Genomic DNA, 144179 nt, shown 5'->3' with positions numbered 1-144179 from the left:
TCTCCTTGTTTTTTTTTTTTTTTTTACAATCCAGGCTCCTTGGATAAACCATGGGCTTGAACTTGATGCTCTTTAAAAGATGGTTTCATCTGAGGCCTGGCTTGGGAGTTAAGTAGGACAAATATATCAGCCTCATTCTGCCGGCAGGAAAACTGCCATAATAAGTGGCTGTCAGGAGGTTGCCCAGAGCTGGATTTACTCTGGTCCTCCTTGCATTCCTTCACATTTTTTTTTTTTTTTTGAGATGGAGTCTCGCACTGTTGGCCAGGCTGTAGTGCAGTGGTGTGATCTCGGTTTACTGCAATGTCCACCTCCTGGGTTCAAGCAATTCTCCTGTCTCAGCCTCCCTAGTAGCTGGGACTACAGGCATGCACCGCCACACCTAGTTAATTTTTTTGTATTTTTAGTAGAGATGGGGTTTCACCATGTTGGCCTGGATGGTCTTCATCTCCTGACCTCATGATCCGCCCACCTCAGCCTCCCAAAGTGCTGGGATTACAGGCATGAGCCACTGCACCCCACCCACATTTCTATTGTAGGAACCTGGGCAGGTAACAAGGCCAGGTTGGTGGGGGAGGTTTTGGTGGTGAGTATGGGGAAGATCCTAGGCTCTTCCTTAGAGGCCACCACCAGCTTATCAGAATGTGCATATGCCCCTCATTAAAATCATTTATATAAAACTGCATAACATGTAAGCTGTGTTAACTACTTGTCACAATGCTGTTTTGTTGTCACTTAAATAAGCATTTTTAAACATTTCAATTTCATCAATTTCTCTTTGCATTTTGGAATCAGTGCAGTTTGTCAGGTGTCAGGCAGTTTCCTAGACCTTTGTTGGCCCTAAGCACGTTGTTCTAGAATGCTTGGACAGAATAATAAGAGGCTTTATCTTTTATTTTGTTTTCAGTTTGAGCATTGGCCAGACAGATGTGAGTTCAAATCCCATCTCTGCCACTCACTGACTGTGTGTCCTGGGCAAATTGTTTGAATTTTCTGGGTCTCATCTGTAAAATGGAGCTAATAATATACATGTGTGGTGTTTTTCAAAGTTGGTCCGAGGTTTTGTTCTTTCCTTGTTTGTTTGTTCGTTTTTGAGATCAAGTTTCACTCTTGTTGCCCAGGCCAGAGTGCAATGGTGCAATCTTGGCTCACTGCAACCTCTGCCTCCCCGGTTCAAGAAATACTCCTGCCTCAGCCTCCCAAATAGCTGCGCTTATAGGCATGTGCCACCACACCCAGCTAATTTTGTGTATTTAGTAAAGATGGGGTTTCACCATGTTGGTCAAGCTGGTCTCAAACTCCCGACCACAGGTGATCCACCCTCCTTGCCCTCCAAAGTGCTAGGATTCTAGGCATGAGCCACCATGCCTGGCCTAAAGTTGGTATGAGTTTTAATATAGTGTATATAAAAGGTGCCTAGTCTAATGTCTGGAATGTAGTAAGTGTGCAATTATGTAGCTATTTTAATTACAGCTTTTTTTTCTTTTGCCCTAATCTAGATGGGCTCGTGGAGATGGCTCACTGCATAGCAGCCTTTTTGACAGTGTCTTTGTGAGAAAAGAGAAAGGGCTATAGAACTCATCATAATCTGTGACTCTTTGGAGAGGGTTTCGATGGAGATCCAGGCAGCAGCCAGGCAGGACCCAGGATGCTGGGTAACACACAGGTTAAACCCTAGGTCCTCAGAGCCCTCTTTCCACTGGCTGCCCCTCATTTCTTCACCCCATTAAGGGCCAGGGTAAGACCTGGAACCACATCCACAAGGGCTGCAAGTTCGGTCCCCAAGTCAAGTTTCAAACCACTCCACAATTATCCCATAGTGGGGTGTGGACCCAGAATGTTCACCTTGCATCAGCTGCTGGGATTGGTAAGGAGAACCAAGGAAAGGGGTAGCATAAATTAAGGCTTAGAAGAGGCTGGGAGTGGTGGCTCATGCCTGTAATCCCAGCACTTTGGGAGGCCGAGGCAGGCAGATCACAAGGTCAAGAGATCGAGACCATCTTGGCCAACATAGTGAAACCCCGTCACTACTAAAAATAAATACAAAAATTAGCTGGGTGTGGTGGTGAGCACCTGTAGTCCCGGCTACTTGGGAGGCTGAGGCAGGAGAATCACTTGAACCCAGGAGGCGGAGGTTGCAGTGAGCCAAGATTTTGCAATTGCACTCCAGCCTGGGCGACAGAGCGAGACTCCATCTCAAAAAAAAAAAAGAAAAGACTTGGAAGAAAAGACAGAAGAACTGTTGAGAGAGAATCAAAGCAGGTGGAGAGGGATAGCTGCCCTGATAACCTTGGTGCCAGAGGCAATGACAGCGACTCACAGCTCATCTTGTTAGCAGGACAAAAGGACTGCAGCCTCCTTGGGAATGTCAAACCCCACCTTATCCTGGCTCCCTGGACCAGAGCTGAAGTCAAGGCTGGAAAAAGAGCCCAGCCTGGAGATGAAGGCAGTGGAGAGAGAATGCATTCCCCCTTGACAATTTCAGAATCATCACTCTCAGTTGTCACAAATGCAAGGTACTGAAACTCTCCCCTAAATCTACCCAATCACTTTCTCTTGGGAGGGTAGGTAGGGTTTAACAAACTTCCCCCAAACATTTGCAAGTTAAGAATGGGACCTGTGCCCAGGCACAGTGGCTCATGCCTATAATCCTGGCACTTTAGGACATTAAGGTGGGCAGATCACTTGAGGCCAGGAGTTCAAGACCAGCTTGGCCAATATGGTGAAACCCTGTCTCTACCAAAAATACAAAAAATTAGCCAGCTGTGGTGGCAGGCACCTGTAATCCCAGATACTCAGGAGGCTGTGGCAGGAGAATTGCTTGAGCCAGGGAGGTGGAGGTTGCAGTGAACTGAGATTGTGCCACTGCACTCCAGCCTGGGCAACAAGAGTGAAACTGTCTCAAAACACACACACACACACACACACACACACACACACACACACACACACATAAGCATGGGGAACTGTGTGGAGCTTAACAGAAGGGTCTAGAAAAGTTTCTCTCTGGGCTGGATTCAAGACAAGATTGACAACAAACAGTTTTAACAAATGTTTGTTGTGCACCTACTGTGTGCCCAGAACGTATTCTGCCATCCAGCAGCCTCACAATTTGGAAGGAAAGGTGGACTCTGTAGAGAGGACTCATCACACCCTGTTATGAGCAGCACTAAGAGTGCAAATGTGTAATGTGGTCATGAGGTATCCAGGATCCCGAACTAGGAAGGAAGAACCTGGAGCTGATAGGGGAGGCCGTCTTATTTTTCATTTTTGAGGTAAGGTATCTTCAGTGGTAGATGAGCCTTCATTCCATTTCTCTTCAACTGAAATGTAGAGAAGCCCATCCTATGTACTCTCGGTGTTATTCTCCTTGAAGATGTTGAAGGAAGATTGAACCACTGGTCTGCTTCTATTTGCTCATCAGAAATTCGGGCTCAGGGCAGTTACGTGTGCCACATCTTAGCCAAAGTAAAGGAACTTTCTGTTTTACCCTTCTCCAGCAAAAACAGCAGTGAGTCAAAATAAACAACACTTGGGATCCAAACACTGGCTCCTCCTACGGAAAAGACAAAATCGTTCTTTTATACTTATAGGGGCCCTGGAGTGTCAGACCGGCTGTGAGTGCGCGTAAAGCTCTCGCCCACCCGCGCACAGGGCCAGGCGGTGACCAGGTCAGAGAATCCTGGTGCAGAGAAGCTCCCGCTGCGCCGGGGCGGGATTGTGAGGCTTTATTCTGGGATACTTTTTAAAAATCTTCCAAGTGAAATTGACTTTCTGCGGCTCACGGGCCTGATTCTGCCAGCAGGCCGCCTGTGCCCCCTTGCGGTGTCCCCTCTGCCCGCGGCCAAGTCAGCGCCTGACCTCTGTCCGCTGGAGGCCAGAAGGGGAGAAGGCTGATGATCCCGCTGCAGCCAGAGCGCAACGCCCGGCCGGGCCCTGCAGGGCCACCCGCGGCCTGGTCCTCCAAGCCCTGCTGACCTCTAGTGGTCACCAGGCAGAACTGAACGGGCACTAGGCCAGAGTGGGAAACCAGGGTATCTTTCAAGGCGCATTCTCAGCCCTGGTTTTCACATTGGGATCCCTGGGAGCTTTGAAAACTACCATAGTCCAAGCCCCACTGCAGGCATTTGCTCAGAATTAAGTGAGACTCGCCGGCGGTGGGACCTGAGCGTGGATATCTCTGTTAAAGCTCCCTCGGAGGCTGGGCGCGGTGGCTCATGCCTATAATCTCAACATTTTGGGAGGCCAAGGTGGGTGGATCACTTGAGCCCAGAAGTTTGAGACCAGCCTGGCCAACATAGCAAAACCCTGTCTTTGCAAAAAAAAAAAAAACAAAAATTAGCCGGGCGTGGTGGCGCGTGCCTGTAGTCAGTCTCAGCTACTAGGAGGGCTGAGGTGGGAGGATGGGTTGAGCCTGAATGGTCGAGGCTGTGGTGAGCTATGATTGCACCACTGCACTGCAGCCTGAGCGACAGAGCAAGACCCTGTCTCAAACCCCCCACGCACCTCCACAGAAACTTCCAGAGAATTCTAACGGTACATCCTGATAGAGAGCCACTGGGCAAAAGTGGGCATTCGTTTGCCTCTACTGTGGATGTGTGCGCTGGGTGTGATGTCAGCATCTGCATATGGCTGTCTGTCCTTGATCCAGACTGTCCCTGCATCCAGTGTCAGACACCAGTGTGGGCTTTGTGCCTGCCCGACAGTATGTGTGTGATGCTGACGTCTGACTGTGGTGTGAGTCCGTGTGCCCGCATGGAGTGAGTGAGCTGAGGCGGAACTCATACATTAGGCACAGACTCAGGAAGCGAAGGGTCCTACCAATGTCTCTCTGTCCTTAAGAGTTAGAGAACACAGACCAGGCACGGTGGCTCATGCCTGTAATCCCAGCACTTTGAGAGGCCGAGGTGGACAGATCACAAGGTCAACAGATCGAGACCTTGGTGAAACCCCATCTCTACCAAAAATACAAAAATTAGCTGGGCGTGGTGGTCTGTAGTCTCAGCTACTTGGGAGGCTAAGGCAGAGAATCGCTTGAACCCAGGAGGCGGAGGTTACAGTGAGCCGAGATCATGCCACTGTACTCCAGCCTGGGCAACAGAGCAAGATTCTGTCTCAAAAAAAAAAAAAAATAGTTAGAGAAGATGGTTTGCAGCCCCCTTCACCTATTCGCGTAGTTCACACTGTGATCGGGAAGTTCTTCCTGTTGTCTCACTTCAGTCCCCTATCAAGAGGAGAAACATCTAGATTGAAAAAATGCCAGTATTCCCATCTTCTCTGGTAGCAGCCTTAGGAAAAGTAAGTGTGGCCTGGAGCTGCACACCCAGGTCTGCTGGCTGGCGTGGCCAGGCTGTCTTCCTCAGTCTGAGCACTCCATCAGGCCCTGATGAAACGGGGTGGAAGGGAGAAGAGCCAGCACCAGCACAATTAAATTAATTTCCAGCAGCTGCATGGGATTAAAATTACCCACTTCTCCTTTCTGGCCTCTATCTAATGTTCCTGAAAATGATCTCCTGATACTCTGCTTCTCCTCATTTCTCTTTCTCATGATTACAGCTTTTGCTATACCCACTCCTGATTGTGTTGTGTGTCCCGAGCTGTCCTTCCTTCCCCTATGTGTGGCTGCAGGGCAAAGTCACGGTGAATCCTTTCTCCCCACGTCTGACTGGCTTGACCCTCCCCTTTCCATACTGAGGGAGCTGGGCAGAGGCAACATCCGGAGGCAGCATGACCCTCAGGAGCGGGACAGTCTGTCTCGGTACTTCAGCTCTCATGGAGGTCCCATGGGAATGGAGCCTTGCACTCTCCATGCCTGTCCTTTTAAGGGGCAGAAGAAAGGCAACACCCTCCAGTGCAGTGAGCACCAGACATGGAGGAGTCCAAGCATATGGGCTCCAATGCCTGTGTTTCCATTAGTACCTCGACCCCTATCTCAGTGTGTCCTGCCTTCTGCAAAGTAGAGAAGAGAACATCGATCTTACAGATTGTCGTAAAGACTAAATGAGACAATATAGGAAAATATGTATACATATCCATCATGTACATAGATAGCTACATACTGGAACCTGCCCATGGTAGGTGATTATGCATAATATTAATGAGTACAGTAATAGCATCTATTTAGTGCACACGACAGGATGATGTTTTAAGCTTTGAATAGGTTGTGTTTAATCAACACTGCAGTACATTGAGGTAGAACCTTTAATCACCCCCATTTACAAATGGGGAAAAATGAGGCAGAGAGGTATTGGGAAACATGCCCGAAGACACGCAGTTATTGGGAGATAGATCAGGAAAGTGATTTCTGGGAATCTGATTACATGTCCTGAAAGAAAAAAAGAATGTATTATTGGACTGTGCACATACTTAGGTATAGTATTTGCTTATATCTGTGCATGTAGGAACACACATACATACACACACACATACATACACACACACGCACACACACATGCACACACACATACACACACGCACACACACATACATACACACGCACACACATGCACACACACATACACACATACATACACATACACATACATACACATACACACGCACACACACATACACACACATACATACACACACATACATACACATACACACGCACACACACATGCACACACACATACATACACATACACACGCACACACACATGCACACACACATACATACACACACATACATTCACATACACACGCACACACACATACACACACGCACACACACATACATACACACACATACATACACATACACACACACATACATACACATACACACGCGCACACGCATGCACACACACATACATACACATACACACGCACACACACATGCACACACACATACACACACTCATCTTTGCATATGATCACTGCATAACCCCAGGCCCTGCACCCTCCCTCCTAGAAGAATCCAGGGGAGACAAACTAGCCAGCTGCAGCTGAGTAAATGGTGTCACTAGGATTTGAAATGAGAGACTCTTGCTCTAGGGTTTATCATTTTAACCATTGCATTCAGTGGCTTTCCAAAGAGAGTTGCCATCTAAGTCTAAGGAGTCATTTGAGAAAAGGTAAGGTACAAAGTACCCTCTGGAACCTGCATGGGAATACTGCCCAGGCACACCCTTCATTCAGCGTAGCTGGGAGACGAGGGGAGCCCCTCACAGCTGGAGGACCTGCTGACTCAGGAACCCAGAGTTCCCACTGCTGTTCTTTGCTCATAGCCCCAAGGCAAATGCCTTGCACTTCCACATCCAGGGGATAAAGAACAGGGAGAGGCTTTGTCCCCTTGAGATGCATTGTCGGATTGGCCCTAGACCCCTCCTGAAGTCTCCTCTTCCTGCTCCGACCACCCCGCCCCTCCCTCCACAGTGGGAGGACTGGCAAGGCCTGGGCAGCAGAATGTGTTGCTCAATACAGGCCAACATTGGCATGTGCATCTGTTTCCAGTTTCTGCAGAGAACACCAGCTGAAAAGGCAGAACAGGGAGACGAAACCCCGAGGTGGGATTAGAGCCCAGCAGGCTGCCAGGGCCAGGGGGCTGGGCTGCGGTGGATCCCAAGAGCAGATGAATTGGGAGAATCTCAATCACAGCTGTCACCCCGTCAGCCGCAAATCCCCAGGCATTGGGGTGGTTCGGGCTGAGATTGACCTCGTGTCACAGACATAGAGAAGTAAGAGGGGAAAGAAGAAAGTGAAAACAACCCCAAAAGAGAGGGGGAAAGAGGACCAGTGAAAGTCCCAGCTGATGCAAATATTGACATAACCATTATGAGGGTAAATAAAACTCCCATTTATGTTATGCAAGTGCTCTATTCTTTGAATACTTCTGTCTTGAGGAATTTTTTATTTCGCCATAGAAGAAAAATGTTTTCATATTCTCTCCCGCCACTCAGACCCAGAACCCAGCGCGGCCTTGTGCCCCCGAGAGCCATAATATTATTTGTTAACATTTTTATGATGCCAAATGGTCTGTAGGAGAACGGGTGCCATTCTTTAACTGGGAAACCATATGGCACGACGAGTAATAAATAAGGTATTGTGATAGTTAATGAACCTAATTGCCAGCAAAGGCTTTAATACAGAGACTGTGCTGCTGAGAATTTAGCACCACATTAGGGATGCTGCGGAGCTCCCCTGACTTCTGAGGCTTAATTTAAGTTCTATATTGCAAACTCCAGAAAATAATTCCAAACCCTCCTGCTGGAAAAGCAACCTGCTGGTAGACTGTGATTATACCGAATTACTAAAATCGCAATCAATTTTATACACACAGTTAACCCTTGCCAGGAAGTACTCCCAGAGAGGAGGAGGATCCAGATTGTAGCCCATTCTACTTGGCTGTGGACTAAGAAGGACAAGAGTCAGGAAAGGTGTGCCCAAAGGAGGGGACCAGTTACAAGGAGCCTTGTTAAGCAAAGGGGGCGTAGGGGAGGTGCTCCTCGCAGACCTGAGCATAGTCATAGCCTATTGGACCTCTCCAGTCCTATGGGATCCCCTTCATCACGGGACGAGAAGACAGAAGGTCTTGGAGAGCGGGGTCTACGCTCACCCACCACTCCCAGCAGCAGGAAAAGAAACTGAGCCTTTGCTGCTATTATTCCATAAGTCAAGGTTATTAACTAGAGAAGATCAACTCCTGGCAGTCAAATAACCTTGCACTGTGTAAAATGTAAATGCCGAACAGCTGCCGCTGAACTTTCAGCGGCGCCTGGAAGGTTCCCTGGGTGAGAAGAGCACACCGCAGTGCTAGGGGAAAGGCATTTCTTTCCACCTCATTTTTGGAGTTTGCAACTGGCCCTCCAGCCTTGGATAAGATAGAGGAGAATAGTTGGCTGTAGAAAGGGAACCTCCTGGGAACAGGGCAAGCCAGTTGTGACAGGAGAGAATGCTTCAAGACCCTGGCTCTCCCCAGAAGATGCCCATGCCCAGGCACCTCTCGTCTACCAGGCCACCTGCCATGGCAATGCCCCAGGCTGTGGTTGGGGGAGCTCAGAAATTTCCTTTCCAGAAGAACACTCTGAAAGAGATGGAAACCCCACTTGGCACTCCCTGTGCTCAACTTTCCTGCATTCAGGGAGAGGCCAAGGGGACAGGTTGAGGGGTGGGAGAGGTGATCAGAAATAAGGAATCTCTGCCTAAGTCAAGAAGGCAATGGGAGAAGCTTGGGTTGGAGAAGCCAGGAAGGCCAGAAATGTAGAGGAGAGTTAGGAAGGTCATTGAGACCAGGTGAGACACAGAGGCAGGTATAGAAGAGGGGTCTGGCCTAAAATGTGAAACCCTGCAAGGGATGACCGTGAGTGGCCATGTCACTCCTTCCCCGACAGCTAAGACAAAGACCCTTTTTCTACTGTGGTCTAAGGCACATTCAGCCTCTTCTGGAGGGCAGGGACCTTGGGTAGGCTATGGAAACCCAGCAGTAGGGTCTATAGGAGACAGGCCTCAGGAGCTTTGGGATTGAGAAGTTCTCTACAAAAAGCAGAGGCTGAGGCTTGGGGGTGGGATGAAGGATGAGGCATTGCTATACATGTTAAGCTTCTAGAAGGCAGGGATGCTACCTGATCTTAGCGGCCAGCCTGTATACACTTGAGAACCTAAGTGAGATGGACATCAAAAGAGTGTACTCCACAGGTGACCAGGAGAGGAAGCACTGTGTCATCCCAACTTGCCAGGCAGTCGGTGTGGGTGACGGCTCCTCCAGGCAGTGCTGGCAGGATACAAGATCACATGGTATATTAGGGAGGAAAGGGGCTGGCCTCCCATTCAGCCCCACTCTTGGTGTCGGACCTTCTCTGCTGCCCTGGGCTTGTCCCGAGGCTGTGGTTCTCAGCCGCTGCTGTGGTCCTGAAGTGGAGGCTGTTATCTGCCTTGTTTATAATTCCTACCACCAAAACCCAGTGATAGAGGAAGCTGAGACCCCAAAGGTATTCCCAATTCCTACCTACAGAGGTAGAGGGTGAGGGAGAAGGGCCATAGGATCCCCACATGACCCTCGAACTCTGCTGGGGCTTTAGAATAAATTGGGGGCACTCTTGAAAAACACAGACGCAGGGACCCGATCCCCAGAGGCTCCAATCCAACAGATCTCAGGTGTGCCCCTGGCTTGTGCAGGTGCTGAAAGCTCCACAGGTGTTCCCGATGCAGAGCTGGATGGAGAACTGTTTCCCTCGGAAGGTCCACACCCGGCCCTCACTCTAACTTTCCCCTTCTCAGCTCCAGAGGACGAAAGGAGAAATACCTACACTCTGCCTGGTAAGCAGCTGAGGAACACAGAGATTATGCCTGAACTACAAGCAAGACATAGAGGGGAAAGGATGACATTCTTAACTCCAGGGTGGTTAAGCCCTAGGTAAGGACACAGGTAAAGTTGTTAAGTTGTTGAGATTCCTCCTCTAGCAGCCTTTCCAGGTTATGCCAGTACTTACCTGGAGGCAGAAGGTTGAGCCAAATGACCTTTAGATCTTTACCTTTTGTTACTTTATAAGTATTTCCATATATTTTTTAATGGAGTCTCACTCTGTCTCCAGGGTTAGAGTGCAGTGGCACAATCTCAGCTCACTGCTACCTCCAGCTCCTGGGTTCAAGTGATTCTCCTGCCTCAGCCTCCCGAGTAGCTGGGATTATAGGCACCTGCCACTACACCCAGCTAATGTTTTGTATTTTTAGTAGAGACGGGGCTTCACCATGTCGGCCAGGCTGGTCTCGAACTCCTGACCCTGTGATTCACCCACCTCAGCCTCTCAAAGTGCTGGGATTACAGACGTGAGCCACCGCGCCCGGCCAGTATTTCCATGTTTTATAGATGAGAAAACTAAAGGCCAGAAAGGTTCTGTGGCTCTCAGAAGGAATTGACTGGAACCCAGGTGTCTTGCCTCTAAGTATGTTCTCTTTCTAGATTATTTTTTGCATCTTTCTCATTCCAGTTATATAATCTGGGCATTGAGAGAATGAAAAAAGAGCAAGAGAAATTCCAGGATTCATATTTATATATTGGATGTAAGGGGGACAGTAAGACCCCTGAGGAGGCTTCCAGTCCTGAGATTGTGAAATGTTACAGGGGCTTGTCATCTACTTGAAGAGACTTATTGAATGTGCAGGTTAATATGAGCATCAAGAGCCTGGAATGAAGGCCCTAATCCAGCAATGCTTCCTAGAAAGGGACTCAAGGCAATACCTATTCACCGTTCATTATAAGTTGATCATCCAGCTCTGTGCTAGAGGCTTTGGGGAAATCAAGAGAAGTGGATGATCTCGTGCCTGTCCACAGGGAGCCTTCTGTCTAGTTAGAGAAGCAAAGTGCACATGAAAGGGCTGGAGGACACAAAAGCCAGCACGTTACCAGGACCCAGACACAGATGCTGTGGTCTACAGTGAGCTCTCCCTTTCTCTAGATTCTGAGAAGAGGGAAGAGTTGGACCAAGACTCCCATGGCAAAGGATGCTCCTTGGGGATGCTGGGGGAATGGCTGCTTTCTCAAGGTCGAGGTGTATTGAGGGAAAGCTAAAGCTAAACATAGGTTCCTGAGCTGGCCTCTCCATACCGCTGGGGCCTGTGGCCAAGCCAGTGGCCTCAAAGACCCCAGCTTCCCATGTCCCAGCAGGAAGTAGAGGGACCTTTTCGACCATGCCCAGAGCGCTGTGAAATCAAGCAAGCAGGCAAGTGCTGGGATGAAGAGCCACCAAGTGTGGATTTAATACTGTATATAAATACACTTTACAATCACAAAGAAGACTTCCTATTCAGAGGAGACCACTGGAATATTTTATAGCGATGCAGATCAAGTGAAAAGAAGGAGAATGAATAAAAGAGAAGATAATTATTTGATGGAGTTCTTTTAGGATATGCCACAGCAGGGAATACTTATGAAGAATACATATTACTAGAGAGACACAGCGATTCAAGCATCACACTAACCCATAAATTGTCAGACACGGGAATGAGAGGAAAGGAATGGGAGAGATTTGGGTGCCCATCATGCCATTAGCACTGGGTTCTGCGCTCCACCTTGCTTGCAGCAGTTCTGCGCGCCAGCCACAGCACAGTCCCGCAGAAGGGAGACGCCGCCTAATAAATGTCTCTGGAAAATTACGACTGTACTGCTACAGTAAAAAGATGGCGCCGTTTATCTCAGCGCCATCTGCACAGGCTCATTTGCTGCTCCCGAGGCAGCCCACACGCACCCAGCAAGTTTGCAACTCTCCAACACTTGGAGTGTTTTCTTCACCGGGATGCTGTGGGACTTGGAATGTGAATTCCTCTTCCGGCTCTGCGAGGTCAGCAGGAGAGACGATGCAGGAGGCCTCCAGCTAGACCTCCTGGGTGGTACAAGCCACCTGCTCCAGCATCCGATCTCAGGGTAGGGTCCAGGAGCCTGGGATCCTTCTTATGCCAGTGAAAGGAAACATGAGACATCATTCATTGTTCATCCATTTATTCAGATATTTTGCAAACAATATGGAGTAGGCATTGCACACCAGGCACTCTGATGGAAATTAGAGATACCTGCATAGCTGGCACATACTTCCTGCAGGTTCTTATTCAAATGTCATCTTCTCAAGGAGGTCTTTTTTGGGCCCCCCCTAGAACTGCAACAGCTCCTTTTTGTAGCAGATTTGGTCCTGCTCTGTCAATATCCCCTCAGATCGCTTTGCCATTTCACGCGCTCGGACTCGCAGCGTGTGCTCATTCCCAACAGCCAGCACCTGTGTCCCTTTGTAGATTGACCACCTTCAAAGCTGCAGGAGCCTACTTTGCTGTAGGTGCCTGGGAATACATATAACCTGACTCCTACCCACCCTGGAGGTAGCCTTTAAATATTCATTGAATTCATGTATACAAACTTATCAACACGTGCCCCCAGTGGCTACTACATTGTGAGGTGTTGGGTATTGTTGAAACATAAAAGATTGAGGAGGGGGTAGGCAGTTATAAAACTGGGAATATACAACCTCTGCATTGCACAGGAACTGTGAGCTTTTAAAGCATATGCATTGAGCTCGTTTCAATGACAGGGCTAGAGGTGGCATTGCTGAAAGCTGGCAGTTGAAAGGGACAAAGTGTGGGTGTGGCTGGATGAGGCCACAGCTTCTGCCCTGACCCCAGTCTATTTTACCATCCACCTGGAAGACACAGGCTGCTTTAGCATCACCTGTAGTCTCTGCACAGCAACAAGCAGACCACAAAGACCACGTGACCACAGTGGCCTACAGGATTCCTTCCTTCTCTTTGGTAGGCTCCTCCTGCAGGTACTGCTCCCTCTACCCTTTCCTCTGCTTTCCTCCATACCCAGCCCACCTTTCTATATGCAAACCCACCTTCTTGCCTTCGGGAGAAAGAAGCACCGTTCTTGCGGAATAGAATCAAATCCCTGTTGCACTTTGCTTTGGGACTCGTTTGCGCTAGTTATGCCACTGGTGGAGAGAGTGGGCGCTGGGGAAATAGGGACCTGATTATGATGAAGCTTGGTTGGGGACTCTGCAGTAGGCAACGCAGAGCTGGAGGTGGTGTTAACCGGGGAAGGGACCTAACTGGAGCTGCAAGAGGGTAGAGAGTGAACTAGCTGAGCCCATTCAAGAGATGGGAAGTTCAGTGAGGAGCTCTTGGAGGAGTTTGGGTGACTCTAAGTATGGGCGGTAATGCTATGACCCAGGGGCCTTGGAAGTGGCACTGGAAAGGAGGGAAGAGCTGACGGCTCTTCAGGAAGTTTCACAGCAGAATTTGGTGACTGATTTGATGTTCACATGGGAGGAGGTGCAGTCTGGGAGGAGAGCAGTTTTTTGTGGAAAGGAGAGATGAAGGACAGAGACAGAAACTGAGAAAGGGAGATAGGCAGAGAGAAAGGGCAAAGAGATACTAAAACGATGATAGAAAGACAGACGAGATGACGTCAGAGAGAGAGATGGGAAAGGAGAGTTGACAAGACTCCTAGGGAGACTTTTGACTTCTTATTTGGAGCTAATTTTAGACTTACAGAAACATTGAAAAAATAGTACAGAGAATTCCCACATACCGTTCACCCAGCTTGCCCGGAAGGTGGCATCTTACATAAGCATAACACAGTTATGAAAACCAGGACATTAACATTGGCACGATGCCATTACTCAAGCACACACTTTATTCACATCTCGCCAGTTTTCTAGTGAGACGTGGAGAGTGAGCAACATAAATACAGAGAGCCAGACAGGAGAACAAAGTTAGACACAAGTTCCCAAGTCCCTCCTCCTGGGAGAAAGTTTACAGATTTGACACATCAGAGCCTGAGGGCACAGGCTAGCTTTTTAGCATGTGCTGTATATCAGGTACCTCATACATGGCTATTTAATAAATAAATGGAGTCAAGCGCTCTAGGAACAAAAGCAAAGGCATTGCAATGAGTGTCGGCCTACAACCCACCCAGTTCTTTGTCTTTTCTAAGCTTCCATAGCATCCAGGATCTGGGGCTTACAGCAACAGACATTTCCAAAGGGCCTAATGCCAAGAGCATCTTCTGTTCAGTTCATCAGCTCAGCTTCATTCTCCAAAGAGAGATTCCTTTATTAAAGCCCTTTGCTGAGCCAGTCATGGCAGGCTAGGTCTCCACTGCTTCCCTTTGAATTGCATAATTTTTAAGAGCCTATGGGGAAGTTGATCACTGTTCTGCAGGAAGGGAAGGAAAGCTTTTCACCTATCAGTGGGGTCCTGAGCAATCTTGTCCCCTTGATTTAGGAACCAGGCAGCCTAATGGGGGGTGAACTGTTAATCACCAGAAGGTTCATTGATTTGTCCCCTCCTGGGCCCATCTAGCATGGAGAAGAGCCATTCTCAGCAGAGAGCAGGTGTGGAAATAGCAATCTAACCAAGGCTCACCATGCCCCCTTCCCAGGCCGACTCCAAAAGCCCGTAAGACAGTCCATGGCCAAGCCAGCCTGCTTCCATAACAATGACACACTCAGAGTCTTCTTTAACAAGTCCCGTTTCTGCGGGTCTCTATGGCATGAAGAGAAACAAATCTGCCATTTTGTCCCCTCTTGACTTCCTTAATTCTACCCCTAGTTATTCAGCAGCCCCTAGGGTTTCTTGATGGCCAAAAGCAGACCTTAAGTGGCAGTGTCAGAGGAAAGGGAATGCAAAACTTTGCTTAGCAGCAGATAGCAGGGCAAACCTGTGATGTGTCCCAGCACCAAAGGACCCATGATTCTGGGCCAGTCCAGATTGCCCTTGTTGGAACTCCTTGACTATATCAGAACAGGGGTGTGTGTGTGTGTGTGTGTGTGTGTGTGTGTGTGTGTGTACAGAATGGCGGAAGGGAAGGGCCTGAGGACACCCATTAGTTGAGGGATGTCTAGATACACTTGGATAAAGTTACACCCGACACACGTCCGGGCACCAGGAGTGAGCCCTGCAGGATACTTCCTTGTCCTTGAAGCCCTTGAAGACCTTCCCTGGCTCTCCATATATTCAGAGGTAACTCTGATCTTTCTCCTAGCTGGGAGAGGGATACATAGGAGCAACAGATAGAATCAAGGACCCAAAACCATTTTTACAAGTTTTTCATGTTATGATATTTCACTCAACTCCCTAAATAATAGAGGAAATCAATCATTAGTCAACTTTTGTGTGTTTCCCTAATAACAAGGATAAGAAATAGCTAGCTCATACTGAAGTAGAAGGAACTCAGTTTAGCTATAGTGCCCAGCACAATGTCTGCACACAGTAGGTGCTCAAAAATATATGTTAACTGAGGCTGGGGACAGTGGCTTACGCCTGTAATCCCAGCACTTTGGGGGACTGAGGCAGGCAGATCACTTCAGGTCAGGAGTTCAAGACCAGCCTGGCCAACACGGTGAAACCCCTTCTCTACTGAAAATACAAAACTTAGCCAGGCATGGTGGCATGTGCCTGTAATCCCAGCTACTCGAAAGGCTGAGGATTCAAGAATCACTTGAACCCAGAAGGTAGAGGTCGCAGTGAGCCAAGACTGAGCCACTGCACTCCAGCCTGAGCAACAGAGTGAGACTCCATCTCAAAAATAAATAAAGACAAAAATATATGTTAATTGAACAATTGAACAAGTGGTAAATATAGGCAAACCCTTAGCAGCTTATTGTGGAAAGACCTTTCCCTGCTCCTTCTCATGTACCCTTGAGTAAGTTGCTCCCCCTCCCTCAGCCTCAGTTTTTCTCACTTGTAAAAATAAAGATGAATAGCTTGCTTCTTCCTTGCTATGGTGAGGACTGAATGGTTCATGGGTGTGCTAAGCAGCGTGCACAGCAGTGCCTGGCGTGGGGTGGATAATACACAGTCGCTACTTTTGTGATTTTTTTAAGCAGTTGGAACAACTCAAACTGAGAAGGTTCTGAAGAACATTAACATAGAAAGCAGACTTCCGGGTTATTTGAGAACAGTTCCGCCCAGAGGCAGAAGGATGGACACTTAAGGTGAAGATCTGGGGTCCAAGCTTTCCTTGGGGTTCTAGGCTTCTGGATTCCCATTGCCTGTGGGATGTAGTTGTCTCCTAATGACTGGGGAGAGCCAGGTACTGAGCCATAAAATAAGCAGCCGTGTCACCTGTCTTGTCCATGTCTTCCGGGAGATGTGGGGGTCTGCAGCCCACCCATGTGCACGGGGCTACTCACTTCTCTCCTCCTCTTTCTCGAAAAGGTCTAAAGAGGATCCCCAGGGCCACACTCATGCCCACAGCCATTCAGCAACCAGTGCATCTCCAGGTGAGAGATACGGGTTGTCTTCGGTGCCAGAACACACTTTTTCTCCCAGGGTACCGGCCTGTAATACTTTAGAGCAGGCTTGCCCACCCCACTGCCTATGCGCCACATGTAGCCCAGGACAGCTTTGAATGCAGCCTGACACAAATTTGTAAACTTTCTTAAAACATTATGAGATTTGGGGGGATTTTTTTTTTTTTAGCTCATCCGCTATCATTAGTGTTAGTGTATTTGAGGTGTGGCCCAAGACAATTCTTCTTCCGGTGTGGCCCAGGGAAGCCAAATATGGACCCCTCTGCTTAGAGGCCAGTGAGTGTGTTTTACTATTGCTGGCACCCTGCACACAGTAGGTGCCTAATCAACACTTGTTGATGGTGAAGATGAGGAACAAGGGTATTTCAACAAAAGTGGGGGCAAGATGGGGAGGCTGTGGCAGGCTGGGTTAGATACCGCACTGTCTGGAAGCAGCAACATGGACAAGAAGCCTTTCTAGCTGGTTACAAGTCCGCAGCCACAGGGTTTCCACAAGTAGGTGACCATTGGCACCAAAGTCAACTGAATAATTGTCTGCATATTTTAGGTTTACCAATCACAACTTCTTCTCACTCTTACCTTCTCCTGCATTTTTTCATATATATAAACTCTAAGTTCTGGGGTACATGTGCAGATCGTGCAGGATTGTTACATAGGTATACATATGCCATGGTGGCTTGCTGCATCCATTCTCTCATCATGTACATTAGATATTTCTCCTAATGTTATTTCTCCCCAATCCCTCCACCCCCTGCTATCCCTCGCAGCCCCCCCACCCCGCAACAGGCCCTGGTGTGTGATGTTCCCCTCCCTGTGTCCATATGTTCTCATTGAGTGAAAACATGAGGTGTTTGATTTTCTGGGTTTTTTTTTTCTTTTGAAATGGAATCTCGTACTGTTGCCCAGGCTATAGTGCAGTGGCGTGGTCTCAGCTCACTGCAATCTCTGCCTCCTAGTTCAAGCAATTCTCCTGCCTCAGCCTCTTCAGTAGCTGGGACTACAGGCGCATGCCACCAAGCCCAGCTAATTTTTTTGTATTTTTAGTAGAGACGGGGTTTCACCATGTTGACCAGGGTGGTCTCAATCTCCTGACCTGGTGATCCACCCTCCTCAGCCTCCCAAAGTGCTGGGATTACAGGTGTGAGCCACCACACCCAGCTGTTTTTTTTTTTTTTTTCTTTTGAGACAAAGTCTTGCTCTGTTACCCAGGCTGGAGTGCAGTGGCATGATCTCGGCTCATTGCAACCTCCACTTCCCAGGTTCAAGCAATTCTCCTGCCTCACTGAGTAGCTGGATTACAGGCACACACCACCATGCCCAGCTAATTTTTGTATGTTTTGTAGAGACAAGATTTTGCCATGTTGGCCAGGCTGGTCTCGAACTCCCAGCCTCAAGCAATCCACCTGCCTCAAGCACTGTGCCTGGCTACCTTCTCCTGTCTTCTTCTGATCTCTTACCTGCTTTTGTTATGATTTCTTTCTTTTTCCTTCCAGCCTGTGGCTTAGTGAGACCTTTGGGGGCACCTGCTTCCTCAGTGGCTGTGGTGCTTGCTGAGATGGGGTCTGGCTTTAGAATCCCTTAAAGCCTGAGCCACATGACAGACCTCCCGCCTCCACAGAAAGAGAGTAAGGGCTAAGGTGCCGGGTCTGCCCTGGACCCTCAGCTCTCCACTGCAGCCAGCACTGCAGAGCCCCTTGTGTGACAAGATGTGGTGCTGAGTGCTTTATGCTAATGCTGTCTCCTCTTTAACGCAACAACCCTGCAAGCAGACTTCTCCCCATTTTCCAGATGAAGGAAAGTACGTCTCCAACAAGGGAAATGACCGCAGGGTGCTCTGCACCTTGTGTGCGCACTGGATTCGTGCTAAGGGCTGGTTAAAATACAGCGTGCAGGGTTCTGAGTTTGAGTTTCTGACTCAGCAGATCTGAGGTGGAACCTAATAACTGGCATTTCAGCAAGTTTCCAAGTGACACAGACGCTGCTGCTCAGGGACCGGACATTGAGGCCACTGACTTCAGTGCTCATGGCTGGCAAGTGAAAGGCCCAGGATGGAGATTCGAAGCTACTGGCCCCAAATCTAGTGTTCCTTCTGCTCCACCACAGCTGGCTTCCTCTGCAGAATGCCTGGGTAGGATCGCTGTCAGTGCTCTGAAATCTATCCACCTGGAAGTCTGGAGGTCCTGCGGATGATCTGGGGTCCCTGTAAATCTACAAGGCCCCTGGGACATGGAGTAAAGCAAGCACTGAGTGTCCTGGGTTCCAGAACGAAGAGAGAAGATCTGGACGGAGGTCGCAGCCACAAGCCTGGCTCGCTGGTCCCTAGAGCTTCTTTTCCAGGGTGTTTTATGGAGGAGTCTTCAGTGCCAGCATCAGGGCGGGCTGGGGAGCTGAGCTTTGCCAGAGTGAACAGCAGCCTGTTCGGGTGGTGGGGGCACCCACCTCAAGACAGTTTTAAATCGCTACTGTATTTAATTGTTAGCCAAGCTACTCCGTTTGCTGTGGGAATGGGGAAAATAGAGGGAGGCAAGCTCCAGGAATGAGCTGTACAACGTATTTCTCTCCATTTTTGGCTCCCTGAGGACTCTGTACAGAGGAGCCCCTCGGGGCTCAGCACCGGAGTTTATGTCAACCCCTGTGCTTGATGGGTTCGAGGTTCGTGCCTCCCGGTTAGTGGGACCCAGGAGGCTGGGAAACCCAGCTGCTCCCCGCACATATCTCTCTATCCCTGCAGGCGGGGACTGACTTTGACCTTTGTGGGTCCTGAAAGAAGCCAGAGCTAGCATGCCGCACGGTAAGCTTCTTGGCAGCCACCCACTGTCACCTGGCTCCTTAGGGCCTCCTACTAGCGGAGCCTTTCCAAAAAAGGGGGACAGCCTCAGAGGCCCTACCAGCCCAAAACTCCAAGGACCTTGCATCTCCTTGAACCTTGTTCAAAGGTGAAAGCAAGTATCTTTTTTCCTGAGATCTGGGCATAGTCCAGACATCTATCATCTTTGCCTTTCTTTCCCTGCTGTAAGTTTTCAATAGGAAACTGAGACTACTGCCTCAGAGCGATTTAATTCAACTCAGTGGGGAAAACGTGGGACTAAGGAAACTATCCCTAGAGAGAATGATAGCAATCATAATTATTGCTAATAATAAATTTTTTTGAGATGGAGTCTTGCTCCGTCACCCAGGCTGGAGTATAGTGGCACGATCTGGGCTCACTGCAACCTCTGCCTCCCAGGTTCAAGCTATTCTCATGCCTCAGCCTCCTGAGTAGCTGAGATTACAGGCGCCCACCACCACACTCAGCTAATTTTGTATTTTTAGTAGAGAAGGGGGTTCGCTATGTTGGCTAGGCTGGTCTCAAACTCTTGACCTCAAGTGATCTGCCCATTTTGGTCTCCCAAAGTTCTGGGATTACAGATGTGAGCCACCACACCCAGCCAATAATAATTATTAATTATTATTTTTAATAAAATACTGGCCCCACTTGGGTTAATCAAGCCAGGCTTCTTATTTACAGACTGGGAAGGAAGCCAGCTGATTTGGCACACATGGCAGAGACGCCAACACCCTTTCCCAGGACAGCGCAAGTGAGTGCTTCGGGGTAAATGAGGGTCACATTAGATTGTCTGGAAGCCTGAATCCTCCAAGGTGTTGTGGGCATGAAGCTTATGGAGAGCCCTCTTCAAGAATAATAATACAAATATGAGTATACAATAAGGGACAATGTGAATATTTATTTAGAATGAAAAAAGAAATCAGCAAATTACACATTTTAAAAACCTAATAAAGGCCAGGTATGGTAGCTTACATCTGTAATCCCAACACTTCGGGAGGCCAAAGTGGTTAGATTACCTGAGGTCAGGAGTTCGAGACCAGCCTGGCCAACATGGTGAACCCCCATCTCTACTAAAGATACAAAAATTAGCTGGGTGTGATGGTGCATGTCTGTAATCCCAGCTCCTCGGGAGGCTGAGATGGGAGAATCACTTGAACCCAGGAGGGGAAGGTTGCAGTGAGCCGAGATTGCACCACTGCACCCAAGCCTGAGCTACAGAGTGAGACTCTGTCTCAAAAACAATAAATGAAATAAAAATAAAAAATACAGCAAACGTTTTTTATGGAGACAGAGTTTGCTCTGTCACCCAGGCTGGAGTGCAGTGATGTGATCTCTGCTCACCGCAACCTCCACTTCCCAGGTTCATGCAATTTTCCTGCCTCAACCTCTTGAGTAGCTGGGATTACAGGCACCTGCCATCATGCCTGGCTAATTTTTGTATTTTTAGTAGAGATGAGGTTTCGCCATCTTGGCGAGGCTGGTCTCGAACTCCTGACCTGAGGTGATCTGCCCGCCTCAGCCTCCCAAAGTGCTGGGATTATAGGCGTGAGCCACTGCACCCGGCCACACACTCATCTTTTAAGGGCCTTGGAAGGGATTTGTGCAAATGAGGGGCCTTGACACTTAGCTTCTGATAAATCTGCTTACATTCACACTCACATACACATATCCATACCTACACACAAGGCTAGAGCATTCAGCACGTGACCCATGCAGCATTCTTGCCAAAGACCCCCTCACCTGGGCTCATTGAGTGCATGATCATCTTAGAGTAGTATGCAGGCTCCCGTTTGCACACAATACATTAAGTCATGATAAAAACCTGATTCAGACTTTCCAGCGCTACCTGGCCATGCACACTCCTGAACTCAGTGTATGGAACTGAAATAAAAGTTAGTTGCCCTTGCAGTCTCTGAGCCAGGCTGCCAAGCTCTTAGACCAGCTATGGGCCATGTCCTGCGCAGGCATTTCAGGAAGAAGGGGTCTGAGCCAAAAAAAGGGAAGAGGTGACCAGGCCCTTTTGAAGAACAGCTGGCAGCTCAATGAGACTGAAATTTATGCATGTGGACAGAGGTAAGAGAAGGGCGTAGGTTAGTGGTTAATCATCAAGAAATCTGTGTAGATGCCAAAAAGTTTTGATGTTATCATGGAGGCATGGGAAGTTAGTGAAGGAAGCTAGATATTTAAAAAAGGCATACTCAGGGTCGGGTGTGGTAGCTCACACCTGTAATCCCAACGCTTTGGGAGACCAAGGCAGGCAGATCACTTGAGGTCACTTCGAGACCAGTAGAAACCTTGTCTCTACTAAAAATACAAAAATTGGCTGGATGTGGTGGCAGGCGCCTGTAATCCCAACTATTCAGGAAGCTGAGGTACAAGAATCCCTGGAACTTGGGAGGCAGAGGTTGTAGTGAGCCAAGATCATGTCACTGCACTCAAGCCTGGGCAACAGAGCAAGATTATGTCTCCAAAAAAAAAAGGCCTATTTAGGTTGTTCTGAGAATATCACTGTGTGTGAAGGCAATGTGGAAGGCCAAGTGGCTTATTAAGACAGGGAGACTCTTCAGGAGGCTACTGCAGTAATCCAAGTGCATCAGGGTTCTCCAGAGAAACAGAACCAATAGGATGAGGTGTATATTGATAAGGCTATAAAGAGTTTATTATAAGGAATTGACTTACAGGATGTGGAGGCTAAGAAGTCCCAAGATCTGCAGATGGCAAGCTGGAGACCCAGGAGATTTGATTATGTAATTCTAGTGTAAGATCAAAGGCCTGAGAGCTAGGAGAGCTGATGGTGCAAGTTCCCATCAGAAAGCCAGCAGATTCAAGATCAAGGAAAAGCTGACGTTTCAGTTCAAATCCAAAAAACAGAAAACAATGGCTGTCCCAGCTCACAGCAGTCAGGCAGGAGGAGTTCTCTCTTATTCAAGGGGTGGCGAGCCTTTTTGTTCTATCCAGGCCTTCAGCTGATAGAATGAGGTTAACCCACACTAGGGAGGACACTCTCCTTGCTTTACTCAGTCTACAGAATCAAATCATTTTTGTTCTTTTTTTGAGACAGAGTCTTGCTTTGTCACCCAGGCTGGAGTGCAGTGGCATGATCTTGGCTCACTGTCACTGCAACCTCCGCCTCCCGGGTTCTAGAGATTCTCCTGTCTCAGCCTCCCAAGTAGCTGGGATTACAGGTGAATGCCAACATGCCCAGCTAATTTTTGTATTTTTAGTAGAGACAGGGGTTTTGCCATGTTGGCCAGGCTGGTCTTGAACTCCTGACCTCAGGTCATCCGCGTGCCTTAGCCTCCCAAAGTGCTGGGATTACAGGCATGAGCCACTGTGCTGGCTTACAGATTCAAATCTTAATCTCATCCAAAAACCCATAATAATGTTTAGCCAAATATCTGGACACCACATGGCTCCATCAAGTTGACAAATAAAGTTAAACATCACAAATGATAGGGCTTGAACAAGCACAGTAGCCACATCCACACAGTATTTATAGATTAAACACGTATGAAAAAGCTGAACAGGAGTTGGGGACCAATTAATTTTGAAAGATGAAGGAGACAGAGTCTGTGATAACATGTGGGCTTCAGCCTGAGGAGACTAAGTGAGAGATGATTCCTTTTACTGTGACAGTGTCAACTGGCTGTCCCTAGGTCTCACCAGTTCATGGGAACAAATGCTACTACATTCACAGGGAAATAGCAATGTGTTTTGTGTGTGTGTGTGATGGAGTCTTATTTTGTCACCCAGGCTGGAGTGCAATGGTCCGATCTTGGCTCACTGCAACCTCTGCCTCCCAGGTTCAAGCAATTCTCCTGCCTCAGCCTTCCAAGTAGCTGAGACTACAGGTTCCTGACACCATGCCTGGCTAATTATTGCATTTTTAGTAGAGACAGGGTTTCATCATGTTGGCCAGGCTTGTCTCAAACTCCTGCCTGACCTCAAGTGAATCTGCCCACCTCAGCCTCCCAAAGTGCTGGAATTACAAGTGTAAACCACCGTGCCCAGCCAAATATCAATTTTATTAGCTCAGATTCCCCACCCAGAGATCCTTGCAAACAAAGATGCTTCCCCAAGAACTCCTGCCATCTTAAAAAGCCTTCACCCACATTCATGAATCAATCTGAGTTGTTAATGACTGATCCCACCTTTGGAGAAGGTCCACCATGCCTGCCTTCTTATAGGTGTCAGCAGCAAGCGTAGCTCTGCCCCCGGTGCAACAGAAGCTGCAGGCAGTACAGGTGGTGCCGCATAGCTGTCTTCTGGGAGGTTCAGAAGAAGAGTGCTTTCTCCGTCCTGGCTAGGAGGCTGTCATAGTGACTGACAGCAAACCAGTTCAGCCCAGATCTTCAGCTCCACCCTCAGCATGCTCCCAGCATGCAACAGGCCATCCACTGGGTTCCGAGAGGCCCTCCAGGCCATCTGCCTTGAAGTACCTAGATCCCTGCCTTCCTTTGACTGCGAGGCACTGTGGTTGGATGCACCTCACCATACCAGTCTCCTTTATGGGGAGTTTTCTCCAAGAGGCTCAGAAGTTCTTATGATTTGTCCTCTGCCAGCTACCCCCGCTCTCCCACCTCATCCCCCCCAGTGCACCTGATGTGCCTCTCTGTGCCTGGAATCCAAGTGGAGATACTTAGAGTCCCTGTTCCCATACACCAACCGTCTTCAGCCCAAGTGAGTCAGTTCCTGTTAACAGATACTTGAAGACCTAAGTATTGCATAAATCATGGTGTCTTTTTTCTGGTGTTTTGTTTGCTTACTCTTGTTCTGCTGGTTTGTTTTGTTTTGTTTTGGATTTCAGGGGCAGAGGGGTAAGTGTAGTCCCCAGTTCATGTCACCTCTGGAGAATGTGAGGTCTAAGATCTTATTTCTTTATTGCTCTTATATTCATATATATAATCACCATTTATTTATCATACCAACAAGAACACTTTTTAGAAGAAAGGTAGGAAATTTAATGATTATTATGCTGAGGACAGGCACGGTGGCTCACACCTATAATCCCAGCACTTTAGAGGGCCAAGGAAGGTGGATCGCCTGAGTTCAGGAGTTTGAGACCAGCCTGACCAATATGGTGAAACCTCATCTTTACTAAAAATAGAAAAATTAGCCGGGCGTGGTGGCATGCGACTATAGTTCCAGCTACTATAGGAGAATTGCCTGAGCCCAGGAGACAGAGGTTGAAGTGAGCCGAGATCATGCCACTGCACTCCAGCCTGAGCGACAGAACAAGACTCTGTCTCAAAACAAAAACAGAAAAACACTTCTAATGATGATTATTCTGGGCTCATGGGTAGAAAGCAGGCCCGCTGCTGCAAGCAGAACACACGGGCACCCATTTGTACCGTACCTGCTCCTGTGATCCCTCTAAGAAGCCCTTCTATTTGTATGTGTGCATTTGTTTTGGTTTTGGTTTTCTGTTTTGTGTTTTTGAGACCAGGTCTTGCACTGTCACCCAGGCTGGAGTATAGTGGCGCGATTATGGCTCACTGCAGCCTGGATGTCCCAGGCACAAGCCATTCTCTCACCTCAGCATCCTGAGTAGCTGGGACCACAAATGCGCCCTGCCATGCCTGGCTATTGATTTTATTTTTTATAAAGACTAGGTCTTGCTATGTTGCCCAGGCTGGTCTTGAACTCCTGGGCTCAAGTGATCCCACCTTGGCCTCCCAAAGTGTTGGGATTACAGGCATGAGCCACCATGCCTGGCTGGTTTTGCTTTTATATATTCTTATTATTCTTATAAAATGGGAGGGAGAGGTTTTTGGTGTTGTTTGTTTGTTTGTTTGTTTGTTTGAGATGGAGTCTCACTCTGTCACCCAGGCTGGAGTACAATGGTGCCATCTTGGCTCACTGCAACCTCCGCCTCCCAGGTTCAAGCACTTCTCCTGCCTCAGACTCCCGAGTAGCTGGAATTACAGAAGCACCATCACGCCCAGATGATTTTTGTATTTTTAGTAGATGGGGCTTCTTTTTTTTTTAGATGGAGTCTTGCTCTGTCACCCAGGCTGGAGTGCAGTGGCACGATCTCGGCTCACTGCAACCTCCGCCTCCTGGGTTTAAGCAATTTTCCTACCTCAGCCTCCCAAGTAGCTAGGACTACAGATGCCCACCACCACGCCCAGCTAATATTTTTGTATTTTTAGTAGAGACGGGGTTTCATCAAACTCCTGACCTCAAGTGATCTGCCCACCTTGGTCTCCCAAAGTGCTAGGATTACAGGCATGAGCAACTGCACCTGGCCAGAGATGGGCTTTCACCATGTTGGCCAGGGGGGTCTCGAACTCCTGACATCAGGTAATCAGCCTACCTCAGCCTCCCAAAGGGCTGAGATTACAGGCAAGAGCCACTTCGCCTGGCTTAAAATGTGTTTTTGTCTTAATGTACATGCATTTTAAATTTATATAGATGATACTTTGTTCCGGCTCTACTGTTGTTTCTTACCTTTTCCACTAAGCTCTTTTCCTGTTCATTTCTAATTTGTTGCTTCCAAAGGACACAGAGTACTCCACACTGTGCAGCCACCACATATGCTGATGGATGTACCCACCTGGTGATAGGCGCCCAGGTTGCCCAGCCTTGCCCCACACAGGTAATTCCATGGTGATTCTCCTAGTCCAGAGATCCTCCAGGTCCAGAGTAAAAACTGCTTTGGGATCTTAGGAGCCAAACTCCTGACTTGTCATTTAGATAAGTAGTGCCAGACTGCTCTCCAAAATGTGCCTACCTCTTTGTGACTTTCAGATTTCAGCTCCAGCAGCTGGGTCACCCAGGGCAGAGAAGGCTGGGAACAGAAGCCAAGGAAGCACCAGCATTTAGGGATTGAGCAAAAAGAGTGAATATAATGGTGGAGACTGAGAAGAGAGGAGTCCTAAAGGCAGGAGGAAAATGAAGAAAGACTGTAGCAAGACAAGTTAACAGGGGTGCAGAGTCAGACACGCAAAAGTGGAACCCCAGCTCTGCTACCACCTACTTATACGACTTTGAGTTTCTTACCTACACTCAGGCTCGATTTCCTCATGAGTAAACTTTTATATCATGAGCCTCTACCTTGACAGACTGTAACTCATCTCTGTATCCAGAACATCATAAACAACCAGTAAATAGAAAATATTACATTCTCTAGCAGCTTTTCTTGCACGCACTGAGCAGAGTTTGTGGTTACGTTGTCATTTGTATGATTATTTGATGATTATCTATATCTCCCACTAAGTTGCATGCTTCCTCGGGACAGAGATTGTATCTCTTTGCTTACCATTTTACTTCCAGCTCCCAGCACCGTGCCTGGCATGGAGGATACACAGTAGATATCTATGGAATTAGTTGACTGATCGAAGTAGAATACAGAGGATGATTATGGATTGCGGTAAGTGTCATGAAGGAAAAAGCAGCACGGTATGTTAGCGATTAACTGAGATAGGGGGTGGAGTAGAAATAACTGCCAGGGAAGGCTTCTCTGAGGAGGTGACTTGATCTGGGAGAGGAAGAAATAGAATGGGTCACCCACATAGAGAGTTAAGTCCTTTCAGGCAGACGGACATCATGTTCAAAGGCCCGAGGCAGGAAAGGGCCTGGCACATCATGGGAAGTCAGGAGGGATCTTATTGGGAAGGTAATAAAAAGAGTAGAAGCAGGGAGAAGCCAAAAGAGGCTGCTGCAGGTGGAAGATGAGGGTGGCTTGAATTCAGTGTCGAGAAGGAGGAAAAGTAGATGGATTTGGAATGCATTTTGGCTGTAGCAGACAGGGCATGCTGAATGATTGGGCATAGTGGTGGAGGAAAATACATAAATCAAGGTTGAATTGGACAATTTTGTGAGTAGTGTTACTGTTTACTGGGATGGGAAAACTACAGAAGAAATAAGATTGGTGGTAAGGTGGGGAGCATGGGAATTAAAAGCTTACATCTTAACATACTAAGAGTGAGAGGACTATGTGATCACTGTAGGGAGATGTTGAATAGGTGTTGGATAGATGAATCTGAGACTAAGAAGCAGATGTTCAGATTTATTTTGAGTCATCAGCATCCGATGGTGTTTAAAGTCATGGGATGGAATTGGATAGGCTGGCCAGAGTGATAAAGTGTCAATGGAGATGACAGGAAGGTCCTACACAGAGCCTGGGGCTCTCCATCTTAGGGGAGCCACAAAGGAGATTGAGGGCTCATGGAAGGCAGAAGAGAAAAAGGAGGATGGTAAACTGAAATGCTGCTGGAAGGTCAAGGGCAGTAGAATCAGAAAAAGAGGAACTGGTGATGTGAAGCCTACTGGTAAGGTTTTTCAATTGCTTTTAAAAATTCAGCCTGGGCAATATAACAAGACCTCATCACTACAAAAAAATTTTTTTTTAATTAGCTAGGTGTGGTGGTGCATGCCTGTAGTCCCAGCACTTTGGGAAGCCAAGATGGGTGGATCAAGAGATCAGGAGTAAAAAAAAAAAAAAAAAGGTCAGGAGTTTGAGACCAGTCTGGCCAACATAGTAAAACCCTGTCTCTACTAAAAATACAAAAAAAAATTAGCCAGGCGTGGTGGTGTGCGCCTGTAATCCCAGCTATTCAGGAGGCTGAGGCAAGAGAAGTGCGTGAACCTGGGAGGCGGAGATTGCAGCGAGTGGAGATCGCGCCATTCCACTCCAGCACGGGCAACAGTGTGAGACTCAGTCTCAAAAAAAAAAAAAAAAAACTAAAAGAAAAAACCCAAGTTTATCAAGAGACAATTCACCTGTCACAAAATTCATCGATTTAAAGTATACAGTAGGCCAAGCCCAACAGCTTATACCTGTAATCCCAGTGCTTCAGAAGGCTGAGGCAAGAGGATCCCTTGAAGCCAGGAGTTCAAGACCATCCTGGGCAATATAGTGAGACCCCTGTCTCTACAAAAAGTTTTTAAAAATTAACCAGGAATGGTGGCACACCCTGTAGTTTCAGCTACTCAACGAGGCTGAGGCAGGAGGATCCCTTGAGCCCAGGAGGCTGAGGCTACAGTGAGCTGTGATTCAGCCACTACCCTTCAGCCTGGACAACAGAGCAAGACCTTGTCTCAAGAGAAAAAGTATACAGTGACAGCAGTTTTTAGTGTATTAACAGAGCTGTGCAACCATTATCACGATCTAATTTTGCAACATTTTCATCACCCTAAAAGGAAGCCTCATCCTTATTAGCAGTCATTCCCTTTCTCCTCCTCACAACCCTCCCTAACCTCAGTTCCAGGCAGCCACTACTCTACCTTTTGCCTCTACCGATTTGCCTCTTCTGGATATTTCATAGAAATAGAATTATATAATATGTGGCCTTTTGTATCATCATCTGTCACTGAGTATAACGTTTTCAAGGATCTGCATTGTAGCATGTATCAATATTTCATCCTTTTTATGACTGAGTAATATTTCATTGTGTGGATATTGCAAATTTTATTTATTCATGCATGAGTTATTGAAAATTTGGGTTGTTTCCACTTTTTGGCTATTATGAATAATTCTGCTATGAACATTGGCATACAAATTTGTCTAAGGACATATGTTTTCATTTCTCTTGGGTATATATCTAGAGTTGAATTGCTAAGTCATATGGTAGGTCTATATTTAACAGTTTAAGAAACTGTCAAATTGTTTTCCAAAGTAGCTGCATTTGGCCGGGTGTGGTGGCTCACACCTGTAATCCCAGCACTTTGGGAGGCCAAGGCAGGTGGATCACCTGTGGTCAGGAGTTCAAGATCAGCCTGACCAACATGGTAAAACCTCATCTCTATGAAAAATACAAAGATTAGCCAGGTCTGGTGGTGCACGACTATAATCCCAGCTACTTGGGAGGCTGAGGCAAGAGAGTCACTTGAACGGAGGCAGAGATTGCAATGAGCTGAGATAGTGCCACTGCACTCCAGCCTGGGCAACAGAGCGAGACTCTGTCTCAAAACAAACAAAAAAACAAAGTAGCTGCACCATTTTGATATCCCCGACAGCCACGTATAAAGAGTTCCAATTTCTCTACACCCTCACCATTGCTTGTTATTGTCTGCCTTTTTTATTTTAGCCATCCTTATAGATATATTAAAAAAAAAATCTCATTGTGGCTTTGATTGGCATTTTCCTACTGATGTTGAACATCCTTTCATGTGTTTATACAGCCACTGGTAAATGTGTACACAGCCACTGGTAAATGTGTATACAGCCACTGGTAAATGTGTATACAGCCACTGGTAAATTTGACAAAGACAGATTTACTGAGTGATGAGTGTTGAAGCCAGACTAAGTTAAAGAAAGAATTGAAAGTGAAGAAGCGGGAAAGGCAAATTAAAAGCTATTTCAAATTTCCCTTTGGAGCAGTTTCAAGGGAGGTTTCTTTGTTCTGTGTTTTCTTAGTGACAGGAGACACTAGAATCTATTGGTTTGTGAGGGTGATGCAGTAGACATGGCTGAGGCAGGAGAATTCCTTGAGTCCAGGAGGTCAAGGCTGCAGTGAACCATGATTGGGCCTGGGAAACAGAGCAAGGTCCCCCCCGCCAAAAAAAGTGGGCCACGCATGGTGGCTCACACCTGAAATCCCAGCACTTTGGGAGGCTGAGGCAGGCCAATCACTTGATCCCAGGAGTCCAAGATCAGCCTGGGCAACATGGCGATGATACAGAGGAAAGGATAGATAACTGCAGGCAGGGTCCTTGAGAAGACAACAAGGGTGGGGCCTGAGCACCCAAGGTGGGGATGCTTTCAAAAGAATCCCTCTTCGGCCGGGCGCGGTGGCTCAAGCCTGTAATCCCAGCACTTTGGGAGGCCGAGGCGGGTGGATCACGAGGTCAAGAGATAGAGACCATCCTGGTCAACATGGTGAAACCCCATCTCTACTAAAAATACAAAAAATTAGCTGGGCACGGTGGCGCGTGCCTGTAATCCCAGCTACTCAGGAGGCTGAGGCAGGAGAATTGCCTGAACCCAGGAGGCGGAGGTTGTGGTGAGCCGAGATCGCGCCATCGCACTCCAGCCTGGGTAACAAGAGCAAAACTCCGTCTCAAAAAAAAAAAAAAAAAAAAAAAGAATCCCCCTTCCTCCATTTCAGCCTGTGAGAATCGGGGTGAAGGGGGCTGGTCCACTGTGGATTTGGTGGCAGGAAGATGAAGAGGTTCCTTTGCAATGGCTCCTGTTTTCTCAATAGAAGCAAAGGATGAGATCATCTAACTAAGAAGCAAAGTGGGCCTGGTGTGGAAGGAAGAAAGAGGGACTTGAAACTCTGCAATTCCCAGTTACTTCCAGCACTCACCGCCTTACCTCTCATACATTTTTTTAAAAAGATATGTTTCATAAAATATATTTTTGTTAGATTCTAAAATTTACATGGTTTTTCAATAAACTGAATAATCCATCTTACTGAAGCCATTAATAACATGGCTAAAAATCTTGTCAGTTTGGCAGTAGCCACTATACTCACAGAATATCCACACCTCCTGGAATAGCAGGTGCTGCTGTCTGCTCTTTGAAACAAGAAAAGAAAGAAAAGAAAAGAAAAAAGAGGGGAAATAATAAAATAATTATTTGGAGAATAGGACTTTCTTCAAAGTGAAAGTGTAAGTTTGCCAGTACACGTTTAGTACCCGTTGTGGTTTGAGGCTGTGAGTTTGTAGTAAATCCAGTCACTCCACTTTGATTTTCTCCAAGAACATTCAGCTACTCAGATTTGGGAGCAGAGAACATGGATAATTGGACTCAATCAGGTTGTGGCTTTCTGAGGTGAGTACAATAGAGAGGGATCCTTCCAGCAGCAGCGCTGAGAATACGTGTCAAGCAGTCATTAGGATCAGAATCAAGGCAGTGGTTCTCAGGGTGTGATGCCCAGACAGCAACAGCAGCACCCAGACACTTGTTAAATATGTAACATGGTCATAGGGGCTCACCCCAGAACTACACGACAGGACTACAGAGGAGACCGTCTCCTCAGAGGACAGGCATGAGTATATCGCCAAGCTAGCTGGTTATAGATTGGAAGCTCCAGAGGAGATGTAAAAGAGTTTGGGGGGGTCTGGGAAATGGGTCAGCTTAGAAGATGTGATCAGGAGTTTGGAGACAAGTGATCCATTGGACCAGTGATCTAATAGGTGTCCTAAAAGGCTTGGACTTCCGGAGCTTCCTAAGGTAAGCAGAGATGTCAGGTATGATGGAATTTACCATGCAGAGCCTTACCGGAAAGTGGGCAAGAGTTCCCTCTAGGGTCCTGAATCCTTAGCTATAGCTGGGAACTAGCATAATAACATTACTTCTGCCATATTCTATTTTATTTTTTGTAGAGATAGAGTCTTGCTATGTTGCCCAGACTGGTCTCAAACTCCTGTCCACATGCAATCCTCCCAAAGTGCTGGTACCACAGGCATGAGCCACCACTCTCAGCCTTCCATATTCTTTTTTTTTTTTTTAAGCAGAGTCTTGCTCCGTCACCCAGACTAGAGTGCAGTGGTGTGATCTTGGCTCACTGCAATTGCTTGGGTTCAAGCAATTCTCCTGCCTCAGCCTCCCAAGTAGTTGGGATTACAGGTGTGTGCCACCACACCAGCTAATTTTTGTATTTTCAGTAGAGATAGGGTTTTGCCTAGTTGGCCAGGCTGGTCTCGAACTCATGACCTTAAGTGATCTGCCTGCCTCAGCCTCCCAAAGTGCTGGGATTACAGGCGTGAGCATCCACGCCCAGCCATATTCTATTGATTAGAATCACAAATCCAGCCAAGATTTAAGGGAAAGGGACCACACAAAGAGGTAAATACAATCAAGTGTGTTTCATGAGAGCCCCAAATGTAATAGATCACCAAAATTGTTGATGCTTTTTGTATACGGCTAAAAAGATCTTTGCCTACTATAAGATCATGAAAGTATTCTGCTGCATTTTCTTTTAAAAACTTTATCATTTTAATTTGTGCATTTAGATTTATCATTCATCTAGAATTGATTTGTGATTGGTTTGTGATTGATGTGAAGTCAGAGCAAGATACATTTTTTCCCCCAAGTGGAGCCCAATATGTTAAATGGACCATCCTTTTACTATCACTGTGGAGTGCCACCTTCATTTGAATCAAATGTCTGTGTGTTCTGAGTTTATTTCTGGATTTTCTATTTTACATAGAAACATTCCGTTGGTATATTTATCTATGTATGCATGTGATTATGTAATAACTCTCACTAACCAATAGCGTAATTCTTCCAATTTTGTTATTCTTCTTAAAAGATTTTCTTGGCTTTTAGCATTTTGATATAATGCCTTAATTATGATTATAATAAGATTGTCATGGATTGAATTGTGCCGTCTAAGAAAGATAGGTTAAAATCTGAATCCTCAGTATCTTAGAATGTGACTTTTTTCAGAAACACATTCCTCAAACAGATGTAATCAAGTTGAGATGAGGTCCTATGGAAGTAGGATGGGCCCTTATCCAATATTCTAATGGCTTCTGCCTTCTGTAAGAAGAGGAGCAGACAGAGACACAAGGAGAACACCAGGTGACAACAGAGGCAGAGGCTGGAGTGATGTGGCTGCAAGCCAAGGAATGCCAAAGACTGACAACCACCATCAGCAGCTGGGAAGAGGCAAGGAAGAGTTCTTCCCTCTAGATTTCGGCGAGAGCATGGCCCTGATGGCACCTTCATTGCAGACTCGCAGCCTCCAGTATGGCGAGACAATACATTTCTATTGTTTTAAGCCACTCAGTTCATGGGATTCTTTTGCAGTGGCCTTGGAAAACTAATGTAAAGATGGGACAGGATGGGCACAGTGCCAACACTTTGGGAGGCCAAGGCGGGCAGATCACTTGATGCCAAGTTTGAGACCAACCTTGCCAACTGGTGAAACTCCATCTCTACTAAAAATACAAAAACTTAGCTGGGGGTGGTGGCTGTAGCACACCTGTAATCCCAGCTACTCCGGAGGCTGAGGCAGGAGAATCCCTTGAACCTGGGAGGCAGAAGTTGCAGTGAACCAAGATCTCACCACTGCACTCTAGCCTGGGCGATACAGTAAGATTCTGTATCCAAAAAAAAAAAATTTATAAATGTAACAAACAATTTAATTCCTAAAAAAATTGAAAATTTAAATGAAATTGACACATTTCTAGTACAAGTTACCAAATTGGCACAAAAAGAAATTGAAAATTTGAAAAATCTTGTATTTTCGTTTATTTATTTATTTTATTTTTTTGAGACGGAGTCTTACTCTGTCGCCTGGCTGGAATGCAGTGGAGCAATCTTGGCTCACTGCAACCTCCGCCTGGGTTTAAGCGATTCTTCTGCCTCAGCCTCCCGAGTAGCTGGGACCACAGGTGCGTGCCACCACACCCGGCTAATTTTTGTATTTTTAGTAGAGACAGCATTTCACCATGGCCAGGATGGTCTCGATCTCTTGACCTCGTGATCCCAAAGTCCTGGGATTACAGGCATGAGCCACTGCGCCCAGCCTATTTATTTATTTAGAAATGGAGTTTCACTCCTGTTGCCAGGCTGGAGTGCAACGGCACAATCTCAGCTCACTACAAGCTCTGCCTCCTGGGTTCAAGCGACTCTTCTGCCTCAGCCTCCCAAGTAGCTGGGATTACAGACATGCACCACCATGCCCAGCTAATTTTGTATCTTTAGTAGAGATAGGGTTTCACCATGTTGATCAGGCTAGCTCAAACTCCTGACCTCAGGTGATCTACCTGCCTTGGCCTCCCAAAGCTCTGGGATTACAGGTGCGTGCCACCGTGCTTGGCCTCCTATATCTATTAAATAAATTAAATATGTAATTTAAAAAATTAAAATCTCTGCAGAGAAAATTAGAGATCCAAGTGACTTTACCCATGAATTCTACCAAACATTAAAAGGTACATTTTAAGTTATCAGTAACATGGAGAATTGTTCAAGGCTAGACTTAGGCATTGCATCAGGCAAAAATGATAGGGACTTTCAGGAAAAATGTAGATGGAAAGGGAGGATAAATGCAACAAATAATAGGGAGAAAAGGTAGAATCAACAGAACTTGACCACACTCAGTGGTTCATGCCTGTAATCCCAACACTTTGGGAGGCCATACTGGGCACATCGCTTGATCTCAAGAATTCCAGGCCAGCCTGGCAAAATGGTGAAACCCTGTCTCCACAAAAATACAAAAATGAGCTAGGGATGGTGATGCATGCCTGTAATCTCAGCTACTCGGGAGGCTGAGGTGTAGGCTGAGGATCACTTGAGCCCTGGAGGCAGAGGTTGCAGTGAGCCGGGATCACCCTGTTGCACTCCAGCCTGGGCAACAAAGTGAGACTCTGTCTCAAACAAAACAAAACAATCAAAACCAACCCAGAACTTGTGAATGTTCTAGGCATGAGGGAAAGATGGAACGACACCCACGTGTGTTGTTTGGACTCCTGAGTCAGTAGTTATGACATTCACTGAAACAGAAAACAGAAAGTACAGCTCGTAGGAGGGGATTGATAGTGAATTGAAATTGCACATGCTGAATTTGAGGAGGATGTTAGATAGAAACTTGATATATAACAAAAACATACCCCTATTCAACTAGCTAAATTACAAGGAAGTTATTTCACATAACAAGTGGTCTCAGGACAGAGTGTCTGTAGGGTTGGTTTCTAGATCATGAGGTCCTGGTATTAGTGTCCTGGGGCTGCCATAACAAAGCCCCATAAACTGGGTGGCTTAAAACTGCAATGTATTCTCACAGTTCTGGAAGCTAGATGTCAAAATCAAGGTGTCATTGGGGCCATGCTCTTCCTGAAACTGGCAAAGGAGGACGGTTCCTGGACTTTTTCATCTTCTGGTGTTGCCAGCAGTCCTTGACATTCCTTGGCTTGTGGATGCATCCCTCCAGCCTCTGTCTCTGTCATCACATGGCCCTCCTCTTCAGGAGTATCTCTCTCCTTATTACACCAGTCATGCTTCATATAGGGCCCTCCTTATTAAGACCTTAGTGTGACTAATTACATCTGCAGTGATCTTACATATTGTACCAATAAGGTCACATTCTGAGGTGCTGGAGGTGAGAACGTCAGCACTTCTTTTGGGAGGATTCAATTCAACCCATAGAAGATCTTTTCCACATTTCTGCTCTGCCATTCTTTTTTTTGAGACGGAGTTTCGCTCTTGTTACCCAAGCTGGAATGCAATGGCGCGATCTCGGCTCACCACAACCTCCGCCTCCTGGGTTCAGGCAATTCTCCTGCCTCAGCCTCCGGAGTAGCTGGGATTACAGGCATGCGCCACCATGCCCAGCTAATTTTTTGTATTTTTAGTAGAGACGGGGTTTCACCACGTTGACCAGGATGGTCTCCATCTCTTGACCTCGTGATCCACCCGCCTCGGCCTCCCTGCTCTGCCATTCTTAATTAACATGCTGGCTTGCCTGTAGGTTGATCAAACCTGGCTACCACAGTCCCAGGCACCACATCGGCACCGCGGTGTTCATCAGATGAAGAGGGCTCATCTCTTCCTCATGTCTTTTCTAGAAGCAAAGAAATCCTTCTAGCAAAAGAAACTTCTCCTCCAGCAAACTTCTTATTTCACGTTTGCAAAAATTTGATCATATTCGTGCCTAATCCAATTACTGGAAAGGGAATGAGACCACTCACCGTCATTTGCTTGGACCAGTGGTTCTCAAATTTGAATATGCATCAGAACGTCCTAGGAGCTGGTTAAAATACAGGGTGCTGGGCTCCACCCCCAGAGCTTCCAATTCAACAGGACTTTAATGAGACTTGAGAATTCAAATATCTGACAAGTTCCCAAGTGAGGTGGATGCTGTCAGTTCTGGATCACACTTTGAGAACCAGTGGTTTAGACTGACCAGGATTCATTGCAAGGACTGGGCTTAACTCTTTGGAACTTCATTGCCACTCAGAGGAAGGGGGATGCTCGGCCAAAATCAGGATTCCATCAGAAAGGAGCAAGGGAAGAAAACTGTTAGGTAGGCAACCAGGAATGTCTACCTCAGAATAGACAAAGGACAGCCAAGAGGAGACTGAGTGGGAGGCGTCCAGATAGATAGAAGAAAGTCAGAACAAGGTGGCATCAAAGGAGCCAGGGAGAAGAGATTTGGGAGAGTGTGCTCACCACTGCTAATGTCACAGAGAGGGGGCACTGAAACGTGTCCATTGGATTGGACAACTAGGAAGTCTTTATTGATCTTAGCAAGAACAGTTTTGTTTTGAAAACAAGACATGAGAACAATTATACAAAATACAAAGTGATTTATACATCATTATCTGCTGCTGATGATGCCAAGTGCTAGAGCTAATTCTCAGATTCTGAGAATCCAAGTGAGGAGATGAATAAGGGGAGGCCATGGGGTTTTTCACTGTGAGCAGTGAAATGAGTTTGCAGAACTTGGGGTTCAAGCACGGTCTGAGCTCAGGTTCAAACACAATCATATTCTGAGTCCTGAGTTACAGACAGGATTGTGGGGGAAAAGTTTATATATCCTAATCTCTTTGCCGGTCCACACGTGGCTGCCACATATGTTCAGATACATGTACTTCACCCACCTGTCCTACCTGTTCTTCTCTATACATCCACGTTAATTGTTTAGCTTCATATACATACAATTATCTGCTGACAAATCCAGGTTCTGCCGCTCGCTGCTGGAATACCTCTCCTGGCCTCCATTTTGCAGCTGTGAAATAGAGATCATAATTGAACTTCTCGGAGTTGTAAGGATCAAGGGAAATCATGTGTGTAAATAAAGATGTATATATTAGATTATTATCATTATGGCTACACATCCACTACTCTTCCACATGTATAACATCACCAGCTCATTAGCAATTGGTTCCCAAGTGTTGGATGACAAATTTAGGACTATTTTTATAGCTATTGACTTAGACCCATCTACATATGTCTATGCCTAGAGGTACATATACCTTTTCTTCCAGCACTGCAAATAAACGTTTACACGCCTCTTCTACCTGTCTCTGTGTGTTTCTAACAACTATCTACCCAAACAATATGCAGGCACGGAATCTGTAACAGTGACACTCATACATACAATGTCCTCTCTTTATGTAAATGAGAGATGCTCTATTCCAGGTCCTCTGAGACTCAGATACCAGGATGGGATTAAATGTGCAAGGATTTTATTAGGACAAAAGCCTGTGAGGGAAATGGGGAGGGAGCCAAGGAAGGCTGGGAGAGCTGTCAGACTGCGATGCAATGCTGAGTGAAGGAAAGAGGGAAGGAAGCTTGGGCGGGATCATCCCAGACGACCAGGCAGCATAAGGAAGCTTTGGCAGTCCATTGGGGAGTCCTTCAGCCTGTCAGCCCTCAGACGAGTCCCCTGTCTCCCAGGAATAGGCCTCCCTTAGCATCCCTGTTCCGCTCAGTCACTGGCTAGGAGCAGCATGGCCTTGGTGCAAAGCAGCCATGGTGGCCATGAGTTTCAGAGCAGTGCTAGGGTCCCTGACCCATCCACCCGCTGTAGTTGGGGGTGCCAGGAGGCCATTCTCACGGCCACCGTATGAGGGAGATCCATTCATCCATCATTCTCACGGCCACCGTATGAGGGGCGATCCATTCATCCATCATTCTCACGGCCACCCTATGAGGGGAGATCCATTCATCCATCATTCTCACGGCCACCATATGAGGGGCTTCATCCATCATTCTCACAGCCACCGTATGAGGGAGATCCATTCATCCATCATTCTCACGGCCACCCTATGAGGGGCTTCATCCATCATTCTCACAGCCACCATATGAGGGAGATCCATTCATCCATCATTCTCATGGCCACCATATGAGGGGCGATCCATTCATCCATCATTCTCATGGCCACCATATGAGGGAGATCCATTCATCCATCATTCTCACGGCCACCCTATGAGGGGAAATCCATTCATCCATCATTCTCACGGCCACCCTATGAGGGGCGATCCATTCATCCATCATTCTCACGGCCACCCTATGAGGGGCGATCCATTCATCCATCATTCTCACGGCCACCCTATGAGGGGCGATCCATTCATCCATCATTCTCACGGCCACCCTATGAGGGGCTTCATCCATCATTCTCACGGCCACCATATGAGGGGAGATCCATTCATCCATCATTCTCATGGCCACCCTATGAGGGGCTTCATCCATCATTCTCACGGCCACCGTATGAGGGAGATCCATTCATCCATCATTCTCATGGCCACCCTATGAGGGGCTTCATCCATCATTCTCACGGCCACTGTATGAGGGGCAATCCATTCATCCATCATTCTCACAGCCACCGTATGAGGGGCGATCCATTCATCCATCATTCTCACGGCCACCGTATGAGGGAGATCCATTCATCCATCATTCTCATGGCCACCCTATGAGGGGCTTCATCCATCATTCTCACGGCCATCCTATGAGGGACGATCCATTCATCCATCATTCTCACAGCCACCGTATGAGGGGCGATCCATTCATCCATCATTCTCACAGCCACCGTATGAGGGGCGATCCATTCATCCATCATTCTCACAGCCACCGTATGAGGGGCGATCCATTCATCCATCATTCTCACGGCCACCGTATGAGGGAGATCCATTCATCCAACATTCTCACGGCCACCGTATGAGGGGAGATCCATTCATCCATCATTCTCACGGCCACCCTATGAGGGGCGATCCATTCATCCATCATTCTCACAGCCACCGTATGAGGGAGATCCATTCATCCATCATTCTCAGGGCCACCGTATGAGGGAGATCCATTCATCCATCATTCTCACGGCCACCGTATGAGGGGCGATCCATTCTTCCATCATTCTCACGGCCACTGTATGAGGGGCGATCCATTCATCCATCATTCTCACGGCCACCGTATGAGGGGCGATCCATTCATCCATCATTCTCACGGCCACCGTATGAGGGAGATCCATTCATCCATCATTCTCACCGCCACCCTATGAGGGGCGATCCATTCTTCCATCATTCTCACAGCCACCGTATGAGGGGCAATCCATTCATCCATCATTCTCACAGCCACCGTATGAGGGAGATCCATTCATCCATCATTCTCACGGCCACCCTATGAGGGAGATCCATTCATCCATCATTCTCCCGGCCACCATATGAGGGGCTTCATCCATCATTCTCATGGCCACCATATGAGGGAGATCCATTCATCCACCATTCTCACGGCCACCCTATGAGGGGCTTCATCCATCATTCTCATGGCCACCGTATGAGGGAGATCCATTCATCCATCATTCTCACGGCCACCGTATGAGGGGCGATCCATTCATCCATCATTCTCACGGCCACTGTATGAGGGAGATCCATTCATCCATCATTCTCACAGCCACCGTATGAGGGGCGATCCATTCATCCATTTCATGTTTGATCCAAACACTCCAAATCCAATAAAACAGAAAATCAGTTCAAACCTGGGGAGTCTGTGTCATCCTCTCTGCCACATAGCTGTTCCAGACGGTGCCTCTGCTCACGTTGTCCCTCAGGCTGGCACCTCGGGATGGCCAGAGCAGTGGCTGCCCACGAGCTTGGTTCATGCTCTGCCCAGGCATGCCTCGGGGAACGCTGATTAAGCCTATTGCTGCTGCTCCCCCGCCACTTCTAGGACGGAGACTTCTCCACCGAAGGATGGAGACACACACTCTCGACCTGTGTCTCCCCGCCAAAGCCTCAGATCAGATACACGGTGAATGCAGGGCATCCCCTCCAGGATTCCACACCATGCCTCCCACTGTCAGGGGTCCATGACCTCCTTCATCCCAAGGTTGTTGCTCCAGCCCCGATCAGAGGACAAGGGATCTGGGGGCTCCATGTGAACTACCTTGTGCTCCAGGGCCGAGTTCCACTGATGAAATCACAGGGAACCGCCATGACCAAGCCCCAGTACTGTACAGATGAAAGGCTTATTTATGTGAAAGATATATCTGCAGAGGGAGCAATAAACCGCAAAGCAAAGTATGAAGGTTTGCAGCAAACGCTGTAAAGTTTTACATTCCTGAAAACTAGGGATAAAAGATATAACCATTTAAAGCAAAGTGGATAAAAGGGGCTTCCACACGATTGTAAAACAGCCTTATAATACTTAATTGCTAGTTTCTTATTACAACAGAGAGAGTCAAAATAGCCTTTAAAATACCCAGCACTGGAAATGAGAGGAGAGAGAGAAGAGGACAGGAGGGAGCAACCTACTAAAAAGAAGGTTTGGGTCCAAGTTTCCAAGGGTTCTCAGAATAGAAACCACTCTCATTCATGTAAGACTGCCCTGTCTGGCCGGGCAAGGTGGCTCACACCTGTAATCCCAGCACTTTGGGAGGCTGAAGCAGGCAGATCATGAGGTCAGGAGATCGAGACCATCCTGGCCAACATAGTGAAATCCCGTCTCTACTAAAAATGCAAAAATTATCTGGGTGTTGTGGCACATGCCTGTAGTCCTAGCTACTCAGGAGGCTGAGGCAGGAGAATCACTTGAACCTGGGAGGCAGAGGTTGCAGTGAGCCAGGGCCACTGCACTCCAGTCTGGCGATAGAGCGAGACTCTGTCTCAAAAAAAAAACAAAAACAAAAACAAAAACTGCCTTGTTCCCCAGTACTGAGGGCAAATCATTACCCAAATCTATCCTGCACATTGCCATCTGCCACAAAAGTGAGATCTGCCTGGGCTGCAGTCTCTTCTGTACAACAAGTGGGTTTGAGGTCCCCGCAAGCCCTTCCAGCTCCAGGACTCAGTCATTATTCATTCAGTGCCTCCATATTCTAGCCACTGCGCTAGGGAGGCAGGGACACAGAGGGGTTAAGATTCTGAGAAAAGTGGGGAAGACAAACACTTAAATAGATCACTGGGGCCAGCGCGCCTGCAATCTGCAACACTTTGGGAGGCCAAGGTGGGCATATCACCTGAGGTCAGGAGTTCAAGACCAGCCTGGCCAATATGACGAAACCCCATCTCTGATAAAAACATAAAGATTAGCTGAGCATGGTGGTCCACACCTGTAGTCCCAGTTACTCAGGAGGCTGAAGCAGAAGAATTGTTTGAACCCAGGAGGTGGAGGCTGCAGTGAGCAGAGACTGCACCACTGTGCTCCAGCCTAAGTGACAGAATGAGATTCTGTCTCAAAAAAACAAAAATTCATTGGAATGGCGTGTAGTAAGTCAGAACAGAAGTCTGTGTGGGCGTAATAAATTATCCACAGAAGACATTGAGACTCCATGGAGGAGATGAAATCTGAGTTGGGTCTTGTACACTGAGAAAGAACTTACATTCTAGGCAGAGAAGCTAGCATGTGTAAAGGCACGTGATGAGAGTTTCCTAAGCGGTACAGCTCCAGGGGCCCCATTCACTTCAGAGTCTATATAAATGGTGCATCCGGGTGTGTGCAGTGTACAACCTGTGTAACCTGACACAGAAATGCTGTAAAGCTGGGGCCCCAAACACATGCAGGAGATGGTGATGCTGATCCAAAATCCCAGCATACACCACAGTAGACCTTTGCAGAAGGGCTTCCTATCTCACTCCCATGTCCCACTATCTCTCTGACATCGGGCCCTTTAGTGGGACTGCTGCTTAGATATGGCCTGGCCCCAGAAGGATTTCTGTTTCACTCTCAAACTCTGGGGACCCCCAGGGAGCTTTCAGGAAGCTCTGGAGAGACCCAAATCCATTTCTCCCTTTAGCAAAAGCAATTGTGCATTCTCTTTACTCTGCAGGAGAGTATATGGGTTTCTCCTCTACAAATGGGATAATTATTGAAAGATAGACTTTTAAGACAATGGCTTATCTGGGGATCCCTTGTCAGCCCAGCCCCGGTTAGCCAACTTTCCACCCCACGAAGCATGTCCCCTCTGCCAGGAGTGCCCCTCCACCCACCCCACGTACAAAGACACCTCCTGAGTAAGGGTGGAGGGAGCCACCAGAACCTTGTCCTTCTAACTGGGGAGGTGGGGAGGGTGAAGGTGAGGGAGAGGGAATTCCCTCAGAGCTCCTCCCTGCCTGCAGGCCAGGGCTCCTGACCCTCTCAAAGGCTGCTTCCTGCTCCAGAATCAGCCCATCCTTCTTCCTGGGGCAGGGGAGGACGAAGGCCCAGCTAGGTCTCCTCCTAGCTCTGCTGAGGACATGTGGCATTTGACCTTCGACCTCACAGGAAATTCTTCTGACCTGAGGCAAACTCAGGAGAAAAACCATGACCCCACAGTGGACAAAGGGGTGTGCTGAGACCCTTCCCCTCCTCCCCTCACTGGAGGTCTCTTGACTCTAGGGGGCAGGTCAAAGAATCCCCAGAAAACAGAAGCTCACAGCCCAGCTAGCTGGGGCTCTGGTCTCAGCTGAGGAAGAAGGGGAGAACCTGAAAGGCAGGGTGACCGCAGGCCCTGCGAGCCCAGAACAGCCCCGCTTGATGGCATTGTTCATGTGCAATTAGCAATGCACTTCTTTTCCAGGACAGAAACTCTCTGGGTTGGATGGTAATTTTTATGGTCATCCTAACAGGAAATGAACTTCAAGAGAGCCCGGGCTACCACAGCCTTCATCCATTCTACAAACACTGAGCTTCTACCCGGCGGCGCACTGGGCAGGACTGGATACCACGCCGGGTAAAATCCAGTCAAGTCCCTGCCACAGGGGATCATGGTTTTGGCAGACACAGCCCCAAACCCACTAGAGCATAATGGGAAAGTCCTGGGGGAAGAGCATTCGTTTTCTTTTCTTTTCTTTGTTTCAGGCAGGGTCTTATTCTGTTACCCAGGCTGGGGCGCAGTGGCGGGATCACGGCTTAACTGCAGCCTCCGGGCTCAATCCACTCTCCCACCTCAGCCTACTGAGAAGCTGGGACTAGAAGCATGAGCCTAGCTATTTTTTTATTTTTTGTAGAAATGGGGTTTATTTTTTGTAGAGATGCCCGGGCTGGCCTCAAACTCGTGGACTCAAGCAATGCACCCACCTCAGCCTCCCAAAGTGCTGGGATTCCAGGCATGAGTCACCGTGCCCAGCCGATTCATTTTCTTAAGGGATCTCAGAGAAGGTTCACTCTCGGCTGCCTCCACTCCTTTCTCCCTACTCAAACCAGCAGTGACCGTGAGAGCTGAAGAATAGCCTAGAGAAGGGTTTCAGATATGGTCTTCCCTTTGCGTGGCTCATGTCCCTGTTCCCAGCCCCAGTCCATTCATTGCTCACGAAATACGAAGTGTGGGCTGTGTGTCAAGCACTGTGTGAGTGGAGAAGAGGGTGTAAAATATTTGCCTCCGGGAGTTACAGGCTGGGAGTCAGATGCATGCTAAACAAATCACCCAACAATAAACGCATGGATTCCAGTTATTGGGAGAGTAAAGACAGGGAGAGGGCATTAAGAGAGCACATCCTGGCTGAGGACAAAGTAGGGAGAGAAATGCGCTGCTCACCTTCAGGGAACTTTTAGGAGTGAACACCTCATGGGAATTTTAAACCCAAAGACAAGCCCATATGGATTTGAGTTTCATTAGTAAGAACCAGGAAAAGGAGCCCTTGGGTGAAAAGGGCAAGGGGCTGGATGTGTTGGCCAAGAAGAAAGGATGGAGCACACAGGGCTGGAGCTTGAGACCGTGATTAGGTGTCACACAGAGGGAAAGGCAGGATTTTCTGGACCTGAAGCTAGGAAGGTCTCTAGAGGTCATCCTGTCCGTCTCCTGCTGCTATAGGAGAGGCTTGGACGGGATGAGTATCTCTGTGAAAGGCTTCGGAGCAAATGAATCGACACCCATTCTGTGTTTAACACTTCTTGCTTCAAGAAGTCCTTATCACCATCTGGGACAGGAGCAGTGGGTCACGCCTGAAATTCCAGCACTTTGGGAGGCTGAGGCAGGTGGATCACTTGAGGTCAAGTGTTCAAGACCAGCTAGGCCATCAAGGTAAGAGCCCCCATCACTACCTAAAAATAAAAAAAAAAAAAAAATTAACCACGAGTGGTGGTACACACCTGTAGTCTCAGCTGCTTGGGAGGCTAGGGCACCAGAATTGCCTGAACTCAGGAGGCAGGGGTTGGAATAAGGAGAGATCACGCCATTGCTCTCCAGCCTTGGCAACAGAGCAAGACTGTCTCAGACAAACAAAAGTCCTTACCACCGGCTAAACCCCTCATCTTCCCAGGAAGATGAGCAGATCCTGGGAGCAGGAGAAGGTAGGGAAATGCCAGAGACCATCTTTGGCCCGACCATCTGTCTCCCGCCAGTCTGGTGTCCCGGAATCATTATCTCATGATTCTGCTTTTCTATTCTCTTCTTCCAAAGTTATAAAGGGGGTGGGCACAGTGGTTCATGCCTGTAATTCCAGCACTTTGGGAGGCCAAGGCAGGTGGATCACTTGAGGCCAGAAGTTTGAGACCAGCCTGGCCAACATGGCAAAACCCTGTCTCTACTAAAAGTACAAAAATGAGCCAGGTTGGTGCATGCCTGTAATCCCAGCTACTTGGAAGGATGAGACAGGAGAATTGCTTGAACCTGGAGACAGAGGTTGCAGTGAGCCAAGACTGTGCCATTGCATTCCAGTGTGGGTGGTAGAGCAAGACTCTGTCTAAAAAAACAGTTGTAAAGGAACTCAATATTCATCACCATAAAGTCATTACACAAATACCTAATAGAAAGGATTATTTCCTTTACAGCATTAATTCAACAGGCCTGTGATGAGCCATACCTCAACTTTGCTGTGCAGGAAGCTTCTAGATTTATGCATAAGAGCAATAATAAAACCGTAGTTAAAATTTGTCAACCATTTACTTTATGCCAGAACCTTTTCTTACCATTGGCTCCTTTAATCGTCACCACAATCCATAAGGTATTGCTTTTATGATGTCGCCTTCACAGGCAAGAAAACAGGAAGTCAAGAAACTTGCCCAAGGTCTCAAGATAGTAGACAGAATGACAGGCCCCCAAAGATGCCCACTTCCCAATCCTCAGAACCTGTGATTATGTGATGGTGCAAGATGAAAGGGACTTTGTAGCATAATTAATTTAAGAATCTTGAGATAAGAAGATTATTTAAAATCGTCTAGGTGAGCCCATTATCATCACAAAGGTTTTTATAAAGGAAAAATGGACTTAGGCGAGTCAGAGAAGGAGATGTGATGAAGTAAAGCAGAGAAGCAGAGATGAGACACTCACAGAGAAAGAGAGAGAGAGAGAGAGAGAGAGAGAGAGAGAGAGAGAGAGGTGACGTGTGGTACTAAGCTCCTGGCTTTGAAACTGAAGAAGGGGACTGTGAACCAAGGAATACAGGCGCAGTGGCTTGCATCTGGAATCTGGGAAAAGCAAGGAGACAGATTCTCTCCCAGATTTTCCAGAAGGAACACAGCCCTGTCAATCCATGTGTTGGACTTCTGACCACCAAAACTGTACAATAACGAATTTGTATTTGACATTGGTGACTCGTTACGGCAGCAACAGGAAACTAGTCCGCACAGCTAGCAGGGCAACAGCACCTGACACGGGATGCGTGAGGCAATCGCGTCACAGTAACCCTACGTAGAACCAGCTTCCTCCCTCTACTCCATTCCCTGGATCCCCTGGATGAGTGTGCATCTGCCAGGGTGGCTCCTGCTCTGGGTAGCACCTCACTCTTGGCCCCCTCATTTCCTAGAACCATTGAGGGGCACCTCAGAGCCAGTGTGGGATGGGCTGGAGTTGGGGTTTTAGAGACATGGGCAGAAGAGAAAGACAGAGCATCCTCCATAGCCTGTGTATACGTGGGTTTTGGGTAAAACACCATTCTTTGCCATCAGGCATCAATATCTTCATCGCAAGAGCAGGAAGGTGGAGCTGAGGGTGAGATCCAGGCTTGAGTATATAAGTAGGAGGCTGAGTTGCTCAGGTATCTGCATGGGTACAGGTGTGCCATGGGGTGGGGACTGGGGGCTGACCTCTGCCAGAGCATCAGAACAGAGTAAAAGCACTCCAAAGCACTCTGGAGCACAGTCCTTAATGTGGCCCAAAGGAAAGTATTGGCCTTGAAGGAAGGGGGCTTCAAAGGTCCCTGGAGAGGGATGAGGGTTTTATTTTGAGGCTGGGGGAGGGAAGGGGGCAACCTAATGTTTCATAAAGGCCCCTCCATAGAATTTCTGGACTTTGCTGCCACCTTGTGGAACGCATTTAGAAGGCAGGGTTGTGGCCGCCCCTGGCCAAAGATTGACATTTCACTGGAGTCTTAAAGATGGATAGTTCTTAGGTTCTGTATAGTACATATGTATTGATTTACAAATAAATGATTTATTAAGTGATTTAAAAAAAAAAGAAGGACACTTCTTTCTCATTGTAAGTGGGGTTTCTTCTAGGTACATGGTAGTGAATTCCCAGGCTCCCCCAGTCCCACCTGTCATACTCATGATGTGTCTCTCTGCCAAGAGTTTAGCTCTCTTTTCAAATACAGGGATACAGGAGGTGGCATTGCATAGAAGAGAGCCAGAAAAGTGTGCCCGTATCCCATAGGCTTTCCCAGAGCAGGAACCCAATACTGTGGTTTTAGGGGGGAACTTGGTGCAAAGAAGCTCTGAATGTGAGGAGGCGAAGGAGAGAAGATGGCAATGGGAGAAAAGAGTCAGGAAGGTGTTGGACACAGAGGTCTGGATTCAGCCTGGTAGGGACAGGCGCTTTAGCCCTCTCTGGGCTTCTGCTGAGCGACCAGTTCATCCACCCTGCTCATTTGTAAAATGGGGACATGAAGGAAAAAGTTTTCTCAGCCACAGTGCCCTAGGAGCAGTTCCCACCCATTCAGAATGAGATGTGAGCCATCTGAGAAGCGCTGATATACCACTAGCCATCTCACCACAGCCTCGTGATTTCCCTGGACTTTTGCCCTTTGTTGGGAGCACAGTTCCCACCATGCCTATGAGCCAGTTACTAATATGATTCCCATTTTACAGGTGAGGAGACTGAAGCACAGAGCAGCTAAGTGCTTGTCCAGGGTCTCAGAGCTAGCCTTTGTTGGGGCCAGATTTCAACTTTTGGCTCTCCCTGTCCACACGGCACTCTTACACTGCCCTTCATCAGTATGTTTCCAAAAAGGAATGGGAGTGGCCAGGCTTCAGGTGTGCCAACTCTGGGAACCTCCCAACTGGAACTCTGATAGGAAACTGAGGCAGAGCTTTCTTCTTCCTCATCTGCCCCTTCCCAATCTTAATAGATAAAGGTCTTTTTTTTTAATTTTCTAGGAAATGAGATTCCAATCCTTCCCTTTCCACTCCCAACCTAATTAATGTTAGTAAAGGCATTATCAGAAATTTATTCTTACAGTCTAATCTCCATGACTCCAGATAAAGGAAGAAACTATAGATTGGGCTTCTATTTCAGAGAGGGATATTCTTGGTCTCTAAACCCAGGGTTTAATTCTCTAACCATGACAGTCAGAGCTGGCCAATCTCAGGCCTCAGTGGGATCGCTTAAATTATAGAGGACCAAGTTAGAAAAAAGAAAAATAAATACCCGACTCCCAGCGCTGATACTGCAGCTGATAATTAATTATCTGCTGTTTGTGTGCACTGGTAGGGCTCCCCCAACCTCTCACTGATCAGGGTGCACAGTGTGGCCGGGGAAGAAGGCCAGGGAGTTGGCGTCAGGTCAAGACAATTGTGTGGGGACCATCCAGAACCCTCTCGACTTCATCCTCCCCCCTCCACCCTTCCACTCCCCTCCAATCAAGGGAGGAGCTGCCATCTCTTGCCCACCTCTCCTCCCCAAACATTTGGGAGGGAGGAGAGAGAGGGAGTGATTAGCGCAGGGCATTGTCCCCGGATAATGGGCCCCAGCTGCTGCATGAAAGACAAGACAAAGCGCCTGGCGGCTCCACACGCATTATCCCCTCGTTAAATCTCTGTTATTAGATTAGATTCAAAATGTATTGATTCAGAGGCTGGGGGGTGTGGGGGAGGGAGGAGGATCTGGCTGGTGAATGCTGAACCACACCTCTCTGCAAGCTCTTCCTCCCTCTCCTTCACCCAACCAGGCAACTTTTCTGCCTCATGTTCTTTCTCTCAAGGGAATCTCCCCTGTGCCCATAACCTGGCCTCTGAGTGCAGTCACTCTGCCTGGGCTATTCAGAAAACCACTGAATGTCCACTCTGGGGAGGTGCCCTTGAGATCCTTGAGGCCAGGTTGCCAACATCCAGAGGAAAGGCAGCCTCTTTTCCAGGATAGCAGGACACAGACTCCATGGCTTTGAAGCAGCACCAGTCACAAACTCACAGAGGGGTTCAGGCTGGGCACTTTCAGCACCTTTGTTGGACTCTTTTTAGTAGAAATGACATCACTGGGAAACGTGGTAAAAGGGAAAATGAGATGAGAACTGAGAGCATTTGTAGGCAAATAGAGAAGGCTGCAGGAGAGAAGATGGGCAAGAGAATCGGCAAGCTTCCCAGAAGCACTTATAAAAGCATGAGTGTTTCTGATCTCCTCTCCGCTAGGACAGAATGAGAGGCAACTGGCTAAAGTGGCAAGAGGAGGGGAGGAAGCAGCTTCCAGGAGGTGTAACAGGTGGGAAGGAAATTCTGGGTGTTCTCATACCCTGGATAGAGCAAAGGTCTCCTTGGGAGAAAACCAAGATTGGTTCTGATGAACAGGAGTTAGTGCACTGGAGGGTTCTCTGGCCCTGGGCCTCAGTTTCTCATACCTGGGCAGCACAGCCCGCATGCCAGATGGATGAGCTGATCGGATGTAGCTACTGGAGCAGAACATGTTACATGTGTCAGCTCATTCTCGAGGTGGTTAATTGGCTGCCTCAGTGCTGGGCTCTGTCACCCCATTGATTGTGGGTGAGGGGTGGGGGGAGGGAGATGGAGAATCAATGGGATGATTAGTGTCTTACTAGCTTTCTGGTTGGACACTTTGCCAATAGCCACCCATTTACTGACCAGTGACGCATTGACAGTGCCAGACTGTTCACCTTTCTATCCCTCTGGCCTGAGACACGAGAATCACCAAAGAGCATGGCTGGTCCAAGCAAGCTCTAGCAGAATGGGGCAGTTTTTGGTTCTAATACCAAGCTCCAACATATGGGCAGCAGGGGCATCCCAAGAGAGAAATGATGAACACTCCCCATCTTTAGCCCAATCTCTGATCAGGAGGAGACAATAATTGTGAGGGCCAATCCCCAGCTTCACAATCTCTTGCTTTTTGCTGGGAGACCCTAATCTCTATCCATCAACAAAGCCAAAATAAATAATTTCTAACGAATCCCTGGTAACTGAAATCAAAAGCACATATGTCTGGGGTGGAAGTATCAGATGAAACTTTATTCCTAGTTCATCTTAGGAGCAACCAGCCAGTTAGACAGTATTCAGTGAGTTCTTTCTGCATGTCGAGGAATCTGGAGTGAGAAACTGAGAGAAGCTAAACCAGATAAGCCCCCTTCATCAGCCCCTTCCTCTTGCTCTTTCAGACATGAAGCTCCAAAGGTCCCAGGGTTTTGCCCTCTACCCAGCCTCCTGGATGGTTTACAAGCTAGAATTACTAGAATTACAGAGTCTGTGGTCAAGGGAATATACAGTTTCACGTTTCCCATATGGAGTCCCTTATAGTTGGGTGACCTGGACCAACTGAAGAGGCAGTGAAAATGTTAAAGGATTCATTCCAGATATTCCTTTTGAGTTCTCTCCCTTTATCCTGGAAGCATTTAATCCCTCTTCACCATGCCTTCCTCAGGGTGACAGGCAATCCAAGATAGGGAAAGGGACAAGGCTGGAATGAGACTGGGAAAACCAAGGAAAGCCTCATCCATACATTGCAGACACTAAGACAGGTCATTCTTGGTGGGGTCTCACATTCTTTTTCTCTGACTATTTGTTAGGTTGATGAAGCAATGGGGTTGGGTGTTCCTCAGCATGTCTTAAAATCTGATGTCTGGAAGAGGGAATCAGGATACGAGAAATAAGATCAAAGATCATTCTTCTGACTCTGTGTCCTTCTGGCCCTGCTTTCTGGTGGATGTGCCAGGCGCTGACTGCTGACAGTTCTCAAGGAGATAAGAAATCCAGGCTGGACATGGTGGCTCACATTTGTAATCCCAGCACTTTGGGAGGCTGAGGTGAGTAGATCACGAGGTCAGGAGATTGAGACCATCCTGGTCAACATGGTGAAATCTGTCTCTACTAAAAATTTTAAAATTAGCTGTGTGTGGTGCTGCGCCCCTATAGTCCCAGTTACTCAGGAGACTGAGACAAGAGAATAGCTTGAACCTGGGAGGCAGAGGTTGCAGCGAGCAGAGGTGCAGTCGTAACACTGCACTCCAGCCTGCCGTCTAAGAAAGAAAGAAAGAGAGAGAGAAGGAAAGAAAGAGAAAGAAAGAAAGGAGAGAGAGAGAGAGAGAGAGAGAGAGAGAGAGAGAGAAAGAAGAGAAGAGAAGAGAAGAGAAGAGAAGAGAAGAGAAGAGAAGAGAAGAGAAGAGAAGAGAAAGGAGAAAAGAGAAAGAGAAAAGAGAAAAGAAAAGAAGAGGAAACAAAAAAGAAATCCAAGCCTTGGCTTTCTTGGTGTTTCCCAAACACGGAACCAAGGGGTGCTGACCATGGTGCTGAAGTTCCGTTGCCGTATCCAGTTGCAGGGAGAGCTTGCTCCCATCTTCACTGAGAGATCATGAGCCCAGGTAACAGGGCTGTATGGACTCTTCCAACATCCTTCCACGTGGGCTACAGAGTCAAGATTCCCCCTCTCTTCTCTCCATTGCTAAGTGTTCATGGTCCTGATCCTCATACCTTAAATCACACCTCCTAGTGTTTCTTCTTCATAACAGCTACTTAAAGTATAAAGAGTAACTTACATAACTGCAATGGAGTAGTTAAATTAGATAGTACCACTATCTAATTTAAGTTAAAAAACCAATATGACTGAAATCTCTGTACACCCCTCCTTAGTCTCATCCTCCACTCCTTTTCCAGATCACTAATATCACGAAGTTGGTGTTTATCTTTCGTGAGCAAATGCTTTTCAACCTATTTGTCACCTCCCAGTTTTCTGGGCCTGGAGGCACTAAACAACTGAAATTACACATAATTTCCAAAGTCATTTTTTATCACTAACTGTAAACCTCTCTCTCTCTCTCTTTTTTTTTTTTTTTTTTTTTTTTTTTGTTGAGACAAAGTCTAGCTCTGTCACCCGGGATGGAGTGCAGTGGTGTGATCTCAGCTCACTGCAATCTCTGCCTCCCAGCTTCAAATGATTCTCCTGCCTCAGCCTCCTGAGTAGCTGGGATGACAGGCATGCACCATCATGCCTGAATAATTTTTGTCTTTTTTTGCGGTGGGTAGAGATGGGGTTTCACCATGTTGGCTGGTCTCAAACTCCTGACCTCCAGTGATCTGCCTGTGTCAGCCCCCCAAAGTGCTGGGATTAACTAACTGTAAATATGTTTTTCTAACCATCCAACCTCTTCCCAAAGCTGCTTATAAATGGTTGAAAAGAGAGTTTAAGGCTTCACTGCATTTTATTCTTCCCACTTCCACCATCTGATGGGAGATGAGTGTTCAGGGAAGTGGTTACAAGTGAGGCGAAGATAGAGACATTAGAGGTTAAAGAAGCCTAGTACAGTGTTATCAGGCATGTGTAGTAGAGAGTTGCTTTTGTCTTCAACCTAAAAGCAAAGTCATGGGAGATGAGCAGAATTCCAAAGTTCCTTATTCAGGGAAGGGTCAATGGGGAAATGGCTTGATACATACACAAATAGAGTGGACTTAGGGAGTGCCTGAGTTTTCCTGATCAAAGAGAGCATGTTTTAAAGCACATGCTGAGCAGCTGGGGGTGGGGCAAGGGTGTAAGCATCTTGAACACCTAGCTTTTGAGGGAAGGGTTCCGACCTTGGCTTGGGACTGCCGAGATGAATTGGCATTGGAAATGGTATGGGGATGTGCCTTTGTCTTGAAAACATCTCTGGCATTCCCTGGGCCCTGAGAAGCCTAAGCAGAAATCCTTTGTCCCTACCTAACCAGGCCTGTACCTACTCCCCCACTGAGCTGTACCCACTCAAGCATACTGCCAGACGGACCAGAGCGTAACCAGGGTGATACTGTAGGCCAGCACCGCCAGCAGGTAGATGCGGAACAGCAGCTTGTCCAGCACGGAGCCCACGTGCAGCCAGTCTCGGGCCACCTCTCGGATCTCATCCCGCTTCTCCAGGAAGTGCCGGATGGAGGACAGCTCTTGTAGCAGCTCAGACACTGCCAGCGAGGCCTCCTGAGGTGGTGGGGGTGGGCCACATCTGTTCTGCGTGCTCTTCTCCAAGTCCTGGGGTCCTCCCACGTGGCTGCAGTGGTTTCCCATGGCTGGAAGAAGGGCAAAGCATTGGCAAGAGAGGGAGGCCCTGGGTGGTGACCTGAACACGGTCCCTTATGCTTATATAGCCTGCAAGTTTTTGCTAGAAATAACTTTTCTTTTTACTCTTCTGTTGTCCAGGCTGGAGGTCAGTGGTGCTATCTCGGCTTACTGCAACCTCTGCCTCCTGAGTTCAAGCAGTTGTCCTGCCTCAGCCTCCCAAGTAGCTGGGATTACAGGCACATGCCACTACACCTGGCATTTTTTTTTTCAGTAGAGACAGGATTTCACCATGTTGGCCAGGCTGGTCGCAAACTCCTGACCTCAAGTGATCCACCTACCTTGGCCTCCCATGTTGCTGGGATTACAGGCGTAAGCCACCGCGCCCGGCCAGGAACAACTTCAAGCACAAAAAGTATAAAGAGAAACTTACATAACTGCAAACCACCATCCAACTTAAATTGAAAAATCAGTGTGACTGAGGGTCTCCCTGTGCCCCTCCTTAGGCACATCCTCCACCCTCTTCCAGATCACTAATATCACGAAATATCCTTCCTGTACATTGCTTTTCAACCTATGTGCTTTCCTCAACAATCTGATCATTTAGGCCTCACAAGAGAGGCAGAGTAGAAATTATTACTATTTCCTTTTTTTTTACTTTGAGACCGAATCTCACTCTGTCGCCCAGGCTGGAAGGCAGTGGCACGATCTTGGCCACTTGCTGGGATTAGAAGCATGAGCCACTGCACCTCGCCGACTATTCGCACTTTTTATATGGTGGTGCTGAAGCTGAGAGAGGTTAGGTGACTAGCCTGTGGTCACATACTTGGAGGATCATTTAATGGTGAGACCACCAAGGCCCAGGTATCTGGACTCTTGGTCCACTGCTCCTTCTGCTACATTTTGGTGCCTCAGAGGGAGCAGCAGGCTGGAAGGCACTGCCCTCATTCATGATTTCAGGTCCTAGACCAGGAAATACACCTGCAGATGTGGCTTCCTTCACCAAGGGAAATCAGGCATTAGGCTGGCAGACTAGTTCTCTAGAACTTGATGAGATGTTCTCACAAAAATCTCATGTAAAAGGCCTGGCCCTAGCCAGGAGGAAGGACAAAGGGAAGAAGAGTGGAGAGGAGTAGTTAAAAACGGAAGCTTAGAGTGAGATGGGCCTGGGTTCTACCAGTTCCTGGCTCCATGATTTAGGACAAGCTAACTTACCTATACCCCTGCTTTCTTATTTGAAATATGAGAATGAGAATCCTCTTGGGTTGTCATGAGTATTACATGTGACATGTAGACACAGTGCTTCGCACACAGCTGGCACAAAATGTTCAGTGAATAAACCAACAAACTAATCACCACCAACAACAACAAATGGCAGCCTAGCAATTCCTCAGGAGGCGTGAACTCCACATTTAATATCTCTCTGCCTCACAGATGTTTGAAATTCTAAGGAACCTGTGTTAAACAACAAATGTGTATTTGTTGTTTTAATTTTTGTTTTTGATACAGGGTCTTACTCTGCCTCCCAGGTGGGGTGCGGTGATACGATCACAGCTCCCTGCAGCCTCAGCCTCCTGGGCTCAAGTGATCCAGTTCAGCCTCCTGAAGTAGCTAGGACCACAGGAGTGTACCACCATGCCTAGCCAACTTTTTAACATAAGATGAGGTTTCACTATGTTGGCCAGGCTGGTCTTGAACTCCTGGGCTCAAGTGATCCTCCCACCTCAGCCTCCGAAAGTGCCGGGATTGTAGGCACGAGCCACCATGTCCTGCTTCGGGCTGTTTAGAACAAGAGTTTTCAAAATCCCAGTGGCAGTATTTAACCGTGTGAGGCAAGGAGACCAATAATTGCTTAGGGGGCATCCATTTGACTTCACTTATGGGTCCATCCTAGAGGGAGGCTACGTCATCTCCTGACGTGCTCAGCCTCTGGGACCCTTACCCTCTTTGTCCACACCCAAGGTAAGGTTATGTAAATGAAGGAAGAGTCTGGACTGACACTTTTGGCTGAAGGCTGCCCCCTCCCAACAAGGCAGGGCATGGGGTGCCATGTGCAGTACAGCACCTCCTTAGCAGGCCAAACCCTCCAGAGACTTTCCATGACGTCCAGGCCAGAAGCAGCCCCTCTGTGTGGTCTCTTCCCTTCTATTTCTCACCTGAGCAGTCAGCAGTTTTGGTGGCATGGGAGGTGGCTGGGGACCTATGGGAAGTCGACTGCTCCCGCAGACAAAGTAGCCAGGTGATTCTCTCCAGAACCAGGTGACGCAGCCAGGCAGGCACAGGCTGCTGAAGATCTTGCTTGTGTACCAGCCTCACGATGAAGATGGTCTCGGCCAAACTTATTACAAGCAGAGCCATGCACACCACAAAGTAGACACCTGTGCAGCCCAGGGCAGAGGCAAGAGACACACACAGGAAGTGGGAGGGGGCCAGTTTCTCCCCAGACTGAGCTCTGCCGCCAGGAGAGGACTTACCAATGAGAGGAGTGCCAATGGCAGTGGCCGGGAGAGTGTCAGAAACAATGATCAGGAAGACCGAGTAGCCCAGGAGCAGTGTGATCTTGAAGGAGACCCTCTCGCCACTGTTGGGGGGCAGGTAGAAGCCCACGATGTCCATAATCATGAGGAAGATGCTGGGCAACAGCAGGCCAACCACATAGAAAAGGGGCCGCCGGCGGATAACCACCTGGGACCAGGAGAGGAGTTTGTGGGAAGCCTGGGGCAGACAGGCTCTGCAGAACAAGCCCACAAGCTCAGACCCCCTTGCTTTATGGGGCTTCCAACATGGATTGCTCAGAGAAGAAAGCAATACCCTGCCTCTCAATCCAGGCTTGTGGCTATTTAGAATAAGTAAGTGAGATTCAGTGAAGTTTCCCCATCTACTTCACTAAAGTTCCAGATGTGTGCAACCCTGGGGTTAGAAAAGGGCTATAGTTCTTCCCAGCATGCCTCCTTGAGTCTACCTGCGTGTGAAGGTCTACCATCCACTCCCACTCACATAGAACTTCATTTCTGCATAGCAGTGACTGCTTTCCATGCTGAACTCCCGAAAGTAGGGCAGCACACCCAGCAATTCCCACTCTCCCTGGTTCATGAAGACACTCTTGTCAAATTTCACCTTTTCTGGAGAGCGCCACAAAGAGATGTTGATGTCCTGGACTGAGAGAGAATAAAGCAAGCCAGCTTTGGAATCTAATGCCCAGAGCCTGCCAGACCGTGTGATGATGGGACACAGGTGGGCAGCAACCAAGGGGAGCTGATATCCAACGGCCCAACCTCAGCCTCAGCACATCACCTTCAGCCTCGGTGTCCTCAGCTATAAAATAAGGTACTCATATCTATCTCAATCTCACAGGGCATCACTGAGGGCGGATGAAGTCTTAAATGAAAACACACGGTGCAAAGAACCACGCAAACCATTCATTAGAAAGCTCTCTCTCTACACACACACACACACACACACGCACACAAACACATGTGCGCACACACATGCGCCCACACATGCACGCACACACACATATGCATACACATGCGCCCGCACACACATGCGCACACACGCACACGCACATACACACACACACACACACACACACACCCCTTCTAAACGCCTTTCTAAGTTTCTCTGTTAGAATTACCCATTGCAGAAATGAACAAAAGTCAACATTCTTCACCTTTGCCTTGATGGAACTGCCTGTCTTTAAAAGTGAATTAGGAAAATAAGCAAAATCCTCACTTAATAGATTGCAATTCCACTTTTCAATATCTGCAGCAGAGACATATACACCAAGAAGGACAGGAGTATCCATTGTAGCAAAATATTAGAAAATATTGAAATATCCATCAATCGGGAAAATGCTTAAAAAGCTAGGATACGACCAAAATCATTAGATGCTTGCATGGGTGGGAGTGGTCAGCACAGCTGCCTTCCAAAATCATGAGCTATTTTATAGCAGCTAAAATTTTGGAGGAATACCTAAATATGCATGAACTTTAAAAAATGTCCAAGATCTATTGTTGAGTAAAAAGAATCGAGTAGTAGCATATAATAACATACACTGATATATTTATGTAAAATAAGCACTCAGAAAGCAATTTCCATGTGCTTTCCATAGATGTGCCTGTCTGTGCGTATATATGCGCACATGTACGTGTGCATGTAAATGTGTAGAGAAGTATCTGGAAAAATATGCTGTGCTAGATGAAGTTTCTACCGATAAAAGTGGTTAACTCTTGCTGAAATTTGGGATTGAGGGTAGAAGTCAGAGGAGACGTTAGCCTTATCTGTATTCTGGTTTTGGTCAAGATAGTCATGCATCACCGTCATAACTTAAGTTCAAGGTAATGAATATGTCAGAACGGAAGTGGGGATGCCTTCTCTCAGCAGGGTGGTGTGCACTGCACTAGCCCTCTACCAAGCCCTTAGCTAGCATTCATCCACTCGGTAACATTGCTGGGCACCTTCCTCTGTGCCAGGCCCTGTGCTGGGGATCTAAATGTGGGCAAGAAATCATATCCCTGCCCTTTCTAAGTTTTTTTTGCTTTTTCTTTTTTTATTTTTTTTTTCTTGAGATGGAGTCTTGCTCTTTTGCCAGGCTGGAGTGCAGTGGCACGATCTTGGCTCATTGCAACCTCAGTCTCCCAGATTCAAGTGATTCCCCTGCCTCAGCCTCCTGAGTAGCTGAGACTACAGGTGCACACTACCAAGCCTGGCTAAATTTTTGTATTTTATGAGAGATGGAGTTTCACCATGGCCATGATGGTCTCGATCTCCTGACCTCATGATCTGCCCGCCCTGGCCTCCCAAAGTGCTGGGATTATAGGCATGAACTTTTTATTTTTACAGGGTCTCACTATGTTGCCAAGACTGGCCTCAAACTCCTGGGCTGAAGCAATCCTCCTTCCTTGGCCTCCCAAAGTGCTGGGACTACATTTGTGAGCCACTGTGCCCACCCCTTTCTAAGTTTTTATCTAGGAGGGAAGTACACATTGAACAAGTACTTACAAGGGTGATAGAGGCAGGGAGGAGACAAGGATGCTGTAAGTCGGGCAACAAGAATGGCCCAGTCCAGGGAATGAGCGGGGAAAATGAGGAGCTGATACTTATTCTGCCATGAGAAGGGTGAGTAGAGGGTTGGCCAGGCTAGGTGTGGTTGGGAGGAGCAGGTGTGGGGCAGGATGGGAGAGGGAGGAAAGGGCCAGGTAGCCTAGGAGAGGAAACAACATGTGATAAAGGGAAAGAATATGAGGGTTTGGGGCTAGAAAAGAAGGCAGCTGGGTGGGAGCAGAGCTCTGGGGAGCAGATGAGCCTGGAGCAGCGGGCTGTGGCAGAGTCAGCTCAAGAGGGTGGATTGTGTCCCAGTATATGCCATCGAGGGGTTTTAAGTTACACGGTCAGATTTGCATCTTACAAAAATCTCACTGGCTTAATTCGTGAAATCACGAATTAAGGGGGACACAAATGCATGGGGAAATCAGGTAGGAGGCTAAAGCAGAAACCTAGGCAGAGGACGAGGGTGGCTTGCACGGAGGTGAAGGGAAATAAACGGACCTGAGAGATGCTTAGTGCCAGATCCTGTTGGAGATATTGGAAAAAGTTGTCCCTTACTGAGCATCTTGCAGTCGGTTCACACTCTGAATCCTCACAGCAACAGAGGGGCAGCAAGAGCACCAGACTCACCTCATGCAGAGGATGAGGAAGCAGGGGCCCAGGACATCAAGAAAATAAGTGGTGAGCAGGCTGGATATGCAGGAAGGCACCCTGGGGAGCGCTCCTAGCTCAGGTGTCCCTGGGGTCCCCCAACCTCCACCCCCGCCCCGGCAAAGCCCACATACTCACTGGTGTGCAGCCAGCTGGTGAAGGTCAGAGAGCAGTTCTGAACGTCGAAGGGGAAGTTGTAGATGTCGAGGCTACAGGCAGTCACTACCTGGAGGGGCTTGTAGTTCTGAACTTCGCCTTGATGCTGAATATATACGTACGGGATATTTGGAGACTTCCCCACGTCCACGCTGGCCAGGGAAGAGGGGTCAGTTTGGGAGCTCAAGAGGCAGAGCAAGCCCTGGGAGCCTGAAGATCTTGGAACAACTGGGCAGGGAACGAAGTTTGGGGAGTGTCTAGACAGCAGGACAACCTGAATGTTTTGTCTGGCCTCGGTTTTTTCCAACCTTCCTAGCTTCCTGACCTGCAGTTGTCAAGGCTATTTTTTAAGCAGTAATGGGCATTTCTCCTGTATTCCCCTGGCTCCTAACCACACAAGGCAGGGAGGAAAACCCATGGGCCCAAAAGCCAGGGACAGTAAGGAGCATGCCCAGCAGCCCCTACCCATCACTGCCCCCAGCTGGGCAAAGCCTGACTCCCAGGATCGCCAGCCCTGTGGGACAAGGCAGGCTTGGTGAAAGAACAGGATTTTGTGTCTTGTCCCATTCTGACTCTGGGCTTCTCTTTGCTTCCCACCCCTAGAAGTCCTTTGAAATGAGGATAATCATTTCTTGAGGAAAAGGAGCTGGAGAAATGGATAGGAATTGGGGAAAGCCAGAGAAGCCCCACAAAACCTCGTCCCACTCTCGTAGCTGATCTTGAAGTAGTAGGCCCTCCTGACTGACCACCGTGGCATGGGGGTGGGCTGAGGCCAGGGTGCTAAGCCCTCAGCCTTCTGTGAGATCAGGATGAGGGATGAGAAGTCAAGACTAAGGCCGCTTCACTACTGAAACTGGAGATCCAGCAGAAACTGGGATTTCCCAGAGCCCTCCAACCTGAGCTATGCAAGGGTTGGGGTGTGGTCACTATCAACTGGAAAAATGTCAGTGGCAACCCCTGGAGTTGGACAATGCTGTGGGTATGGGTGGAGGATGGCCAATCCCACCTGTCACCTTCCCTTTTCCATCTGTCTCCCCAGCCATCTTCCCTGCCCTTGAATTCTGAAGTCCAGTTGGTAGGCCCTGAATGACCCTGCAGGATGGGGAGAAGGAATGTTGGCTGGGGCCAAGTGGGACTGACCATGTTTGACTGCAGGGAATAAAGCCTGGTGGGACCCACTTCACATTGGAGGAGCAATCTGTGGCCTGCGGGTACATATGTGACTTGGGAGGTCTAAGCATGTCCTCCACGCTCCTTTGGGGCCAGGAGTGGCAGCCCCCATCAGTGCTCCATTTTTTTGGAAACATGTACTGTCTCCTCTAAAAGTGCAGCTGTCCCATTAGGCTATTATAACTCAGTGTGAATTCATTCACTGGTTTCTTTCCCCGTGGCAGGGGCCCTTGGACTAAGAAGTACGAAATGTCAGTATCAAGCAGAGAAAAGGAGGAGTTTTCAAAAAGAAAACAACAGAAAAAGTGGTGGGGAGACAAAGGGAATTTGGACTCACACCAACTTTATCTACAGTCCACAGTTCTTGGTGGGGCATCTCAGAGGCAGCAGTGGCAATCTTGTCTCCCTGTCCCCAGGCTTCTCCAGCCCCTAAGCCACCCAGCCACCCCACAACTGATGAAGGTACTCACAACTCATTGATGAGAATGTCCGGGACCCAGATGCTGTCTGTGGGGATGGACAACTTGGTGATATTGTCAAAGTCCTCAGGGTTCCACTGGAGAAACTCATCAGTCCAGTACTAGGGGAGGAGCAGGGATGGTCACAGGCAGCCCCCTCCATCTCCAGTGAGAGTCGCCTGCAACTCAGGCAGACTTCACCCTCAGTGCCCAGGCAACAGGTGGGCATGTTCCTGGGAAAAGTGGGTGTCAGTGGCACCCAAATCCCTCAGCAGTAACTGAGAGGCCCCTGACCTCTTCATTCACACTCTGCCTACACACATAACAACTCAGACAGATGCAGCCTTGCCCCGGGAAGGAAGTGAGTCATTTCCAATGCCGTGAGTCCCCCCTCTGCCAGCTGAGAATTTCAAACAAATGACTTCTTGGATCTTGGTCTCGACATATTTATATGGAGATAATAACATCTGCTTCACAGGGTGGAGATGGCTGTTGTTAAGTTTTGATTAATGTATTCATTTTCGTGCCAGGAGGGCCAGTCTAAAATGTAAATTTGATCGTGTTACTCCCTTGCTTAAAATCCTTCAGGGGTGTCCCATTGCCTTTAGGATAAAGTTAAACTTCACAGCCAACACAGGCTGATATAATCTGGCCTCCGCTATCTCTCTAGCCTTGTGTTTTGACCATGCTTCTCTGTGGTTTCTACACTGCAGCCGTATGTGATGAAACACTGCTGGAACCTCCACGTCTCTGCCTGCCTTGCTCCCTCTCCCCAGTCTTCTTTACCAAGGTACATTTTCCTCATCCTTCTGGACTTAGCCAAGGCGTCTGTCTGCTCCCTTCTCCAGGACACCGTCCATGACCCCCGCACCCCAGGCTGGGTGACATGTGTCTCCTCTGTGCTCCCATGGTTAGCAGCTTGTCCTTGCCCTGTCGGAGTGGCTGTCTTGTTGCATTTCAGTTGTTAGTGCCTGTGTCTGCTCTGTGAGCAGAGCCTCAGTCTAGCTTGAGTCTCTAACTCCAGTCTCTTTGCACAGTTGCTGGTACTTGTAGACTGCCATTCCCTCACTGCTGATGCAAGCAACTGGGGCAGACAAGTGGCCCTAGAGCTGCAGAGGTGGGAGCTTGGCTGGATGTCCCCACAAAGGAGCTCCAGGCTGCCTGTGCTTGTTTGGGTCCCTTCCCTTTGTATGCTGCAGTAAGGGATCTCTCTGTGAGGCAGGGGCAGAGCAGTACCTCAGAGATCAGCATTCTAGTTTCTTTCTCCACCTCATACCCTGACCCATGACTAGTGGTGGTGATGGATGTGCCATGAGCCATGGGGAGGGATAACAGAGACCCACTTATGCCCGGTGTGTCCCCAGAGCCTCTTGGGCGTGACCTCTGTGAGCTGTCCTCATGCTCCTGCCTCTGTGTGTTCAGCCACTTTAGCTTCCCCTCTGCTCTGATTTCTCCCTGACAACCCCAGGGGTACCCAGAGCCAGACCCCTGGATAGTGGCCCCCACTCTTTTCCTCCCCCACCCCAGGTCGAAGCCAGGATTCCTGCCACATCCATACACCAGGGGCCGACCCAGGCCCATCAGAATCTCAAAGAGTAGGGAAACGGCTGAGGATGTGGGGACTAAGTGGATGGAACGAACCATCCTGTTTCAATCACCCAATTTGGTTGCTATCCAATTTGGCTAGGAAGGAACGAAGGCAGAACAGTCTAGCAAATAGAGCTGGCTGAGAGTTAAGAGCTCCCTTCAACAGAGGCTGGACAAGCCATAGTTTGGGGTGCTTTGAAGAACTTCAGAAGCCAGAGGGGGTTTGGAGGGTTTCTCCTCCACTGTCTTTAAGCCTCCTTCCACTCTCAGACCTGAAATGAGGTTTCACACTCCTGGATCTCAGGCTGAGGGTGCCTCTGAGCCTCTCCCCTCACCTTCCCTTGCCAAGGCCAAGGCTGCTGAGACTCCTTCCCGGGAGGAGGGGTTCCTATCCCAAGGAACGGGAATGGGGAGGCACAGGTCTGCTCACCTGCCTGTACCAGATGTAGGTGGTCAGCACCTGATTCTTCTCATCCTAAGAAGGGAAAGGGAGCTTGAATAAGTTACCCTGTAGACTGGAGGGCCACCCACACACGCCAGCCCCACAAGGAGAGGCTTCCGTTGCTCCTATTGCTTTGGAAAGTGAGAGTGAAGAGCAGGGGCTGGGGTAGGAAAAGTACATAGACTGGAGCTCCCTGGTCACACAGGAAAAGTTAGTCCTTCACTAGGATACACCCAGAAAGAAATAACAATGATTTATTTCTCTTTTTGAGACAGTCTTGCTTGCTCTGTTGCCCAGGCTGGAGTGCAGTAGCACGATCTCAGCTCACTGCAACCTCTGCCTCCCAGGTTCCAGCGAGCCTCATACTCAGCCTCCCGAGTAGCTGGAACTACAGGCGCATGCCACCATGGCCTACTAAGTTTTGCATTTTAGTAGAGATGCAGTTTTGCTATGTTGGCCAGGCTAGTCTTGAACTCCTGGCCTCAAATAGTCTGCCCACCTTGGCCTCTTAAACTGCTGGAATTATTGGCGTGAGCCACCGTGACCTGACAACAGTGATTTATGTTTCAACTTCAAATATACATATAATGCTTGGAGCAGTATCTTACGTCTGTAACCCCAGCAACGTGGGAGGCTGAGGCAGATGAATGGCTTGAGGCCAGGTGTTCGAGACCCACCTGGCCAACATGGCGAAACCCCGTCTCTACTGAAAATACAAAAATTAGTCAGGCAGGCTGGCATATGCCTGTAGTCCCAGCTACCTGGCTGGTTGAGACCCAAGAATTGCTTGAACTTAGGGGGCAGAGGTTGCAGTGAGCCAAGATTGTACCACTGTACTCTAACTCCAGCCTGGGCAATGGAGTGAGACTGTCTCAAAAACAAACAAACAAAATATATGTATTTTATATATATATTTCTCTGTGTGTGTGTATATATATAAAACATACATATTGTGTATATCTTCTGTTATTTTCTATTATATAATATAGATTATATATTATATATTTAACATAATCAAAGGTATATATGTACCTTCTATTATATGTATCTCTATATTGTCATATAGTATAAGATCATATATAGTATTAAATTATTTAATAGTTAATGTATATTATGATACACACACACACACATATATAGAAATGGCTTTCCGTGGTATGAAATTAATAGGTACAAAACCACATATATCACAAAACTCATCACTCTCCCTTCTCCCCCAACCAATTCCCAGTTTTACTTCCCAGAGCACCACAGTACCCAGTTAATGGAGTTTCTTTGCAGAGATGTTCTAAACACAATGACTCGATCCTTTATCAAGGGGGTACACTGACTGTAGTAGAGACTGGGACGTTGAGTCCTGCCCACCTGACCCTGACACAGAGCCACCGTATGCCTGCAGTTGCCTTCTTGTTTATCTCTGCACGATGTCTGACCCCCTCTTCTGAGCAGTGCGCCCCACACTCCTAGGGTAGCTGATGAAGGAATTGATGAATGATTGATCTGTTGGCTCATTCTTCAACGATCATTTAGTGACACCTGCCATGTACCAGGGATGTGTGTAAGGCACTGAGGGCATAAAGATGCACGGGATAGTCTTAATCCTCTTACAGCTGACATAGAGAGATGGTTGTCATTATGCAAGGTACGAAGAATCACATGTGGGAAGTGACTCCCTCACTGTACAGGTGTGGGAGCAGCAGCCACATGGTGACCCCAGGTTTCTGGTTTGGGCAGCTATGCAGATGGGGCTGTAATCCATCTTTTTGTGGTGCCAGACCATAGGTCCTGTGGGTTCTCCAATGCCCCCAAGCTGCCTAGGGGGTGACTTGTCTCACATGACCTCCTCCCACCCCAAAGGTCTGCCTGTGTGTAGCACGAGCCTCACCACATTGAGGATGGCATAGACAATGACATCAATGGATACAGTGGTTGGCTTCCTCCAGTTCCTCACAGGCCGCACGCCCTTCTTGTAGTTGGTCAGAAGGTAATCCGACAGCCTCAGCAGAGCAGGCTTGGTGGTGTTTCGGCCCTGAAGGCCCCTATTCCTCCTGGCTGGGAAGGAGAACAGTTCAAAGTAGACACCAGACCCCCGAGTCTTCTCCCGGTTCTCTCGCCTTGGTTTATAAGCTCTTAAAAGAGATGTGTCCTCACCATGCCCACCTCACAAAATTCTCAGATATCCCCAGAGACTGACATTCTCACCACTGGAGCATTTTCTCTGCAGAGATTCCCACCACAATTCAAATGGATTACCTTGTAGAAAGGGCCTATGCATTAATTGACAGCAAAGCATGGATCTGGCTTGGAAAAGCAGGCAGCACGAGACAGCTGAAGTTCAAAGCAGGCTGAGGGCTAAGAAAGGTGGAGAGTAGGTGGGCCCATGGGGCCTAAGCGAGGGGCTCTGGGGAGCAACAGGGAGGCTAGCTGTCAGGGTGTGATACTAAAAGCGAGAGGGTTGCAAGAAAGCGTGACCCCAAGTGCACAATTTCTTAGCCCAGGGGTCCACATAAGGGTTTTCCTACGCTGAGGTCAAACCTCAGCATCTGCATACACCATCTTCTTCTTGAGCCTGAAACTGATAAAGAAGGAAGTTTGGGCATCCAGTAAAAACTGACATTTCCTCTACATCCTGCAAAAGCCACCCTAAGAGGATGCCCGCACCCTGCCCCAGGCACACACAAGCTATGGGCGGAGGGCTGACCAGGTCCACCTCCTAGGGTTGCTGTATGGGCAAACTTGATAGGCTTAGAAAGATGATCATGGCAAGGTGTGGAGAGAGTGAGGAGAGACCTAATGACTTCTGGGGCAGGAGGCCTATGGGGACAAACCAGCAATGAGACAGCCCAACTCCTGGGCTATGAAGATTTCGTGTGCAGCTGCTTTCGCTCTGGAAGCAGTAGGAGCTCTTCCAGAAGGGTGGCCTGGCATATACAAGTGACAATTCACGGCACGACGAACGGAGTACAACCCAGAAGGCCAGCGCTCGGGCAGCAAAGGGGAGATGCGGTGGGCAGGGGAGCCAGGGTCTTTCACTGACCAGGTGCCAGCAGGCCTGGCTTTTGCCAAACAAGACCGGGTCTTCTCTCATCTTGTGTGCAACCTGTACAACAAATCAACCCTACAGTTTCCCCTCCTCTCACCCCACTATCCGTGATAAGCTGTTGGCTTCCTTCAGAAGGACAGAGAAGAACAGAGAGAGAACGCAAAACAAACAACAACAACAAAACCTATTTTCTAAGAATGTCTCCTTCGGATTAACATGAATGAACATATTCTTTGGTTAACTTTAGGACAGCCCGTCAGAGTGGCTATTAGCAGACAAGGATTCCCAAGCCCCAGAAAGGTGGGCACTGTGCCCTGCAAGTGGAGGAACCGAGTTCAAACTCAGACCTGTGTGCGCCTTCACTACATCAGCAACAGCCTGGCTCCTATTGACTGGGATCCTGACCAGCTTGGAGAGCACCGAACTCATCCCAGCAGGCTCAAGGCAAAAGATGGACAGAGTTTCTTCTTGATCAAGGAAGCCCCCGACCACAGTCCTCACCTACAGCTTGCGTTTGCTTAACCCACGAAGCATCCCCAAACGACTGCTCCTGGGAGGAAGGACAACTTGCCCAGAGCCCTTCGCATCTGCCCAACCCCTGGATGGCATCTTTCTAACTGTGCCCCAGTGTGCTCCACCCTAGCTCTGTAGGGAAGGAAACCTCCAAAGGGGAATGAATGTGGCCTGCGGCAAAAGGAAGCAGGTCCCTCTGTGACTAAAACAGCCCGCGTTCAAGGGAGTCAGGAAAGGACAGGCGCAGGGAATGTAGAGAGAAGCTGGGTGTTAATGGAGTTTAGTCCTGGAAAGGAACTTGGGGAACCTCAGGCCCAGAGAATAACCATGCAGTAAAACCAGTGAAGTTGGGGAAAGATGACTAGACTGGTTCCGGCCCCCACTCTGCTGCTAATAAGCTGTGTAACTTTGAATGAACTACCTGCCCCGCCTCTCTGGGCCACAGAGGTCCCATTTATAACAGGAAGGGGTGGACCAACTGAGTTCTAAGGTCGCTTGCAGCTTTCATTCAGAGAGTTTAGGGAAAGGGCAGAGAGGAGAGGAGCCCCCTCCTGGTGCCTGTCTTTGTGTTTCTAAGACACCAGGCTACTTCTCTGCTCCCCTCTTTTGCAAGCTCCATTCTTGCCCTGCCCCGGGACCCAAGATTCCCAACTCTCTTTAGCTTGACCACCAAGATACCTCAAATGCTGTCATGCTCATAGGTGGTAAGATAGCTGATTTTCCTGCAGCCACACCTTTCCCCACCCTCCTCTCTGCAGCCCTCGGAGTACTGAAGCATTCCCCTACCCCACCTCCGCAGATGATCAGCCAAGTCCTGTCGCTTCCTGAAGTCTGCTTACCTTCTCCCTGTGCCAGGAATGTGGGGAGGAGCAAGGCGAGCAGCGTCTGCTGGATCCACAGCAGCATAGCGAGCTTCCCAGGCACGGGAGTGCCTCCGAGTGCTCAGAGTGAGGCCCACCAAGGGCCAGCCTGCCTTCCCTCTGCCAACCTCATGTCCCAGCCAGCCTGCTTCTTGCAGCCACTGCCCACACTTTCTGAGACTGCAGCCTCGCACTCCCAAGGCCACCAACGTTGGGGAGGTGCCAAGTTTTCCTGCAGTCAGTCCAGCTGGATCATGTTTCAGGCGGGAGGAAAGGGGAGGGGATCGCTGAGAGGCGAGCCGGCCCTAGCTGATGTCATGCTGTGGGAGCTCAATCCATCCATTCGTCCTGGGGACTTGGCAGTGTTTCCCCAAGGAGTAACTTGGGTGGGGACAGGGGGCTGCAGGAGCCGGTGAGGCAAGGGTGCAGCCTGACCGCTGGGAGGTTCACCAGGCTGCTGCTTTCATTGATGTCCCCTGGCAAGTATGTTTCTGTGGCACTGGGCTGGGGCAGGATAGGGTGAGTCAGGCAGGAGTGGGAGGGCCATTTTCTTACTCCCCAGGGTGACATAGCCAAGCAGGTGACTGGGCACCTCTGCAGTCACAGGAATGGTGACTGGGGTCACCACAGGTCTGCCCTTTTGTCCTCATCTAAATAGTCATATTTAAATAGTAAAATACATATTAAAAAATAAAATATATAATAAAAATATCCTTTTACTATCCCTATTTTATGCATTCTTACTGTACATAATAAATGCATATAGTAAAAATAATAATATATGCACCTTGTAGAAAAATGTGAAGAAAAATTAAAATCATCTGTAAGCTTACAACCCAGAGACAGCCACCCTTAACATTCGGGTGTATATGCTTCTATAATTTCCTTCTGTAATATGTATACAATGAAGTAAATATCACACACATTTCATTTTGGATCCTCCTCTTTTTTTTGCTTAACATCATTTTGTAAGATTTTCTTTTTTTTTTCTTCCTTTTTTTATTTTTTGAGACAGAGTCTCACTCTGTCGCCCAGGCTGGAGTGCACTGGCCTGATCACCGCTCACTGCAACCTCAACCTCCCACGTCTCAGATGATCCTCCAATCTCAGCCTCTTAAATACCTTGGACTACAAATGCAAGCTATGCCTGGCTAATTTTTGCATTTTTGGTAGTCCCCCTAAAGGGACTAGACGCATGAGCCATCACGCCTGGCCTTGGAAGCATTTTCATTGCTTTCCTTTTAAATGTGGCTTTCTTGAGAGAAGTGTTTTTTTTCTCTTTGTCAGTTAAATAGACAAATGTCTATCCCTCAGGCACTCAGCGGTGTACCCCTAAAGTTGCCTGCAAGAAGGATTACTGCGCATTTCTATTTGAAGGAGTCCTGCCCTAGCTCACATTTGGGTAGACGCCCTACACCAATCATGGTAAGCATCAACCACAAAACATTTTCTTTCCTTTTCATTTATTTTCCACTTGACTGTAAGTTTGGAATAGGCTAGGAACCCTGCAGGAAGGAGGAATTTTCTGAATGAAAATGAGTGAGTTAAAAAAGAAAGAAAGAAACTACCTTGGTCAGGGCTGCATCCATTTTGGTTTTTATTCCTGTGCCTTGTGAAATCTGCATAAAGTTTTATACCATTCACTGATGGGGTCCTTTCCTGTGGCCATTAGCAGGGTGTGGCTCTGCAATGTGCAGTCACGTTCAGGGAGCCCGGACTACTCTTCTCTTAAGTCATGTGCTTCATCACGGCACAATCCAGAAAAACATGGACCATCAGCTCCAAGCATTTCCCTTGAGGGAATGGAAATGGGGGCAGAAAATTGAATAGAGGACCCCAAACTTCTAGAGAATTTATGGAGTCAGACCTCTCCAGAATTCCAGAATGAATGTCCTTAGACCTGAGGTTTGACAGCAGGATAAGGCAAGGCAAGAAGAACCAGGCTGCCTCGTGGGCCCCCAGGCTGTGGTCCTGAATGAGGCCCAAGCCCAGGCAGAGCACTGTAGATTCCGAAATGCATCTTCAAGCCCAGCGAAGATTCTTTGTTTTTTTTTAATTGAAACAGGCTCTCACTTCATCACCCAGACTGCCACGCAGCAGCAGGGTCACAGCTCACTGCAACCTCAACCTCCCTGGCTTAGGTGATCCTTCCACCTTAGCCTATCCATCCAAGTGGCTGAGACTACAGGTACATGCTACCATGCCTGGCTAATTTTTGTATTTTTAGTAGAAACAGGTTTTGCCATGTTTCTCAGGCTGGTCTCGAATTCCTGGGCTCAAGCGATCCACCTGCCTTCATCCTCCCAAACTGCTGGGCTTACAGGAGTGAGCCACTGTGCCCAGCCAACAAAGATTTAAGCTCCCACTTACCTCTAAGTGGCCATTACCACTTAGAAATCTGCTGAAAATTTATAGATGACTCTCCTCCTGTTTATGTGCATTATGAAATCTGCATAGAGCATTATGCTGTTGGTGGATGGGGTTCCTTCACACAGCCGTAAGCCAGGGTTTGGCCTTGAGCAGCAACAAGCCCATTTGGGGTTGCCATTATAACCATTTCCTCATTGAAGAGCAGACAGACACTTAATTGCTCCTCCGACAAAACCTAACCACCACCTGGAATGCTTCATCTTGTATTTGGGGTGTTTGTGTATATCCATGAGGCCCTCCCTACCTCTTGCTCCACACCGAGGCTGGTGTGGCCTGGGGCCCATTCCTCCCACAGAGCGGAACATTTGGAGGCAGAGAGCTGGGAAGAAGCATTAGGAACTGTACTTATTCTGGAAGGGCAGCACCAAAGCAGGAGGGAAGGGAGCACAAAAAAGATGGAATGTAAAACAATATTTTAACAGTTGTGGGGATCTGGAGAAGGGGAAGAGAGGAGAAGTAAAAAATGAAAGGAAGAAGAAGAAAAAGACCAGACAAGAAGAAAGTTAGGAAAGGAACTGAGGAGGAAAAGGAAGATTGGAGTAAAAGGCAAAGAAGAAGGGGAGAAAAAAAAAGAGGAAATGGAAAGAGAACAGAAAGAGAAAGAGGAGGAGGAGAAGGATGGAGCAGAAGCAGGAGGTGTGGCTGAACTATGAAGCCAGGGTGGTCTGAGTATGGCTCACCCTTCCCCACTGTAGTATTCTAGAACACAGGCTCGAGTGGGGTGCCAGCATGAGCAAGTGTTACAGCCCCTCCAGAGGTACTGGGAAATCCAGGAGATCCTGTCCCATGGACCCCAAGCCTTCATTTCTGCATCGAGCCCCTGGAATCCTCTGGGACTATCCAATTGTGTTAGGAAGGAGAGAGGATGTCCTCTGCACAGTGAGTGCATTAGAGAATTAGCTCCTTGGGTAACAGGATTAGAGAGAGCCGGGGAGGCCACGGCCTCAGATGGAGATGTGTGCCTTTCTGATGGAGCGGCAATCAAGTTTCCCCTGAAGAAATGTCCTATTAATGGATTTGATGGCACAACAGGCGGGGCGAAGCTGGAGCCATGGGGCCAGTGGCGGGGTGTAAATTGCCTCAGATGAAACTGTGGAGTCACTTTTGCCCTTTTTAAATAAGGTAAGAATTAGTGCGAGGCCTTGATGAACTCGCCTTGGCCGGTGGGTATGAGGAAAAAGCAGAGGCCGCGCTAATTTGATTCCTGAGCTCTGCCTGCAGACAGTCAGGCTCCTCCCAGGGAACAGAGGCAGACACACAGATGACAGTAATGAAAAGCTCCGAGACTGCAGGACCCACAGGCCTGAGCCTTCCTTTCCTTGTGTGCAGTAGCCCGAGCACTGCAGGGAGGAGGACGTGCTCACACACAGGCCTCAACTTCCCACCCATCGCTGGATGCCGATGCCACTTGTCCCACCCCTTATTGCTTTTCTTGCTCCCATTTTCCAGGTTAAAACACAGAGCCCAGAGAACCTCCATGACATGGCTTAATTCCCACAGATGGAACTGAGATCTTTCAGACTCTTGGCTCCAGCCTTTTCTATCACAGCTGTGTTTCCCATCTTCTGCAGTAAAATTTTACTAGTCTGTAAAACTTTTACCGCCAAAGAGCCTGACCTTTTAAAACCTATAAATGTACCAAAACTCTGCGACCTGTAGTAACATCTGGCTACACTAGAGACCCACCTGCTAGAAAAGGGCTGGGGGAGGCTTGAGGTCTGTCATGAAAGTGCTAAAGGAAGATTTACCTTTGTCTTCCCTCATTGCTCCTTTGGTTGGGCACCCAGGGTTGGCACTTGCTCACACAGTGCCCCTGCAGAGCCTACCTCTCTGTGCTAGGGGTCAGATGAGGAGCGCATTTTCTATCACCCAGTTCCAGGGACTCGATGCACTCTGGCATGGAGGTTGGAAGATTCAGGGGCTGTCTATTCATGGAGAGGGTGGAAGCCAGCAGGATGGCAAAATGCCTGACTCAAGTTTCCTAGTTTGCCTGTCTGAAGAAGCAGCAGTGGGCATCATAGGAAGGAGAGAGGCATAGCAGTGTCTTCAACAGACACAGGAGCGCACCCTCCTTCCTGGTCTTCTTTGCCCTGCTGTCCTCTCATGTATGATTCGGAGCTTTCCTCCACCAAGGCCCTGGGTCCGTGGAATGGCCCTGTTCCTCACCACTCCACCAACAGTAGCCCCCATTCTTCGAACATATACTATGTGCCCAGGACTGTGCTCAGCTCTTTATCTTATTAAATATTTCCTATGAAGAAGACATTGTTTTTACTCCCATTTTGCAGATGAAAAACATGGAGGCAAAATGGCCAGGTGCAGTGGCTCACACCTGTAATTCCAACACTGGGAGGCAAAGGCAGGTGGATCGCTTGAGCCCAGGAGTTGAGACCAGCCTGGGCAACATGGTGAGACCACACTTCTACAAAAACTAGAAAAATTAGCCTGGAGTGGTGGTGCATGCCTATTGTTCCAGCTACACAGGAGGCTGGGGTGGGAGGATCACCTGAGCCCAGGGAGTTTGAGGCTGCAGTGAGCTGTCTGCAGCCCTCCTCATGGTACGGAAGTGATACTAGAGTTTTGGGAGTGTGTCGTTGTTATGTTGGTTCTGAGTGCATGGGGTTTGGCTTCATCTGAAGGGTGGGGTTATTTTTTGTCTCCTGTCCCCATCAACTAGAACAGGGGAAGAGGTCTTTTCTAGATCTCCAACTGGCAGGTTGGAAATTCTAAAGTAGTGACACAGTGAGGCTTTTCTTATTGATTTTGACCTCAAAAGAGCAGATGAATGGGAGGCTGTTCCTATTGGTTGGGTGTGTGTGTTGCCACGTTCTACATGGATACGGGCAAGGAATAGGAATTAGGAAACCTGGCTGGGCATGGTGGCTCACGTCTGTAATCCCAGCACTTTCCCACCCAGGAGGCCAAGGTGAGCAGATCACTTGAGGTCAGGAGTTTGAGACAAGCCTAGCCAACATGGTGAAATCCCGTCTCAACTAAAAATACAAAAATTAGTCTGGTGTGGTGGTGCCATTGTAGGCTGAGGCACAAGAATCATTTGAACCCAGGAGGCCAACGTTGCAGTGAGCCGAGATCATGCCACTGCACTCCAGCCTGGGTGACAGGCTGAAACCCTGTCTCAAAAATATAAAGAAGGAATTTTTAAAAACCCAAGTAGGCCTCTGAGGTGGTGCTGCACTTTTGGAACCCTATAAAGCTATTTCAGGAAAATTCCACAGGTCTAGAAGAACTGAGACCCTGGGGGTTACAAGTTCATAGTTCAATCTTCATATAACCCTCTGGCTTACTTCCCCTGTTTCTTCCCTTAATGTGTTCATACTGGAATTTCCAACCTTCATGCTGCACATTGAGTGGAAGAGAAGGATGGGGTCTTTGTTCCTGGTTAGGCCAGCGTGGTGGCAGCAACACTTGTATGAGAGAGAGAAGCACCAGAAGGTGAAACCAAAGAACTGCATGGGGCTCCTTGGTTCCTGCTCTGCCTGCCTGGAGACCTTCCTGGTGCTAAACTTTGGAGATTTGGGGACTTGTGCTCATAAGAGAGGAGGTAATCCTTCATACAAGCCACCAGGGAATGATGGATATGAGAAATTGGCAGAGCAAGCAGGAGCCTTCCTTCTTTTTTTTTTTTTTTTTTTGAGACGGAGTTTCACTCTTGTTACCCAGGCTGGAGTGCAATGGCGCCATCTTGGCTCACCGCAACCTCCACCTCCTGGGTTCAGGCAATTCTCCTGCCTCAGCCTCCCGAGTAGCTGGGATTATAGGCATGCGCCACCATGCCCAGCTAATTTTTTGTATTTTTAGTAGAGATGGGGTTTCACCATGTTGACAGGATGGTCTCGATTTCTTGACCTCATGATCCACCCGCCTCAGCCTCCCAAAGTGCTGGGATTACAGGCGTGAGCCACCGCGCCCTGCTGGAGCCTTCCTTCTTTCCTCCCCTTTCCCTCCTTTCTGGCGCAGAAGGATGGTCTCACTCCAGTACTTACAGGTTTCAAGATGGAAATGTTCTAGCCTCTTGAATATCTCTCCTTCCTAGAAAATGAGCATTTTGCCCTACTCGTTTCCCCAAACTTCCATCAAATTCTAGCTTTTTCAACTACTTGTGGGTGGAAGCTTTTTTCTGTTCCCAAACAACTCAGCCAACTCTAGAGTGCTCTCCAGGGTGGGTCACCCTGGAAATTACATCTAAAATTAGCAAGCTGGTAGCAAAGTCTAGGCTTTAATGGGGCTAGTGATGGGTCATCACCCTATTGATCATCCCGGAGCAGATGATCACCCCAGACCTGGGGGCATTCGGCTTAGATTTCTCTCTAACTCGAGGGATTTAATATAACTTCAAGGAGGAAAGGACCAGAGAGGCCATCCTACTCCTGGTGAGTAGCCATTTACCCATGTGGCCACCCCAGAACTGGACCTGGGGCAGAAGGTGGCTGGGTTTAAATTTCTCTCTTACTTGATTTCTGAAGAACTTCTAGAAAAGAAGGAATTGAAGAGGCTATTTTTTCCATTTTCTTGTTTCTGGGAAAAACAGAGGCTTAATGTATTATTGGTATTTTCTCAGAAATTTTCAGAGCCTCAAAAATCCCTTTGGGATTCTAAAACAAAGTTTCTTCTAATATCTAACTTTAATTGCACTTGGTACGATTTTGAATCATATCCTTTCATCCTGTGGAAATGAGTTCCATCTCCGATCCATCGTTTTCAGAGTCTGTGAAGCAGTGGAAACAGTGGTGGTTCATGGGCTCTTCCAGAGAAAAGAAAACAGAGGCAGAGAATAATCACATTTTCCCATCTTTGTATGGCCATGTATGCTTTCAGGCAAGTTCTCTGTTATATGAACTCATTCTAACACTCTGAGGCAGGTGACTGTGTTAGTCTGTTTGTGTTGCTGTAAAGAAATAGCTGAGGCTGGGAAATTTATAAAGAAAAAAAGATTTGGTTCATGGTCCTGCAAGTTGTATAAGAAGCATGAATGTCGGCCAGTCATGGTGGCTCATGCCTATAATCCCAGCGCTTTGGGAGGCTGAGGCAGGCATATCACGAGATCAGGAATTTGAGACCAGCCTGACCGATATGGTGAAAACCTATCTCTACTAAAAAATACAAAAATTAGCCGAGCGTGGTGGTGTGTGCCTGTTATCCCAGCTTCCTGGGAGGCTGAGGCAGGGAGAATCGCTTGAGCCCAGGAGGCAGAGGTTGCAGAGAGCTAAGATTGTGGCATTGCACTCCATCCTGGGTGACAGAGCAAGACTCCATCCCCACCCCGCCAAAAAAGCAAGGTGCCAGCATCTGCTTTTAGTAAAGGGTTTCAGGAAAGTTCTACTCATGGTGAAAGGGGAAGGGAGAGAGGCAGGTCACATGGAGAGAGAAGTAGCAAGAGAGAGAGGAAGGGAGGCCAGCCTTTTAAAAATAATCAGTTATTTCGTGAAGTAATAGAGCAAGAACTCACTCATTACCATGAGCATGGCCCAAGCCATTCATGAGAGATTTGCCCCCATGACCCAACACCTCCCACCAGGCCCCACCTCTAACACTGTGAATCACATTTCAACATGAGATTTGTGGAGGACAAATATTCAAACTATATCAGTTACATTACCCTTAACCCTTATGTTAAACACAAGGAACTACAACTCTGAGATATTTAGTGATTGTCCAAGGTCACGCAGCTGTGTATGACCAAGCCTGGTATAGAACCCTCAGCCAAGCTAAGCCAGCACTCCTGAAGATCTGATTCTGTCTTCTGCCTTTTCTACTGAGGAAAAATGTGAAGAGGAAGAAAATTGTAAAGGTCGTTGCCTTTAGGGATAGGATGTATGTCTGGCAGACGGCGTGGGGAGAAAGACAGTTTTCACTCTCTACCCTGTTATGCTTTAAATTACATTATTAGAAATGAGTTTTTTATTTTAAAAAAAAAGAAATTAATTTTTAACAAGAAGCAATGAGAAAATGGAATAGAGCCTGGCCCTAGTCCTTGTTCCATTGTGAACTATGTGATCTTGGGCAAACCAACCAAACTGTCTCGATTGTATACTCAATTTCATCACCTACCTCATGGGAATAAAGGAACAATTGTCCTGCCTACTAAACGTACCTATCTATTGAATTCACCAGACTTTGTGGGAATATTCTAGCTTGGTAATTATTCATCTGGAATGGGCAAGACAATATCAACATCACCTGGTTCAAATTAGGCATGCCCCTTCTCCCAGATATCCTGATATCCACCCTCTCTTCCCCTGACACAGAAATCATAAAAACCACAATTCATGGTGCTACCAGCTCTCTGGAATCTCTTTATAAGGGCGCTAATCACCTCCCAAAACTATTACATTGGGGGTGAGGGTCTAACCTGTGAGTGCTGGGGGGGCACAATCATACAGTAATAACTAAAGTGTCCAACCTCAACCTCAGTTTTCTTTTTGATTTTTTTTTTTTGAGATGGGGTCTCACTCTTTCGCTCAGGCTGGAGTGTAGTGAAGCCATCTTGGCTCACTGCAACCTCCACCTCCCCTGCTACTCCATGTAATAACCCTCACCTGCCTCATCCCACCCCAGCATGCCTGATCTCTCTTCCCCTGCCCTAATTTTTTCTGTTTTTCCATAGCCCCATTACCACCTAACATTCTACACAATAACTTCTTTTGACTTCAGTTGATTCCTTATTGTCTGTCTCTACCGATGGAAATTTAGTGTCATGAAGGCAGGGATCTCTGTGTGCTTTGTTCACGGATGTGTCTATCCCAAGTATCTGGAACAGTGCCTGACACATAGTAGGACCTCAATAAATATTTGTTGACTGAATCTCCTACTCAGAGAACCTGCAGGGCTCCAGGTCTGAATCGCCACCCACAGGATACACAGACACTGAAACCATGGTTGTTAATAGATTCGTTGATTACATGACATGTCTCTTGTAATCAATTCATGTAATCATTCGTCCATTACATGACAGTAATGATGACATTATTACTGCTCTGTGTCACTGTCTATTGGGCACTGGTTACATGGCTGAAGGGACAGGCTCTCTGGGGGTCACCACAGAGGTTCTACCCACAGCTATGGCCTGCAGGGTGCTCCCTACCCCAGGGCCAAGTGGAAGATCTACCAATGCAGTCGGGTTCATGGTTGCTATTGTTTGGATGTTTGGCCCCCCCAAATCTCATGTTTTGAAGTGTGATCCCCATTGCTGGAGGTGAGGCCTAGGGGGAGGTGCTCGTGTCATGGAGGTGGATCCCTGTTAAATGGCTTGGTGCCCTCCCCGTTGTGATGAGTGAGTTCTTGCTCTATATGTTCATACAAGAGCTGGGTGTTGCAGAGACTAGCACCCTTGCCTTCCTTCTCTTTCCTCCTCTCTTCCCACGTGAAGCCTGCTTCCCTTCACCTTCCACTGTCAGTGGAATTTTCCTGAAGCCCTCACTAGAAGCAGATGCTGGCACCATGCTTCTGGTATAGTCTGCAGAACCATGAGCCAAACAAACTGCTTTCTAAATTATCCAGCCTCGAGTATTCCTTTAGAGCAATCCAAAATGGCCTAAGACAATGGTTGCCCTTTTGCTATTCAAACCATCTCAAAAGCTTCCTGTGGTATCATGAATAATGGCCCAAAGATACCCAGATCCTAATCCCTGGGACCTATACGTCTTTCCTTAGATGGCAAAACGGGAATGTTCAGATGTGATTACATTAGGGATCTTGAGATGAAGGGTTATACTGGGTTGCCAGGGTCAGTCCTAAATGTGATGATTTAGTGTCCTTATTAAAGGGAGGCAGAAGCAGATTTGATGATGGACGAGAAGGCTGTGCATGACAGAAGCAGAAACTGGTTTGAGCCTTGAAGACGGAGAAAGGGGACATAAACTGAAGAATGCCAGTGACCCCTAAAAACTGAAAAAGGCAGGGGAACAGATTCTCCCCTGAGAACCTCCAGAAGGAAGCAATTCGGCCGGCAGAATTGGCTTAACCCAGTGAAATTGACTTCAGACTGTTGACTTCCTATCTGTAAGAGGAAAATCTCATGTTGTTTTTAAGCCGCTAAATTTGTGGTCATTCTTCACCATGGCAATGGAAAATGGACCCATGCCATTCCACAGGCAGTGCCCACTTCACAATCACCAGCACAAACTCTGATTTTGTTTTCTTACATCACACAAAACCTCAGACCCTCAGAGGCCAAGGTTAGGGTGGGAGGATCCCACAATATCCCAAGTGATTTCCACCCCTCTGGCCTCCTGTTCCTCCTCTGGGGCACTCTGAGTTGAGTTGCCCTCTTCTTCTTCTTCCTCTGCAGCATTCCACCTCTGTAAATAGGCCCTGAAGTGTCTTGCTGGCCTGAAGTAGCTTCCTGGAGAGGACCCTCTCCATCTTCCTGCTTCCAAGCATTTAATTAGTCCTAAATGAAGAGTCCTGCAGAAGCGCTCAGCAGTCTGCATGTATGCTGACATAATCACATTTGCACATTGGCTGTTGCCACTGATTGTCCTCCTGGAAATGTTCCTTCCTCCCTGGATTCCCTGAAGATGGTTTCATGCACGCAGAGAGCAGCAGCACTTCCCAAAGCCTGCCCTCCCGTTTCAGAGGACTCTTCTAAATTCTGTAGCTTGATTTGTCATCGCACCGAACAAGGGTTGAACTGAACAGTCCCAGAGTATCCCTGAACTTCACACATGAACGTACAAATGGCTACTCTTCAGTGTTCCGAGGCTTGAGGTTTTTGTACATTATCTCATTTACTCACCACAACGGTCCTGCAAGGTAGAATTACTATTCCCACCTTTCCGATGAGGAAACCAGCTCAGTGCACTGAGGGAATCAGTCAAGCTGGGTGATTGGAAACTATGTGCTAACTGTGAGTGCTGTGCTCCAGATATTCCAGTTCTCCCTTTTTCTGGGCACTTGTAAGGATCGTACTTCCTGGCCTTGTGGTGGTTGGGTGGCATGTATGACAAGTACAGTAGGACACTAAGTTGTGAGCAGAAAGGATGTGTGCATCTTTTTTTTTTTTTAAGATGGAGTCTTGCTCTGTTGCCCAGGCTGGAGTGCAGTGGTGCAATCTCTGCTCACTGCAACCTCTACCTCCTGGGTTCAAGCGACTCTTCTGCCTCAGCCTCCTGAGTAGCTGAAATTACAGGCTCCCACCATTACACCTGGCTAATTACTGTATTTTTAGTAGAGATGGGGTTTCACCATCTTGGCCAGGCTGGTCTTGAACTCCTGACCTCAAGTAATCCACCCACCTCAGCTTCCTGGATTACTTGGGATTATAGGCGTGAGCCACCACACCCCGCCACGTGTATATCTTTCTCTACGTGGTAACTGGTGATGTTCTCAATGGAGGCTACTCCAGCAGCCTGGATCTCAAGAGTGAAGACACAGATCAGAGCTGGGGCTGACCTCTGTGGGCACAGAGTTTGCTCTTGTAAGCCACAGAGATTTGGGGATCATGTGTTACCACAGCAATAACCTAGCCTGTCCTAACATCATTCAAATGCCAGCTCTGCCAATTCTTAGCTACATGTCTTGGACAAGTCAGTCAACCTCTCTGAAACTTGGGAGGACACATGCATGTCACCTACCACAGAGTTTGGGGGAGGACTTAATGAGGTGATCTGAATAAGAGTCTTTTTTTTTTTTTTTTGAGATGGAATCTTGCTCTGCTGCCCAGGCTAGAGTGCAGTGGGCTTGCTCTCAGCTAACTGCAACCTCCACCTCCCATGTTCAAGCAATTTTCCTGCCTCAGCCTCCCGATTAGCTGGAATTACAGGTGCCCACCACATGCCCAGCTGATTTTTATATTTTTAGTGAAGACAAAACATATTTTCACCTTGTTAGCCAGCCTTGTCTCAAACTCCTGACCTAAAGTGATCCACCTGGCCTCAGTCTCTTAAAGTGCTGGGATTACAGATGTGAGCCACGCCGCTGGCCTAGCCCACGTCCCGTTTCTGACACCTCTCCCTTCCCATTTACATCTCTTCAGCCTGGACAGAGAGGCACATGGGTTCCTGAAGATTCTAGCCCAAGGCAATGTGTGCATCTTCTCAACTGGGGCGGGGGCCTCTTTCCAAGCAGGGTATAGTGCTGGATTGGAATGATAACCCCTCACCTTTGCAGCTTCTACCCAACAGGAGCTCAGGTAATGGAGCTGCCTCCACAGCTCCATGGGCTCTTAGTCTCACCACTTTGCTTTTCAGAAGAAGCTACTAAAGTTGCTTGATGATCAAGCAAAACTCCTGACACCACATTCTACTCTTTCACTCACTTACTGAGTGGTGGTAGGCAGGTTTCTTAACCTGTCTGAGCCTCAGTTTCGGTATCTGCAAATGTAACATATCATGGAAGAGGGTCATGTGGGCTAAATTAGCTTCACCATGGCAAGTCCTCATCCAATGCATGTTACGTACACACTCACCATTTCAGTAGCTATCAGTAATCATTATCATGGTCTTTAGTGTTATCTTGGGTATATTGTCATTTTCTCCCAGCCTTGTCTGCAAAATGAGAGCTTTGCATGAGCTGGTCTAGATTCGCCTCCAACTTTGAGTTACTGCCTCAGATACACATACAGACACTCTCTGCTGCCCAAGAGGCAGAGCAGGGGACCCCAGGTCTATAAAGCCTCAATGACAAGCCTGGGCTCTGCCTGGTGTCCTCTGTGTCAAGCTAAGGATGGCAGGGAGAGGGATGTGGTGGCTCAAGCGCAAAGGGGTAGGAGGACAGGCTGCGTGGCAGAAGAGTCAACAGGCTCGGGGGACCTAAGCGCCTGGAGTGCAGCCCCAGAGCCATCTCCTATAGCCTTGGAAGCAACGCCCCATAAAACCTAATGGGTATTTGAAATATCACCAGAAAGGGAAGATCAGGGAGGAGAGATCTTTCATCCCTCCCAGGGACCAGGGCTGAGACATGGTGGCGGCAGGGAGAACAGGCCACTCAGAAGCCCGGGACCAGAATGCAAAGACAGATCATCCGGTCTCTAAGGGTGCTGCCTCCCTCCAGCACTGGCAGCTGTGGGAGGCAGGGGAAGGAGCAGTGGCAGCAGCACAGCCTAGGATTCTTCGTCCCTCACTCTCCACCACCAGGGCTCTGGTAGGAGATGGCAGCCAGGCGCCTCCCTCACTGCAGCCAGGCTGGCTGCCTTCTGAGGAAACTGACATGGATGCTCCTTCAACCAGAACTCTCTAGACCTCTGCCCTGTGCCAGTCTTTGTGCTAGAAGCTGGAGAAACAGAAGGATGACAACCACATGGTCCCTCCAGTCTCAGGCCTACCTCCACCTGATGTCCTGATATTTCACGCTCTGGGGAAAGGGGAGCATTTGGATGAACAAAAGGGCTGTATCTGTGGGAGGAGAGTCAGCTAAAGAACACTTCTCCCTCAGGATGGGGGACTCACACAACTAAGGGGCACTGGGCAGAGGGTCTCTCAAGGTACCATGCCCATGACTCAGCAGGCAGAAGAGCCCGGAGGCTGGTGCAGGGCAGCAAGTGGGCTCTGGGAAACTGGGGGCCACCTGATCCTTGGTGCTGGCAGCCCAGCCTTATTCTCCCGAAAAGAGCGTGTTTGCTACAGGGGACGGGAGTTGTGGAAGAGGCGCTGTTTGCCCTTCACTCACTCTTTCCTTGGACCGCACACACAGAGCCATCTCTGCCATCTGCCTGCAGCCTATAATTCCGCTGCCCAGCTGCGCCGAGTGCTTGACTGCTCTGATTGGGAGGAGGGGAGATTACCAAGTGCAGCGCAGTGATTGGCAGGTGCCCCGTGGGCCCAGCTGTCCTGGTAGCAGAGGCGGGCTGCATGTGACGCTGGGCTGCCCCTGAACACCCAGCTCCTCAGGCCTCCCTTAGCATCCGCTGTCACCCTTTACCTCCATCTTTCTTCAATTCCTACTACTCGAAAGACAATGTGCACATCGGTCCCCCGAGAGAACGGTTGGAAATCAGATTCGGATTCAGGAGGTCTGGGAGGACCTGAAATTCTGCATTTCTTACAAGTCCCCAGGTGATGCTGATGCTGCTGGTCCTGGACCCACACTCTGAGGAGCAAAACCTGGCAAGTTTACAAAGCGCTTTCATATGTCATCTCCCTGGGCACTCATAACAGCCCTGTGGTAAGACGGTGATGAAGAAGAATCTATTCTTCTCAATTCCTGAATGCAAGGCACTGCACTCAGCACTTAATACATCTTATCTTATTCCATTCTCTCAACACCTCAGCAAAACACCTCTTTCTAGGTGGGGCAAGGTAGCTCACACCTCCCAGGACTTTGGGAGGCCAAGGCTGGCAGATCACTTGAGGTCAGGAATTCGAGACCAGCCTGTCCAAAAGGATGAAACTCCGTCTCTACTAAAAATGCAAAAATTAGCGATGTGGGGGTGGGCACCTGTAATCTCATCTACTCAGGAGGCTGAGGTAGGAGAATCACTTGAACCTAGGAGGTGGAGGTTGTGAGCCAAGATCTAACCACTGCACTCCAATCTGGGCAACAGAGTGAGACTCTGTCTCAAACAAACAAGCAAAACCCACCTCTTTCTAGAATTTCCAGATAGAAAAGAACCGAAGTTCTAAGATAGTGAAGTAACTTGACCAGAGTCACAAACCTATTGGGTGGTGGGGCTGGAAATGAAATTCATTTCGTGCTCATGCTAACATGAGCCCCTCCCTCTCACATATAAAGTTGGCAAATATCAGAGGCTTTTAAGAAGTAAAGGTTGGCAGGGTGTGATGGCTCATGCCTGAAATTTCAGCACTCAAGTGGGTGGATCACTTGAGTCAAGACTAACTTAGGCAACATAGCGAGACCCCATCTCACAAAAAATACAAAAATCAAGGCCGGGCACGGTGGCTCACGCTTATAATCCCAGCACTTTGGGTGGCCGAGGCGGGAGGTCAAGAGATTGAGACAATCCTGGTCAACAAGGTGAAACACTGTCTCTACTAAAAATACAAAAATTAGCTGGGCATGGTGGTGCTCGCCTGTAGTCCCAGCACTTTGGGAGGCCGAGGCGGGTGGATCACGAGGTCAAGACCATCCTGGTCAACATGGTGAAACCCCATCTCTACTAAAAATACAAAAAATTAGCTGGGCATGGTGGTGCACACCTGTAATCCCAGCTACTCGGGAGGCTGAGGTAGGAGAATTGCCTGAACCCAGGAGGCGGAGGTTGTGGTGAGCCAAGATCGCGCCATTGCACTCCAGCCTGGGTAACAAGAGCGAAACTCCATCTCAAAAAAAAAAAAAAAAAAGCTTCTTCAAGGCCAGAAACTCTGAGTGTCCTATTCATGGTGCTATTCTGGCACCTGGCAAGGTCCCGGACACAGAGCTGATGCTCAAGTTACTACTACCAAATGGGTGGATGAGTGGACTAATGCATGAATGAATATGTCTTGCCCAGCTATTGCTTTCCTCAAATGTCTTTTTCCTACATGCTTGCCACAATATCCAACAGTGTCACCTGGAGAGCCAGTCCTTTGAGTTCTGCTGCCCATTTCCACTAAACTACCCAAAACCAGAAGAAAAGGATGCATCCTGACTAGAATCTCTGAGGGGCAGTATTCGCCATGTCTTTTATTTTGTATATGCTGATGCTTTGACATCTGGGGCCTTGCTGACCCTGGAGAGACTGCCCCTCCCAGAGGAAACCCTGTTTCCTAGAGACAGCAAACAACTCTCCTACAAGCACATTTTTCAAATACAAACCAATCCAGAGCCCACATCCCCAATAACCCTTTATATCAGGTTCTCACACTCCAAGTCACTGTCCACCTGCCCTAATCATCCCAGGGCTGGATATCAGACTAGGGAGAGCCACCATACCCCAAAGTCCCCAGAAATCACTCACACTAGCCCACCCTAAGCCTGCTTACCCTGCCTTACCTGCTCCTTCTAGCAGAAGCTGTTAAGGCTCTTCCTCACAGTGCCTCCCCACCCCCCACCCCTGTAATCAACCTGGGCGTTTTCTGGTGTGCATGCCCCACTCCCATCGTGCAGCTCATGCGCCCCTCTTGGGAACTACAAATAATAAACCATCTTTTCCAGCAATTGTCTCCTGATCTGTTGGCCTTGCCAATACCTCAAATTGTCTATTAATATACTCTATTTTAAAGCAAGGGCAGAGCAAAAGGTAATCCCCTTCCATGAAGCTTAAAACTTTATCTTTAATATGGAATCAACGTAAATGTCCATCAGCAGATGAATCCATGAAGAAAATGTGGTACATAGACACGAGGAAATATTATTCAACTATAATAAGGAATTAAATTCTGTCATTTGCAGCATGGATGGAACTGGAGGTCGTTCTGTTAAGTGAAATAAGCCAGGCACAGAAAGACAAACATTGCCTGTGCCCATTTATATGTGGAAGCTAAAAACAAAACAAAACAATTGAACTCATAGAGATAGAGGGCAGAATGATGGTTGTTTCCTTCTTTTTTTTTTTGAAACAGAGTCTTGCTCTGTCACCAGGCTCCAGACTGGAGTGCAGTGGAGCGATCTTGGCTTACTACAGATGGTTTTCGTTTTATCCCCCCTCTTCTCCACTACCTGGGAAAGGTAGTGGGAAGGAGGGGGGATAAAAAGAAAATGGTTAATGGGTACAAAAGTCCAGTTAGATGGAAGGAATGAGATCTAGTGACTGGTAGCATAATAGGAGAACTACAGTTAACAACAATTTATTGTACATTTCAAAATAACCAAAGAGTAAGGCCGGGTTCAGTGGCTCATGCTTGTAATCCCAGCACTTTGGGAGGCCATGGTGGGTAGACCGCTTGAGGTCAGGAGTTTGAGACCAGACTGGCCAATGTGGCGAAACCCTGTCTCTACCAAAAAATGCAAAAATTAGCTGGGCCTGGTGGTGCACGCCTATAATACCAGCTACCTGTGAGGCTGAGGCAGGAGAATCTCTTGAACCTGGGAGGCAGAGGTTGCAGTGATCTGAGATTGCGCCACTGCACTCCAGCCTGGGCGAAAGAGCGAGACTCTGTCTCAAAACAAACAAACAAACAAACAAAAAATACCTGAAGAGTGAAGTTGGAATGTTCCTAATACAAAGAAATGATGAATACTTGAGGTGATGGATATTTCAGTTACCCTGATTTGATCGTTACACATTGTATACTTGTATCAAAATATCACACTTACTCTATACATATGAACAACTATTGTGTACCCATGATAATTAAAAATAGGCAGGGCGTGGTGGCTCACGCCTATAATCCCAGCACTTTGGGAGGCCGAGGCGGGTGGATCACGAGGTCAAGAGATCGAGACCATCCTGGTCAACATGGTGAAACCCCGTCTCTACTAAAAATACAAAAATTAGCTGGGCATGGTGGTGTGTGCCTGTAGTCCCAGCTACTTGGGCGGCTGAGGCAGGAGAATTGCTTGAACCCAGAAGGCGGAGGTTGCGGTGAGCCGAGATCGTGCCATTGCACTCCAGTCTGGGTAACAACAGCGAAACTCCGTCTCAAAAAAAAAATTTTTTTTTAAATAAAGTTGTATCTTTAATGTTCTATTCTAAATGTTTGTTTCTTCACCAAAATATATCAGTACCTATTTTCACAGGAAAGTAAATAATTCTTCTAACAACATACTGTTGAGTAAAACCAATGCTTTAGAAGAGAAATCATGTTCATGCTGGGGCTTTGGGTATACCTGGCACAGTGCTGAGCCACGCTAGGGATAAATGAACCCAGGTTGAAAATTTGGCATGAACTCGTTTTACCAATTTGTATTTCAGAACAGATTAATTTTAAATGACTGTATTTAAAAGGCATTGGCACAGTGGAAGGGTTTAGATCTCATTTGCGCTTGGTGTCCGGGAAGGAGATTTGGGAAGAGCACAACAGTGAGATGTTCTTTGGGCAGCATGCCGACATAGGTCCCTGGGTAGATATGGGTGGGAAAGAGGACGGAATGAAAGGAAACTTCAGCTATTACACAGCTTGGCCAAATGCAGTCACGTGTGCAAAAGGGGCAGGTGGTGGGAAGAGACCACAGGCAAAGGGAGCTGGGGTAGAGAAGGAGGCTGCCGTAAGGAAGAGCTGCAAGCCGAGACTGGGCTGGGAGGCGGAGAGAAAAAGAACTGCCAACAGAACCTGATTCCCTTGCCCTCAGCCTGGCGCTCTCCAAAGAGGATGGGCAGGGTGACCAGAAGCTGGCTGTCCACGTGAGCCTGGATCACCAGTGACACTGAGGAGGGATGACCATCCCGCTAGACTTACGTATGCCCCAGGCCTTCAGAGCCCAGCACAGGCTGCGGGAGAGGTAGAGAGGGTGAGGTAAAGGGAAAAAAGGGCTCCCTCCCACTCAGATCGGGAATCTGTTGCCTGACACAGAGGCCGCCCACGGCCCAGCAGTGCCTTCCACCCCTGCAGAAAACCTTGCTGCAATTCCTTCTTTATGGCCTCTGCCAAATGAAGCACAAACTTAACTACATCACCTCCCCGACAGGATGGGGAGGGGGCTCGGAGTGGCGTGCTGGGCTTCTTCAGCCCCCTAATCTAATCACTGGCGTGGGTCATTTCAATTATGGACACCAGAGTGTGGTGGGGGGCGTGGCTGCTCGTAAAAGCCTCCATGCTGTTGCTCAGCTAATTATGAAGCTCTTACTGTCTCTGCAGGTAAATAACTCAGGACTGAGCAGTTCCGGCTGCTGAGATGGAGTCTGAGCCAGGGAAGGCTAAGCTCGACAGGGCGATGGTCGAGGTACAGCCCAGGGTCACAGATGGGCTTGCAGGGAAGAAACTCAGCGTTTCTGGAGGGCTCTCTCCCCTGAGGAGACAATCCACCATGCAGGAATTGGTGGAGTGACTGTTACCTTAAAACCCAAGCTCTAAAGTTTTCTAGAAGCCTCAGAGCCACAGGGCAGGATAAAACTTAGACTCCACCCACTTCTACTAACCTTCCCTTAAAATGTGTCATTAAACCTCTGCGAAGTGAGTGCATCTGGAGGATGAATTCTAGCAAGGGCGGGGTTCACTCCGGCTCCCCTCCTGGCCCATCCAGGCTGGAAAGGCAGACCACAGGAGACGCACAGTGGTTTAAAAGGTGAAAAGTTCAGCTTACTTGATATTGGAGGTCCGGCTCCTCTAGGACAACTGCAGAAGGTGTGGCAAGTATCTTGGGAGAAAAGGGAGACCCTCTGCCACCTGATTATTGGCAATACTCAAGGCTGCAGAGGCTCAGGGAGATCATCAGAGCAGCATTCAGAAGTCATCTTATAACACAATTGAGGTCAGGCATGGTGGCTCATTCCAGTAATCCCAGCACTTTGGGAGGCCAAGGTGGGTGGATCACCTGAGACCAGCCTGGCCAACATGGTGAAACCCCTTCTCTACTAAAAATACAAAAATTAGCTAGGTATGGTGGCGCATGCCTGTAGTCCCAGCTACTCAGGAGGCTGAGACACAAGAATCGCTTGAACTTAGGAGGTGGAGGCTAAAGGGAGCCAAGATCATACCACCGCACTCCAGTCTGGGCGGAGTGACAGAGTGAAACTCTGTCCCAGAAAAAAAAAAAGAAAGAAAGAAATATAATTGAGACAGCCCAGTATAAAGGGGGAAGATCCCTGGAGAACCCCTGACCAGCCTGCACACTGGGAGAACAGGGTAGAGCCATGGAAAAGTTCATGCCCTTTGTAGCAGGGAGGAGCCTGGCCTCTCTCTCCTGTTCTGGGGTGTGGTAACTGGGAATTCAATCTGTGAGGTGGCAAAACTGGCTAGCAGTTCTCTCCCTTTGCTGAGAGTCCCTGTTTCCATTTTTTTTCTTTTCATCCAGTAAATTCCGTTTTTCTTGTTCTTCAGAATGTCTGCAAGCCTAATTTTTCATGGCTGTATGACAAGGACCCGGTTTTTAGCTGAACTAAGGAGAAAGTTCTGCAGCATCATGAACTGGGGCTGCCTGGCTAGCCTGGGACTGTGCTTAACTAAGTCTTTATTCTAGACATCAGTGAAGCCCCCAAAACTGGAGCTGTGATTTCTCGGTGAGTGCTGAAACCACCTTGGATTCTGGCAAAGAGCAGATGGTAGGCGCGTTCACAGCTGGGAGAATCCCATTTTTGCTCTGTTCCTCAGTTTCCTTTCTCTATGAAACAGGAATCATGAAATGTATGAACATTTGGAGGGGCTGAGCTAAAGCTGCTCTGCAAATAAGGGCTGCTGGCACCCCATATTCCTCCCACCACAGAGGGACACTATTCCAGGAAGAGGTCTGTAGCGCCATTTGTTCATGATGTTGTTGAAGAAAAGAGTCAAACTCTGTAAAATATTGGAAGAGATGTATTCTGAGCCAAATATGAGAGACCATGGCCAGTGACCCAGCCCCCAGGAGACCTGGAGAACTGTTAAATGCACGCTCTGAATGAAGAGATGCTCCAAACAGGCTTTGTGTGAGCAACATGGCTGTTTATTCACCCAGGTGCAGGCAGCCTGAGTCCAAAAACAGAGTCAGCACAGGGCCATGGGATAGCAGTTGGTTTTGTAGGTTTGGGGTAGGCAGTGGAAAGTTACAGAAGTTACAGTTCAGGGTGGTTTTTGCAAGCTGAGAGGGGGTCATAGGGTCTGGAGTCATGAGGTCGACCAAGGTCAGTTACAAAGTCCAATTGCCTTATCAGTTGAGGAGGGAATAAGGAACAATAAGAGAATGTCGCAAAAAGTTAATTAGGCACCGCAGGGGTTGATCATTCTTCCCCTTTTTGTGGTCTTCCAGTTACTTCAGACTTTAGTTCCAGGAACTCTCTGGAGTGTATGTGCAGCCACAGAGGTTACCATGCTGTCCATGGTGTGGTCAGTCAGCCTAAAAGAACTTACAAGAACATGAGCCCAAGGTAGTCAGGGCACAGCTTGGTTTGTGCATTTCAGGTAGACATGTGACATCAGTCAAATACATTTAAGATATATATTGGTTCCATCCAGAAAGGTGGGACTACTCAAAGCCAGTAGGACAGGGGGTTCCAGATCATAAGTAGATTTAATCTTTTTCTGATTGTCAATTGTTTCAAAGAGTTATTATCAATACCAAGAAATGTCTGGATTACAATAAGAGGTTGTGGAGACCAAAGTTTTATCATGCAGATGAAGCTTCCAGGTAGCAGGCTTCAGAGAGTACAGATTGTAAATGTTTCTTATCAGACTTAAGATCCATGTTGATGTTTATGCTGATGCTGGTCAACATTTCCTGAATTCTAAAAGGGAGAGCATCATGAGGCATGTCTGACACCCCCTTTCAACATTGCCTGAAGCAGCCTTTCAGGTTAACTTTGGGGTGTCCGCACTGAGAGGATGGAGTCCATTTGGATGACCAGAAGGCCCTTAGAATTTTATTTTTAGTTTACGATGTCATTCTTTCAGAATGTAGACGTGACTCTGGGGCTTTGAATGAGTTCTGGGTTGCAGGTGAGATTAAGGCCATTTGGCACTAGACAGAGGAAGGGCACACTGGGACCAGCTTGGTGGCTAGGCTTCACTCTGAAAGGGCTGCTTCTTAGAGGCTGATGGAAAGAATCTGGGCAATGTCATCAGAATGGAACAAAGGTGAGCTGCATGTGAGATGGAATGGGAAGTCCCTTTGGCAACCCCTGATACACAATTTCTCTGTAAGGAGGCATGTAATGGCTTCAGCCTTGCCCTTTGCATCCTATAATAGTGGTACCACTGGGGGAGAACCAGAACCCATGACTGGATTCTGAAGGAGGGAGCTGGAAATCAGATCCTGCACCAAAAACTCAAGACTGAGTCCATCTGTTGATGGCAAGCAGGTCTTACCTTTATTTCGTCATGCATTATTGACTTTTCAGAGCACTATTCAATACATTCTTTCATGTTGATCCTCATAACTCTGTGATAGCAGGTAAAACAAACATAATCAGCCCCAGTTTCAAATAAAGTAAGTTGAGGTCTGAGAAGTTAGGCTCATGGAGGTCCCTTGGCCAAATAATGACAGAGCCAGGACCATAATCGTCAGGAATCCTGACTTTTACACTGGTGCTTTCTCCAAGACATAGTTGGGAAGGAGAGAGACCCCGCAGTGATGAGTTCACTGCAGGCCTTTTCCTCCTTTGCTCCGTTAACTGGAGGAGGAAGTACAGAAAGCCAGAATAGATATGGATGGGAAGCTAAGGGGCCATCAGGACCGTGATGCCTAACTGGGCACATCAAAGCAGAGGAGGCAGCAGCAGAAAGTAGGAAGTGAGGAAGGAAACAGGTGGAGGTTTGCATGGACACTTCCTGTTCACAAACTTCTTATGTTCCTCATTTCATTAACAGCAGCAGTGGAATTTCATGGGCAATTGGCGCTGAGCACTAACTGGGAGGTAATGAGAGAGGGAGGATGCAGGTAAAGGCTGTTTGAATTTAAATTCTTTTTCTTCGGGGGGATGGAGGGGGCAGATTTTTTTTTAAGGCAATTTTAGTGCTGGAAAAAGTTTCTCGCAAACAGCTTTTGGACTTTTGTGTCCTCTGCTGACAGCATTAGGACTGATGACTATCACACAGTCGATGTTCTACCCATCGACCTTTAGATGATGGCACCAGATGAGGGAGAGGGGAATGCCCAGAGACTGGGGGTCTGACCTTGGATCGATTTTGCCTCTCAGACTCGGGAAAACACACTAGATACGTGTCCACTATCAGCAGTGATCTAGAATGAGTCTCCCGGCTCATTCTAGTTATTGCAGAATCACCATATGATATAACACTCTTTATGATCCTGGGCATAGATGGGGCATTAAACCAAAAGGAGAAAATAGGATAACTATTCTAGGAGTGTGTCGTCGATATGACACACACACACACACACACACACACACGGGCATAAAACATTCAAAGGGAGAAGGATATAAGGGGTAAGGTAAGACTAAAGGTGGAGATGGGGGGAGTCGGGGTGATCTGGTGAAAAGGCTGTGGGGAAGAAGGCTGTTTTGAGCAGGGCTCTAGGGCAGAGTTGAAATACAGATTGGCGAAGCAGCAGAAGAATGTATCAGATAGAAGCAGAAGCTTAGATAGAAATAAACCCCTTCCTGAGGAGGATAGCAAGTGGGTTGGCTTGGCTGGATTGAAGACTCTGTGATAGAAAACAATGCAAGAGGCAAAAAAAAAAAAAAAGTCAAATACAAAATGAAGGCTATTTTGTGGAAGAGTTGAATTCTAATCTTAGGATTCAGGTTATGAGGCCACAGGTCGGCTAATCAATATGTATTTGACTACAGGAGAGTATGGGCTGGAAGTTGATTAGTTACCCAAGTGCCAGGTGACCAGGCTCTTCTGTTCTGGATGGGTCTGTGGACATAGATGGGAAGCTAAGGGGCCATCAGGACCATAGTGGTTAATTTTATGTGTCAATATAGCTAGACCATGGTACACAGATCTTTAGTCAAACTCTATATGTTTCTGGGAAGGTAATTTTTAGACGAGATTAACACTTAAATCAGTAGACTTTGAGTAGAGCAGATTACTGGCTATGGTGTGGGTGGGCCTCATCCAATCAGTTGAAGGCCTTATTAGAAAAAGACTCACCTTCCTGGAAGAAGAGGAAATTCTGCCACTTTTGGTCTCAAACTGCAACTCTTCTCCAGGTCTCCAGCCTGCCAGCCTATTCTGCAGATTCTGGACTTGCTAAACCTCCAGAATCACATGAATGTTACAGGTTGAAATGTGTCTGCTCTGTCTGCTGCCCACCACCCCAAAATTCATATGTTGACATCCTAACCCTCAGTACCTCCGAATATGACTGTGTTTGAACGTAGGGCCTTGAAAAAATAATGAACGTTTAGAGAGGTCACTAGGATGGACCCTAAGCCAACATGACTGGTGCCCTTGTTAGAGGAGGAAATCTGGACACAGAGATGAGCAGGCACAGAGGAAAGGTCATGTGAAAACAGCAAGAAAACAGCAGCCTGCAAGCCAAGGAGAGGGCTCAGAAAAAACCCACGTGTTGGCACTTTGATCTTGGGCTTCCAGCTTCCCAACTGGTGAGAAAATAAATCTCTCTTAAAGCCACTTAGTGTGTAATATTTTATTGTGGCAACACTAGCTGACTAGTTCAGGGACAGTGGATTATAACTTCCTTGAACCAAAGGACCATGGGCTATGCCTGTCCTCCCACCCCGTGCATTTCCCCTGGCATGTGAACCAAATGATGTGCTAGACTACGCTTAGAAGCCTTGGCACCGGGGTTCTCTCCGGTGGGGATACACAGCTGCTGAAGAGGCACAGGAAGAGGGTGGCAGTAGTGGACTTAGCTGGGAAGTGGTAACAAGAGCCTCAAAAGGTGAGGGATATGGCAAGAAGTTTATTATTTTATTTTATTTTTTTGAGATGGAATCTGGCTCTGTCGCCCAGGTTTGAGTGCAGTGGCACAATCTCAGCTCACTGCAATCTCGACCTCCCGGATTCAAGCAATTCTCCTGCCTCAACCTCCCGAGCAGCTGAGATTACAGGTGTGTGCCACCATACCCAGCTAATTTTTGTATTTTTAGTAGAGATGGGGTTTCACCATGTTGGCCAGGCTGGTCTCGAACTCCTGACCACAAATGATCCACCTGCCTTGGCCTCCCAAAGTGCTGGTATTACAGGCGTGAGCCCCTGCGCCCGGCCATGGCAGGAGTTTTATGCTCTCATTGGTTGGTACCAGGTTGACCATGGGAATCAAATCAAGTGAGTAATAATCTGTGCTGACTTATTTAGAATTCTCTGGTGTGCCTAACATAATGCCTAGGACTTAATCAATACTCAGTAAAGGTTTTGTTGAATGAGTGACTGAATAAATGGCCAAGGCAGGGCTGGAAGATGGCACCATCTTACACTTAAAAAAAAACTGCTTAAGCATACCTATATGCATGTGCGTGCCTAGACATTTTCTGAAAGAAATTACTAACAGTGGTTACTTTGGGTGAGTGGACTGGATAAGAAGGGAGGTTTACTTTTTCACTGTATACCTCATACTGTTTATACATTTTCATCATGAATGCATGATTCTTGGGTCACATAGCAGACTATTAGATATATGAACCTGGACTCAATGGAGAGGCAATGAAGACGGATAGCTTTTTATTTTATTTTTTTGAGACAGGATCTTGCTCTGTCACCCAGCCTGGAGTGCAGTGGTGCAATCATGGCTCACTGCAACCTTGAAACCCTGAGCTCAAGAAATCCTCCCACCTCAACCTCCCAAGTAGCTGAGACTACAGGCATGAGCCACTATACCCAGCTATTTATTTATGTATTGGTGGAGATGGGTCTCACGATGTTGCCCAGGCTTGTCTCAAACTCCTAGACTCAAGCAATCTCCATCCTCCTGCCGGGGCCTCCCAAAGCACTGGGACTATAGACAAGAGCCACCACATTCCACCCAGAAAGCTTTTTCACCCACTGTTACTCCCCTCCTCTCTCCCTTAAGTGACAGCACAATTGTTGAGATCAGAACACTTCAGTCTTCACACGCTACCCCACAGTGCCCAGAGGGAGCACAGAGTGATGGTGTAGAGCCCCAGCATGAAAACGTAGCTTCGGAAGAGTAGTTGGTCAAAGCGGCACAGGAGCTCCAGCCACTCTACCTCCTGTTGGTCTGTTTGCTCCTGAGTTTGGAGGTAGTTGCTGATAGATCGAAGCTGTGCCCAGACTTCCTTCAGGGACCCTGACTGGGCCAGGTGCTCTCCATAGAGTGAGGACTCTGTGTGATGGAGGAAAACACCCGGGGTGAGCCAGGGACTACCAAGACCCACCTGGACTTTCTCATGAAGCCGATGGCCTCATCCTTCAAGGAAAGTTGTGGGTGGAACTGAGCAGTGGGTTGGGTTTGGGTTGAGTACTCTCCCCACCGGATTAGGGGAGGCAAGGCTATACTGCAGGAAGCCTCAGAGAACACATCATAGCTGTATTATATAACCAGGGTGTATGTGTGCTAGATCCGTTCAGGAGATTTTCTCCACCAGACGTCAGCCCAAATGGACTCAGTAGGAGCTTTAGGGGCTGGGATGATTCTTATACTTGTTCACATTAAGCAACAAGAAACTAAATGTACACGAGTTCCGCGTGTGTGTGCGTGTGTGTGTGTGTGTGTGTGTGTGCATGTACAAGCCAGCACTTTACTATGCTGAAATCAATGGCTCAGTCACTTTGGGTAATTGGTTGAAATTGGGGATAAAAAAAAACAATTCAAGCACTGTGGCTCACATCGGTAGTCCCAGCTCTGGGAGGCTGAGGTGGGATCACCTGAGGTCATGAGTTTGAGACTAGCTTGGGCAACATGGTGAAACCCTGTCTCTACTAAAAATACAAAAATTAGTCAGAAACGGTGGAGCATGCCTATAGTCCTGGCTACTCGGGAGGCTGAGGCAGGAGAGTAGCTTGAGCCTGAGAGGCAGAGGCTGCGGTGAGCTGAGATCGCACCACTGCACTCAAGCCTGGGCAACAGAGCAAGACTCCATCAAAACAGAGCAACAGAGGGCCTGACCTTCAAGCCAAAATTAGGCTTTCAGCTGAGCGCAGTGGCTCACACCAGCAATCTCAGCACTTTGGGAGGCTAAGGAGGAAAGATCGCCTGAGCACAGGAGTTCAAGACCAGCCTGGGCAACATGGTGAAACCCTGTCTCAAAAAACCAAACCAAAACAAACCAAAAAACAACAAAATGAGACTTTCTAGAAAGCCAGCAGGAGACATCCTTCAGTCTCCAGAGAGAGCACATAAAATGCCACACCCAGGCTAAGCAGCAGCTGTTTCAGAGTTTTCACATAGGCCAACGTAATACCTAGTACATCACTATGGGAATGAATTTTGAAGGTGATCAAGCCAGACAGGGGAGAAACACAAGGCTCCTGACGCACCTGTTACCGCAGCACCCTGGGCCCTGGCTTTCACTCTAGGCCCGTCAGCATTGGTGTCCCCTCGGAGGCATGAGAAGGGCTGCTCCTGCCCACCACGCTGCTCACTGTGGAGGAACCTGACCAACACGATGGACTTAGCTAAGCTGAGAACCAAGAAGGCCATGCAGATCGTGAAGAAGTACCCTGAGAGAAGCCAGAACAGGTGCAGTTAGCCACCAGTCTAAAATGTAGCATCAGATTTTTTTTCCTTTAGGGATGGGGTCTTGCTCTATTGCCCAGGCTGGAGTGCAGTGGTACAATTATGGCTCACTGCAGCCTTAACCTGTTGGGCTAAAGTGATTCTCCTACCTCAGCCTCCTGAATAGCTGGGACTACAGGCACACACCACCACACTAGGCTAAATTTTTTTTTTTTTTTTGTAGAGACAAGGCCTCACTATGTAGTCTTGAACTCTTGCATTCAAGCAATCCTCCCACCTCAGCCTCTCAAAGTGTTGTGATTACGGGTATGAGCCACTGCACCTGGCCCTCTCCCCTTCCCTCCCCATCCCTTCCCTCCTCTACCTCCCCTCCCCTCCCCTCCCCTCCCCTCTCTTTCCTTCTTTTTTTTGAGACAGGGTCTTGCTCTGTTACCCAGCTGGAGTGCACTGGTGGGATCATAGCTCACTGCAGACTCAAACTTTTAGGCTCAAGCAATGCTCCTGCCTCAGCTTCCCGAAAAGCTGAAATCAATGCCTCACTTTGGGTAATTGGTTGAAATTGGGGTTACAAACAAAGAGGCCAGGTGTGGTGGCTCACACCTGTAGTCCCAGCACTTTGGGAGGCCAAGGTGGGCTGATCGCCTGACGTCAGGAGTTCCAGACCAGCCTGGCCAACATGGTAAAACCTTGTCTCTACTGAAAATCCAAAAATTAGCTGGGCGTGGTGGTGCATGCCTGTAATCCCAGCTACTCAGGAGGCTGAGGCAGGAGAATTGCTTGAGCCCAGGGGGTGGAGGTTGCAGTGAGTACACACTGAATGCCCCGTTGATTTTTTAAATTCTTAGCAAAGGTAAGGTCTCACTATGTTGCCTAGGCTGGTCTTGGACTCCTGAGCAAGTGATCCTCTCGCCTTGGCCTCCCAAAGTGTTGATATTATAGGCGTGAGCCACTGCGCCTGGCCAGCATCAGATCTTTGACAGGGGTCACATAAGATGAGTGTCCAGTGACCCCGAGACTGCTTACCAATCAGAGGGGTGCTCCCTGCACTCCGTGGCACCTGGTTGGACATGTTGACCCTGAAGACAGTGTAGCCCACCAGCACACTGGTCTTGAACACAATCCTGGCTCGGCAGTTGAGTGGCAGGTAGAAGCTCCCCAGGTCCACCAGCATGAGAAAGATGCTGGGAATCAGCAGCTTCACGACGTAGACGAGGGGGTGCCTGCGTATCACCACCTGGCCAGGGACAAGCAATCTGATGAAAAGAGAATCTAGGCCAACAGACTCAGATTTGGCTAAATTCATAGCCTGGAATGCTTTCTGAAGTCCCAACGTCTTTGCATAATGTGAAAAATTCTGTGTAATTTATCTTAGAAATATGTTTGAGGTTACTTTGTGGTTTGGAAAAGAGAAAAGATCCTTTAAGTTTTACATAGCCCTTTTATTAATATTACTAATAATTATAATAAGCAGCAACAGCTGGCATTTACTTACCACTTGCTGTGTGCCAGGACCAGACTCAGTGGTTCATAAACTTAGCTGATTCAGTCTTTACAGCTTTAAGGCTGGGTATTATTAATTTCATTTTACAAACGAGGAAACTGAGTTTCAAAGAGGTCAAATTCTTTGTTTAAACTCACACAGCTAGTAAGTGAGAAACTGTTTCAAAACTAAAATTTTCCTTCTGAAACCACTTATGCAATATATTGCATTACTTGTGTGTTTGTGTGTGTGATGGAATTTCCCTCTTGTTGCCCAGGCTGGAGTGCAATGGCGCAATCTCAGCTCAACCTCCACCTCCCCAGTTCAAGCAATTCTCCTGCCTCAGCCTCTTGAGTAGCTGGGACTATAGGCGCACACCACAATGCCTGGCGTTTCTGTATTTTTAGTAGAGATGGGGTTTCACCATGTTGGCCAGGATGGTCTTGAACTCTTGACTTCAGGTAATACACCTGCCTCAGCCTCCCAAAGTGCTGGAATTACAGGCTTGAGCCACCGTACCTGGCCTATTGCATTGCTTTTTGGTTTAATCTATCTCCGTAGCACCTGTGTGCCTATCATTCTCAGCAGGAAAAATGGCACAGTTGAATTGGGAAGTTTGAAGAGGGCTCAATAAAGAGACTGTTTGCAAGGTGTGAGCAGGCTATAGGGAAACCACAAGATGGAGGGCAGGTCCCAGAGCTTTTGGGGGACTGGGTGAGCTATTATCACCCTTAGGCCTGAAGGAGCCAAGGGCTGGAGTGGTGACTAGACCTGAAGAGAAAGCTACACAGAGGCTACCAGATAAGACCTGTGGCTTCTCTTAGCCTGCCTGGTGTTGACTCCACTGGGAGGGAAATGGAGAGCTAAGTACCCTCACTTGCCCTCCTCCCTCCTCCCATCTCCTGCCACTACTTTCCCAGCCCGCCCTCTCTCCCCACTGGCCAAACATGACCAGGGGTCCCATCTTTGCAGCTCAGTCTCGGAGCACAGAGGCGGGGGGCGAAGGAGTGGGTCTCAGTGGGGGCCGCCTGAAACTGTCCTGCTGGCCTGCACTGTGCTAACCACACAGAGCTGCTGGGTGGCTCTTGTAGCTTAGAATTTGAGTCATAAAACTACTATTGTTGCCATTTTTTTTTTGAGATGGACTATTCCACTGTCACCCAGATTGGAGTGCAGTGGCGCGATCTCTGCTCGCTGCAACCTCCACCTCCTGGGTTCAAGCAATTCTCCTGCCTCAGCCTCTTGAGTAACTGGGATTCCAGGCCCGCACCACCACACTCGGTAGTTTTTTTGTATTTTTAGTAGAGACAGGGTTTCACTATGTTGGGCCAGGCTGGTCTTGAACTCCTGACATTGTGATCCACTCACCTTGGCCTCCGAAAGTGCTGGGATTATAGCCATGAGCCACTGTGCCCAGACTTGTGGCCATTTTTTATACCTCACGTGTTAGAGATGATGATGGAAAATGTCTTTAATAAGCACATACTCTATTCTCATCCTTCCTAAAGAGAAATGAGTGAACAGCAGGGCTGCTTCCCCACTATGGCCTGGACTCTCATCTCATCCCATCTCTGGAGTAACAATAATCCCCCACAGGGCCAAAAAGAAGACCTATCTAATAGTGGGTATTCAATAAATGTTCATTGAACAAATGAGTATTCCTGGGCCCTTTGCTGTTGGTTTGGACAAAAATAACATTTGAAATCTCCCATTTCTCCGATTCACCAAACAATGAGTTGCTCACTACGTGTCAGACAGTGTGCTGGACACTTTCACACAAACGGTGTGATTTATTTAATCCTCACTGCAAACTTGGTAGGCAATAGCCTCCGCTTTATAGATTTTCAAAAGGAAAGCTGAGCCCCCTTAAGTGAGGAAGTTGAGTAAAGGACAGAGCTGGGATGTGCCCCCACATCTTCCGATTCCCAGCTCCTTCCCAGGACAGGATAGCTACAGCTCTTGACCTGACTAGACCTCTGAGTTGAGTGCAGAGTTCTTCTCCTTCATCCCCATCTCCTGCTAGAGAAGAGTATCACAAAGAAATGAGCCAGGGCAGAGATGAAGTGCAGAGGCCAGAGATGGAGCAGGAGGTGCTGGGGGAGATGAAACATCACCTTGCTGATGAGAGTGGGGGCTCTCCAGCCGTTGGGTCTGGAAGCACATCCCGACTCCGTGGAGCTTGGCAGGCCAGAGTTGCTTGGCAGATTGTCGTCTGGCTGTTGCCGTTCACATTAAACCATAATTGGCTGCAAATACCTAAACCAGAGTGAAGCTCACTGCTTTGCAAAGATTTGGTTAAAACACATTTCTAATACATTCATTTCATCTCAATAATATCAGAAAAAAGAAAACACATTTCTACCAAAGTGCAGTCAACAAGAAAAGCAACAACAAAAATAACTGTCATCAGACTGCCCCCTCTACCTCCTGTCATCATGCAGTGACTGAGATGGCTCCGGGTAGGTGGGGGCAGGAAAGAGGGAGTCGGGTAACCAGAGTCCATGGGGGTTTTGTGTTGTGGCCCACTCTGGGCCATGGGTGATATGGCCTTGTGGGGTCAGGGTGAGGGGATGACCACGCCAGCTGACTCTGGAGGGCAGAAATGGGAATGCTCCCTAGAGACTTCATGGCAGATACTACACGAAGGGGAAGGAAAATATAAGCAGAGTACAAGAAGGCATGTTGGTTAAGCAGAAAGCCCAGGCTCAAAATCAAGGAGACAGGATGGGTGTGGTGGCTCATGCCTGTAATCCCAGCACTTTGGGAGGCCGAGGCGGTAGATCACTTAAGGTCAGGTGTTTGAGACCAGCCTGACCAATATAGTCAAACCCCATCTCTACTAAAAATACAAAAATCAGCCAGGCGTGGTGGCACATGCCTGTAATCCCAGCTACTCAGGAGGCTGAGAGGCAGGAGAATGGCTTGAACCAGGGAGGTGGAAGTTGCAATGAGCCGAGATCGTGACACTGCACAGGAGCCTGGGCAACAGAATAAGACTCTGTCTCAAAAAAAAAAAAAAAAAAATCAAGGGGTCAGAGCTCCAGAGCGCGAGTTTAAGTCCTCCTGGGTGATATAGTCAACCCCTCTGTGCCTCAATTTCCTCCTTTTTCAAAAAGCAGTTTGCTTTTGCCTTGCTGAACGTCTTGGGTACCACTGAGATGAGCAGCTCTGCACTCTAAAGAATGTCCCTATGTCAAGAACACCTATGTCAAGCTGAGATGTCCCTATGTCAAGCTGAGATGACAGCAAATCTAAGTCTGGGGCAGAGCCGGACATGGGTGGTGAGGCCCCTCAAGGTCCCTGATTTCCAAGAAAGCACAGCTTTATCAGACCACATGTTCCCCAAGAAATCAGCTGAAGAAGAGGTGTGGGAAGAGCTGAGAGGTTAGGAGGTAGGCGGGCTTCGCAGATATGCAGCCTGTGTAGTCATACAGAGCCTGCTCTTGAAAGGACCCTGCACTTGGTTTAGTGCTCCACTGGTGCTATTTTGAAATTCTTAGTACTGTTTGAATCAGGGATCCTGCACTTTCATTTTTCACTAAGCCCTGCATATTATGTAGCTGACCCTCTCAGAAAGATCATCCTCACTGGATGTCAACAGTAAATGAAGGCAGAGGGAAAAGACTTAGGGACGAGGGTGGACAATTCGCTTCTGCTATAACATAAAACAAAGTCATCTCTTGACTTTTTTGGCCTTATAGAATCATAAAACTAGATAGCCTCCTAAGTAGCTGGGATTACAGGCGCCTGCCACCATGTGCAGCTAATTTTTGTATTTTTAATAGAGACAGGGTTTTGTGATGTTGGTCAGGCTGGTCTTGAACTCCTGCCTTGGCCTCCCAAAGTGCCAGGATTAAGGCATGAGCCACTGCGCGAGGCCGGGACTAAATTCTCTGCAAACCCAGTGCAGCCTAAAGAATCTCTAATTTCACCACATAGTTTTCAGAAGTTTGTTGTTTATCTCATTGGATCAACAGAGCCCTTAATTTCTTTGTTCAATAAACATTAATTGAGCATGAAGAGGTTGTCTGGTACTTTCCTAAATACTCGAGTTAGTACCATTAATAAGACACTTATTCCCTGCCCTTACCCCTTCTTATAAGATCAGGAACCGGATTCTGGTGATTGAGTGTTTCACAAGTCTGTTGGGGGGGAGAAATTTTGCCCCAGAATGGACCGTAATTGGGGTCCATACCTGCTTTAGCTAATCTAAACAATGAGATTTGGGACTTTTCAAGTTTATATTTAGACGATATTTTGGACTTAGAATTGACACTGGAATGATGCTGGGTTAAACTTTGGGGGATGTTGGGATGGGACTGGATGTATTTAACACATGGAGCAGAAGTGAATCTCGCGTGGAGCCTCTACTAGGTTGAAGAGGGCCCCCAAGAATTCATATCTTTCCTGGAACCTCCGAATGCGATGTTATTTGGAAATGAGATCACTGAAGATGTACTAGCGTAGGGTGAGGTCACACTGGAGTAGGGTGGGCTCTTAGTCCGATGTGGCTGGAGTCATGAGAAGAAGTGAAGAGACACACAAGGAGAAGGCAGAGATGGGGGTGACGCATCTACCAGCCGAGGAACACCAAGTGTTCCTGGCAACCACCAGGGGCCAGAGGAGAGGCAAGGAGCAGATTCTCCCTCAGAATGTCCAGAAGGATCCAACCCTGCCCAAGTCTTGATTTCAGATTGACAGCCTGCAGAACTGCAAGAACATGCACTTCTGTTGTTTTGAGCCACCCAGTTTGGGGCACTCTGTTAGGGCAGCCTTGTAACACCAATACACACGACTGGCGCAGTAATGCACAGTGGGTGAATGGCAAAGAACTGACTGGAACATACTGCACTGTCTTTAGCTGTGTGTCAGCATGATATAGGATTAGGCATATAGTTTCTGGAGTCAAGTTGCCTGGGTTCAAGTCCAGGCTCCAACAGTCACCTTGAAGCCTCCTGTAAGTTACTTGACTTCTCTGCACCTGAATTCATCTATTTGTAAAGTTGCAGATGCTTGAAGCATCCATCTCCTGGGGATGTGGCGATTACAGGTACAAACTCTTAAAATGGTGCTTGGCATAGAATAAGTGCTCAGCTTTGTGATTAGTGCTATTATGTCTCCCTGGGCAGATTTTTGTGATCTGTGATAGCTGTCAGGAGCCTTCATTTATTCATCTTTACGTCCTAAGTGTTCACCATGGACCCTGGCACATGACAAGAACTCGATAGATGTTCACCGAATTGTACCGGAGTCTGGTCATAATGCTACTTTTAGTTCCGATGCAGTGGGAGTGTGGAGTTAGCCCAAATAGGGACTGTCCTCTTGAAGTCAGTCCTTCTCGGGGCTGCCTCTCCACAGATCATGCAGGAAGCAGTGACTCCTGCTTCTGCGGAGGAGAAGGTATGTCACCTGCTCAGTGAGACACTGCTCTCTGCAAAACCGCCCCTATCCACAGCTCATCATTTCTAATGGACTAAAGGAGCTGGTGCCTTTAAATTCCACAGAAAGGGAAGAAAAAGCACTTTAGTTTCAGTCCATGTTCCCCATTAGACACCCTTCAGGTGTTAGCAATATTATGCCACAATTTCATTATCCATTAAAGCCAGGTAATAATAAGTACACAAAGGTATTTGGAGCCTATTGATGTTAATGAAAGAGATCAATCTAATTCAGAATGTGTGTGTGGAGAGCTCCTTGGAGATGGAATAGGCCCCAAGGTTAGCCTCTAATTGCCTCCTTGATGGTAGACCCCACCAGTACGCAATTTTGCATGACCGTCTTTATGACATAGTTGGAATTTTGACGCCCAGACTCCGCTTCATACAGAAGCCCATTTTCCTGCTCTCCAAAGCCCCTCCCAGCATTCCCAACTCCAAGAGAGCAGGAACTTTGCTGCCGCTTAAGCACCGGAGTCAGAATTGCTTGCATCTGGACTATGGGCTGTGCTGGATTACCAGGAAGTCAGTCTGTGATTCCCAAATCACTTGAGTGACCCAGAAAAAATATCTAGAACTCTAAATTCTTTCTCCCTCTCTCTCTCATATGATCTGCTGGCACTTAGAAGGATCTTGATCATCTGTCAAGTTCATGAGCTGCATTCAATAACTATCTCAACAAAGTTACTCTACCTAATCTAGAAAGGAAAATTATGAGAGAAAAAGAGGCTAAATGGAGCACCTTTCTTTCCCAAATGTCCCTTTGCATTTTCTAGGACACCCTGTGGGCACCCCAATTCCTGCCCAAATGAACACTTTACTTGGTGTGAAGATATCCGTGGTTGGGCTTGGTTTAGTTTCCACAGCTGTCCACCCTTTTCCATCCAACACGAGTTTCTAAATTGTATTTCTGCCTCCTCCCACTTCTACCCTCATTCTCTAAAGAAAAAAAAAAAAACACTGCCATGCAGAATCAAAAGCTCACCCTACTGTTTCTGGGAACCAGCACCTCCAATAATATATTGGAGGAAACCTCCCCTCCCATGGCTGCTGGACTGAGTCCCAGGTGGCACACAGACATCTTTGTAGGAAGAAGTGCCTGTGTTCTGGGCCCCCTGTGGAATGTAGCCTGACTCCAAAGCATCCATGGTGTCCTCTGATAAACAATTCATGTCCCAAAGTCGGCAGCTATGATTGCACATTAGGTGAACCTCATGGGACATCCAGAGGACTTGATTTAGTATCAACGGCAGCAGTGTACCTCAGGCCAAGGGCAATGATGAATTTAGAATAGATCATTGCTTCTCCTGCCTGCCCTACCTGTCCCCAACCTCCTGCTGGGCAGCCTGGACTGAGATGCAGCTGGCAAGTAGATTAAGAGGAAATGGTCTTTTGCTATCAGGACCCTGGCAGGCCCAGTGTTGACACAGAATCAGGCTCTGAATTTCACATCATCGGCCAAGGGCTGTTGAAGAAAACCCAGGTGCCTTGGTTGCTAATTCAGAGTGGGATGTCTGGAATGGAGGAAGAGAATACAATGAGCCTGGGTGCTGTGCACAGAGCAGAAATGGGGAGGCATGGAGACTGAACGAGGCTGGGAAGCAGAGAACCATGATAGTCCCTGAATCCACTTTCTCAAGCTACAGAATTGCTCCTGATTCTGACTTCCTGTCCCACCAAATATGACTCTACTCAGGATTCTCTCCCTACTGTGCTCCTGAGCACCAGGGAGGAAGCCAGCCTTGCTATAGATAACCCACATTCACCCTCAGGGCAGAGGGACCCATGGAAACGTTCCAAGAGCATGAAATCAAATCACACCTGCCTCACACACTTCCACTTCAACACGTACCCAGGGAGGAAGCATGGCAATGAGGAGAGCCGAGGAACTGGACCATGGTTCTGAGATGCCTCCCCTCCATTAAACAACCTTTTATCTGTCTCTGTTCATCATAATTAAAATGGGCATAGTATATAGAAAATCTTCAGCTACTATAAACGAATCAACATTTAGGATGAAGGAGGGTGACATGTAACTACAAGTAATAGCTGCTCTATGCAGAGAGAGAGAGAGTGTGAGTGTGTGTGTGCACGTGTGAACATGTGTGCTTGTGCATGCAAGCACACACCCTTGTTTACCTGCCCCGTCTCTCGCCCGTGTTTGTCTCCTTCGTGCAGTGTAGGTAATGGTGTGTGCAGTGTTCTCAGGAGCGCCTGGTAGGTGACTGTGTTCCACCTTGCATGTGCTGCTCCTTCACATTTCCCTTTAATGCTCTCCATTATTCGGGCTGCATTAATAATGTTTGCGGGCTGATATCTTTAAAATTAATGAGGTGTTTACTCGTAGCCAAGAAACTCATTGAAATTTAAAAAAAAAAAAAAAGCTTGCTTGCTTTCCTTCCCTTTTCCTCACAAGAAAAGTGGACAAACAGGCCACAATGTGAGTTAAAACCAAGCAGAATTCTAGGTAAGAACCCAAAGCTGACCAGCAGGAGGGTATGAGTTGCAGTTAGCTACTAGCCAGCATTATACATCACTCAGGTTCAAACCACAACTGTGTCTCAGAGGTCCAGATTTAACAAGAGCTTTGCTGGAAAGCTGTATACACTTTTAACCAATGGAGGGATACCTGTAACCTCAATAATAGTTTGTTTGTTTTTGCTGGAATGCAGTGGTGGGATCTTGGCTCACTGCAACCTCCACCTCCCAAGTTCAAGTAATTCTCGTGCCTCAGCCTCCCAAGTATCTGGGATTACAGGTGCACACCACTACGCCCAGCAATTTTTTTTTTTTTTTTTTTGAGACGGAGTTTCGCTCTTGTTACCCAGGCTGGAGTGCAATGGCGCGATCTCGGCTCACTGCAACCTGCACCTCCTGGGTTCAAGCTATTCTCCTGCCTCAGCCTCCCGAGTAGCTGGGACTACAGGCGCGCGCCACCATGCCCAGCTAATCTTTGTATTTTTAGTAGAGACGGGGTTTCACCATGTTGACCAGGATGGTCTAGATCTCTTGACCTCGTGATCCACCCGTCTTGGCCTCCCAAAGTGCTGGGATTATAGGCGTGAGCCACCGTGCCCGGCCCACCCAGCAAATTTTTTAATTTTTAGTAGAGACAGGATTTCACCGTGTTGGCCAGGCTAATCTTGAACTCCTGACCTCAAATGACTCAAATGATCCACCTGCCTTGGCCTCCCAAAGTTTTGGGATTATAGGCGTGGGCCACCACACTCAGTCACTAATAGTTAATTTGATCACCACACCTTAGTATATCCATTGCACCACAGCACCTTAGTCTACTCTAAATTTTCCTTCTTATTCCAAAGACATGCTTTTAGGATAATTCATCTTGTGTGCAATCCTGACCTGCCTGTGGTTTCTATTTTTCAACTAAATCCATTACTTGGCATGAAGGACCACCCTCCCCTCATCACCACCACTTCTAGCTGACTTTTTTGCAGAAAAGAAGGATGCCCTGCCGAACACTAATGACGTGGTTTACCAGTTGTGTGAAACTGCTGCAGACCACATGTCAAAACAGTTTCCTAGGGGGCCAAAGAAGGGAGAATGGTTGCCCCTGAATACAAATCAGCAGGCTTCACTGTCCCGCACCCAACCATTCTCCAATTTCATGCCAGAAAAATTTCCCTATGAACAATGAAGCCTAGGTCATTCCCAGGGGGGCACCAGAGAAGTGTGGGTTCCCACCATAATTTTGAGGGGAGTAATTGTTCCCTCTGATCCTGAAGCTACCAGTGGTCTCTCTGGATCTTATCGGCTAATCCCTTAAGATATTCAAGTTAATAATATTATCATATTATGCATCTGCCTCTGGAATTAGTTGATAATTTACTCAATTTAAAAAAATAGGACAATAATGTTGATGAGACGTCTTCCCATTTGTTGCTGTTGTTGTGTGGGGTTGTCTGTGTTTTCTCTGAGTAGCATTTAGAAGCCAGAATGTGAGTGTGTGTTGAAATACCTCCTGCTGCAGAGGGTGCTTCAAGGTCTCTGGTGTCTGAATACCCTCCTCTCGTGTTATTCTGCAGGGGCCCAGCATCTCCCACTGAACTTCTGCTCTGTGAGATGCTGGAATGCAGGTGGATATTCTGAGCCCACTGAAGTCCCTGTTCTTGGGTGATAATGAATGAGAACATGCAATAGAGCAGAAATTCCTCGGCCCAAGAGACAAGGCCAAAGGCTGTGGAGAAGCAGGCAGGGACAGGAAGGAAAGAACCTACATTAAACTGAATCTGTGCAAATTCTCCAGTGCTGCTCTGCAGGATGCTGTATGCGGAGGACACAGAAAGAAGTTCCCACTCACTGTCATTCAAATACGCCTTTTTGTCATGCTTAATGTCTTCTGGGCTCCTCAGAAAGGCCAGGTCTACATCTTCCACTGCAAACAACAGAAACAATTGACTTTCCCAGAGAGAAAGAGATGCCAACATCAACCCACTTGCCCAGCTCCCAATTTGAATTCCTTTTTCTCCTGCCCCCCCAGGGACAGTCTCATTGGCCTTATTTGAATGAGAGAGTAGGAAAGGGGAATGAAATGTTTCAAGTCATTTAAGGCTTGAAATCCACCCTCTGTAGAATGATGGAGCTTGCCTGTGATTTCTATAACATCATTCCTGGCAGTGGAGGCCTGACCCTGTGTTTCCAGAACAGCAGCAGCAGTGGGCTACGGCATCATACTTGGTCTGAATTACAGCAGGAGTCAAAAAAACGGCAAGAAGAGATTTTGATTTTTAAATAACCAACTATCTGCAGGAATGAAATAGACCTGAAGATAATATCATATCATTTTACCTACATGCACCAACCTAGCATGGATGTGTATCTCTTGTGGTTTACCTGTATGCAGAATGCTATTGAAGGTTAGGCTGCAATTCTGGACATCAAATGGAAAAGCATATGTCTCTAAACTGCATGCGGAGACCACCCGGATGGGCTTAGAGTTCTCAATGGTCCCGGATGAGTTCACATAAACATAGGGAAGGTCAGGGGATCTTTCAATGTCCACACTATATGAAACACAAGAGAACTTGTTGTCACAGAGAGGACGTTAGTCATTTCAAAACATAGACAAGTGGATTAGGAGATGGTAGTGACCATGAGACCCGGGACCAGCCTAGCCCTGCACAAACAGAATCACATTTTCCATGAGGTGATTCACCCTGGCAAAGAAGAGCTTTTCAGCACCAGCCTCATACATTAACTCATTTGCTGCTATAACGATACAGATGTAACACGTAACCTCAACATTAGTAACCAGATCCGTATCTTAAATAATGTCAACACACGGCGCTTCTAACCTGATTACTCCCAACAACATGCTCCCCTTCAACTTGAGAAGCAAAAATTAGCAACACTGACTGAACGTAAGCAGCAACTGGCCTGACTATTCCAAGTAGTCCAAACCCCACAAAAATACGCACTGGCACACTTACAACTCATTCATGATGATATCGGGGGCCCAGATGGCACTGAGAGGAAGGGAGATCTCTCTAATCTCATCAAATGTGCTGGAGTTCCAGGATAAAAATTCATCATTCCAGACCTGTTAGGAGTAGCAAAAAAAAAAAAAGCATCAAAATGGAGTAACGTCTGCCTCAATAAAGAACTAAAGAGACATTTGATTAATAATCCAATTTATCAGGCTCTTGGTTTTATCTGTTAGGAGAGAGCCATCCCATCTGAATCCTAAAGATGGCAGTCCCAACCAGAAACCAGGGCCATACATCCTAAATGAATTATAATAAATTAGGTCTGCAGCAGATCTAAGGAACTATAAATGCAAAGATAATACCCATTTCTTAAATAATTACATTTTGCAGCAAATTCAGATCAGGATTCCTGTATATTTAGAAGGAAAAATAATTATTTACCTCTCGGTACCATACACTCGTCTTTAATATTTGATTCTCTGCATCCTGCAAGGCAAAAAGAAGATCAATACCAAATCTTAGAATGTCAATAAATCAAAGGCCAATTCAGCAGTATGGCAATTCAGAGGAAGAAAATCAAATCTAACCAAATAATGCTGATATTAAAAACATTACCTAGACTCTTCAATACCTAGGTAGTCTTGGTTCTTACCATGCACACCTGTCGCTATGAGCTCTACTATATTATCTGTGACAAAATGGCATTCTGCCTGCCTTTGACATCTTGAATGATTTGCTAATCTCTTTCCACTCTAATTAGTTATGCTACCATTAATCAGACTAAAAAATGTTGTGTAGTCTTAGTCAATTTTGGGCTAAAAAGATGAGACCAAGCTTTGATTTGTAATCAAGATATTATTCATAATCTTTCAGTGAATGTTAGCTCAAGTGTAATTGGCAGCCATTCCTGTTACATTACTGTATGTTTGGGTTTCTCTGCTTATAAAACAGACTGAATGAGCTTATCATAAATGAAACATATTTTAGATGATATAATAGATGTGATTTCCCATGTCTGAAATGAGTCCGTGATATTTTTAAAAGACCCCCAAAACCAGCAATTTAAAACACCCTCCTGGCTGGCCACGGTGGTTCATGCCTTTGATCCCAGCATTTTGGGAGGCCAAGACAGGAGGAGTGCCTGATCCCAGGAGTTTGAGATCAGCCTGAGCACCAGAATGAGACTCTGCATGCACAAAAAAAGTTAAAAACTAGCCAGGTGAGGTGGCACACACCTAGTGGCCCCAGCTACTTGGGAGGCGGAGGTGAAAGGATTGCTTGAGTCCAGGAGGTCAAGACTGCAGTGAGTCATATTTGTGCCACTGCACTCCAGCCTGAGTAACAAAGAGAGCCTCTGTCAAAAAAAAAAAAAAAAAAAACTCACCAATTTTTTCACATTTAATCTAGTAAAGAACATTCTGAAACTCCAATGTTCTTAGGAATTAAAAGAAAAGGGATATCTCACGCTGTATATAAACATTAACTCAAAATGAAGTTAACTCATATACCCAAATATAAGGGCTTAGACTATAAAACTCTTAAACCATAGGAGTAAGTAAATCTTCATGACTTTGAATTAGGTGATGATTTCCTAGCCATGACAATAAAGAGAAAAATGAGATCTCATCAAAATTAAAAACTCTTGTACTTTAAAGAACAGCATCAAGAGATGAAAAAGACAACCCACAGAATGGGAGAAAATATTACAAATCACATATCTGCTAAGAGGTTTATATCCTCTTTTAGTATAAAGAACTGCAACTCAACAACAACAAAAGACAAGCAGCCCTTTTTAAAAATGGGCGAGAGACTTGAATAGACATCTCTCTAAAGTAGATATACAAATGACCAATAAGCACATGAAAAGATGCTCAGCGTCACTGTTATGGGCCAAATTGTGTTTCCTCAAAACTCATATGTTGAAAACCTAACTTCCAACTTGTCCATATTTGGAGACAGGGCTTATAGTGAGTAATTAAGGTTAAATGATGTCATAGGGATAGGACCCTCATCTTATAGGATTGGTGGCCTTATAAGAAAAGGAAGAGAGAAAGATTGCTCTCTACCATGTGAGTATACAGTGAAAAGGAGGCCATCTGGAAGCCAGAAAGTGGGCTTTCACCAAGAACCAAATCAGTCAGAACCTGATGTTGGACCCTCAGCCTCCAGAACTGTGAGAAATAAATTTCTGTTGTTTATGCCACCTAGTCTGTGGTATTTGTTACGGTAGCCTTAACTTTCTAATACAACTGCTAATCATTAGGGAGATGCAAATCATCAAAACCATAATGAGAAGATACCACCTCACTCATTAGAATGGCTACTGCTTTTAAAAACGCAGAAAATAACAAGTGCTGGTGAGGATGGGGAGAAATTGGAACTCTTGTGCACTGTTGATGGAAATATAAAACGGCTCAGCTGCTGTGGAAAACAGTATGGCACTTCCTTAAAAAGTTAAAGATGAAATTATCATATAATCCAGCAATTCCATTTCTGGGTACATACCCGAAAGAACTGAAAGCAGACTTGGACAGATATTTATACAGCCATGGTCACAGCAGCATTATTCACAATAGCCAAGGGGTAGAAACAACCCAAGTGTCCATCAACAAATAAATAGGTAAGCAAAATGTGGACTATGCAAAAACTGGAATATCATTCAGCCTTAGAGTGGAAGGAAATTCTCACACATGTTACAACATGGATGAACCTTGAGAACATGATGCTAAGTGAAATGAGCCAGTCGCAAAAGGAAAAATACTGCCTGATTCCACTTAAATGTGGAATGAAATTCATAGAGACAGAAAGCAGAACTAGTTGCTGGGATGGAGAAAGGGAGAGTTGTCACTGAATGGTAAAAAGTTTCCATTTTCACTGTTTGCAATAGTGAAAACATGGAATCAACCCAAATGCTCATCAATGATAGACTGGATAAAGAAAATGTAGTACCTATACAGCATGGAATACCATGCAGTCTTAAAAAGGAACAAGATCATGTCCTTTGCAGGGACATGGATGAAGCTGGAAGCCATTATCCTCAGCAAACTAACATAGGAACAGAAAACCAAACACTGCATGTTCTCACTTATAAGTGGAGGCTAAACAATGAGAACACAAGGACACAGGAAGGGGAACAACATACACTGGGGCCTGTCAGGGTGGGGGTTTGGGGAGGGAGAGCATCAGGAAAAATAGCTAATGCATGCTGGGCTTAATACCTAGGTGATGGGTTGATAGGTGCAGCAAACCATGGCACATATTTACCTATGCAACAAACCTGTAAATTCTGTACATGTATCCTGGAAATTAAAATTAAATTTAATTTAATTTTACAAAAAAAAAAAAAAAAAAAAAACAGGGCCAGGCACAGTGGCTCACGCCTGTAATCCCAGCACTTTGGGAGACCAAGGCTGGCAGATCACCTGAAATCAGGAGTTTAAGATCAACTTGGCCAACATGATGAAACATCATGTCTGCTAAAAATACAAACATTTGCCGGGCATGGTGGCATGTCCCTGTCATCCCAGCTACTTGGGAGGCTGAGGCAGGGGAATCACTTGAACTGGGGAGGAGAAGGTTATAGTGAACTGAGATCAAGCCACTGCTCTCCAGCCTGGGTGACAGAGTGAGATTCTGGGAAGGAAGGAAAGAAGGAAGGAAGGAGGGAGGGAGAGAAGGAGGAGGGAGGGAGGGAAGAAAGGAGGGAAGGAAGGAAGGAGGGAGGGAAGGAGGGAGGGAGGGAGGGAGGAAGGGAGTGGGGGAACATATACTCTAAAACACATTTGTCCAGAATATCAGTTCTACAAGAAAACACATGCAGAGAAAAGTAAAAATAATTAGCAGCAATGTTTGTTTTTATGATTTGAATTACATGAATATTTTCCTCTATAGTCTTATACTCTTCTATATTCTCTATGTATCTACAATAAGTATATTATAATCAGGAAGAAACATTAGTATTATTTTTTAAATTACCAAGCTGTCCCACAAAGAAATATGAATGTCCAGTAATCACATGAAAATCTTTAACCTCAGTAGTAATAAAAGATGCAAAGAATGCTTGAAGAAAACAAGAGTTTCAGTTTTGCAAAATGACAGCTCTGGAGACCAGATCATCGTGATGGTAACACGAGAATGTGAATGTACTTAGTGCCACTGAACTGTACGCTTAAAAAGGGTCAAGATGATAAATTTTATATTGTGTATTTTGTCACAAGTAAAAATGATAATACAAAATGGGTAAAGGATTTGGCTATATATTTCTCCTAAGGAGATATACAAATGGCCAATAAGTACATGAAAAGATGCTCAACATCATTAGTCACCAGGAAACTGCAAATCAAAACCACAGTGAGATACGACTATAAGGCTGAGCGCGGTGGCTCACGCCTGTAATCCCAGCACTTTGGGAGGCCGAGACAGGTGGATCACCTGAGGTCAGGAGTTTGAGACCAGCCTGACCAACATGGAGAAACCCTGTCTCTTAAAAAAAAAGAAAGAAAGAAAAAGAATGGAGATACGACTGTATCCTCACTAAGACCATTAAAATTAAAAAGAAAGACAATAACAAATGTTGGCAAGGATGTAGAGAAGTTGGAGCCCTCAAACATTGTGGGTAGGATTATTAAGTGATTCGGCCACTTTGAAAAGCAGTCTGGGCTGGGTGCACTGGTTCATGCCTGTAATCCCAGCACTTTGGGAGGCCGAGGCAGGCAGATCAGCTGAGGTCAGGAGTTCAAGACCAGGCTGGCCAACATGGTGAAACCCCGTCTCTACTAAAAATACAAAAATTAGGCATGGTGGTGCAGGCCTGTAATCCCAGCTACTCGGGAGGCTGAGGCACGAGATTGCTCAAACCCGGGAGCCGGAGGTTGCAGTAACCTAAGATCATGCCACTGCACTCCAGCCTGGGTGACAGTGAGACTCCGTCTCAAAAAAAAGCAGTCTGGTATTTACTCAAAAGGTTAAACATACAGTTATCATATAATGCAATAATTTTACTCATAAGTATATAACCACGAGAACTGAAGATATAAGTCCACACAAAAAACCTGTATACAAATATTCACAGCCGCATTATTTGTGCTAGTTAAAAAGTGAAACCAACACAAACATCTATTGATTGATGAGTGCATAAACAAAATGTGACATATCCATACAATTGATTATACAGCAATGAAAAGTAAAGAATACTGATGCATGCTACAACACGTATGAACTTTGAAAGCATGCTACATGGAAGAAGTCAGTCCTAAGAGGCCATTTCTTGTGTGATTCCATTTATATAATATGTCTGGAACAGGCAAATCTATAGAAACACAAAGAAGATGAGTGTTTGCCTACAGCTGCTGGGGGTGGAATGTGGGGTGTGACTGCTAATGGATACAGGGCTTCTTTCTGAGGTGATAAAAATGTTCTGAAATTAGATAGTGGTGATGGTTGCATAACTCTGAATGTACTAAAAACACTGAGTTGTATACTTTAAATCGGTGCATTTTGTGGTCGAATTAAATCTCTAAAAACTGCTATTTTAAAAAATACATTAATAAAGAAAAGGAAAAGCATTTTTGAAGACATTTCCAGTAAATTTATAAGAAGGCTAATGCATACTATTAAAGAACTCTCCTTGAACTCATTTTTTCATTTCTTTCCATGTATAATCCATCACTAAAAACTGCATCCATAAAAGAGAATAAAAGGATTTTTTAAAAGACACAAGATAAAGAAATAGGAAATGAAAAGTATAAGACCAGCCTGGCCCACATGGCGAAACCCCGTCTCTACTAAAATACGGAAATTAGCTGGGCATGGTGGCGGGAGCCTGTAATCCCAGCTACTAGAGAGGTTGAGGCAGAAGAATCATTTGAATCCGGGAAGAGGAGGTTGCGGTGAGCCGAGATCGCGCCATTGCACTTCAGCCTGGGTAACAAGAGCGAGACTCCGTCTCAAAAAAAAAAAAAAAGTGTAGGCTTGGCGCGGTGGCTCACGCCTGTAATCCCAGCACTTTGGAAGGCCGAGGTGGGCAGATCACGAGGTCAAGAGATCGACACCATCCTGACCAACGTGGTGAAACCCCGTCTCTACTAAAAAATACAAAAATTAGCTGGGCGTGGTGGTGCTCGCCTGTAGTCCCAGCTACTCGGGAGGCTGAGGCAGGAGAATTGCTTGAACCCAGGAGGCAGAGATTGCAGTGAGCCAAGATTGCGCCACTGCACTCCAGCCTGGCTCCTGGCGACAGAGTGAGACTCTGTCTCAAAAAAAAAGTGTAAAACATTTCCCTTGCCGATCTAGGTTCAAAGCTGAAGAGCCACTTAGATAACGTTTGTATTTCTGTAATATTTAGTACAATACCGTATTTCAGTAAATGAAAGTGTTTAAGAAGTTGATGGCATGAAATCAAATAACAGCTGTGTTTTCTTCCCCAGAACTGGGTATACTAAATTAATTGTCCAATTATCCAGCCACATAAAAATCCATATTCTTTGTGCACAGGGTCAAGACTATGAACTACTCTGGAGAATTTGGGTTGCGTAGGGAGTCAGAAGGCACCACTGATGCCATAGTCCATTTGACGACCCTCACGGAATTGTGCAGTACACCGACCACGCAGTGACTCTGCGCCGGGTGGCATCATTTGAAAGAGAAACAAGAAACTTTTTTAAGTTTCCCCTTTTTATAATCCAGAAGGCAAATTACTACCAAATAAGCATGTCTAGGCACTTTGAGAAAGGAGAAGGCATTAGAAGCACACAGATACACAGGCGCCCTACTTTAGTGGTTCACCGAAGCCTGGCCGGAGTGAATTTGCTCTACAGATATTTATGGAATTTAAATAGATACTTGGGAAAAGCAAGCTTTAAAGTGGTATAAAAAGTGAGTATTTTCCCAAGGAACAGCTTGGACCAGATGGACCAGAGGGGACTCCCAGACAAGACTGGCTCAACAGGAGCCCTAATGAGAGCTTGGGATTTAGGTGACACCATTTCTTTGCATTTTTTCTTTTTTTGAGACAAAGTCCTGCTTTGTTGCCCAGGCTGGGGTGCAGTGGCACAATCATGGCTCACTGCAGCCTCAACCTCTCAGGCCCAAGTGATCCTCCCATTTCAGCCTCCCAAGTAGCTGGGACCACAGATGTGCAACACCATGCCTAGCTAATTAATTTATTATTATTTTTTGTAGAGACGGGTTTGTGCCATGTTGCCCAGGTTGGTCTCAAGTTCCTGGACTCAAGCAGTTCTCCCACCTCGGCCTCCCAAAGTGCTAGGATTACAGGTGTGAGCCACCATGCCCAGCCTTTTTTGTAAATTTTACCAACTGAGAGATCATGAAATAGATTATGTCTGTCCCACTATAGCACAAAATGTTCCATTCTGACTTGGTTGCAATCAGTGAGGTTCCCCACAAACAGAAAGAAGAAAAAGTTCAAAGTGCATCACTGAGAGTCTGTATCACCGAGAAATACAGTAGTTGACTGTGCTTTCCCAAGAAATACATTTTTATATCTATTCAACATTCTTACCAGTTTGTTTATCATTGTCATACCCTGTGAATGTGTCTCACTGATTCAGTCATACGGCTGGGAGGAGAGTCTCTGTTTCCTTTCACTATCATTTTATCCAGTTGATTCTTAACTGCCATATTGATGTCTTAGCTTGTTTTTCTCTTCTTGCCCATTGCTTTGTCACATTACATATAACAATGATGTTAAGAATTTTTTTCTAACACTTTATGGGGGTGGTTGGGAGGATTCGTCATTCAGCCCTGAAGAACACAATGTCAAAAAGTATTTTGAGGCTAAAACTGAAATCTTTTTTTGTCAAAGGAAACAAGTTTCTCAATGCCAGCTGGTGAACATAATTGGTTCTCTGGTGGCATTATTCACAGTTTTCCCTCTGTGTATCTCGCCCTGTTTTTTTTTTTTCTTTAGATACCTTCCATCTTGCTTGTTAAAAGCAAAGGATATTTCAGAGAATTGGAATTCATTAGTCTTCCTAACAGAGGGAGTCTATTTAGATCTAAATTGGTGGTTAGCAAATATACAGATAATTCCCCTACATTCTTATTTATCTCTTCCAGTTCCGGAGACTATAGAAACAGATGCCTCAACGTCTGGCTGGGAGGCTCTAGTCAATGGACTGGAATACAAAGGTATCTGGGACTCGGAATTGACAAAACTCAATAGAAACAAATTGAAACTCTTCACTGTTGAGTAGATTATCTCTATAATCAGATTTCCCTAAGGTACTCATAATACCCAGAAATTCTAAGACAAGACTGTAGTCTTTTATATAAACAAAACAGGAGGCAAAGCATTATAATGGAGTCGAGGTGTTGGGCTGAAATCTCTTCATTTCGAACAAAAGTTGCCAGCAGTTCAGCTGCTGGCAGATGCATCCAACAAGTTATCTATTCACATTGGGAGTGTCCTTGTCTGTGCAGAATCCGTGAGTGATTTTTATCAAGTCCTTCAGAACTGTCCCTGCCTCTGGAACTAACTTTAGGCTTATCCCACCTATATGCAATAGAGACATTTGCAAAGCATGTTCAGAGTAGCCATTTATAAAGACAATACTAGAATTGATCCTTATATTTTTTAATTAATTCATTCATTAGACAAGTATCAATCCAAGTCTTGGAAATCGGATACACAGCGCTGCATGTTATGAAAAATATGGAAAATAAGGAAGTCCTTTCATCAAGTAGTATATAATACATTAGGGCATATTTCAACATTTTAACAAATAACTGTGTACATTAAGAAATACACAGTCTTGGCTGGGCCCAGTGGCTCATGCCTGTAATCCCAGCACTTTGGGAAGCTGAGGCAGGTGGATCACTTGAGGCCAAGCATTTGAGACCAGCCTGGGCAGCATGGCGAAATCAAGTCTCTACAAAAAATACAAAAATTAGCCCAATATGGTGGTGTACACCTGTAATACCAGCTACTTGGGAGATTGAGGTGGGAGGATCACCTGAGCCTGGGAGGTTGCAGTGAGCTGAGGTCACACCACTGTACTCCAGCCTGGGTGATAGAGTGAGACCCTGCCTCAAAAAAAAAAAAAAAAAAGGAAAAGAAAATCCACAGAGATGTAAGTGGATTTAAAGGAAATGCTCTCACCTTGAAGAAATGAAAAACAAATTCTTTTAGGAGCTGAGATTTGAAGGACTACAATCTTTTGCAGATGGAGAATGAAGACAAAGACCTTTGTCAGGGGAAAAAGCAGAACGAATGACTTACAGGCAGGAAACAACCAGGGGTCCAGGTTAATTGTACTGAAAACATGGAGAAGAGAAGACAATGTAAGATGCTAGACAGGGGTAAAACTAGAGGGACAGAATGCAAAGTTTTTTCAGATTTCTTTCTTTTTATTTTTCTTTCAGATGGAGCCTCACTTCTGACACACAGGTTGGGGTGTAGTGGTGCAATCTCGGTTCACTATAACCTCCACCTCCCAGGTTCAAGTGATTCTCCTTCTTCAGCCTCCCAAATAGCTGAGATTACAGGCATTCACCACCAGACCCAGCTAATTTTTGTATTTTTAGAAGAGACGGGGTTTCGCCACGTTGGCCAGGCTGGTCTCAAACTCCTGACCGCAGGTAATCCACCTGCCTCAGCCTCTCAGAATGCTAGGATTATAGGCATGAGCCGCCGTGCCCAGCCATTTTTTCAGATTTCTGTAAGAAATTCTTCCATGTTCAATAAGATTACATATCTAACGTAGACTAATGACAAATAAGTATATTCTACAGCTTTGGGGGGTGGAATCTTACATCTTTAAAATGATAATAATGTTCTCCTTTCCTTAAGGAATCTTGTTATTTTGTCAGAGTAAGAAGAAAGAGTTAGGAAACTATTTTCTTTTATTTATTTATTTATTTTTAAGACCAGGTTTCACCATGTTGGTCAGGCTAGTCTTGAACTCCCGACTTCAGGTGATCCACCCGCCGTGGCCTCCAAAGTGCTTGGATTATAGGTGTGAGCCACCAGGCCCAGCCAAAAACTATTTTCAATTAGATAGACTTGTTCTAAGGGAAAATGTTAATATAAATTCTTTACACATTTTCTATTAATATGCAAATAAACCTCTAAAGGAAAGCCTGAGCAATTTTCTTTATCTTAATCAACACAAAATCAAAAAGGAGAAAAATGGGCTGGATGCAATGGCTCATGCCTGTCATCCCACCAATCTGGGAGGCTGAGATGGGCAGATCACTTGAGGTCAGGAGTTTGAGACCAGCCTAGCCAACATAGTGAAACCCCATTTCTACTAAAAATACAAAAATTAGCCAGGTGTGGTGGTGGGCACCCATAATCCCAGCTACTTGGGAGACTGAGGCAGGAGAATTGCCTGAACCTGAGAGGCGGCGGTTGCAGTGAGCTGAGATAGTGCCACTGCACTCCAGCCTGCGTGACAAAGCAAGACTCCATGTTTAAAAAAAAGAGAGAGAGGCCGGGCGCCGTGGCTCAAGCCTGTAATCCCAGCACTTTGGGAGGCCGAGACCTCCTGGATGGATCACGAGGTCAAGAGATTGAGACCATCCTGGTCAACATGGTGAAACCCCGTCTCTACTAAAAATACAAAAAAAAATTAGCTGGGCATGGTGGCGCGTGCCTATAATCCCAGCTACTCGGGAGGCTGAGGCAGGAGAATTGCCTGAACCCAGGAGGCGGAGGTTGCGGTGAGCCGAGATTGCACCATTGTACTCCAGCCTGGGTAACAAGAGCGAAACTCCGTCTCAAAAAAAAAAAAAAGAGAGAGAGACACTTGGCCAGGCAGGTGGCTCACATCTGTAATTCCAGCACTTATCCCAGCACGTTGGGAGGCCGTGGCAGGCAGATTACCTGAGGTTGGGAGTTTGAGACCAGCTTGACACACTCCATCTCTACTAAAAATACAAAATTAGCTGGGCGTGGTGGCTCATGCCTGTAATCCCAACACTTTGAGAGGCCAAGATGGGTGGATCACCTGAGGTTGGGGGTTCAAGACCAGCCTGACCAACACAGAGAAATCCCATCTTTACTAAAACTACAAAAAATTAGCTGGGTGTGGTGGCGCGTGCCTGTAATGCCAGCTACTCAGGAGGCTGAGGCAGGAGAATTGCTTAAACCTGGGAGGCAGAGGCTGCAGTGAGCCGAGATTGTGCCATTGCACTCCAGCCTGGGCAGCAAGAGAGAAACTTCGTCTAAAAAAAAAAAGTGCAATTTGTTGTTTAAAAGAGGGAATTTGGGGAGGTACCATTTAAACATTCCTGTTTACAAAGAAACAATCGATTAGGGATTTATCTAAGTTGGAGGAAAATGATACCAAAGTAACCTCAATCAGTAAAAAGAAAAAAATTTAAACTTTATATAAGATTCAAATTTATTTTTTCATTGATTTAAATGCCTAATTCTCAGTCCAAAAATATCAGAGATTCTGATTCACTGCTAGCACTAGGATAGTAATATAAAAAAATACCTGTATTAAAATTAACTGAAAAAGAATCATTATTTTAACAGATTACCTTAAAATAACAACATCATTTTGTGGTTACATTTTGTATGTAAATGTAAAATTGAATATAAAAGTAGCATGAAAGATGTGGGAACAGGTAAATGGAAGTTTACTGTTGTAAGTTTTGTATGTTTTATGTGAAGTGTCAAAATATTAATTCTAGTACACTGTAATAAGTTAATGATGAATATGGAAATTCCTAAGGCAAAGTCTAAAAAAGATACAAAGATGGATAGCTAAAAAGCTAATAGAGGAGTTATAATCAAATATTTAAAATATTTTAAGACTATTTTATTATTTTAAGTATTTATTAAAAATTTAAAAATTACTGAAAATAATGTAGGATAAGAGGAAGAGAACACAAAACAGCTGGGCTGGACGCGGTGGCTCACACCTGTAATCCCAGCACTTTGGGAGGCCAAGGCGGGTGGATCACGAGGTCAAGAGATCGAGACCATCCTGGCCAACATGGTGAAACCCCGTCTCTACTAAAAATACAAAGATTAGCTGGGCGTGGTGGCGCATGCCTGTAATCCCAGCTACTCAGGAGGCTGAGGCAGGAGAATTGCCTGATCCCAGGAGGCAGAGGTTGCGGTGAGCTGAGATCGCGCCATTGCACTCCAGCCTGGATAACAAGAGCGAAACTCCATCTCAAAAAAAAAAAAAAAAAACAAAACAGTGGAGACAACTAGAAAACAAAAAATAGCAAGATGGTATTGGCAAATGAGGTAAACATTTCCACTAAAATGCATAGATTGGCTGGTCGCAGTGGCTCAACACTTTCAGAGGCTGACAGGCAGATCAGTTGAGGTTAAGAGTTCAAGACCAGCCTAGCCAACGTGGTGAAACCCTATCTCTACTAAAAATACAAAAATTAGCTGGTTGTGGTGACGTGCACCTATAATCTCAAAAGGCAGAGGTTGCAGTGAGCCAAGATCATGTCATTGCACTCCAGCCTAGGAAACAGAGTGAGACTTCATATACATATATATACATATTTTTAAAAAGCCCTAACCTGGAATAGTATTCAGCAATAAAAAGAAAGACTATTGGTGTTCACAATAGCACAGATGAACCGTAAGGGAATTATGCTAAAGGTAAAAAGTCAATATCAAAGGTAATATATTGTATGATTCCATTTATATAATATTCTTGAAATAGCCTAAAGATGGAGAAAAGATTAGTGATTGCCAGGGTTAGGAATCAGCAGAGAGAAAGGAATGCGGCTATAAAGGAATGGCACTGGTCAGGCATGGTGGCTCACTCCTGTAATCCCAGCACTTTGGGAGGCTGGCGGCGGGGAATCACCTGAGATTGGGAGTTCAAGACCAGCCTGACCAATATGGAGAAACCTTCTCTCTACTAAAAATACAAAAAATTAGCCGGGTATAGTGGCACATGCCTGTAATCCCAGCTACTCAGGAGGCTGAGGCAGGAGAATTCCTTGAACCCGGGAGGCGGGGGTTGTGGTGAGCCAAGATTGCACCATTGCACTCCAGCCTGGGTAACAAGAACAAAACTATGTTCCTAAATAAATAAATAAAAAGAAAAGGAATGGCACCTGGAGGCCCTGGAGTGATTATACAATTACATACCTTGATTGTGGTGCTGATTACAAAAAGCTACACATGTAATAAAATTACATCGCCCTATACACACTCACACATGCACACACACACACGTACAGGTAAACTAGAGAAATCTGAATAAGCTCTATAGATTGTATCTGTAAATTTTCTAGTTTTGACACTGTACTGTATAAATTTGCAAGATGTTAACATTACAAGAGGTTGAGTGAAGTGTACACAGGGCCTCCCTATGAATTTCTTTTCAGCAGGTACCTAACTACTTGTTGTCTACAAGAAATGACTTCAAATACAAAGAGCGTCAAATGACAAAAATAGATTGAAAATAAAAGGACGGCAAAGAATATCCCGTGTGGAAAGTAGGCATAAGAAAAACGTCATAATAGGGAATATTCTCAGAGATGAAGGGGAGCATTTCATAATGATAAAAGGATCTGCTCATTGAGAAGACATATATGCTGGGCACGGTAGCTCAGGCCTGTAATCCCAGCACTTTGGGAGGCTGACGTGCGCAGATTGATTGAGCTCAGGAGTTAGAGACCATGGGCAACATGGCAAAACCTCGTCTCTACCACAGGTACAAAAACTAGCTGGGCATGGTGGCATGTGCCTGTAGTCCCAGCTACTCGGGAAGCTGAGGCAGAATTGTCTGAGCCTGGGAGGTTGAAGATGCAGGGAGACACAGTCATGCCACTGCACTCCAGCCTGGGTGACAGAGTGAAATACTGTCTCAAAATCAAAACAAAGCATATAAGTCTAACTGTGTTTGTACCTAATAACCTAGCTTCATAATACGTGAAGCAAAAGTTGACAGAGGCAAAGAGAGAAATAGACAAAGAACAATCATAATTAGAGATTTTAATATCCCACTCTGTGAAATTAATAAAACAACTAGAAGAAAGAAACAGAAGAGTTCACGACCACTAAAGCACATTTATTGAATTAATATTTATAGAGCAGTATACCGTTCTGTTCAACACTGTACTGGAGGTCCTAGCCAGGGCAACAAGGCACTAGAAGGAAACAAAGGTATAAAGATCAGGAAGAAAGAAGTAAAACTGTTTTTCCCCACAGACAACAGGATTTTCTGCATAGAAAATCTGAAAGAATCTACCAAAAAAAGTCTCTTAAACGAAAAAGAAATATCAGGGTCATAGAATCCCAGACCAATGTATAGAAATCAACTTGTTTTTGTATGCTAGCAACAAACAACTTGGTTCAAATTTAAAATACCGTTTGCAATAACAAAAACGTGGAATACTTAGGAATAACTTTAACCAAATGTATGCAAAACACTAAAAATGATGAAGCATTAATAAAAGAAGTTAAAGAACTAATCAGGGAGATACGCTGTATGCACAGATTGGACAGCTCAATATTGTTAAGATGTCCGTTCTCAACAAATTTATCTATAGATTCAATGCAGTACCAATCAAAATTCCAGAAGTTTTTTAAAATAGACATTGATGAGTCAATTTTAAAGTTTATATGGAAATGCAAAGAACCTAGAAAACTCAAAACAATTTTAAAAAGAAGAACAAGATTAGAAGATTCACGCTATCTGATTTCCAGACTTCCATAATGCTACCGTAATAGAAACAGTGTGATATTGGTAGAAAGGCAGACATATAAATGAGATGAAATAAGTTCAGAGTATGGGATGAATAACTCTTGCAACTTGATAAGATAATAAACAACCCAACTTTAAAAATAAATAGAAGATTTGAGCAGACATATTACCAAAGAAGATATACAGTTGGCAAATAAGCACATGAAAAAATGTTCATCATGTTCAAATGTTAGGGAAATAAAAATTAAAAACTACGTTGAGATACTACTGCAAATCTACTACAATAGTTAAAATTGTAAAGATTGACAATGTCAAAGGGTGATGATTATGTGGAGAAGCTGAAACTCTCATCCATTGTAAGTGATATGCAAAATGGTACAGCCACTTTGGAGAAGAGCTGGCCAGTTTCTTATAAAATTAAACATAGACCCATCATACAACTCACCAATACTATACCTAAACATTTATCCAAGAGAAAGAAAAATATATGCAAATGTTTATAGTGGTTTTATTAATAATTGCCCCAAATGGAAACAACCCATGTGTCCAGCAACTGGTAAACAGATAAATCGTACATCTGAACAACAAAACACTACTACTGAGTTATGCAACAATATGGATAAATCTCAAAGGCATCATGCTAAGTGAAAGAAGCCATACACAAAAGGTAAAATAATATATAATTCAATTTATATAATATTCTGTATAAGCCAAAACTATAGGGGAAATAAATCAGATTACTGGGTCCCAGAGACTGTCTCTTGTCTCTGTCTCAAAAACACAAACAAAGTAAGTAGAAGAAAAGAAATCTGTAAAGTTAAGAGCAAATGTTGGTGAGTTAGAAGATAAACAATAGGGACTGAGCATGGTGGCTCACTCCTGTAATCCCAGTACTTTGGGAGGCTGAGATGGGAGAATTGCTTGAACCCAGGAGTTCAAGACCAGCCTGGACAACATGATGAAACCCTGCCTCTACAAAAGTTAACTGGACATGGTGGCAGCTGAAGTGGGAGGATTGCTTGAGCATGGGAGGTTGAGGCTGTAGTGAGCCATGATCACGCCGCTGTACTCCAGCCTAAGTGACAGAGTGAGATCCTGTCTCAAAGCAAAATAAAACAAAACAAAAAGAAAAAAAATTACAAAGCCCAAAGTTGGTTCTTTGAAAAAATAAAATTGATAAAACTATGACAAGATTAGTCAAGGGAAAATATGAGGAAACACAAATTAACAGTATGAGACACAAAAAAGGTCGTATCACTAGAGATCCTATGAGCATGAAAATAATAGAAAAAAATTGTGAACAACTAAGTCAACAAATTTGACAAACTGAATGAGACAAATTCCTTAAAAATTACAAATTCACGAAACTGACACAAGAAAAAATGGAATATGTGTAAATAAAGTTAAATTTGCATTTAACTACCTTCCCACAAAGAAGACTCCAGACCTCTATAATTTTACAGGTAATTCTACCAGACATTAAGAAAGAAAAAATATTCGTATTACACAATGCCTTCAGAAAACTGAGGAGGAAGCAATTCTCAACAATTCCGTTTTATACGGCCAACACAATCCTAATACCAAACCCAGATGAGAAAACTAATGCCCCCATCAACAAACATGTAATATATATTAGTTAGAAAATGAAATTCAATATAAAAATTAGCCAGGTGTGGTGGTACACACCTGTAATCTCAGCTACTTGGGAGGCTGAGGCACAAGAACCTCTTGGAGCTGGGAGGCGGAGGTTGCAGTGAGCTGAGATTGTGCCCTGCACTTCAGCTTGGGCAACAGAGCAAGACTGTCTCAAAAAATATATATATTTAATTTTTTTTAATTTTAAAAATCTTAAAAAAATTTTTTTTAAACTGTTCATTAAAATAGACTTAGTCTGTTTTTTGTTCCTATATCTGAAAATCTGAGACTGTGTAACTTATAAAGAAAATAAATTTAGTTCTTACAGTTCCGAAGGCCACGAAATTTCAGGCTCAAGGAGCTGCATCTGATCAGGGCCTTCTCACTACATCATAACATGGAGGAGGGCATCTCACAGCAAGAGGTCAAGAGCATGTCAGGTCTCTCTTCCTCTTCTTATATTGCCACCATCGTAATTACCTTCCAAGGGCACCACCTCCAAATACCATCAACATATGAATTTGCAGATAAAATTTTGGAGGGCAGGCACAGTGGCTCACACCTGTAATCCCAGCACTTTGGGAGGCCAAGGCAGGTGAATCACCTGAGATCAGGAGTTTAAGACTAGCCTGACCAACATAGCGAAACGCTGTCTCTACTAAAAATACAAAAATTATTCATGTGTGATGGCACACATCTGTAGTCTCATCTACTCAGGCGGCTGAGGCTCGAGAATCGCTTGAACCCAGGAGGCAGAGGTTGCAGTGAGCCGAGACTGCACCATTGCACTCTAGCCTGGGTGACAGAGCGAGACTTCATCTAAAAAAAAAACAAAAAAGAAAAGAAATTTTGGGGACACATTCAAACCATAACGAACCTCAGCAAGTTTTTAAATTTCTGTTCATAGCAAGACCCATTAAGAAAGTGGAGAGCCGGCCGGGCGCGGTGGCTCACGCCTGTAATCCCAGCACTTTGGGAGGCCGAGGCGGGTGGATCACGAGGTCAACAGATCGAGACCATCCTGGTCAACATGGTGAAACCCCGTCTCTACTAAAAATACAAAAAATTAGCTGGGCATGGTGGCGCGTGCCTGTGATCCCACCTACACAGGAGGCTGAGGCAGGAGAATTGCCTGAACCCAGGAGACGGAGGTTGCGGTGAGCCGAGATCGCGCCATTGCACTCCAGCCTGGGTAACAAGAGCGAAACTCCGTCTCAAAAAAAAAAAAAGAAAGTGGAGAGCCAAGACACAGACTGGAAATAAAATTTATTATATAATATGTATATGTGCTATATAATTATATGTTATAATAATTATATAACTACATATTATTATATAGTAATATAGTATGTAATATGTATAATACAATACATATCTGACAAAGGACTTGTGCACAGAGTGTATAACTAGTTCCTGTAAATCTATAATAAAAAAACCAACGACCCAATTTTAAAATAAAAGAAGGCTTAAATGGGCACTTCATAAAGAAATATATATAAGTAGCCAATAAGTACATGAAAAGATCTCAAAATTGTTAGTCATTAGGTAAATGTTAATAAAACCTCAATGAAATATCATTATACCCTTACTAGAAGAGCTGAAATTAAAAAGACTGGTAACACCGAATGTCGGCGGGGATGTGTCGCAAAAGGAACTCTCCTAGCTTTCTGGTGGGATGTAAAATGCACAACCACTTCGCGAAGTATACACCATCCTGTGACACAGTGATAGAACTTCCAGGGTTTGTTTCCCCCTCCCCCCGAGAAAGAGTCTCGCTCTGTCGCCAAGCTGGAGTGCGGTGGAGGGATCTCTGCTCACTGTAACCTCCACCTCCCGGGTTCAATTGATTCTTCTGCCTCAATCTCCCAAGCTGGGACTACAGGCGTGCGCCACCACGCCCAGCTAATTTTTCCATTTTTAGTGGAGAAGAGATTTCACCATGTTGGCCAGAATGGTCTCAATCTCTTGACTTTGTGATCCACCTGCCTCGGCCTCCCAAAGTGCTGGGATTACAGGCATGAGCCACCACGCCCAGCCTCTGGGTTTTACTTAAAAGAAATGGAAATATATACACAAAAAGATTTGTACAAGAAAATTCTTAGCAGTTTTATTCATACTACCCTAAAATTAGGAACAACCCAAATTCCTGTCATCAGGAGAATGGATAAACAAATCATGATAAGACAAAACTAAATTCTACTTATCAAGTAAAAGGAACAAACTACTGATAGAACAGCCTAAGTGAACCTCACAAACCGTATGCCGAGTGAAAAAGCCAGGCAGAATCGAGCACACACAGTAACATGTCACTCCCATGGAGTTCTACAACCAGAGAAACTAATCACTGATGAAAGAAATACTCAGAAGAATATTTGTCTCTGTGGTGAAGAGGATGGGGACAGACTCGGAAGAGAACAAGGGGCCTTTTTGGACATCTTGGATATCTTGATAGAAAGATTATTATATGACCAGGCACAATGGCTCACACCTGTAATCCCAGCACTTTTGGGAGGCCGAGGTGGGCAGATCACTTGAGATCAGGAGTTCAAGACCAGCCTGGCCAACATGGTGAAACCCCATCTCTACTAAAAACACAGAAAATGAGCCAGATGTGTTGGCAGGTACCTGTAATCCCAGCTACTCAGGAGGCTGAAGCAGGAGAATTGCTTGACCCCAGGAGGCGGAGGTTGCCATGAGCCAAGATGGCGTCACTGCACTCCAGTCTGGGTAATATCTCAAATACAAATAAATAGCCAGGTGGGGTGGCTCATGCCTGTAATCCCAGCACTTTGCGAGGCCAAGGCAGGCAGATCAGTTGAGGTCAGGAGTTTGAGACCAGCTTGACCAACATGGTGAAAACCTGTCTCTACTAAAAATACAAAAATTAGCCAAGTGTGGTGGCACATGTCCCAGCTACTCAGGAGGCTGAGACAGGAAAATCGGTTGAATCTCAGAGGTGGAGGTTGTAGTGAGCTGAGAGCGTGCCACTGCACTCCGGCCTGGGTGCCAGAGAAAGACTCCATCTGAAAGAAAGAAAGAAGAGAAAAAGGAAGGAAGGAAGGAAGGAAGGAAGGAAGGAAGGGAGGGAGGGAGGGAGGGAGGGAGGGAGGGAGGGATGCCGGGCATGGTGGTTCATGCTTGTAATCCCAGCACTTTGGGAGGCCGAGGTGGGCGGATTACGAGATCAAGATCATCCTGGCCAACATGGTGAAACCCATTTCTACCAAAAATACAAAAATTAGCTGGGCATGGTGGCATGTGTCTGTAGTCTCAGCTACTCGGGAGGCTGAGACAGGAGAATTGCTTGAACCCTGGAGGCGGAGGTTGCAGTGAGCCGAAATCCTGCCACTGCACTTCAGCCTGGCACCTGGTGACAGAACGAGACTCTGTCTCAGAAGGAAGGAAGGAGGGAGGGAAGGAAGGAAGGAAGGGAGGGAGGGAGGGAGGGAGGGAGGGAAGAGAGAGAGAGAAAGAAAGAGAGAGAGAGAGGGAGGGAGGGAAGGAAGGAAGGAAAGAAAGAGGTTATATGGGTATATGCAATTAGCGACACTCATCAGTTTGTACACTTAAGATCTGTGTATTTCCAAATATGTATATTTTACCTCAATTAGAAAAAAATTTTTGAGAAATAAAGAGAAAAACAATGATTAAATCACTTTAACAAAACGAGCTTAGTAAAGTCTGTTTTTAGGTGAAATCAAAATGAATCTGGGACCAATTGAAATCGAAGACTTTGAAATTAAAAAAAAAGGAGGAATAGGCCAGGCGCGGTGGCTCAAGCCTGTAATCCCAGCACTTTGGGAGGCCGAGGCAGGTGGATCACCAGGTCAACAGATCGAGACCATCCTGGTCAACATGGTGAAACCCCGTCTCTACTAAAAATTACAAAAAATTAGCTGGGCACGGTGGTGCGTGCCTGTAATCCCAGCTACTCAGGAAGCTGAGGCAGGAGAATTGCCTGAACCCAGGGGGTGGAGGTTGCGGTGAGCTGAGATCGCGCCATTGCACTCCAGCCTGGGTAACAAGAGCGAAACTCCGTCTCAAAAAAAAAAAAAAAAAAAAAGGAGGAATATAAAGAGGTGCTAACCTTCAGGGCCATCACGTGGCTTACTAAGAACTCTGCCAACTACTTGACATGCATGTGTTCATTTCATTCCCACGGCCCGTATTTCACATATAGGAGAAAAGGGATGCTTTAATAAACACATTCTCCCCACTATCTTTAACAAACACTTTAGATATAAAAGCCCCCTTATAAACTCAAGATACCAAGGCTTTTTTTTCTCTTTTAAACTACAAGCAATAAGTAGTGAATCTCTTCTTAAATCTGCTATTATCATTAACAAATGTGAACCACAGGATAAAATACCCATTACTATCTTTGGTTTCAGCAATATTCATACAATATGTACTATGATCTATGACCACAATTTTTGTTTGAGAAAAGGTCTGGTTCTGCCTTTTCTCAAAAAAAAAAAAAAAAAACAACTCCCAAGCTCAAGCTGTCCTCCCACTTCTTTCCTCTAGCTGGGACTACAGGCATGCACTACCACGCCCAGCTAATTTTCGTATTTTTGTTACAGACAGGGTTTCATCATGTTGCCTAGGCTGGTCTTGAACTTGTGTGCTCCAGTGATCTGCCTACCTTGGCCTCCCAATGTGCTAGGATTACAGGCATGAGCTACCACATCCAGTTGCACAATTCTTAATTGTTAAACTCATATTGATCCTGTTAAACTCATATTTCTAGACTATCTTCTCTTCCCATGGTCCACTGGAGGCTAAAAAGCATAATTTGTCTGATGATTGCTTTTTTTGAGACAGAGCAGTGGTGCCATCTCGGCTCACTGCAACCTCCGCCTCCCGGGTTCAAGCAATTCCCTGCTTCAGCCTCCTGACTAGCTGGGACTAAAGGGGTGCACCACCAAGCCCAGCTAAATTTTTTGTATTTTTTGTACAGATGGGGTTTCAACATGCTGGCCGGGTGGTCTCACTCTCCTGACCTCGGCCTCCCAAAGTGCTGGGATTACAGCTGTGAGGCACTGCACCCAGCTGCCTAATGAATATTTTACCTAACTCCTGAAATGAACCTAGCACAACTTTCCTGCCAATTCAACTAGAGTCTCAAGAATACAACCTTTCTTAGGCTCCCTCATGAACTGCAGACTGTTTCAAAAGACATTAACAAGAATAGGAAGGGACAAGATGGTCCTTACCACATCCAATATAGCATGGACAAACAGGTCCAGGTAGACTGTGGTGGCCTTGGTCCAGTTGTAAACTGGTCTCACTTCTTTATGATATTTCTGTAATAGCTGCTTACTGAGATGATACAGAGCAGAATTCCTGGGATGATGCGTATCTGTGGCTAGAATTCCCGGAAAAGAAACAATCATTGTGAAGATAAAGGTAAAAGGAACTTGGTTTCTTTAGGAGGTTTCAGACTCTTCAGGACTCGGTGGCTCTTACTAGAATACAGCTTTCAGCTGGCATCAGTTCACAGCCAGCTGGTAGAGCCTTTGGCAAACGCTTAAAGTAAGCTGATGGCCTAAGTGCCCAACGGAGAAATCTCATTTTAAAAACAAGTAAATCAATCCCATCTCCAAGGTTGCAAACTGTGCATACAATTCCATTTTACAGCAATCCTGCATTTTGAAGACAGAATAATTTCTTTATTCCTGTATGATCCTCTCCTGGAATCTAGAAGACACCCACCTACACACTTAGCCAAAACTTAACTCCCGCCTTGGTTTTTCTTTTGATTTTTCATTTGTAATTCAAAACTTAAATAGAAATATCAAGCAAAAACAAAAAAACATGCACAAACCCATTAACCCAAAAAACATGTTTAGATTTCTAGATAATGGAATTAATGGGAGCCCAATTTGTAGTTTTCTCCTCAAAAATATATTTTCTCACTTCCTCTGTCCTTAAATAAAATGCACTTGTCAGAAAATGAGATCTTTGTTTTGAGAAAATTCTCTCTGGTTCCAGGGAGGAACCATTTCTTCTGACCCAAAAATCTTGATTTGTAGAGGAGCTGTGATTGGTGTTGAGGGCAGGGAGGCCAGGGAAAGGCAGGCAAGAGAAATGAGCACCAGCAATTGGAAGTGACAAATTTGTGAGGGCTTTCTCTGAATTGCAAAAAGATATTTTGTTCACAAGCTTTGCCAGCCCTTAGGGGATTCATAGCTTCACTCAGTCATTGGACCGAAGCAAATTGCACACCTCCTGACAAAGTGCTTGAGTGAAATCTCTCTGTAGTGTCCTGCGTGTGAATTCGCCTGGGCTCTCAGTGGTTTTGATGGTTATTTTGATGAGCTGCCGAAGGTATAAGGGATCCAGCAGGAAACTGTAAATGAGATCGCTTCTCCCTGTGCGACAATCCTGTTTACACCCATTTCTTTATGAATGATGTCATGTCAGTTGCTGCCACAGGCAGCAATTTCTATGATTTAACAATGTCAGTGTGACCAAAATGCTCACAGCAATGCTGGAGGTGCAATGCCAGACTCCTTGTGGGCAGAGTAATACTCACTCTCATTACCATCGGAACTGGGAATCTAATGAGCATTTTAACTCCCTAACTATTCACCCAAGAAGATGCCTAAAATGGCGTTAGCCATTCAGGCGTGCAGGACTAAGGTGGGTGGCTTGCATCAGGCATCATTTGCAGGGTATTTGTGAACTGTTATTGTCAAAAAGTGTGCTGTGAATCTCTCTACCTGAGAACATTTCTTGCTGGTGTACCCCAGGGGAGGGAAGTCAGGAGCACAAAGCAAAGCTGGCCCAGTGCTTTTCCTGCCAACTTTGCTTTGGGCGGCTTCATGTTTACCTCGCTTGGAAGCTCCCAATTCAGGTCTCCGTTGGGGAAACACCGAAATGAGCATGTTTCAATACGGGAAACTACCTGAGATAGCATTAAAACATAATTCTAAGAAATGCATATGTGTTCCCCACACCCTCTGCTCATAAAGACTCCAATTCCCCTCTGCGTTCTTGTCTAGGAAGCAATCCATAGGTTCCCTATGGATAAACTCATGTTATCTAGAATGGGTCAAAGTCTTGGTTAAAAAGAGAAAGTTCTGGAAGCTAGGACTAGGAACAAAAGAGAATCAAACACTGAAAGGAGAAAAATAGTAAGCAAATGGAAATGCACTTAAAAAACCAAAAGGGGAAAGAGTTCATTGTTTAAGATGGGAAGAAATAATAAATTACATTTCTACTATGAATGCAAATTTGCCTGAGGAGAAAGATCAATTACAGGAGAGAGATTAAGGATTTAAGTGACCATTAATTAACAGTAAATTATGCCTCTTGAAAGCTAATGTGACATTCACACAAGCACTAAATGATTCACAGTTCAGTGATGTTTGAACAGACACTGATGGAAGCTATCAACAGACCCAGAAAAGATTCCTCGCCAACACTGCCTTCTTGAATGCTAATAATCAGCTTCAAATAATTCACTTGTAAGATTTCTGGAAAGTAAAATGTGTTAGGGACTGAGCTATGAAACACTTGTAGGTGAAGAGAGATTGAAAAAGAAAAAGATAAGTACACAATAAAGTTATTCCTTTGTTTTCCTTGTTTTAACGATTTCCTCTCCCATGCATCTGCCTTAAAGTGTTCAGGCACTTTTGATGAAAAGCGCTGTTCTTGCTTTAGTTACTATGTGTCTGTAGGATTATAAGAGAGTTACACATATATCTGAGAGGTTAAAAGGAAATTAGATTTAGGTATTGAATTCCTAACACTAATTGCATGCTGACTGTATGCCAGGCATCAAGCTAAGCTCTCACATGAATGATCTCCTTCAACGTTCCTAACAACCTGATGAAACAGGTACCCTACAGCCTTGTGAGGAGCGCACTGTTCCTGCATGTGTGGGACTATTGGCATAATGAGGTTAGCACTGCCCACGGTCGTGAAACCTGCAAGTGAAGGGAGTGATATTTACACACAGCTGGTCTGGATCTGAATGAAGTCCAAGCTGTTTATCATGACACCACATGATTAAGTGTAATCTGGCTCCCTGAGAATATTAGGAACAACAGTAAGTAACCTTTCAAAAGGAAGACTGACATATTGTATGGAGAGTTATTGGACAGAAATAGCCAGTGGTATTTTCTTTTCTTTTTTTTGAGACGGAGTTTTGCTGTTGTTACCCAGACTGGAGTGCAATGGCACGATCTCAGCTCACCGCAACCTCTGCCTTCTGGGTTCAAACAATTCTCCTGCCTCAGCCTCCCAAGTAGCTGGGACTACAGGCACACACCACCATGCCCAGGTAAGTTTTGTATTTTTAGTAGAGACAGGGTTTCACCTCGTTGACCAGGATGGTCTCGACCTCTTGACCTCATGATCCACACACCTCGGCCTCCCAAAGTGCTGGGATTATAGGCGTGAGCCACCGCACCCAGCCAGCCAGTGGTATTTTCTATATGTGGTTTCAGATTAATAATATCTTACATTTGCAGCTGGGTGCAGTGGCTCACACCTGTAATCCCAGCACTCTGGAAGACCAAGGCCATAGGATCACCTGAGGTCGGGAGTTCAAGACCAACCTGGCCAATATGGTGAAACCCTGTCTCTACTAAAAATACAAAAATTAGCCAAGCATGATGGCGGGTGCCTGTAATCCCAGGTACTTGGGAGGCTGAGGCAGGAGAATCGCTTGAACCCAGGAGGCAAAGTTTGCAGTGAGCCGAGATTGCACCACTGCACTCCAGCCTGGGCGACAAAACTCTGCCTCAAAAATAAAAACAAAAACAAAAAAACTTACATTTGCATTGCATCTTATAATTTCACAATGCTGTCTTATTTGATTGTCATGAATATTCAAAATAAAGTTAACTTACGGGAAAACTGAGTCTCTAAGAGATTGATTGACTTCCCAGGGTTACGTGGCTGGTGAGCAGTGAAGCAGGAGTTAGCTGGTTCTCCTTGTTCAGGCCTCCTTCTATCCCAGCACACTGCCCCTGGGATTGGTTCAGCAATTTTATATCTACAAATAGTCTGGATTTGTAAATATACTAAAATGTGTAATGTAAATATAGTAAAACCCAGTAAAATTCCATGGGGCAGATCTTTCTGCAACAAGTATCTTCGGTATGATTTATGGTAAAGCACTCGTTATTAGACACTATTAAAACACTTCTTTCTGCTACATTTAGAACAAAAATCATGCATAATACAAAACATTAGAGAGATATTGGTAACAACTTAGCCTGTTTTCTTACCTTCCTTTTTCTATTTTATCTTAGTGTAATGTTCACGATTATTTTCTGCTAAGAAACCCATTTGGCATTTAATGACATTTCCTCTGTTTTTATTTTTACAATTAAGATAAGCTTTTTCCTTTATGTGCAACATCCAGGATTTTTATACTTTAATGATAAGTGGCTATTTTTCTTCTCTACCCAATAAAAAATATTATTTCCAGCTCCCTGACTACCAGATTTCTAACTCAGCTCTATATAATCTACTCATTCCACTTCCAGTTACATTTTAAAACTTGAGAATTCAGATATGAGCTCTTGGAGAAGCCTGAAGAAAGTGGAGTGTTGAGAAACACCAGCATCATCATAAACTCTTGATTTGTGTACGTGTGCTAAGAATCAATTGTATCCTAACTAAAATGATTCAACTTAGTAGAGTTAATACTGGTACCATGGAAGTATAGTTCCAGAAAATTAGAAAAAACAACATATTAAATTCTTTAACATATAAACTTAATATATTAAAATACATTAAGAGGAATTGCATACTGAAAACTTGCAAGTTTACAGTACCTGTCTTTAGAGATATACTCATCACCTACATAGATTTGTAAGGCGAGATGTTAAAGACTAATACCAAAATGATATACATATGTCTGTAGCTACGACAAATCGAAGGGACTTTTTCTCTGGGCTGCTAAAAGCCGATAATGAAGCCAAGACTATTTTGGAGAATAAAAACGTATTATCTACACTTAAGAGCAAATTTGAAAAAAAATGCCCCAAACTTTCAGTGTAAATTGCTGCCGAGAGCTTGATTTCTAGAGAAGCAGAGATTTATCAAGCAATTATAACATTTCAGAGCATATTTTCAGCAATGTGTGAAAAGCCCAACGGTGTGGTGCCACATGTACCTGCATTTGCAATAATAGGAACACAGTCAGAAACAAATCACTGTTTTCCACGCAGCTTCACAGGACTGGAATTTTACAGATGACGAATAAAAGCAAACACTCGCGAGGAGTTCTGTAGCACAGTGTATAAAAATATTGTCTCTATCTTCTAAGAGTTAATACTCAATGCCTAGTAAAATCATTAAAAGGACTCACCTACAGCCACCAGGACGCAGGCCCACAGGGAAGCCATCACACTTGCCCACATTTCCTGGGCAGATCCCAGCAGGGAGAAAAGCAGACTTGCCTACCAGATGGGATGCTGCTCAGTTTTTCCTAACAGGGTTCCTCTCCACTCCGTTCTTGTCCTTCTCCATTTGCCAGTTGGTGCTATCCTTACTGGGGCTATTTTGTAAACACTCAGCGGAACCCAAGGCAATACCAGCACCACGCAAATGTTTTGGAATTGATGCCATCATGAAGTCCCTTAACTTCAAGATCAGACCGTGGCCAACATTTCCATTTTCCTGACAGGAGATAGCTAAGTGAATAGTGTCATCTGAGAGGAGCCCCTAAGGAGAGGAAATTCCACACTAATATGATTTCCTCCACAGCGTTTACCTAAGGCAGTGCTCTTGCTGACATTCAGGACACTAATTTCATTAATAATTGAAACCCAAATAGCCGTTCTAAATCAGACTTATGCGGTAACATCTTCAGCATTTGACAGTGGTTCTTGGACTCCTGAAATTACACAGGCTAATGGAAACCCGGTACTGTCTAATGAAGAACAACTGCAAACAATGCAAGGGGGAAAAGTGCTTTTTGTTTTTCCTAAACCTGTTTAATGAAAAGAAACATTGATTTTTGATAACTAGGAGGGCCTCTCAAATTGTCTGTCACTGCTCACAATTCAGAAAGTAACCTTCTAGAAAGGATGCTTCTAGGCTTATTGAAGATGAAAACTATTCAAGTTTAACATCACTGAATAAAGGGTTTTTTCACTTTTTAATTGAATATCCATTTATTCTTCATTACTAAGGGAAAAGATGCATAATTCTATATAATAACACTATTTTCCATTTCTTGACCCTCCCCCAGATGCTCTAGAAAGAAAAGACAAGTCGGGCGCCATGGCTCACACATGTATCCCAGCACTTTGGGAGGCCAAGGCAGCCAGATCAGCTGAGGTTGGGAGTTTGAGACCAGCCTGACCAAGATGGAGAAACTTTGTCTCTACTAAAACTGCAAAATTAGCTGGGCATGGTGGCACATGCCTATAGTCCCAGCTATTCCGGAGGCTGAGACAGGAGAATCCCTTGAACCCAGGAGGTAGAGGTTGCAGTGAGCCGAGATTGCAGCACTGCACTCCAGCCTGGGTGACAGAGGAAGACTCTGTCTCAAAAAAGAAAAGAAATAAATACAAATGTAATGTGTGTGTACACATGTTCATACATACATATATTCCCTAGCTCTGTCCACTTAGCGGCCTAGGAGAGTGACACCCCAATAATAGCGAGCACACCTAGCACCATAGCTCTTCCGGTATAGTCTTGCCAAAAATTTATAACTTGAATCTATGCAGGAGGAAACACCAGACCAGACAATGTCATATTGTGGGACAAACAAAGCGGCAGCCATCTTTAAAAGTGCCAAGGTGGGCCAGTCCTGTAACCCCAGTACTTTGGGAGGTTGAGGCAAGAGGACAACTTGAGCCCAAGAGTTTGAGACCAGCCAGCCTTATGTATGCATCCTACACATAAGGATACCCTGTCTCCACAAATTAAAAAATTAGTTTAAGGTGGTAGTGTATTCCTGTAGTGCTAGCTACTTGGGAGGCTGAGGCAGGAGGATCACTTGAACTCAGGAGACGGAGGCTGCAGTGAGCTGTGATTGTGCCACCGCACTCCAGCCTGGGCAACAGAGGTAGACCCTGTCTCAAAAACAAAAACACACACATACACACAAGTGCCAAGATCATAAAAGTTAAGGAAAGACTGAGGAACCTATCAAGCAAACGGAGACTAAAGAGATACAGCCCGGTATCTGATTCTGAACTGGATCCTTTTGTTATGGAAATAATTGAAATTGGAATGAGGTACGTGGATTAGATGGTAGTAATGTGGCAATGCTGCTTTCCTAATTTTAATTGTATCGAGATTATGCAAAAGAATGTCTTTGTTTGTGAGACCAGCACGCTAAGTATACAAGAGAGAGGGAAGACACGAGCAACTGACTCATGCCTGTAATCTCAGCACTTTAGGAGGCTGAGGTGAGTGGATCACCTGAGGTCAGGAGTTCAAGACCAGCTTGGCCAACATGGTGAAACCCCATCTCTACTAAAAATGCAAAAATTAGCTGGGCACGGTGGCACATGCCTGTAATTCCAGCTACTCAGGAGGCTGAGGCATGAGAATCGTGTGAACCCAGAAGGCAGAGGTTGCACTGAGCCAAGATCATGCCACTGCACTCAGCCTGGGTGACAGAATGAGACTCTGTCTCAAAGAAAAAAAAAATAGTGAGAGCACATCATGTTGCTAACTTATTCTCAAATGATTATGGGGGTTGGGAGGAATTCTTTCTACTCTCCCTCCAATTCTGCTATACATTTGAAAATATTTCAGAAGAAAGAGAAATGTAAATGTAACTTGGTGGAGGAACTTTGGTATGCAGTTATGGAAAGTCTATTTAAGAAACACCCTTTAGAGAGGATGGGCAGTTAAATGGGTCTTCATCAAGAGAAGATCGTAGAGAACTGATCTGGCCTTCAAAGTCTCCACTCTTCCTATCGGTTCTTCGAATTATCAGCTTCTATTTATGAGATGAATTAGGACAAGAGAAGGGCAAGCTACAGGCAACATTGCTATGTACGTGGCACTTTTTATGGAAAGCAATGCAGAAACATCCCTTTATGCAAAGGTTTAATTGAGGTGATGATCGACATTGCATTCTTGCCATGCATTTTAGTAATCCATGACTCTAAGTCAAGCCTTCCGGGGACATGCTTCTTTCCCTTTTCTTTGCTCTTCTCATATGCCTATCTGTTACTGGAAGGCCATTGCTAATGATGTGTAATACAGGTACATTACGATTTCATTAGCAAACTTAACAACAGTCTGGTAATTGTGCCCATTATGGTTCTTTATTGGCTGATGAATTCTGCCAAGATGGGAATGGTTTTGTGTGAGTGACTTGTCTTTAAAGTAGGTTATATACAGATGCTTCCTGATCTTTCCTTGACGGCCTTGCTCTGTACCGTCAGCTGGCCTAGAGCTTTCTTTTCTTAACCTTAGTGTCCTGTCTGGACTTTGTTTACTCAATATTTCTAGTTTTTTTTTAAGGGGCAGGGTCTCATTCTGTCGCCCAGGCTGGAATACAGTGGTGTGATCATGGCTTGCTGTAGCCTCCATCTCCCAGCCTCCCATAGCAGTGGATATATGTGTTTGCCACAACACCTCGCTAATTTATTTTATTTTTATTAGAGATTAGGTCTTACTATGTTGCCCAGGCTGGTCTTGGTCTCCTGAGCTAAAATGATCCTCCCACCTTGGCCTCTCCAGTAGCTAGGAATATAGGCATGTACCACCTCACCCAGCTAATACTCAGTACTCTTAGGTTTGGTATTGCTCCTCTCCCCACCCTTTAATTTTTCATGAAAATGGTCCCTCCTCACTATCCTTACAGACAGCATTTTTCATCCACGGATAAGGTTTGGCTCTGTGTCCCCACCCAAATCTCATCTCAAACTGCAATCCCCATGTGTCGAAGAAGGGGCCTGGCAAGAGATTATTGGATCATGGGGTGGGGGGGCAGATTTCCCTCTTGTTCTCATGATAGTGAGTTCTCACGAGATCTAATGGTTTAAAGTGTGACACTTCCCCCTTCTCTCTCTCTCTCTCTTTCCCCCATGGAAGACCCGAACTCCTCAGGTGATCACCTACCTCAGCCTCCCAAAGTGCTGGGATTCCGGGTGTAAGCCACCACACGCAACTGTATTTGGACTTCTTATGTAGCATTACTTGGGCAAAAGAAACAAAGATTTAATCTGGGATTTGAATGTACCATTCTCTTACAGAAGATCAGGCCAAGCCCATCATTAAGAAAGTACCTGAAAATATATTTCTTTTAGAAGTCTATACTTCACATCCCCATGAGGCTTTGCACTCTGGTTCTCCATTATTTTCAAGTAAGATATGGCACCTCTTAGATCGACCGATGTCTTTTGGAAGAAGCAAGGGGAGAGGGTTTATTATGCAAACATAATAAGGAAGTGTTTATCATGCAAACAGCAACTGAGTTATGTGTCCTTTAAGACTACTAAATAGTTTTTAATTACTGCTATATCAGTAAATCCCATAAATATGCAAATGCAATTAGTTCACAAAATAGGCCTTAAATATCTTTATTCCTCTCCAACAAAGTTCTTTGAAGTTAATCGCTAACTCTCTTTGTTCACTCCCTTGGCAGTCATGCTAAAATTGACAGGAATTTTGACAGATGTACATATTCAGGGGGAACCAAATTTTCTGAGCACATCTGGTCAGGCTAGAGGAAAAAAGCAGAAACGGACACTCCAGCCAAACTGAAACATTTAATGAGCAGAGTCCCATGTGAAATTTCCGTTACTCCACAGCGTTGCCCTCTGAAATCAATATCAAGCTAACCACAGAGGCGGCACTTCAAGCACAAAGGCACTCAGCATTCCATTTTCCTCTAGCTTAGAATTTCATTTTTAATAATAATGCACATTTTATGGTCCCTAAGAAGTAAACAAATAAACAAGGGAACTTGTGGTTCCGGACTTTTGTGGTTTATGTGTCATGGTTTTCTGTGGGAGGTCGTAGAGCATGAGATATAAGGTCCCAAGCCTTGGAGTCAGATGTATCTCATTGTGCATCCTAGCTTCGTCACTTGCTAGATGCTCATGGCCTTGGCCAAACTGCTTACTGTTTCTAGGCCTTAGTTTTCTCATCTGTAAAACGGGTTTAACCAGCACTGAGTTAGTTTTCTATGGCTGCATTAAAAAATTACCACAAACGTATGAGCTTAAAACAGCACTCATCATTCGGGTGTGGTCACGTCTATAATCCCAGCACTTTGGGGAGGCTGAGGCAAGCGAATCACCTGAGGTTGGGAGTTCAAGACCAACCTAACCAACGTGGAGAAATCCTGCCCCTACTAAAAATACAAAATTAGCTGCTCATGGTGGTGCATGCCTGTAAACCCAGCTGCTTGGGAGGCTGAGACAGGAGAATCGCTTGAACCCAGGAGGCAGAGGTTGCGATGAGGTGAGATCACACCATTGCACTCCAGACTGGGCAAGGAAAGCAAAACTCTATCTCAAAAAAAAAAAAAAAAAATAGCACTAATCTATTAGCTCACAGTCCTATAGGTCAAAAATCCAGGAACAGAATGAACAGATTTGCTCAGTGTCTGACAAGGCTGAAATCATGGTCGCGTGCTGGAGCCAGCTCTCACTGATCAAAAAAGCCATTTTTTCAAATAAGTTTCCAGTGATAACGATTGGTAACTTGAAATCAGTCAGCCAGGAGCAGTGATTTACACCTGTAATTCTAGCATTTTGGAAGGCTAACTCAGGCAGATCACTTGAGCCGGGGAATTGAAGACCAGCCTGGGTAACATAGTGAAACCCTGTGTCTATGAAAACTACAAAAAAATTGCGGAGCATGGTGGTGCATGCCTGTAGCCCCAGCTGGTTGGGAGGCTGAGGTGGGAGGGTCACCTGAGCTCAAGGAGGTCAAGTCTGTGATGAGCTATAATTGTGCCACTTACTCTAGCCTGGGCAACAGAGTGAGACTGTGTCTCAGTCATAAAGAGAAAATTTGTCAAGTGGAAATCAGCAAACACTCCCACCAGGACCCTTCCCACCAGCTGGTTAAAACCTCTAACTACATGCTGTGGCCACTCCCTTGATCTTACAAGGCCTCTTACATTCCTACATTGCAGTACTTTTTCGGGTGTATTACGAGTCTTTGTTCACTTTTCTGTCTCTAGAATTTGGTGAATACCTGGAGGGCAGAGCACTGCTGTGTCATTCAGCTTCCTGTCTCCATCATGGAGCTTGGCACCTAGTGAATGTTAATTGAGTGTTCCAGAAGGATGGAAGGAAAAGAGGGAAGAAAGAATAAACAAATGAGCAGAAAAGAATTCTGGCTTATGCCAGAAAGATGATGCCAAGAGGACCCCAGTCTATTCAAAACCACATCCAAGATGAGATAGACTCACCACCCGTTTCACAAAGGACGGGTGAGATGACGACTTCGGTTTGAAGCAAGATTGCTTTTATTTGATTTGCTCCAGAACCAGGGAGCAATTAGTACAAAGGACGAACATGAGACAACAGTGCAGATAGATCATGAGTCCCTTTGACTCACTTGGAGGGTGCCCCAAGTTCAGAAATTTTACAGTCCTTGAGGGTAAATGTCCCCCAAAAGCTAGAGGAATGTAGAAGGTGGAAGGAACTCGGAGGAACACAGAAGCTTATGCTCCCAGTGACATCACTTCCAAGAAACCACTTAGTGAGACTACAATATATGGCAGACCCTCCTACCCTGTATACTATGTCATTCAGACCTTCTGCACAGACTTTGCGCCTTGAAGTCTTGCTGTGCCAGTACTGGGGGATCTCCCCTGCTCTGTGGCTCACTGTAGGGCCCCCAGTGTTTCCATTTAGACCCATGTAGGCATTTTCTGGGGAGAGGCCTGGATACAGTCAGTTGCTACAGCCAGTGAGATATTCTGGTTCAGGTATAAATCTCTTGATATTCCCATGTCTGCTATGACTAAGATGAGGAAAGGTCTTTAAGCTTTTAGAACTTTATTCAAGGCTGGGCGCGGTGGTTCAAGCCTGTAATCCCAGTACTTTGGGAGGCCGAGGCGGGTGGATCATGAGGTCAAGAGATCGAGACCATCCTGGTCAACATGGTGAAACCCCATCTCTACTAAAAATACAAAAATTAGCTAGGTGTGGTGGCGCGTGCCTGTAGTCCCAGCTACTCAGGAGGCTGAGGCAGGAGAATTGCCTGAACCCAGGATGCGGATGTTGCGGTGAGCCGAGATGGCGCCATTGCACTCCAGCCTGGGTAACAAGAGCGAAACTCCGTCTCAAAAAAAAAAAAAAAAAAAAAAACTTATTCATTCATTCATTCATTCATTCATCCACTCACTATGTAGGAAATTGTGATAGACCTTGATGCTCTACAGATAAGAGAGCTCAAGGGAGGTGGGTTGGAGGTGACAGATAAGAAACATTTCAATCAGAGAAATGACTACAGATGGATGAACTGGAGAAGACTCAGGCAAAGAAAGGAGCCCAGACTCGGAGTGGGAATAGGTGGAAGCTTTTCACAAATGGCATGTGTGCTGAGTACTGATATTCAGCTGGGTGGGGAGAGGGAGAACAGAGCTCCCAGCAGAAGGAATTGCAAGTGAAGAAAGGGCTGGAGGTTGAGATGAGAGCATGGTGCCTTCTGGGAATGAGGTCAGAGGAGGGTGCAAGCTTCACTTTGTAAAATTGGGGGAAGATAATTCTAGACTCTCATGAGTTGAATGAATTCAAAAGTTCATGATGCAGAGTGTTGAGTAGGGATAAAATAGGAAAGTGAAATATTGTGTAAGTCTGTATAAATGCTGTTATTATAAAGCTGTCTCCAAATGGCCTATAGCAATTATTCTAAAATGCACAACAGCTGTATTTGTCCCCCTTCTGCCATTGCTGAAATTTACACTGTCATTGCGCCAGGAGGAAGGCTTGGCACTAATAATAGGCTGGCTGAGTATGGCTGGAGTGTGCAGACCCCTAGTCAGAGCCCTAAAAGGCTGCAAGTGGGAAACTGTAAGGCTCTGAGGAAATCCGAGTCGGCGGCTGTGAATATAGTCAGAGCACCACCTCGTGGTGGCTGTCGTGCCTGCCTTACCCAATTCTGCTCAGCCCCAGAACACCACACACAGCTCATTTTAAGTTTTACCATACGGTGCACTTTCAGATGATCGCAAAGTCATGCCACACCTCCATTCATGTCACCACTGCTTGCCTTGGCTGTAAACACTCCTCTGTGCATTCCCCAGCACCAGTCCACACCAACCCGTCCAATCCATTTTCACTCAGCTTACGACCAGCCACTAGTTCCTTCCTCCTGCCTCCTTATTTTAATTCTTCCAAAATCGTGGTCCCTAGGAACTCCCAAGTGTCCTGGGAAACTGACTCAGTAACTTATCTTTTTTCTTTTTTCTGAGCAAGGTCTCGCTCTGTCATCCAGGCCGGGGTGCAGTGGCGTGGTCATAGCTCACTGCAGCCTCGACCTCCTGGGCTCTAGTGATCCTCCCACCTCAGCCTCCAGAGTAGCTAGGACTACAAGTATCACCATACCTGGCTAATTTTTTTGAGTCTCCCTATGTTCCCTAGGCTAGTCTTGAACTCCTGGGCTCAACTCCTGAGACTCCTTAGCCTCTCAAATTGTTGGGATCACAGGTGTGAGCCACCATGCCCAGCCTCAGTGACTTCTTACAGTGTAACTTTCCTACTCTCTTCCTAAGAATGGGAGTAAGTCTTCACATCTGAAAAGTTACAAATAATATTATTAAAATCCATATCAGAGATTTACTACGAAGATAGGACCCCAGAGGGACTGTTTGCACCTGCAAGTAGAGTAAGGCTGGTCTCTGGCCATGTAGCAACGGGCCAGTGCCACACTGTCCTGGTAGGCAGGCTGGCATATCAGGTTTCAGAGGAATTGCCCCAGGGAACAGGAGTAAAAGTATATGACCTCTGGAAAAGCACAAAGCATTTGTTTCTGTGTTCAGATCATTCAGAAAAAAATTTTTTTTTTTTTCTGAGACGGAGTTTCGCTCTTGTTACCCAGGCTGGAGTGCAACGGCTCGATCTCAGCTCACTGCAACCTCCACCTCCTGGGTTCAGGCAATTCTCCTGCCTCAGGCTCCTCAGTAGCTGGGATTACAGGCACCCGCCACCATGCCCAGCTAATTTTTTTGTATTTTTAGTAGAGACGGGGTTTCACCATGTTGACCAGGTTGGTCTAGATCTCTTGACCTCATTATCCACCCGCCTGGGCCTCCCAAAGTGCTGGGATTACAGGCTTGAGCCACCGCGCCCAGCCTCATTCAGAGATAAAGGCAGCAACCCTGCCTTCGATTTGCTTACAGTCAAGTGAAGCAGACGCAAGTCAATAGTCAATAGAGACACTTAAGTTTTCTAAAAGAGATTTAGCAGCAGGTGGCAGGCGAACATGGCCTTGAGGTAAATCCTCCCCCTTGTTGAACTACAGTTTCAGTAGATGGTTCATGGTATTTTAAGGAATTGGAATTTTTAAATAAAAATATAAAAGTTTTGTTTAGTGCTATTCTAGATTTATTTTTCCTCCTACATAAATGAGAAAGATGCTTCAACAAAGATTCTTTATGCTGAATAATTATGAGGCGTGAAGGTGGTAATCTGCTTCGTTTAAGCGGATTTTAAATGTCAGACAATTCTAGACAGTTTTTTCTTGATCAAATAAAAATTTAAAACAAAAAAATTAAAAGCCATTTAATATTGACAGGAAGGATAAAACTCTGTAACACTGACTGTCTTAGATTGTGTTTCCCTGAAACATAACTGTAATAAGGCTTTGTGTATAAGCAGTCTGTTTTAGAAATACTCCCAATAGAAACCGGAGGAAGAGGAGGGTGGTTTTAGCTTGAACCCTCGGGGAAACTTGACAGTAAAAGCCACACATGGGAGGCTGCCCTGTACACTTTCATCCCACCTGTCAGCTGTTGGCGAAGGGGAACAGGGAGTGAACTCCCAGATATTTCCTGCTCTTTTCCTGGGCAGACAAAGCTTTAGTAGCCTACAAGTAGTCTCCAACGAAAGTCCTAGATGTGAACCTTGGAAGCAACAGTAGAGGGAAGCCAAGGGAGGGAGTGCAGAGGCAGGAACAGAGGTCTGAAAAGATCTGGAAAGACCACTAAGCAGTTTCTGTTTCAGAGACAGCACAGACACATGGGAGGCACCAAGTATCTTGTTTCTTCAGAGGACAGTTAAGACAGGGAATCATGGTATCACGCCTGTAATCCCAGCACTTTGGGAGACAGAGGCAGACAGATCACTTGAGGTCAGGAGTTCCAGACCAGCCTGACCAACATGGCAAAACCCCGTCTCTTTTTTTTCTGTTTGTTCTTTTTGAGACAGCATCTCACTCTGTTGCCCAGGCTGGAATGCAGTGGGGCATTCTTAGCTCACTGCAGCCTCCGCCTCCTGGGTTCAAGCAATTCTTGTGCATCAGCCTCTCGAGTAGCTGGGATTACAGGTGTCTGCCACACTGCCCAGCTAAGTTTTTTTATTTTTAGTTGAGACAGGGTTTTGCCATTTGGTCAATCTGATCTCAAATTCCTGACCTCAAGTGATCCACTTGCCTTAGCCTTCCAAAGTGCCAAGATTACAGGCGTGAGCCACCACACCTGGGCTCGAAACCCCATCTCTACCAAAAAATACAAAAATTCGCTGGGTGTAGTGGCATGATCTTGTAATCCCAGCTATGGGGAGACTGAGGCACAAGGATCTCTTGAACCCAGAAAATGGAAGTTGCAGTAAACTGAGATTGTGCCACTGCACTGCAGCCTATGCAAAAGAGCAAGACTTGGTCTCAAATAATAATAATAAAAAATAAAAAAGAAGACAATTAAATTTCCAGGAACCTGATGATTAACTTTGCAGAGCCCAAACATACAGAAATATAATTAACACTTTTCTTGTCTTTTTTTTGAGAGAGTCTCACTGTGTCACCCAGGTTGCAGTGCAGTGGAGCAATCTCAGCTCACTGCAACCTCCACCTCCTGCGTTCCAGCGATCCTTATGCCTCAGCCTCCTGAGTAGCTGGAATTACAGTCACCCACTACCATGTCTGTCTAATTTTTTATATTTTAGGTAGAGATGGGATTTCACCATGTTGGCCAGGCTGGCTTCCAATTCCTAATCTCAAGTAATCCTCCCACCTCAGCTTCCCAAAGTGCTGGGATTACAGACGCATGCCACCACACCTGGCTAATTTTTGTATTGCTTTTTTTTTTTTTTTTGAGACAAAGTCTCGGTCTGTTACCCAGCCTGGAGTGCAGTGGCATGATCTGGGCTCACTGCAACCTCTGCCTCCCAGGTTCAAGTGATTCTCCTGCGTTAGCCTCCCGAGTAGCTGGGATTACAGGGACGCACCTGGCTAATTTTTGTACTTTTAGTAGAGACAGAGTT

General features: G+C 46.3%; 2 protein-coding genes across 3 annotated transcripts; both read right to left on the bottom strand.

Moving 5' to 3' along the window:
• Positions 1 to 51926: 51926 nt before the first annotated feature.
• Positions 51927 to 66870, bottom strand: HTR3A (5-hydroxytryptamine receptor 3A). Of its 2 annotated transcripts, XM_009006834.4 has the most exons (9): positions 66675 to 66870; positions 64165 to 64331; positions 62268 to 62312; positions 60263 to 60372; positions 58605 to 58774; positions 55767 to 55927; positions 55244 to 55454; positions 54926 to 55147; positions 51927 to 52780 (listed from the first exon to the last, which is right to left on the bottom strand). In XM_009006834.4, the coding sequence occupies exons 1-9, from the start codon at positions 66739 to 66741 to the stop codon at positions 52482 to 52484; spliced, it is 1452 nt and encodes a 483-aa protein (XP_009005082.3). In that variant the 5' UTR covers positions 66742 to 66870; the 3' UTR covers positions 51927 to 52481. The 2 variants fall into 2 exon arrangements, with proteins under 2 accessions (XP_009005082.3, XP_009005081.3); XM_009006833.5 differs by having other exon boundaries at positions 54926 to 55454.
• A 22623-nt stretch (positions 66871 to 89493) lies between these two features.
• HTR3B (5-hydroxytryptamine receptor 3B) lies at positions 89494 to 133302 on the bottom strand. Its single transcript, XM_017977547.4, has 9 exons — positions 133133 to 133302; positions 128019 to 128170; positions 106958 to 107002; positions 106520 to 106629; positions 105924 to 106093; positions 105308 to 105465; positions 95178 to 95388; positions 93956 to 94138; positions 89494 to 92801 (listed from the first exon to the last, which is right to left on the bottom strand). The coding sequence occupies exons 1-9, from the start codon at positions 133182 to 133184 to the stop codon at positions 92566 to 92568; spliced, it is 1317 nt and encodes a 438-aa protein (XP_017833036.4). The 5' UTR covers positions 133185 to 133302; the 3' UTR covers positions 89494 to 92565.
• Positions 133303 to 144179: the final 10877 nt, after the last annotated feature.

Source organism: Callithrix jacchus, chromosome 10 (genome assembly GCF_049354715.1).
Source record: "Callithrix jacchus isolate 240 chromosome 10, calJac240_pri, whole genome shotgun sequence".
Taxonomy (NCBI): Eukaryota; Metazoa; Chordata; class Mammalia; order Primates; family Cebidae; genus Callithrix; species Callithrix jacchus.
Note: the sequence above shows the minus strand (reverse complement) of the source record. Positions and strands in the feature narration are given on the sequence as shown.

Coding starts and splice junctions, on each gene's coding strand:
- HTR3A (XM_009006833.5), bottom strand. CDS start 66,741: ATGCTGCTGTGGATCCAGCAGACGCTGCTCGCCTTGCTCCTCCCCACA. Junction 62,313..64,164: donor TCTATGCCATCCTCAATGTG/GTGAGGCTCGTG, acceptor TTCCCTTCTTAG/GATGAGAAGAATCAGGTGCT. Junction 55,455..55,766: donor ATGCAGAAATGAAGTTCTAT/GTGAGTGGGAGT, acceptor TCCTGGTCCCAG/GTGGTTATCCGCCGGCGGCC.
- HTR3B (XM_017977547.4), bottom strand. CDS start 133,184: ATGTGGGCAAGTGTGATGGCTTCCCTGTGGGCCTGCGTCCTGGTGGCT. Junction 106,094..106,519: donor GATATCATCATGAATGAGTT/GTAAGTGTGCCA, acceptor TGTTTCATATAG/TGTGGACATTGAAAGATCCC. Junction 95,389..105,307: donor TTGCACAGATTCAGTTTAAT/GTAGGTTCTTTC, acceptor GTCCCTGGCCAG/GTGGTGATACGCAGGCACCC.